Source organism: Taudactylus pleione, unplaced genomic scaffold (assembly GCF_031769625.1).
Source record: "Taudactylus pleione unplaced genomic scaffold, aTauple2 ptg001314l, whole genome shotgun sequence".
In the NCBI taxonomy this organism is placed as follows: domain Eukaryota; kingdom Metazoa; phylum Chordata; class Amphibia; order Anura; family Myobatrachidae; genus Taudactylus; species Taudactylus pleione.
Genome location: NW_028285714.1, coordinates 4,346,692 through 4,490,870, shown reverse-complemented (window position 1 = coordinate 4,490,870; position 144,179 = coordinate 4,346,692). Strand labels below are relative to the sequence as shown.

At 44.8% G+C, this 144,179-nt stretch overlaps 1 protein-coding gene across 1 annotated transcript; it reads left to right on the top strand.

The window, feature by feature from the left end:
- Positions 1–39,962: 39,962 nt before the first annotated feature.
- GHITM (growth hormone inducible transmembrane protein) lies at positions 39,963–117,662 on the top strand. The gene is made up of 9 exons (XM_088463081.1): positions 39,963–40,069; positions 40,381–40,520; positions 43,910–44,012; positions 47,820–47,931; positions 80,402–80,543; positions 89,042–89,150; positions 105,784–105,972; positions 113,356–113,527; positions 116,108–117,662. The coding sequence occupies exons 2-9, from the start codon at positions 40,392–40,394 to the stop codon at positions 116,190–116,192; spliced, it is 1,041 nt and encodes a 346-aa protein (XP_088319207.1). The 5' UTR covers positions 39,963–40,069; positions 40,381–40,391; the 3' UTR covers positions 116,193–117,662.
- The last annotated feature ends 26,517 nt before the right edge of the window (positions 117,663–144,179 follow it).

Here is a 144,179-nt window from a genome sequence, read left to right as displayed (position 1 = left end):
TTCATATGTACCAATGCCAAAAACAAGAGAGCGACCCACGCGCTTGGAAGAGTTAAAGTATCAGTTCAGTCTCAAATGCGGCCGTGTGAGGTAGTCAGCCTCATATATATGTGTATAAATTATAGAAAAGGCAGTCGCAGAGGCTGAGGATAATAATTATTCTGCTCAAATCAATCGTCAAAGGTAAAAAATACTTGAATATTTATTTCAATAAAAAATCACAATAATAATGTCAACAGTTGACATCCAAACCAAAAACAATTAATATTTCAACCTTCACTAAATGTGATTGATAATTAGACATGCAGCAAATGGTACACAATCCCTGGATATGCTCAATTATAAATGTTCTCCTGTCTCTGAGGGACCAGGAGTATGACCTTAATAACAACATCACTGTTGTTTGTAGGGCTAAAGGTGTCAGTGCAAGGTGAATGTGATTACCTATATCCACCTTGAAAAAGATGCCCTTGAGGCGTTGAAACGCGTAAGTGATATCTCACTGCAGCTACTCCCCTGGGCACTGCTCACCCACCCTGTTTCCAACTGTCAATACTTGGCTGCCTGTTTGCTGACATTATCCGGCTTCACTATCGTCCGGGCACTTTACATCTATACCCCTGGTAACGAGTCAGGACTGTCTGGAAGTTTGCCGGGGATACGGACTGCGCCCGACTACCACAGAGCATAGAGACATATGGAGCCTGAGATAGGACACCGCTAGCATGACCCGGTAAGAAACCCCGCTCCGGGCACCTTGCACTGACACCTCTTGCTCATGAGGTAGGCTTCTAGCAGCCGATTGGGGAAACAGTCCTATCCCGGCTACTGCATTGCCTGGAGGCATACGAAACACTAACGGGCCCCCAAACAGGACTCAGCTTACTATTATTGCACCCTACATCTACACAGCTGGAGCTGTGAGTAAGAACATACGGTGTTTGCCTATTCTCATTGTCACCCCAGGATTACAAAAGAACATTTCATTCAAATAGATGCTTCCTGCTGGTCGGGTTGAGCACATTACAGTTCAAATCAAAGGGTGCTTCACTATATGCCCCTAGTCCATTTACTTATCTACAAGGCACAGGAGCTCGCAGGTAATATTACCTTTAAAAGAACACTAACATCTCAATATAGGCTATTTAGCTATCATGTAGCAATGTGATGTGATAACATTTGTGAAGAGTAAAAAACCAACACATACTTAGCTGGCCAACCTGGTACAGTTGACAAGAGATATTTAGAGCCTAACCAAAATCCTCCAGTCAGAATCGGAAATTCCCAGAATCGACTGTTGCGTGCGGGACCTGAACCAGGAGCTGCAAACAAAAATGGGTTCTGCAGAGCAATCCAGTCATTTGAAGAGCTGCCTATAGTCATTGACCATTATTACGCCCTGGGAAATATGAGACAGAAAACGGGAAAGGTCATGCTGGTGATCAGGCCAAAACCAGCACAAGATGTTGGCACAGAGCACAAGGTAACCCCAGAAGAGTACTTTGAGTATGGTGAACTGGGGCACTTTCAGAGGAATTGTCCAAATTGCAAGAAACTGACTGTTGGGGCATCTAGGCTCCATGTACCCTGTTTGTTTGATCCTCTTCCATGGGTAGTCCACTGCTGTTCAAAGGTGCCTGTCATGATACAGTAACAAGAGGCGTTGGCGGTGATGGATTCAGGCAGTGAAATCACCTCCAGCACTCTAGTTCCAGAGGACCTGATGGTCTGGTTACCATCAGTAAAAGTGCTGTGTGTGAACGGGGGCACTGAGGAATATGACCGTGTTTGTCTTCCCATTACAGTGAGGGGACAAACAGTGCAAATAGTGGCAGCAGTAGCTCCAAGGCTGCCATACCTCTTTATTCTGGGATGAAACCTTTCCCTGTTACGGGAAATACTACTGGACCGGATTAATCCGGACATGCAATTGAATCATTGGCCGGACAGCTGACCCTACATGATCAGAGGAGGAAGTTAAGAAGCAGCAATATCTGGAACCTGGGCATGAAACTTTTGCTGCAAACAGACCAGTGTCACATTCCAGAAGACATGAGGACGAAGGCCTGGTCAAAGAAAGTTTGGAAGAAAACAAGAACTTGGTCAGTTGGTGGAGAAGATTGGTCTCCTGTGTTTAGAACTGTAACACTCCAGGACTTTGCTCAAGATCAATTAAATGATTGTGCATTGCCCAGGTTGAAGACTGAGCCCTGACATACACCTGCAGCATTTATTTGTTTACATTGCTCTCTTCTATGAACCCACTCCATTGATCCTGAAAAGGACCCAACTGTTTGCTAACATGCATGCAAACAGTGGCATAACTACTGTGGGTGCAAGGAGTGTGACTGCTATGGTGCCCAAGCTGTCTCTGTGGCTCACCGCTTCCCCTGCACCCAGTTATGCACTCAAGGTGGGCCGGTGAATTCAGGGCTGTCGAGGGGGGCCTGAGTGTCAGCCATGTTGATTTGGTGCCGGCCCGCCAGCTGATTACAGCTGATGCACTGGCAGGCAGTCATGGAGAGACAGCACCACCGGCCATGAGGCATTCAGAGCTCACAGACCAGAAGCCAATCATCAGTGACAGCACCTGATTAGCTGCCAGTCCCCAAGCTCCAATTGGCTTATGACCTGCACCAGATTAAAATTTTGCTGGCACTGTCTGTCCATGTCTGCCACTGCTTGCCAGTACACCAGCTGTAATTAGATGGGGGCCTGCCCCCAAATACACACATGCTGGCTGCTGATGGCGAGAGGCTGCTGGAGGGACACAGGGAGGTGAGTTGCTGGGGGGCATAATGTGCAAGAGGCACTACTATTGTGTGGAATATGTTATATGGGGGACTACTAATATGTCTGTAAAGGGAATTACTGTGTGATATAATGTATAAAGGGCATTACTGTGTAATGTAAGGGGCATTACTGTGTGGCATAATGTATAAGGGGCACTACTACTGTGTGACATAATGTGTATAAGGGTTACTACTGTGTGGCAAAACCTGAATGGGCTGTGTGGGATAACATGAATGGGCTCCATGTGGGGGCAATATATGTATTTTTTTTACCTCTGGGGAGGGTCTTTTAAGATCTTGCTATGTGGCCCACAAAGTTCTAGTTAGTTCTAGTTGCCCTTGCATGCAAATACAGAGGCTCTGGATTTAGGGCCTGATTCAGACTTAGGAATAGAGTAAGCAACTACGTACCTGGACAAACCATGTTGCAATGCAATGGGCGCATATACATACATTCTTTTTTTGCATCCAAGGTAAATACTGGCTGTTTCTGCCTGTAGCCCACAAATGCTGGACACATTTATTTGTACACTGCAATTTAGATTTCACTTTACACACCCCATCCAAATTTAAATCTCTCTGCACATTTTACATCTGCCCATCCTACAGTGCAACATGGTTTTAATAAATGCTAAGCTACTTGCTCAATCTTATTCTATTCCCAACTCTGAATAAGACCCTTAATATGAATTTGCATGAGTCATTAATACCCCTTTTACACCAAACAAATAACCCGGGTTATTGCCAGGTCGATCCGGGTTGAGGCTCTGTGTGAACGGCTCCCAAAAAAATAACCCGGGTCGATTTACCAGGCAATCTTACTCGGGTTGAGAGCAGGGTTGAAAACTGGTTGTTCCCGGGTCATGAGGCAGTGTAAACGGGTGCTACCCTGCTTATTTGACTCGGCTAGCTCTGAATGATGCTGATTGGAGCTTCTGGGGCACTGGCAGATGATGTAATTTGTCAGTGCCCTGCATAGAGAGACTTACATGAAGCCATCGCTTGCCTGCCTAACCTCCTGCACCACAGCAGCCTGAAAAGCAGGCAGGCACACAGCCTGCCACAGCCAGAACTGCAGCCTGCACCACAGCCTGACCAGCAGCCACAAATGCAGGCTGATACACAGCCTGCCACAGCCAGAACAGCAGCCTGTAGCAATGCTGGAAACAGTCCCCACCCCTCTCTTTTGCTGCCTTTTGTGACCATCTTTGTCAGACCTTAAAGCAGACCATTTTTAATGACTTCTACAGAGAAAAGCAGGGATTACCAGGGTTCAGTGTAAACGGGGCAAACCCGGGAATAACCCGGGTCGAGTTGCAGTGTAAACGGGGTCTGAAGCCGAGTTCAACCCGGGATTGACCAGTGTTCAAATTCCAGGGTCGGACCCGGGATTTTGGTGTAAAAGGGGTATAAGTTTGCACAAACTGAGGCTTAAAGGATACTTTTGTAGCTGTTTCACAGGTTTTTGGCAGACTGCCAATTTTCACTGTACCCAGCTCCGGAACCTGTGTAATTTAAGAGTGTCACCATTTCTAAGGATTGTGTGAGATTGTGTGGCCCTGACGAAGTTCAGACCTAGGCAAAAACCTAATCCTAGTCAAATTACAACACCATACCAAATTTGGTGACGCTAGGTCCAAAACTCTGGCCGTGCATAAAGGACAAACAGACTGACAGGCAGACACACTTTCTCACTTACAATCTATTGTAACACGGGGTGTAGAAATGAGGACTCAAGTAGGCAGGTACTCGGTAAAGCAATGTCTTTTAATAGCAGCAGACACTTCACTTTAGCATACTCAGGCTCAGGCCTGGAAACACAGGCATAGAACACAAATAAACAAATTAACATAAAATGTCCCAGCACTCCTTGTGCTTAGCATTCAGCAGTGGCTTGCAGTCACAATTGGCCATGCTCTCCCAGCATAGCCCTTGGTCCCTGGCATTACAACACTCTGGCCTACTAAACTGGCCGCTATTCAGCATCAGTGCAAAGAGCATAAAGCAGATAAGAGTTTTAAACTCTTCCTGTTCTCTGGTGATTATTCCAGCTGGGTTTCGGCAACTGTGAAAACCTGGAATTCCACACTTCCACTGCTACTGCAGAATGCACAGGCTTCACTCCAGCCTCCCTTGAGGGAGCTGATCCCAGAGGAATGTGGGCAATTCAGGTGAGAGACAAACCCTCTCACCACACATCTGCCCTTTCACTTTTCCAAGCCTATGGAGGCACACCTATTCCTTGGTGATGGCTGACACCCTTCCGTTTTTTTCTTGCGGATGCTGGGTTGTACTTTTCCCTGCCACTCTGTGGACAACGTATCCCTCAAAGAGCCAGTGCTATATCTGAGCGGTCTAGCAAGAAGTACAGTGTCTGGACTTTCTTTTTGTCAAAAAGCTTGTCACCGCGCCTCAGGAATGCGATACGGTCACTGTTTTACACCCACTCCTTCAGGTGTATTTATCTTGTGCTCTATTAAGGCAGTGCACCCTGGCAGGGAAGAAAACATATCCTGATTATCGCGAACTAAGGCTTTTGCTTCTTTTTGCTGTTTTGCTGACAAGGTGTCTGCCAATGGAGCTTTTTTAGGGCCAGGTGAAGTAGAGTGGTGGGAGGCAGTTTCCAGCACATTCATGGCAACATCTGTATTGGGTATAACATCTCTGCAAATATTTTTGTCTGGCCGTAACTGGGCAAAGTGTTGCAGATTTCTTTCCCTCTCCAAAGAGGACTGGCCATGCTTTTACACTCTTCTCCCTTTTATGAGGTAGGGCCTAGGAGACTTTACAGTGGTGTTGTCTCTGTGGTTCTTTAAGAGCTCAACATATCCTCAGAAATTACGTCCCAATATGATAGGATAGGGGAGCTTAGGACCAATGGCAGTGACCACCTCATAAGCGCGTCCCTTTATGGTGGTTGCTGCGGTTGGTCCACACTTCGACTGCTACTGCAGCGTGCAGAATGCACAGGTTTCACTCCAGCCTCCCTTGGAGGGAGCTGATCCCACAGGAATGTGGGCAATTCAGGTGAGAGACAACCCTTTTCACCATATAGAAGTTTGTTTGTTTCTTTGTTGGCAAATATCTTTCACATTTCTCAAGGTAAAGCTGCCAAATGTTACATAGTTATTTAGTAATGAAAATATATGTGTGTGTGTGTGTGTGTGCACATCTTGTTATTTGTTGCTCTTTGTTTTTCAGATTTGATTTGGACAATACAGAGGAGATCACACAGGACTGCTGCGTAGGTTATGAATTATAATGGTACATTTCTTAAATTACCAATATTTAACCTTGTCACTTTCCTTTAATAAGACTGCAGATACTTTATTTGTTGAAAAATGACTGTTAGATTCTGAGACATTAGATACAACCAAGTATCTGTGATAACTGTTCACTTGTACATTAATATTTTATTTGTGTAATTGCTCCCAGGAGAATGCACCAAAAGGGGATGTGAATATATTTGCATTAGTAAATATGGTAATAGACCTGAGAACATTTCTCTTCTAACCAGGTGGAATCCAATCACGCGTAAGTGAAAGGGATATCAAAGTGTTCATTGAAATAAAACAGTGTGTTCAGAGCTCTATATTATAAAGGAAAGTATCAGTTATGATGACACTGCTGACAGCAGCTGCATAGTGTGAAACAGTGCAGATTGTGTGATTCTAAAAGAGAACACTGTTTATCAGGTTTGTTAGTGACCAACCTATGTAATGTATTGCCCGTTTGCCATTTATTACTGTATAACATTGACACACTGTATATTGATAGCTAGTATGTTATATAAGAGTTTCCTAGGGACACTAAACACTCTGGATGAGTGAGATTATGCCAGTCGCCCAGTGCTTTAAACACCCCCTAACCCATAGCCCTATCAGAAATCACTATTTGTAAAACAGCCCCGTTGGAAGCCTAGCTATAGCTGAATTTTCTATGATGCACAGGTAGCCAAAACGGAATGGGTATGATACATGGTCGGCGGTTCGATTCCCGTCAGCGGCAGCCCGACAGGAGCAGAGTGCGAAGCAGCGGAAGCCCGACAGCGCTGGAAATCCCGATCGTGGATAGGTAAGTATACACTAACCTAACCTAACCCCCCTAACCCTCCTTAGGGATGCCTAACCCTAACTTCCCCCCCAAGTGCCTAACCCTAACCACCCCCTTCCCCGCTGCCAAAACCTAAGTCTCCCGGGGGGGTGCCTAACCCTAACTCTCCCTCCCCCTAGCCTAAACCTAACCCTCCTGGGGGGGTGCCTAACCCTAAGTCCCCCCCGGGAGCCCTAAACCTAACCCTCTCCCCCCGCGGCTGTTGCTCGCGGCGCCCGGCATCACTACGATCGTGATGCCGGGCGCCGGTCTCCCGGCATCGGGGAAATGCGGGCGTCTACATCTAGACACCCGGCATTTCACCCATGCCGGGATAAGACAGTCGGGAAGCCGGCTGCCGGTATTTAGGCAGTCGGCTTCCCAATTGCTTCCCGCCAAAACTTGTTGATTGCTTTTGGGTTTTCAAGCTCATAGGAAAAAATATTCTTTGCAATAAAGCCTTTTTTTGTAAACCATACTGTGAAATTATAGGTCACGATTACATGTCTGTAAGCCAAGCAATTTTGAGAAGTGAAAGTCAGAGGTCAACTCCTCAAACTCTTCGGGCATCATAGGAAGACTTTCATAGAAGAGACAAGCACAGAAATAATCTTCCAGCAGTTATTTTGTTTCATACCAATTTTTGTACAGAAAATGTAGTTTGTAGCTTCACCTGTTATAGGTCACCTTACAATTCAGAAATAGTACTTGTATTGTTAATGTTAAAGCAAGTGCAGAGAATTATTTAACCAATACCAACCCACAGCGATTTCACATGGGTGAATAGTGCAAGATATCCAAGGTAATTTTTTTTTTTTAAATCTACACTTAATTTGTCTAGAATAAGAGAATATCCTATTATAGCTCCACTACAATTCACAATAATATCATGCAAAAATTGGTGCTTAGCTCTTAGAAACTCTAACAAAGGAACATCTAATTTTGGGAGGGAAAGCGATTTCCTAGTAGTATGTGATCTATCTAACTGTGAGCAAGAAACCAAATGAAAATCCTCACAAACTTTAAGTGACCCACTATTATGTGAGGTTAGGTCTGCAATCAGTTTCTGAAAAGAAAAGTTGAACGCACATGTCTGGAGCATACACATTGCAGAGTACATATGGTATATTATGAAGAAAGATATTACAAAAACAAAACGACTATCAGGATCAGCTTGTATAGATAAAACCTCTAAGTACAAGGAACGTTTTGCTAAAATAGCCACGCCACACCACCAGGGGCGTATTAAGAAAGGAGGGGGCCCATGTTCACTCCCTGACCGGGCTCCCTCCTCTCTTACTGGCTGCCGTCAGCGAACTGATAGCAGCAGTAGACTCCGGGCACTTGTATGTGCCTGGAGTCTACTGCGCATATGCAGATCACCTAGAAAAGTTATTTCCTACTGCGTATGCGCAAAACACCAGGAAATGCCTCAGCTTCAGCTCCCAGGATGTCTCGGGTCCTCATTCATATATACCCCAGCCCTAGCCATAGGCTTTCAGTTGTTAGTTTGGTGTGGCAGGATCAAGATGCACTTTTGTAACAGGGGACTGCTCAGGCAGTCCTAAGCTTTTATTTTATGTTTTATTTTATTTCTATGTTTTTTGGTTGGCAGTACTAAGCGTCTGTACTGCGACTCCATCTACCTATACCAGGTCGCAACACCAGCAACTGGGCTGATGATTCCGGAGGGTCGTGGCTGAGCTTGCTAGCAGCAATGCTGTGACCCGGACTGCAACCGGATGCACAGAGATGTCAGGTAAGGCAATTCCTCGTTTACGGGGAATCGTGCATTGCAGTCCTTGCTTCTGGTGTCAGAGATGCACCGGAAACCACTGCAGTCAGGTCCCAGGATTGTCTGTGTCCTCACTAGACCACTGAGGCCTTATCATATGATGCTGGGGATCGGCAGCAGATACTTCTGCTGCCATGAGGCCAGCGTACCTGACTGGTTGACGCAGCTTAGGGGAGGTAGGCGCTCTGATATTGGCACAGACTCCGGTTGTTTTACAAAGCCATCTTCAACTGACCATAGACTGTCTACAAAATCACCGCTGTATCATCAATTGGAAGAAAGCATCACTTTCTCCAACACAGCAGATGGTACATCTGGGGGCATTGGTGGATTCTTGGGCACAAACGGTGCTTCTGCCAGAGGAAAAGATAGTGACCCTGTCATTACTAATACGCAAGCTGCTATGCAAGTGAAGGATATCCATTCTGTCAGCTTTGCAGTTCCTAGGATCAATGGTATTACTTTTGACATGGTGGTGTATGCTCAGTTCCATTCCAGGCCTCTGCAAAAGTTGATTCTCTCCAAGTGGAATGGACAGTATCATCTAATAAGGTCTCAGAGGTTCATTCTCACTCCAGAGGTTCGTCACTCTCTCCTGTGATGGCTGAGAAAGGATCATCTGAACAAAGGGTGCCCATTCTGCATTCCAAATTGGGTGCTTCTCACCACAGATGCCTGTCTTTGTGTATGGGGGGCAGTGACAGGTCATCACACCTTTCAGGGAAGATGGACAAATCAGGAAAGTCATCTGCCAATTAACATTCTGGAACTGCGAGCAGTGTACAAGGCACTCAGAATGGCACAGGACCTGCTCCAGGGCAGTCCAGACCAAATTCAATTCGACAATGCGACTACCGTGGCCTACCTCAATCATCAGGGAGGCACAAGCAGTTATGCTGCCATGAAAGAAGTGACAAAGGTTCTGATTTGGGCAGAATGTTATCTTCTGGCCATCTTGGCAATGTTCATACTGGGAGTACTCAATTGGGAAGCAGACTTCCTAAGTCGCCGGGACATACATGCCGGAGAGTGGTTTCTCCATCCGGGAGTGTTTCAGCTCCTGGTAAACAAATGGGGTGTACCAGTGATAGATTTCATGGTGTCACATCACAACCACAAGGTGCTGTTAAGGATAGAGGTTACTTCACAAATATGTCCCGCAACAGCCTTTAGGGATGGATAACTCGGCTAGCTGCGGCCATGTAGCAGCCTTGAGGGCTGGTAAATCTTGAATAGTTGTGGCCTGTGGGCCATAGAACAAGATGAAGCCTTTGGGCCGTGAAGCAGCCTTGTGGGCTGGTAAGCCTTGGCTAGTTGAGACCTGTGGGCTGTAGAACAAGGCTACAAGGCTGCTTCACGTTGGGCCGTGAACCAGCCTTGTGGGCTGGTAAGCCTTGGCTAGTTGTGGCCTGTGGGCAATAGAACAAGATGCGGCCTTTGGGCCGTGAAGCAGCCTTGTGGGCTGGTAAGCCTTGGCTAGTTGTGACCTGTGGGCCGTAGAACAAGATGCGGCCTTTGGGCCGTGAAGCAGTTATGAGGGCTGGTAAGCCTTGGCTAGTTGTCGTTGATGTGTGGCTTGTGTCGCTGGGTTGACACTATTGCCAGTACACTAGATTGTGTACTCTGGATGCTGGAGAGCAGCCTGTGCCGCCGGGTTGACACAAGCGGCAGTATGCTGGATTGCGTAGGCTGGCCGCTGGAGTGCGGCCTGTGCCACCGGGTTGACACAAGCTGCTGGACACTTGATTGCGCACTCTGGACACCGAAGTGCGGTCCATGCCGCCTGGATGACACAAACGCCAGATAGTAGGTAATCGGACCGTGCCGCCTGGATGACACAAATGGCAGGAGAAACAAAGCTGACAGGAGAACTGGGTACTTGACTGAACAAACAGGAGACTAAGCCAGAACTGGAAACATGTGAAAATGCTATCACCGGCACCAGAGCAGCCTTCGCACTAGCAGGAAATAGCCACAGGAGCCAATCCAGATTGGACCAGGGATGATAGACAACTGGTAGGAGGAGTTCAGCGAACGATCGCCCAGCATTTGCCTCACCCTGCATTCGCAGTGCGGCGGCTTGTGACAGGTCCCCAGGTATGGGTCCAGGTCCAGAGACCCATCAGCAGCCTTCGTGGATGTACTGGCAGTAAGATGGGACTTCAATCTGGTGTATCTTTTTCCTTTTGATTTCTCTTCTCCCTAGAGTTCTCAGGAAATTCAAGCAGGAAGGCGGAACAGTAATACTGGTGGCTCTGGCTTGGCCCAGATATCATTGGTTCACCGACATACAGAATCAGTCCATAGACAGGCTGTATCCTCTTCCTCTATGGCAGGAACTGCTAATGCAGGGTCCCTGCTGGCATCCGGACTTACTTTGTCTGGCTTTGACGGCGTGGCTCTTGAATCTTCCATCCTAAGAGCAAAAGGTTTCTCAAGTTCTGTAATTCAGACAATGGTTAGGGCACGGAAGCCTGCCTCTGCCCACATTTATTACAGGAAGTACTGTATGAGCCTAAAGTGTCCAGGATTTCAAGAGTACTGGCTTTTCTTCAGGCAGGGTTAGACAGTGGTCTCCACCTGGCTACTTTGCACATTTCTGCATTGTCAATCTGGTTCCAAAGGAAGATTGCCTCATTACCAAATGTTAGAGTTTTTTTCCAAGGAGTTCCGCAAGTTCAGCCTCCTTTTGATCAACTGGTAGCACCATGGGATTTGTGTTTGGTTCTTAAGGGGCTACACGCTCCCCCATTTGAACCTCTAGACTCTGTAGATTTGAAGTAGTTGACAGCAAACACACTTTTTCTTCTAGCTATCTCTTCTGCTCGCAGAGTCTCTGATTTGGCAGCACTTTCTTGTCACTCTCCATTTTTTATTTTTCAACAGGATAGAGCTGTTCTTCGTACAAAGGAGGGTTACCTTCCTAAGGTAGTGTCACATCTCCCTGGATGTAGTTTGTGCTCTCTGTATCTATGTGGAGCACACAAACTCTGTGAGAAAATCAGATGCTCTTTTTGTATTATATGGTTTTCACAAACGAGGATGGCCAGCTAATAAGCAGACTCTGGCAAGATGGCTATGCATGACTATCTCTCAGGTGTACTAATAGGCTGATCTTCCTGCCCCCAAAATGGTGACAACACATTCTACTTGGTCTGTAGGTCCATCATGGGCATTTAGTTGTGGTGTCTCTACTGAACAATTGTGCAAGGCAGCCACATGGTCTTCTGTCCAAACTTTTCTTAGGTTCTATGCCTTTGTTACCTTTTCCTTTCAGGATGCTTCCTTTGGGCGATGAGCTCTCTTTTCTGCTCAAGAGCATCCCCCACCCTAGGGTAACTGCTTTAGGACATCCAGATGGTATCCCTGTGGATCCCTATGGACCCTGAAGAAAAAAATTATAGTTATGGTAGACTTACCTAGATAACTCCTTTTCTTCAAGGTCCATAGGGTCAACAGGGCACCCACCCTGATGCACCTGGCTGCAGGGGTAATTATTTCTTATGGTTAGAGATTCTCTAATTTTGTGTAAGAGTATTTCTGGTGTACAATTGCTCTTCCTTCTCCTGCCTTGAGGCTTGGTAACTAAACTGCAGGCCTATGGCTAGGGGCAGGGTATATATGAAGGAGGACCCGAGGCATCCTGGGAACTGAACCCTTAACTGTTTGGTGCCTGGAACTCTGCAACCAAAATATCCCCATGGTATCCCTGTGGACCCTATGGACCTCGAAGAAAATGAGTTATCTAGGTAAGTCTACCATAACTCTAAATTTTGTGCAGAGCTACTCCATGGGACTTCGGAAAAAAAAGGATGGGTGCATGGTGTGCAGTGCGGGGCCCCCCTGGACCGCACACCCTGCACTCATTATAAATACACCCCTGCATGCCACATAATTTGGACATGTAAGTGGCAATAACCAATTCAACATTTGTAATTTTATCATTTCCGAAGCTATTAGATGAGTAAATTAAAAAGCAATGTCAGTATTCTGTTTGGACAGGTATAGTAAAACCTTTTGCCTGTTAGTCAGTGAATTTATCCTTTCTATGTTCAGGGAGCCAATTTTCACATTAGACATATGAAAATACCAGGATTTAAATAAGCAATAGTGAAGAAAAGCAGGCACTTAAGGAAAGGAGACATACAGGACAGAGACAAGGGGAGACATAATAACTTCAACAAAATATAGTACAAAAACAGGGAATGTGATCAATATAATACTAACGGACTTCTGGTGTAACCTACAGTAGAAGTTTTCTATACAGCAGAAAAGTAATTACTATTTCAAGGGCAAAACTCCTTTACGAATCGCAGCATTTACAATTGCTAAGGGTCATTAGTGGAAAGTGGAGATTACATAGTGTATGGCTATGGTAGTATCATATAACACTAAATGAAAATCGCAAGAGCATGAAACACATGGTCAGACAATATTATACATTTTAGAAACATATCAGTATACTTAAATGTCAACATAAACTATTGAGAACTAAAGAATTTACACATAGTAATACCTGTCTAATTTTGGGGGTTATAATATCCTATCAGGCGCTCACCTAAGAGTTATGTGCAGAAACTAGAATGTAATAACAAATCTTAAAATTTATTACGTGTAAAACCAATGTTAAATACAGTAGTATATTATTGTGCATGTGTAAAAAGTTAAAATTAGTAATGGCTATCCTAAAAACAAAAAAAACATACATATATACAGTTACACGTTATTAGATATATAACCATATAATCTGTTATTGCATCAAAAGCATCTTGAATAGCCAATACAATCTGTACGGTTTAAAAAAGACAATATTACTGTAAAATATAAGGGTTTCCCACTAAAGTAAAAATCTTTTGTCCTTTTAATATGTGTGGTGTTGTGCCCAATCCCTTAGCAACACAGTTGCAGTTTTTTGCTCGTAATGTAATTAAATAGTTGCAGTTAGTATTGCTTTTTAATGTAGCAGAATAGTTTCAGTTGTAGATCTTATTCAATGATTTAGTATAAATGTCTAATTTAAATCTTATGTCTGTCCCACATTGCACACGTGTGGAAGTTGGTCTTACCGCAATATCAACACTTGTGGATGTCTTATGAAGTTGATGTACAGACCTGTTGCCGGTAGTTGTTAATCCTTTGGCATGCACCGCTGATGAGCTCTGTTCAGATATTTGGATGCAATAACAGATGATATGCTTATATGGAATCGGTATGAAATACAGCCGGCCGCACGGTTCGATTCTCGGCAGCGCCTGGCCGACATCAGCAGAGTTCCCGGCAGCGGAAGCCTGATCGTGGATAGGTAAGTATTCTCTAACCTAACCCCCTAACTCTAACCCTCCTTAGGGGTGCCTAACCCTAACCTCCCCCCCAAGTGCCTAACCCTAATCCCCCCTCTAAGTGCCTAACCTCAAACCTAAGTCCCCCTGGGGGTGCCTAACCCTAATCTTCCCTCCCCCTAGCCTAACCCTAACCCTCCCAGGGGGATGCCTAACCCTAAGTCCCGCCGCGGGTGGCCTAAACCTAACCCTCCCCCCCGCAGCTGTCCGCTCGCGGCGCCCGGCATCCCTTCGATCCGGGTGCCGGGCGCCGGTCTCCCGGCATCGGGGAAATGTCAGGCGTCTACATCTAGACACCCGGCATTTCATCCCTCGCCGGGATATGACAGTCGGGAAGCCGGCTGCCGGTACTAAGGCAGCCGGCTTCCCCATTGTATACCGCTTATATATCTAATAACATGTGACTGTGTGTATGTGTGTGTGTATGTATATATATATATATATATATATACACATGTTTTTATGTTATTGTTATTATTGTTATTTGCACCTGATCCGATGACCGCATGGCAATTGACACAGCGTCTGATTCAGAGATGTATGCTAACCCGATGGAGGTGGAGCGGGGGCATTCCTGGGCAGCATTCCCAGAAACGGGGGCATGTTGCCCCCATTTTCCCGGAGGGACTAGGCCAGGGTCTGCGTGGGTACATGCAGACTTCCCGGACGCGCAAGCTGCTAGGACCCGGTCAGGCTGCAGTAAGCTTCAGCAACTGCAGCTTGGCCGAAGGGACAACAATTTCGACCAATGGTCGCAATTGTTCCGATGGTGATCCCAGGCTGCAATCACGCAGATGCAGCAAGGAGGTGTCTGACACCTCATTCTGCCTTAAATGGACAGAATTGCACAGCCGCTTGTGTGCGGCTGTGCAATTCTGTCCATCTCTGAATTAGGCCCACAGTTTCTTTGAGAATTATATACCGTGCAGATGCACACCAGGAGACAATGATCAGAAATGTAATAAGCCTCTAAGAGATGACAATGGGAATGACAAAAGGAGTGCATTCAGGATGAGGAAGGTGAGGGATCGAAGATATCAGAGTAGCCAGCTTGATTTTCCTCTTGTAAATATGAATGTGCATCATCCGGTGAAGTGATGTCCTTGAAGGTATCACCTTAGAACAAAAATAACCTGGCCAGGTAAATCAGGGCAAATTTATTTTTTTCCTTTACTAAGTGACAACATATTGGGGAGAAAGCCTTACACACCCTAATAAGCTCCACCGAAAACTCCTTTAAGATATAAAGACGCTTACCTTCACAGATAATTGACTTCTATTTCCTGGATGTGGTCCAGAAGGCCAAACTAGGCATGTAGTTTAAACACCTAAAAATGGTTACTCTTGGATGAGCATCTGAAGATCTAGGAGAAGGACCCACTCTATTAACTAGCTCCACCACTAAATCCTTGTATTCATCCTAAATTCATTGTATGGAGGGTAGAGTGTTGTGATCAAAATGTGCCAGTGCTGGTCCCTTAAAGGATTCAGGTAGCTCCAATAGCCTGATGTTGTTTTTCCAGGAGTGATTTTCTATATCATCCAGCTTGTTCCATAGCTAGTGATTCTCTTTTTCTAGACATTTTACTGCACATTGCACATCAGCCCCATGATTAGACTGATCGCAAACTGTTTTCAGTTTCTATGACCCTCTGATTCAAGTGCTGCAACTGTGAGGTAATGTCTGACACAGGTTGCGATAGTAGTGGCCCCGTAGTTAACTTAATAGCATCAACTACATCACCATAAGTAACGGATTAATAAGTTGAGCGCCCTACCTGAGGGAGATCTGTTTCTTTGCTCTGCTGCAGCTTTCTTTGTAGCAGGAGAGGCTGGAACAGTGTCAGCACCTGGTGCCATTGCAGGGTCTGCCCAACATTTTTCCTGGCATGGTGGTAGTGGTTTGGAAGTAGTTGTTGCTGCCAGATATATATCCATGGGATGCAGAAGTAGCAGTTGAACAGGTGTTCCTAGCTTGGAGGCTGTAAAACAAACTTGAAAGGGAATTTATGTGCCGGGATCAGAGCAGAGCGTGCAGAGGAGACTCTCACTCCATGCAGCCTGAAACAGAAGTTTAAAGAACTCACATTTTCTTATTTCACTCTCAGCCCATATTGTTCTAGACATTGTAAGACCAGTGACAGGTTTTGCAAATACTTCACGTTTGATGCACCTGTCACAGTAATGTCATTCAGATAACATTCCATACCTGGAATCTATTGCGACTCCTGGTCCATTGAATGCTGCCAGATACAGTCAATTGTGCGCATTGATTGTTGTCAACGCTTTAGAGTTGTCCTGCATGACCAATTGTAAATAAGTGCCTGTAATTTCTGCCGCCTGTCAGGTTTGCAAAGATATCTTCTATTTGTGATAAGTGGTATTGGTCCATTTGTAACACGTGATATACAGTGGCCATAAAGTTCCGACACAATCTTACAATTTTTCTTTACAATTGAACACTGGCATTGTCCATGGATTCTACTCCATTTTATAAAATATCTCCGGTCTAGCGCCATTTCCACTTTCAGTCAGCTGGCATAGTGTAAAAGCTATGCCTTATGAAACTTGGGTACCACTCCTTCCACCAGCCAAATTCCCTCTCAAAACACGGTCTCAGGTCAATCAAAGACTAAGGACCTCATTCAGAGCCGCTCGCAAAAAGCGAGCGCTCGCTCTGAATGAGGGCGGCCTCTTTTTTTTTAAAAGCCGGCCCCCTGGCCACTTGCTAAGCTGTGGGTGACCACCCACAGCTTTTGCGAGCGGCTAGGTGATGGTCGCAAAGCGACCATCGGGCTTGCGACCCTTGTGGTAGGGTCTCCTCTGCCGCAAGCCGCAGTGAGCTTCCGGCTCTAATAGAGCCGGAATTTCACTACTGACATCACTGGTGATGTCAGTAGGGCCGCCCACAAACGGCAGGCGTTCCTTCAGGAACGCCTCTATTTGTCCAGCCATCCCCCCACCCCGCCTACAAAACGAGGCGAGCTGTCGATCAACATCGACAGCAGCCCCATTTGTAGCGAGCCCTGGAGCGGGTGAATTTCTCACTCGCTCCGAAGCTCGCGCACGCGTATTGCACACGCAGCGCGTGCGCAATGCACAACCATCGACCCGCTAGCGAGCGCATAGCGCTTGTGAGCAGGTCTGAATCAGGCCCTAAATGCAATGACAAAGAAGATTTGTTTGTCACATTTAGACTCTTTATTGTCTTCAAATTCAGTTGCGTTTTCTGGAACCAGTCTCATTCCCATAATGCTGGACCACCTTTTTGTACAATGAATAAGCCCATCAAGAACCACTGATTATTGTAGCGCAGGTAATACTCCATGTGGTATAATTTTCTCTCCAATGTACGTTCTCATTGTCACAGAAGTTCCTGCAATTTGGCAATCTAAGAAAGTCATTCAAACTTGCAAAATAATTGGCCAGTGTCCATTTTCATATCTGTGTATTGAGAGTAGTTTTGGATTCATCTTTGTGTATTCATTTTGCAAAACCACCCTCACATCTTTTGGTTTTGGACCTGTATTTTTTTTTTAAATTGATAACAGCTAACATTGTGTAATTTGGGTCTGTGTTTGTTTGTACAAAAACGTCAATTGACATCAATAACATTCATTTCCAGTCAAATTTGTCCATCTTACAGTTCACAATAGAGCAGCGGCACAAACACACAGTAGTTTAAAAGAGTATAGCACATCTGCAGATGTGACCACATACATCTTACTTCCTTGCGCGTTAAACTGCCCTTCTAGTCGTGCCATGCCATGGGGTCACTCGGTAGTGCAGTGTCTTTTCATGCGACTTTTTACCTTCAAATGCATCTTCTTTGCAAAGCGATGCAAATAGGATGCACAACCAGCTTCTAGTGATTAATATGCTATCCAGTATGCCTACAGTATATTCTGTGTGCTACAACTGTTTCTGTATCTGCATGCCAAATGCTACATCCCAGTGTCACAGCCGCTGATACTGTAACATAGCATTTTGCATGCAGATACAACCGCAGTCGCAAGCAGAATATAGGCATGCCACATATCATTTTAAATAGCAGAAGCTACTTGTGCGTCCTATTTGTATAGCTTTGTGAATAAGACACATTTGAAGGTAAAAAGTCACACAAGGACGCTCTGAGCTACCAAATCACACGGCGCTCACGCATTTTGTTTAATGTGACTTGTAGCGCACGTAGGTAAGATATATGTGTATAAAACATTGCCAGACAGGATGGCAGTTTAATAAACTATAGGACCCCATAGAAACCAAGAATGTTTTCATTAACCAAGAACTAAATCAGAGGCCCAAAGGCAGTACAGGGAAATGGAGGTAGAGTATGTATGTAGTGAAAGGAAGGTAAAGGAAGGAAGGATTGAAAAGTTAGTTATTTTTGACTAAGAAAATTTATGAGGGATGGAGGGTAGTATGGCCAGCAGGTCAGCCTCCAAATAGTAAACATTGTATTATTATTATTATTATTATTATTATTATTGTTGTTTTAAACATGTGTAGCAATGTATTAGAGCAGTAACCAATAAAAATGTTTGTCTATGTAAAAAAGACTATCTGCAATGCCCCCCCCAAAAAGCAAACAAAAAAACAGTCCATTATGAAAAGAAATGTGATGCAAGATGGAATTGTCCTTGGTCCCACACATCCACCCTTATGATGTATATTAAGAAGGTCATGCAAAATTTTACTAACCAAACATTTCAGCTACAAGGACTGCCACTTTTGTGTCACTGAAGTGCTTGGTTTGTTTGGGCCCCCACAAAACAATTTTTTGGAAGGACTACTTCCAATCATTAATGAGAAGGTTGATGATGAGATTGCATGTGCTGGTCCAAACTGCTGGTTACTGATACTGGACTGCTTGTTATTATTATATAAAGTATTATAATTGTATGTTATACGTTGCATGAACTCCCTGCAAATGACGTAACAGGGAGGAAGTGCCTACAAGGTTAATGTCCCTACCTCAACTAACTTTAGCCTCACAAATGGTACAGATGCCTTCACAATTTTTTTCAGGATTTGGAAAAAATAATTCCACACCCAAGAGGTGGCTTTTCTGGTCTTTATGCCCAGGCATGTGTCACAATCCTGATTATTTCTCTCATTTGTTATTAGTTGTCTCATATCTTACCTCTGTCACTTGTCATGTGAATCAGGATATTCTGATTTGCCTTGGAAGTTTGCTCAGCATGCAGGCTGATTATTTACCTGACTTTCCTTCTATCTGTGAACTCTGCAGAGTCCGGAATAGAGCAGTGTGTGCAATCCAAATGTAGTGCTAGTTTTGAATGCAGGAATTGAATATGTAATTGCTCTCTGTGCATGTTGTTCCCCCTACACTTCTACAGCACACTAGTACTCAGACTACATGCCAGAGTTCCCACCAAAACTCAGTATGGGCACAGCCATGTTGGACTCAGTCACCTGACACTCCTCCACCAGACCAGCTGATTGCAGCATCCACTCCCCGGAGACTCAGGGCCTGATTCAGAGCCGGACGCTCTGACAGAGCGCTCGCTCTGAATCAGGGCCAGCCTTGTTTTTTTAGAGCGGCCTCCTGGCCACTCGCATAGTGTGGGTGACCACCCACAGCTATAGCGAGCGGCCAGGAAGATGGTCGCGATGGTCAAGACCATCACGACCATCAGGCTTGCGACAAGACCCTTGTGGTAGGGTCTCATTGTCGCAAGCCCCAAAGAGATTTTGGCTCTCACAGAGCCGAAATCTCTCCCACTGACATCACTTGTGATGTCAGTGGGGCCGGCCCCAGACGGTAGGCATTCCCATGGGAACGCCTCCGTCTGGGCAGCCATGCCCCCGGCCCACCCACCAAAGGGAGCATGCTGTCACTCAACATCGACAGCACGCCCCCTTTGGTACAAGACCCAGAGCGACGGTTTGCCCGTCGCTATCCAGGTCTCGCGCATGCACACGACGGAGCCGGCTCCGTCGTGTGCATGTGCACTGGGCCACCATTGACCCGCTTGCAAGCGCATAGCGCTCTCCGAGCGGGTCTGAATCAGGCCCTCAGTCCTATAAATTCTATTTCCTCACTGGCCAACATTGTCAGTACAATGTCGCTTCTGCTTGTCAGAGTCAGTATTTGTTGTGGACCCAGGGTGGAAACAGGAGCAGACACAGGTTTAAACTGAAAGGTGGGTTGTTTAATGTGAGTGTTTGTAGACATGAATAAAGATAAACTAAAGTCCAGTAATAAACAAACTGATATATGTGGCAGAAGGGAGCTGCAGTGAATGGGAGTAACAAATGTCCAGATCAGTGGCAGAGATGAATCCAGATGAACTGCGGGAGTGAAGTGGAAATCCTGGTTTGCTGAATAGTGGCTGAAGGGGATATCCAGTAATGCAGTGATGCTGGCTGAAATGGAGATCCAGAAATGCTGTGATGCGTGAACTGAGGAGACAGGTTAAGGCAGGAGTGTGTTAACTGAGGAGACAGGTTCAGGCAGGAGTGAGTTTGTTGGAAGGCACAGGACTGATCTCAGCAGTGAGCAAGGCTAGGCAGAGCGGTGCAGGCTATGCAGGGAGCCAGAGACCGTCAAGGAGCTAGGGTTAGCAACGGAACACAAGTCTTGGTTACAGGAGCGTAGAAAACTCTCTCTCACAGCTACGCTGTGAACACGTTGCACTGGCAACTACAGGGAGCTCCAAACACCCTTAAGTAACCAGTAGTGGAACATAATAGGCCAGAGAGAGCAGGTGACCTACAGACGATTGGCCTGCTATGTCACATGGCCAAAGACAACATGGTGGCGCCCAGACACCTGTGACCCAGAGATGCCACTAGACTTACCCTTGCCAGGATGGTCCAATGCTGGCAGACCTCTGCGTACAGCCAATGCCAGTCTCCACAGGCCAGCTCCCCCGACAGAAGGACCGTGCCACAGCGCCCTCACCGGTAAGGACCGCAAACCTCCACGCTGCGAAACCCTGGCTCGGTGCTGAACTCCCTGGTATGTTGTACTGTACGGTTCCAGTCTGTCCAAATCCAGTTCCAGTCTGGTGAATGCAAGTATGAATCTATCTCAGTGTTCCAGTCTGGTCTAACTAAAGTACTTGCTTCTAGTGTTACCATCAGTTCCAGCTGATACCTGTTACCACTGATTCCAGTCAACATCTGTTACCATCATTTCCAGTTCGATTGTCTCCTAGAATCGGTCCCAGTCCGATTGTCTCTAGACATCGGTTACAGTCCGATTGTGTCCGAACATCGGTTACAGTCCGGTTGTCTACAAATATCGGTTACAGTACAATCCTGCATTATCAATATATATAATCAATTCTACATCATCAATTCTACAATATCAGTTCCAATCTGGTCCTGCATCATCGATTCTATATAATTGATTCTACAACATCGGTTCACATCCGATTCTGCAACTATAGTTCCAATTCAACTTCCAGTCTAATAAAGTTATTTTATTCCTGTACCTGTCTTCGGGCCAACCATCTCCAGCAGTTTCTCTGCCTCCACTTCAGCCTACCATGCCTGACATAGGCAACATCAACCCTCAGGCGAGACGGCTTTCTTTTTATCACGAGCAAGAACTGCTGTCATTGGTGGCTGACTTACACAAACACCCTCATGATCAAAATCCTCATTATTGTCAGATAGTACACAAATATCCCCTGATCCTCCTGTCGGACTTCCACACTAAGGGCCTGATTCAGAGCCGCTCGTTAGCGGCAGTACGCTCGTAGCGTTCCGATGTTGTGCAACCACGCATGCGCCGGTGTTACACAGCGCATGTGTGTACGGCTGTTTGCGATCTTTTTTTAAGTCGTTCGTCAAATAGCGAACAGGAAGTGACCTGTCAAATGTGATTGACAGAACAGGCCGTTTTTGGGCGGTGACGGTGGTGGAGATCAGAAAACGCAGGCGTGTGTCGAGGCATTTTGTGGGCATCCTTAAATTATCTCATGCGAACGTCAAATGTGATTGGAACGAGTCATACGTCACTGTCTGATCCACTTTCCGTTCAAACTGCTCGCACAGCTTGGGGTCTGGTATACTCTACCACAATGGCGATGGTCTCGTCCCCCTCCCCGAGCCGCCTCGATGTTTCATCGATGTTTTAAATTTAAGCAGACAAGCAATCAACTTTGATTACCAAACTTGCTTGTAATGTGTTTAGCCACTATTTTTTGGGTGGAAGCCCAAAACCGTACGCAGGTGAAATACTCAGCTGCTAATTTCAGTATTACACAATCAATTAGCGTACCATTTTTGTTGTCCCAAAAATTACATTATTTTGGTTTAGGGGTTTCTGTTATTGCAACAATATTGTCATCATGTTTGTTTTTTTGCAAAATTTTTAATGCTCTCAGAAATTTCAACAACATTTTTAAATGGAAAAGTGTGCCTTTAAACTCCCAAATGGTTTTTAACCCTTTTTTTTCGGAATGTTTTAAAATTAAAATATTTGGGGTGCCGGGATTAACGAAAATACATTTTTGGAATAATGTCACAATACAATTTAGAATAATTAGATTGTTTTATTTTTTTAAACGAAAATCTCTGTTTTTACAGGCCATTGGCCACTTTGCAGGTCTGGATAACGTCACAAAAAAATGACATAATTAAATAAAAAAGAAGAATGGCATTTGGCCAAATTAAAAGAACACACATTAAAAACAATTCACAAGAAAGGAGAGGAAAGTTTTGGCCCTTAAGGAATATGGGTCAAGCACAGAAGGATTGTGGGAAAATTCGCCAGTGCTGTTATCTCTTTTTGCCCCGTTTGGCTGGGGTAGGGTGGGAGCCTGACCGGGTCCGGGATGTCCTTTGGCTGGCCTCTCCAGAGGCAGATGTTGTGGCCTCTGGACTAGGCAGAGGGCTAGGCACATTTGGAGGGATGGCTGTTGTTGTGCCAGAGGTGGAGGATCCTGATGTTCCGGCAGGAAGGGAGGCCGGCTCCACCATGTGCTGGCGAACGAGCTGCTCCAGGGCATTGGCAATTCGGATGTTGGCCCTGGTATTTTCCGCCAGGGCCTGACCAATGGTCACGTTGGCCGCAGCATTTTGCTCCATGGCCTCCGCCACCCATAGCAGACTGGCGTCCATCCTCAGCAGAATCTCCGTGTGGTGATCCGATTTAAAATTGAGATCCATGAGGAGGGCCACTGCCTGCGAGGGGGATTGCCCTGGACTGGCTTCTGCAGGGTCCCCAGCCGGATCTACTGCTTCCTCCCCTGCAGAGCCAGCAGAAATTCTGCGGCCACGGCTCCCCTCTGGAGCAGACTCATCCGCCTGTGTCTCTGTGAGAAAAAAGATAAAAGAGGAACATTACAATCTACATATTGTCACAAACACATTTCAGAGTTGGTAACATAACAACATTTACCTGGGACAACATGAGGAGCCGCAAAGTCTGGCATGTCCGTATCCATGTTGGACACGCCAAACACCTCCTCATACTGCACACACCCCTGTGCCAGCTCTTCCAAGTCATTCAGCTCCAATGACACAGGGGTGGGACTCTCTGCCAGTTTTTGTTTTAGACGATATTTGTAATCAGTCCATCTGTGGAACAAAACAAAAGCATTATTCCTGCAGTATTTGGCACTGTAACCACTTTTCTTAAAAATGTAGTTTTTACGTACCGCCGTTTGACATCCCGGGCTAGACGTTCAAACTCACCAACCCTATTGACAGCACTGGCTATCTCCTCCCACATTTTCCACTTCTGGCTTGAACCCATATTCCGATCTGCCTGTGGCAGGGTGTCAACACACCTTTGAACCAAAACCTCCATCTCCTTTCTTGTGAATTGTGGCTGCCTTTTTTTTGCTTTCTTTGGTTGGCATACTCGGCCCAGCAGCCTCTTCCATGGCATCCTCCACACCTTTCAATTTAAAAATAAATATCATTTACATGTCCAACTGTCTATACATTTGGGGACTAACAAATCCTTTAAACAGAAAGAGAGAAGTACTTACCGGGCGCCTCTTGGCCCTCGCTTTGCTGGTCTGTAGACATTTTTTTCAAAAGCACTTGAACTACACCAGACCGTTTTGGCTTTTCCGTGACGTATTTATACATGCGTCCTTTTTTTGTGTTTGCATCATTGATTGTGCGCTCCTATGATCCCTCCTTAATTTGAGCGGAAAAAAAAAACTATTTATGGATATGGGCGACTCGAGTCGAGGTGGCAGGTGTTGATTGTTTGAGGTATCGTGTGTAGTCGTGGATTGTTGGCGGGATTCGTGGTTAAGAGGCGTTTTTTGGGAGGTGTAGTTGGTTTTTTGGTTGGATTTGGATATTTTGCGTTCGTTTTTTTGAAGTGCGGATATTTTCTTTCTTTGTTTTTTGGTGAGTAAGTATTTTTTTCATGTACTTTAAAAATTAAGGTTTCTACAATTCGAATTTCAGCTTTTTAATATTTTTTTGTTTTTTTTGGCAGTTATTTTGGCTTTGCCCCAGAGAAGTTTTTGGACTGTGACTTATTGTTCGACTTTTGGTAAGTTTGTTTTTTACATTATTTTTCAAATTTGATGTGTGGGTCTTCGCATATATTTGGCACATTCATGTTTTTTTTTTTATTTGGCATATCATGTATTAACACTAAATCTAGCGTCCGATATTTGTATTTTTGGATTCGTGATTTTTGATGGGACAAATGTGAACTATTTAGCGCACTAATGTTTCCTTATTCTCCTTCGCCAAATGCGAACTATTTAGCGCAATAATGTTTCCTTATTCTCCTTCGCCAAATGCGAACTATTTAGCGCACTAATGTTTCCTTATTCTCCTTCGCCAAATGCGAACTATTTAGCGCAAGAATGTTTCCTTATTCTCCTTCGCCAAATGCGAACTATTTAGCGCAATATTTTTTTTTTCGGAAGAAATTTGCACATTATTTTTTGGCCTCTCAAAGTAGGTTTGATGTTTGAAATAATGTGTGCTCCCCCCTATCTTTTTACGCATTTTGTTTTTTGTTAAAGAATCAAATATGTCCACCAAAAATACTAACCGGAATTTCAAATTTGGAAATGTAGGTTGTTGCCCTCATGACCATACCCCGGCATGTAACCATCTTTGGAATTTAAACCTAAGATAAGTATATTTTTGAATTTACCTTTTTATCCCAAAATAACTACCTGGCTTCCCATTTCAGGTTGATGTTGGTCGTATTGTTTTGGCCATGCTTCCAGAACCCGACCAACCTCAATCTCGTCCCAGGCGTAGGCATCGTAGGCGTGCAAGGCCCAAGATATTTCGAACACGTGTCACACATTTTGGAATGCCCGATGATGTTTTACGACGATACCGTCTTCCTCCAAAAATCATCATAGACACTCTCTCATTAATAGAGAGTGATCTTGAGCGGCAAATTGACAGTCCTACAGCAATACCACCACTTACGCAATTAATGGCGGTGTTACATTTCTGTGCCTCAGGGTCCTTTCAAACCATGGTGGGAATAGTTGCTGGAATCTCCCAATCCTCATTTTCAAGGATCCTGAGGGCAGTGATGGAGGCCCTTTTCAAGCACCTCCATCATTTTATTAACATGCCATTGGATATGGGTTCCCTTAGTGTGGCGAAGGCCAATTTTTACCAAATAGCTGGCTTCCCACACATCATAGGGGTTGTGGATGGTACTCACATACCACTGCAGCCTCCAGCACGGCTGGAGGGCCATTTTTTGCAACCGAAAGCACTATCACTCCCTTAATGTAATGGTGGTATGTGATGCCTCCCTCCAGATCCTGTCCCTGAATGCAAAATTACCTGGGAGTGCACATGACTCATTCGTCATCCGGCAATCAGGGATTTGGCATAAATTAAACAACCTCCAAGCTGGTGATGCATGGCTTCTGGGTAAGTGGAGACCTTTAGTTGTAACCATTGCCAAGCTTGAGACACAGTGATCCTGACTGTTTATTTTTTATGTTCACAGGAGACAGTGGTTACCCTTGCACGCCCTGGCTGCTCACTCCTTATTTGGCTCCCACACCAGGCCCACAAAGTGAGTATAATTCCGCACTTACAGCCACCAGGCAGGTGGTGGAGCGCTGTATCGGCCTTTTAAAAGGCCGATTCAGATGCCTCCACCGCTCTGGTGGCGAACTCATGTATTTGCCGGATATGGTTTCGAAAATTGTGGTCCTGTGTGGGATCTTTCACAACATCGCCATAAGGAGTGGTGTCCCAATGCAGCCAGAGGATGCCTTACCTGAAGATGGCCCCCCCGAGGTTGGTCGGAGGTCAGTATGTGGGGGGGCCATACGCGATGATGTGGTGGCCCGCTTTTTCAGGTAATTATTGTCAAACCTTTACTTAATTGACCCAATGTCTACATGTACGATTGGAATGTGCCTTTTTAATCTTGGTTTTCCTTTTTTGTTCTTGTCTTCCTTTTCAAACCATGTAAAAACGATGCCTACTACCTGATCCACTAAATTGTCTACATGTGGCCACATTGGAACTAACTTGTTGACATATTTTTGCATCGCCTCATTTGTGGATTCCTGTTGGCCTGCTACTTATTTCAACAGTTCTTGAGTGTTGTTTGTTTTTTTGGAGTTTGGTGTAGGTTGATTTTCGACGTGTGTTTACACTGTGTGAATTGCTTGTCACAATTCACTTTCTGTTTGTGTTTGCTGTGTATTAAAGTTTTGTTTTCCGTTCAAAAGACTGTTTATTTACACATTACAAGCACGTGTAACCTGTCTCCCAAAATGCCACCTTTCAGAATGCTGTATCCTGTAATGTGTGAAATTGTCAAGTCTTTGTTGTTTTGTTAACGCCACAAAGCATGTTCAAAGGTCTTAATGTGAATCAGTAGTTTCATAAAAAAGAGGCCTAAGCAGGTTTCAGTTTCTATTTACATTAACCACCACACGAAAAACCACAAACTGTTGGTGTAGCCACAAACCTATTGGTATGGCAAGGTGTTTAATGTGGCAGCTTACATACTTTCTAGCGCTTTGTACAATCTAATTTACCTTACTTTCAATAACATGAACAAATAGTGGACTTATGGAAGGTTAAACAATGAAATTTTTACAGACAAGAAATGAGACTCGTTAACATCCAACGCATTTTTATTTTGCAAAAAAAAAACAAAATTAAAAAATCCCAACAAAACAAATCAGCTCCGAAGGAGCGCAGACATGTGGTCGAGGACCACGAGCATTGAAATTACGTGGCCTCGCAAGGCGGCCATGCCCTCCTGCATAGCATGCATCCGCCTCTGGTCCGCTGTTGGTATAAAAAAAAGGGATCCTTAAGGAAATGACACCTTACATTATAAGTGTAAACAACAAAATAAACAAATAAATCGAGTTGCAAACAAGATCCAGTTTGGAGAACCAAACAAATAACAAGGCAAATGCTAAGATGGTATCAATAATAATTTCGAAATGAACACACAAAAATGAGAAACAAAAAGGACACAGTAGCCTTGTTAGGGTAAAGCACAAAACACAAAGAATGAGTGTTTGCACATGGGTGAGATGTATCAGTGGAAAATAACCCAGACATTGTATATACAATTCAAAACTATTTATTACAACAAAAGAAAGGTCAACATATCGGTCATTGGACTGGATCCTCCTCCTCCTCGGAGGTGGGCCAGTGCTGGTGGGTTGAGGGAGGGGAGAGGTCTGAAATTGGGGAGGGACCGGAAAATCAAGGGGGTGGTGGAGGGGAGGATGAATTTTGGTGGTGGGGCAAATTGGGAGAGGGAGGGGCCTCACCTATTGGCCGGGCAGGGGTGGAGGGGGAATTGGTGGAAGGTTGGGGAGATGTGCTCGGGCTGGTAGTCGGCGGCAGGGGCCGAGCCCGGCGCCGAACTCTGCGGAGAGCCAGTATTCTGCGTTCAGCCCCTAAATGATTAATGACAAAATTTAAAATTTTTTTAGAGAAGGGGGGGTGTGGAAGCCAAATTTCCCACACCCCCCAAAAAAAAAACATTATAAAACAGGCAAACATGCACACACAGACATGTCAAAAAAGCTAAAACAGGGCTATACTGAAAACAAACATGCACACGCAGATAGGGCCGCAAAAAACAAACAGGGCTATACTGTAAACAAGCACACGCAGATAGGGCCGCAAAAAACAAACAGGGCTATACTGTAAAAAAGCACACGCAGATAGGGCAAAAAAAGCATTCCACAAAACAAAACAAAAAACGAACTTGCAGCGATCCACTGCCGAAAACATGCCAGCAAGCGGGGGGTGCGGCACCGCAGATCCGACCACCTGCGCTCTAATTGGCCTATATTACGGCGTGAGCTGAAGGAGCGCAGGTGGTGGCGAACCTCCGCATAGGCCGATCGCTTGGCCCGGTTGGTGATGGGGGGAGGCTGGCTGGTGATCCTCCGGTCCATGACCTCTGTGAGGACCAACAGCTCCCGTCTTGTGAATGCGGAGGCTCTCATGATGGCAATGATTTTTTTGGCAAAAAACAGTTTTAATAAAGGGCAGAGAAAACTTTTGATTGGCTAATGTACTTTGGAAATTAACAGGAACCATTGTATTGGTTCTTATATGAGTCATGTGTCCTTCAGGCTCCAAAATCTAATGTGAATTATGATAGGCTTCATGCAGTGACATGCGTAAGCTAATTTAAATAAAGAAATTTGGATCAGAAATTAGGAATATCCTAAACACACGAAAACAAAAGGATAATTGGTTACAACATGTTTTTATGAAAAAGAAAACCATTGGAGAAACCGTACGTATTCTGCGGGTAAAATGACACACACGGACTATAAAGTTGTTTGAAAAAGAAAAAAAACGGATAGAAAACATGTGAAGAGCAATTAAGCTAATTAATATATTGATTGGCATGATACGATTAAAGTATGTATGCAGAATGAACGAGCAGGTAATCGAAATCTGACAGGCCCACTTCCGGTTTGTACTTGTGCGAGCGTTCCCTGCAACCAAATTGGGAGATGGACGGTCGCAATTTTGCTCGCTCGTTAGCTAGAGGAGGGGTTGGGAGACTTTGGGGCGGAAGAATAGCTACGAGTGAACTTTCGAGCGAGAGCTGGAATTTACATTTTCTCGCTCGTTTGGGGAACAGGCGTACTGCCGCTAACGAGCGGCTCTGAATGAGGGCCTAACATCCTCATTTTCTATTATGTCACCATCTTTACTTGTACTGCTCATCCCCACATTTGCAGAGCGTGCAGAAATGGTGGAAGGAGACACCTAATAAATGTGTGTCATACATTTATAAATACTTGTAAATCTAGGAAAAGGGGTACAGGGAGACCCTAAGCACTGGTACCAAAAACACTGTATATATAGAAAAAAGAGGCAGATATAACTCCACTAAAATAAAGGAAGTCACTGCAAGGGATGTATTCCAGCGTAATAATAGCAAAAAGGAGGTGCACCCATGAGAGTAAAATGTAGTCGAAAGAAAGAGAAGTACTCTCTTTTGTTGGGGCATAGTATCCGCCTATATAGTATAAAACTTAACTTTTAATAAATAAATGGTGTAAGACAGGGACTAACAAGACTAGACAACAAATAACAAAGATAAGCTAAATATCCAATCAATATATAGGAGAAGGTATCAGTGACCTCATGTCTCAGATAAAAGTAGTACATGAAGGCATAGCATATAAATGACAATGCTCAAACTATGCCTAGTAACCAATGATATGTGCTATTATAGCAAAAGTATATGATCGATTTAATAGGTGAACATATATAAAACAATGCATAATAATTGAACAGATAAGCTCTGAAATAAGGACTGGAACATTAATCCACATGATGACCAAAACCACGGTGCCGGGTAAATTCAATAACCACCAGGGCACTATGTAAATATCTATAATTATTCGCTTTATGTAGGTGAGCATATATGGGTCACCATATATTGGTGTCAACACACTAAAACACAGAAAATTGTGACAGGTATCAAAATTGTTTGAGTCAAAATTAAACAGTCTGGTATCTCTCACTGTAGATAAAAAGGAGAAATATAGCCAAATCTCATGTGTGTGTATATACACAACATATGCAGTTTTGACATATTTAACCTTATATGCAGTACATATATCTAGTCATCCTGTTACCGGTAGTAGTCCACAACTATATGAATGGTAAATCCAATATCTATGGCAGATTAATTACAAATAGAAATGACACAGTAAAGGTACCACTCACTTGAGGTAAGGGGATAGGTGGCTTCTGTATCCCATGTACACCAGTATTAAATGGGATATGAGCGGACCCACGACATGTACCATGAGGGTATGAAATAGTGAAATAACGGACATATACTGTCACCCGTGTATGTCCAGCTGATAGATATTAATGACAATTGGTACTATTAGCACCATGAAAGTGAGCTCACTGACGAAGCCGTAGGTGAAACGCTGATTATATTATCTCCTATATCTGACAGGGATGGTTATTTATTTTGCTATGACTCACTGTTCATCTCTGGATATTCTCTCACTTCCCTAGTGTTCCACCAGTAAAACAGCATTTATATACCTGGCTTTAGGTGGACATACACGGGTGACAGTATATGTCCGTATTTGACTATGCTCACCTACATAAAGTGAATAATTATAGATATTTACATAGTGCCCTGGTGGTTATTGAATTTACCCGGCACCGTGTTTTTGGTCATCATGCATTGCTACTGCGGATTAATGTTCCAGTCCTTATTTCAGAGCTTATCTGTTCAATTATTATGCATTGTTTTATATATGTTCACCTATTAAATCAATCATATGCTCTTGCTATAATAGCACATATCATTGGTTACTAGGCATACTTTGATCATTGTCATTTATATGCTGCTATGTCTTCATGTACTACTTTTACCTGAGACATGACGGTCACTGATACCTTTTCCTATATATCGATTGGATATTTAGCTTATCTTTGTTATTTGTTGTCTAGTCTTGTTAGTCCCTGTCTTACACCATTTATTTATTAAAAGTTAAGTTTTATACTATATAGGCGGATACTGTGCCCCAACAAAAGAGAGTACTTCTCTTTCTTTCTTTCATTTATAAATACTTGTTTTATGTAATAAGTTAATTGTATAAAATGTAGACAGACAAAAGTACACCTGCTGCCAGGATAGACATGAAATCTGTGGAACGCTGCGAAGATGTCCAATTTAAATTGTCCAACTCCTGATACAATGTAGCTTTTCTGTAGTAGCTTTTAAGACTGCATTTAGCTGCTATAGAAAAGTTACATTACATCAGTGGCAGGACAATTTAAATTGGACTTCTCGGCTGTGTTGCACAGGATTCATGTCTTTCCTGGCAGCAGGTGCCTATATTTGAGTATGCATTTTGTGGAATACTGGTTGAATTTATTATTTACTTATTTTATTAAATTATATATGGATTTATTAATCTAATCCATGAATTATATATTTTATGTGATGTTTTACAGTAACCATGCATTGATAAAGTTTCTTATCTATAATTTGTGGCTGTTTGCATTTTATGCAATTAACATATTATATATGAACCAGTATTTTTTCTAAATTTAAGACACAAATATTTATTAGGTATGCGCCATTAGGACACCCACTTATTAAATTTCCCAAAAAAGGGATAGGAATAAAGGACCGTCCACTATCACAGGCAACACCCTCAATATCATACAGATCATATATACTTCTATTTACCAGGAACACTGTGTAACTAACAATTTGTTCAGGTTTCTCTATGACTCACACATAGCTAACGTGTGTCAGGATGCGGCTGGGATTGGCCGCTACTCACTTCCGCACTGGCGTCCTTGAGCTTAGGTGTTTATTCGTTGGGAGTGAAGGTGAGCGGTGACTGAGTATTATCCCCGGGGTCTGCTAGGGCTTCCGTGCGTCCTGGTTCCTGGGGTGCCGGGCATGGGCGCAGCTATGTTGGTCCATATCCCTTGACTAGTCTCTCCCAATGGTAATCCTGCGGTCACTCAGCTGATCCTCTGGTCCAATGACTAGCTACCCAGGGGTATTTAGGCTGACTCCAGGAACAGGAAATGTCTGTTAAACTTTGCTGTTTTAGTGACTGTGATACTCTTTGGTGTTTCTCCATGTAAAATATCCAGTGTGTTTCAGCCCTCACGCTGTCCTCCAGTGTTACTTGTACCAGCTCCCATGCTGATTCCAGGCATGCTACTTCAGCTCTCTTACTGAACTCCAGTTTTTCATCTAACAGCTCTTGTGTTGTTTATTAGTGTGCTGTTCAGCTTTCTAGCTGACTCCCTGTGTTAAGTGTGTCAGCTTTCATGCTGATTACTAATCCATCTCTCAGGCTGGATCCCTGTGTTACATGTGTTTGCTCTCATACCGATTACTAGTGTGCTGATCAGCTTCCATGTTACTTGTATCAAGTTTTCTTGCTGAAACCTAGTATTTCATGGTTCAAGTTACATATTGATCGCTAATGTTTCCTGGAACATTCCCTGTGTTTCTCAGAGCAAGTCTGCATCTGAATCTCTAGCTATTCTCAGTACACCCCTGTGTCTACATTCCCTGTGTTTCTCAGAGCAAGTCTGTGACTGGATCTCTAGCCATCTCAGTACACCACTGTGTCTACATTCCCTGTGTTTCTCAGAGCAAATCTGTGACAGGATCTCTAGCAATTCTCAGTACACCCATGTCTACATTCCCTGTGATTCTCAGAGCAAGTTGGTGTCTGGACCTCTAGCAATTCTCCATACACCCCTGTGTCTACATTCCCTGTGTTTCTCCGAGCAAGTCGGTGACGGAATCTCTAGCAATATTCAGTACACCCCTTTGTTAGCATTTCCTGTCTTTCTCAGAGCAAGTCTGCATCTGGATCATCTCCAGTAACCATCTAAATTCTAGTGTTCTCTAGTGTTTAATACATTTCTAGGGTTCCCAGTGTTAACTCTCTCTAGTATAGTTTCTGATCTTCCTGCCACTCCCAGGTTCCAGTCCAGAGGGATGTGACTTGCTCACTTGGTGCAGTAAAACCCAAATTCCAACTGGAGGGGTCACTGGTGAAGACCACCAAGTGGATTAGACTTCGCAAACTCTGGGCTGGTCTAGCCAAACCTGGGTTTGGCTGCAATAGGAAGACCTAATCACTGTCACTCTCCTAGTTGTTCCCTAGCCACCCTAACCCCTTGGCATTTTGTCCTCATCCAAGGAATTTCCTGTGACGGCTCGTGACAGTTTGAACAGCCCAACAAGCAAGCCACCGGTTTCCAGGTAAAGTGTTTTTTCAAAACCTACTCTTTCTTCTTCAGGGTCCATCGGGTCCACAGGAATTACCTTGACGTATCTGGTTGGAGTGATGCACGCACCAAACAGTTAAAAGCTTCAGCTCCTAGGATGCACTGGGTCCTCCTCCATATATACCCTGCCTCTGGCTACAGGCATGTTTTTTGTTTGGTGTGCAGGAGTACACCGTACTGAACAGGGGACTTGCCAGAAGATGCTGTAGTAAGGAGCCAAGTGAACTGCTTCCCCAACCTAACTAGACTGAGACATGAGGTATCCTGACAGCCGGGGGTGGTAAAGGTGTTGGCCATGTTTATGTCAGTGCGCCCGGTGGATCCATATAGCATAGGAAAGGTATGCTTTCCCTGGTGGCCCCTCCCCCAGCTCAGACGCTGGTCCAGAGTCAAGGTTAATGGTATCTGGGTTGCTCCTCCCAGCTTTCCTGTATATGAGATGGCCAGAGACCACTCAGGTGCTCTCGGTGGCTGCGATCTCAGGAGGTTTGGTCAGTTTCCCTGTATACCTCTCCTCAGGTGGCCAGGTTATACAGAGCTCAATATCCTACTTGGCATTGTGTGTCATTTGTAGTTGACCAGGAGCTTATATATATATATTTTTTGCATTGCATGTGACTTGTGAAATCTGCTGTGTGTTATACTGCCTTTCATTTTCCTGAATGACTGTCAGTTATAACTATCACTGCTGTTTCTTCTCATAAGCCCTCTGCTACAGGTGTGTGGGTTATTTTACATGTGAAACACTGTCACATTGTATATTACTTTGCATAACTTTAGGGATATTGTTATGTTTAAAGAAAGTGAAAAGCAGGTGGCTGAAGTCCCTGTGCTGGTATCATGTATGGCCTGTAAAGTGGGGTTGTCCCCTCAGGATTTCATGCAGAATGGATTGTGTGGTCACTGTTACAAGGAGTCAACACATCAGTCAAATTTACCAGCTTCTGGGCAGGAACCCCCTTGGGCTTCCTTTTCACAGATCATGGCACAATTTGTAAAGCGGTTATCTGCTGTTATGCCGGCCCCTACTATGGGGTACCCTCAGCAGCTACAACGTACTATGTTTATGCCTCCTATGCATCCGTCATGGATGGATGTTTGTGCCCACTAAGGACAGAGTATGGCTTCGTCCCATGCTGCATTTCAGCAAATGCTACAAGCAGCTAAGCCGATATAGCCTAAAACCAAAAGGCAGTTGGCTTCTTCTTATCGCTCCGACCAGCCTGCAAACTCTGGTACATCTTCTGATGAGTGTGAGGATATACAGGGCTCCTCTCAGGAGTCTCTCTCAGGAGAGTAGAGGATAATTTTCCAACAGCAGATGTCCCCTCCTTGATTAAGGCAGTCAAAGCTGTGCTAAACATAGATAATGGGGAGCCAGAGCTAAGAAAGGCTCCAGTATTTAAACGCCAAAAAGTTGTGAAAGCTGAATTTCACAAGTCTGAACACCTCTCTGAACTTATGTGGGAAGCATGGAGTTCTCTAGATAGATGATTCCATGTTAAAAGAAAGGTTATGGCCTTATACCCCCTCTCACCAGATGAGTGCGCCAAGTTGGAAGTTCCACCATGTGGCACATCTGGTCAGGAGCGCCATGTTGCCCATACCATCTGCATCCTCCATTAAGGATTCCACAGATAGAGAAAAGAGACAGGCTTCAAGTCTCCTGTCAGGAACTGTTACCCACCCGGCCATGGCTATGGCCTGGGTTTCTAAAGCCATTGAGGAATTTATAAAGGCACTGGAAAATACTTTTCCAGAGGCTTCAAGAGAACAGTTGACAATTATCTCCTATATTAAGGAGGCTGACTCCTATCTAGGAGAGGCGGCATTGGACGCCGGTATTCTGTCCTCTAAGGCTTCAGCTGCCTCAGTTGTGGCTCGTAGAGCCATATGGCTAAGGGACTGGAAAGCACATGCAGGGTCCAAGAAGACCTGAGAATCCCTACCGTTTAAGGGAGGCATTCTGTTTGACACAGAATTGGCTAAGATTGTAGCTATGGTAGCAGTCTCCAAGGTTGCTGGTCTGCCTTCAACATCTACTCCTAGACCTAGGCAGTTGTCCTTTCGAGAGTTTTGGCCACAAGGAAAGGCAAGGGGCCAGTCTTCCTCTAGAACCAGTTCTCATAAGAGACGGCAATCTAAGAAACCTTGGCCAAACAGACGTCTGGTTTCCAGGTCAGACATTAAACCCGCAGCCTGATGGGGCGGGCCTCCCCCTGGGGATTCCCAGGGTAGGAGGCCGACTTCTTCCATTTTTGGACACCTGGCATCTCACGACAACAGACGCCTGAGTTCGGGAGATGGTCTCTCAGGGGTACGCCCTTACTTTCTGGAGAAGTCTCCTGCAGAGATTCTTTTGCACAACTCCTTCAGAGGAGTCTGCAAAGGCCTTGACCCTCCAACAGGCCATTTATTCCCTGCCGGAGTCAGGAGTAATAATCCGAGTTTCAGTGATTCAACAAGGAAGTGGTTATTATTCCAACCTATTTCTGATCTAAAAACCCAATGGATCTCACCGGCGTATTCTGAATCTAAAGGGTCTCAACACGTTTATCTGGTTGCCCAAGTCCCATGTGGAGACCCTTTGATCAATTGTTTTGGCAATGGAACCAGGGGATTTTATGGTGTACTTGGACATTCATGATGAATATCTGAATGAGCCAATTACACAGTCTCACCAAGTTTCTGCAGTTTGCGGTTCTGCAGAAACATTTCCAGTTTGAGGCGCAGCCTTTTGGTTTGTCAACAGTTCCTTGGGTGTTTACCAAGATAATGGCAGTAATGACGGCCTGCCTCAGACATCAAAGAGTCAGAACACTGCCATACCTAGATGATCTCCTGATATTGGCACAATCTCCACAGGTATTGCAGCATCATCTCAGACTGACGATTGCCTGTCTGCACAGACATGGCTGGATCATAAATGGGAAGAAATCGTTGCTTCTTCCAGTACAACAGATGGTGCATTTAGGGGCATGCCTGGATTATCTGGCACAGAGAATATATCTACCAGAAGACAAGAATGTGCCCTTCAGTTGCGAATTTCAAGGTTTCTCCACAACCAGTCTGTATCAGTTTATTCAGCGATGCAGGTTCTGGGATCCATGGTATCCACCTTTGACATGGTGGAATATGCCACTGCAACGGCTAATCCTCTCCCGCTGTAATGGAGGGTACCACTCAGTAAAGGCGATCCCTCTTTCTCCAGAGGTGTGGCTGTCCCTCTCTTGGTGGTTGCAGATGCTCTGTCTGAACAGGGGTCGCCCATTCTGGATTCCAGATTGGGTACTCCTTACTACCGTTGCCAGCCTCTGCGGATGGGGTGCAGTGACTTGTTGGCACACATTTCAGGGGAAGTGGATGATCAGGGAAGGTCTCTAGACCATAAATGTCCTGGAACTATGTGCAGTGTTCAGAGCACTTGTTCAAGCACAGGATGTACTGAAGGGCAGGCATTTACAAGTATAGTCCGACAACGCCGTGGCAGCCTACCACAACCATCAGGGAGGCCCGCGAAGTCAGGCTGCCATGGCGGAAGTGTCAAACATTCTGGTCTGGACAGAAGGTCATCTTCCAGCAATATCGGCAGTATTCATAACAGAAATCCTCATTTGGGAAGCGGACTATAAAAGTCAGCAGGATATACATGCCGGAGAGTGGGCTCTTCATCCACAGTTATTTCACAGCCTAGTGGACAGATGGGGACTTCCAGAGGTAGACCTCATGGCCTCAGGCCACAACCACTGGGTCCCCAGGTACGGGTCCAGAACCAGGGATCCCGCAGCCGAGTTTGTGGACGCTCTAGCAGTAAAATGTGACTTAAAGCTAGCGTATCTGTTTCCTCTATTTTCCCTTCTTCCAAGGGTCATAAGGAAATTCAAGCAGGAGGGGAGAACAATGATATTGATAGACCCTGCTTGGCCCAGATGCCATTGGTTCACCGACCTACAGAGTCTCTCCATAGACACTCCATGACCTCTTCCTCTAAGGTCGGACCAGTTAACAGGGTCCCTGCCTGTATCCAGACCTTCCCCATCTGTCTTTGACGACGTGGCTCTTGAATCTTCTATCTTATGAGCCGATGCTTAGGGTGCGGACACCTTCCTCTGATTGCATTTATTACAGAGTTTGGCACTCGTATTTTCAGTGGTTTAAGCATAGAAAATATGATCCTGAAGTTTCTAGGGTCTCTCGGGTGCTTGAGTTTTTTTTCAGGCTGGGTTAGACCGGGGTCTCCGCATGGTCACCCTGAGGGTTCAGGCATCTGCACTCTCAGTTTGGTTTCAGCGAAAGACCACCCCGCTGCCTAATGTTAGGACTTTTTTTCAGGGTATTCTGAGGGTTCAGCCTCCCTTTGTCCCTCCGGTTGCTCCGTGGGATTTGTCGTTGGTTGTCAGGATTCCACAGGCTCCCCCATTCGAACCCCTGAAATCAGCAGACCTTAAGTGGTTGGCAGCAAAGACAGTTTTTCTTCTTGCTATCTCCTCTGCCCACAGGGTCTCTGATTTGGCAGCCCTTTCTTGACACTCTCCCTTTTTGATTTTTCATCAGGATAGAGAGGTTCTTCGTACCAGGGTGGATTATCTTCTTAAGGTGTTATCTGTTTTTCATATAAATGATGAAATTGTGGTTCCAGCCTTCCAGCCTCTTTATAGGTGACGCTTCGCTGGATGTGGTGCACGCCTTACGTATTTACGTGGATTGCACCAACTAATTTAGGAAATTGGATTTTCTTTTTGTGTTGTATGGCTGTCATAAGTGAGGCTGGCTTGCTAACAAACAGACTCTGGCTAGGAGGCTCAGTATGACAATTTCTCTAGCTTACGCACAAGCTGATCTCTCTGTTTCAAACACAGTGACAGCACATTCTACTCGATCCATGGGACCATTGTGGGTGTTTCATTGTGGTGCCTCTGCTGAACTATTGTGCAAGGCTGCCACATGGTCTTCCATCCACACTTTTGTCAAATTTTACACATTTGATACATTTGCCTCTCAGGATGCTTCCTTTGGTCATCAGATTGTCCTTTCTATTAAACAGGAGCGTCTCCATCCTGCTTTGGACATCCCCAAGGTAATTCCGTGGACCCTATGGGCCCTAAAGAAGAAAATAAGAGAGATGGTTGTCACAAGTTGCCGATGCGAACGCCAGGTGATCATTCACTGAACTCCTCCTATCAGCTATCTGTCATCCCTGGTCTGATCTGGATTGGCTCCTTCTGGTGCAAAGGCTGCTCAGATGCCAGAGATAGCATTTTCACGTGTTTCCAGTTCTGGTGTTGGTCTCCTGTTTCAGTCAAGTATCCAGTTCTCCTGTCTGCCTTGTATTGCTCCTGCCATTTGTGTCATCCAGGTGGCACGGTCCACATTCCAGTCTCCTCCCGTTTTTGTCATCTAGGCAGCACGGTCCGCATTCCAGTCTCCTGCCGTTTGTGTCATCCAGGTGACACAGTCCGCATTCCAGTCTCCTGCCATTTGTGTCATCTAGGTGGCACGGACCACACTCCAGCGTCCAGTGTGCACAATCAGATGTACTGCTGCTTGTGTCAACCCGGCGGCACAAGTCGCATATCAGCACTTAGTGGGCCTGATTCAGACCCGGTCGCAAGCGCTGAGCGCTCGCAACTGGGTCGATGGTGGCCCAGAGTGCATGTGCGCGAAGGAGCCGACTCCGTAGTGCGCATGCGCGAGACCCGGATAGCGACGGGCAAACCGTCGCTCCGGGTCTCGTACCAAAGGGGGCGTGCTGTCGATGTTGAGTGACAGCACGCCCCCTTTGGTGGGCGGGCCAGGGGGGTGGCTGCCCAGACGGAGGCATTCCCATGAGCACGCTTACCGTCTGGGGGCGGCCCCACTGACATCACAAGTGATGTCAGTGGGAGAGCTTTCGGCTCTGTTTATCTAGTGTTCAGATTTCCATTCCTGCCTTCGTGGATAGTGGAGCTCCAGATAATTTTATGGACCTGTAATTTTTTAAAACATTGGGTCTTACCCCTGAGCCCATATCTAATCCAATCGCAGTTATTGGTCTCGATGTTAAAAGTCTGTCCAAGGTTCCAGTCGCCTTTCGGACTCCTCCTATATAACTGGCTATTATTCGCATTTTCGGGGTTTGACCGCATTTCTCACCTTCCTGCATCTCGCCCACGGTCATGACTTGATGACGTCATTTGTGCTGTGATTTTTCATTGAAATCAGTCTTTTTTGGGGGGGGGGGCTCATAATTATATGGGCAAGAGATATATTTTTCACTTTAACTGAAATTTGCATTACCGCACAACAGTCCCATTTTATAAAGAGAGCAGTTTCACCGAAAAGTTGCTATATTTTTTATTTTTAATAAATATATTTTATATTTTGGGGGGTGGGGATTTTCAGAAATTCAGGCTACACTCCTTAAGAACAATGGGATATTCATCCTGGGCGCTTTCGTCCAATATGTACAATCAATGTTGTCAAATACAAGTGTTAACTGAATATACAGTCTTTTTTTTGCGCAATACCTTAGCATTATACAATATCACCACCGTGCCCTTCACCGGCGAGAACACATTGCCTGAGACGCTTCTGGGCAGTGTAGTTTGTCGCGTGTATCTGATTTACCAAGTGCGCACAGTCCGTGAGGAGTATGAGAACTACATTTCCCGTCATGCCCGCCGCGGTCGTGAGGCTTAGGGAAGTTTCAGGAAGCTTCGTGTTGTTGCTGCGTAGTTACATCAGAGAGCGTGCCTGCTGGTGAGGGAGTGCTCGGTCAGGTCAGGTGTCGCACGCTGATATACTAGAGAGCTGCTGCTGTTGTGTGGTGTAGCTCCGTGAGTCTGTAGTATTATATTATATTGTATTGCCTCTTTAGTATGAGTAGAAAGAACTACGTCCCTTTAATTGCAGTTTTATTTGAGCTTTTAATTTATTTATGGGATGTATTGCTGTATAAACTGGAAGTCTGGGGTCAGCTCTAGGCATTTATTACTATGTTCTGTTCTATAGTCCGTTGCACACTATATTTTAATATGCAAAACAAAAGTGATTTTTATTTTTTAATAAATGGGAATTAATTATTTTGTGTTTACAAAAAATGATGGTAATTATGTATTGATGACATTCATTATCCTCTTATCTACAGAAACCGACACAATGTTATCCGCGAGGCTGGCATGCCTTAGCAGTGTTCCTGCCCTTGTCCGCCCAGCACTGACCCGGGCATCTCCGTTGCTGAGAAATACCACACTGCAAAGTAAGCACTGGCTCTCACAGCCTAACCAGGTAATACTTTGTTTTCCAGTTGTGTGTTGTTGCATATTAGCCAGCCTGCCCTCCATGGTATATTGTTACATGTCAGCCTGCACCCCTCCAGTGTATCGTCGTAACATGCCAGCCTGCATGCCCCTAATGATGTACTTTTATAATCTAGGCAGCACGCCCTAATGTTGCATTCTGTAATGGTAAGTGGGAGTTGTATAGTCCTGGGACATCAAAAATGTAACAAGGTTATTTTTTTTTGTTATTAATAGAGTAAGATATGTTGTGACATTCCTGTATTAGAAGTAAAACAAAGATCGTTCTTATTTATTTATGTATTTTCATAAGGGGTTTCAAGTTTGCTATAATGTAATGTAAATTTTATTAGCACTTCATGTCTGTAATTTTTATGTAGTTATAGTTTGCAGTTTTACTTTTACTTTTTTTTTTTCTGGAGATGTCATCACCAAGCGCTGGAAATACCAGCTCACCCCTGAACGCCAGTCCGGAGCGAACTGGCGACCAGGAACGGGGGTCCTTCCCCTGGGGATACTTACGGGATGCTTTGATGTCACCGGGGAGATGGGGAGGGAGAGATTTCAGCCTCCCTGTATGAAGTGGGGATGGGGTGAAAACTCGAACGGTCTGGACCCAAGTGGCATGCTGTAAACGGGTCTTGGGTCGGAAGACCCGGGTTACCCGTTTCAATTGACCCAGGATTTTTTCCTAGGAGCCTTTTCCACTGAGATACTACCCGGGTTTACACGGCGATTACCCAGGTATTTTGGCCAATGGAAAAGGGGTATAACCGTAAAATTGGGTGCTCTAACTGGATATGACGATAGATGGATATTATTGTCTAAAAGGTAATCTGGGCCATAAACTCAGTAGCTCTCTTGCAGCAAGCCTCGTTGATCTTGCAGCCAGTGAAGGAATCCCAGAATACACCAAATTCCACATGAACTACAGGGCGTTACTGACTCTATTTTTTTATTCTTGGGACTTCAATTACAAAGCAGCAGCTTTCCTGGTAGGTTGCAGGTGAAAATTTAAAAAGCAACGTGCAGCCAGTGTAAAGCCCGGCGTGCTTTACGTTGACTGCGAGTATACTTTGCAATTTTTGTAACCCGATGGTAAGTCATAAATAAATAAAGCTCTTGCTCTGTCAATGGTGGTAATTCATTTCAATGCGATTATGAATAGCCCTGGGAGGGAGCTTCCGAAACTATTCAATGCGATATTTGGCCGGGCTAAAGGATTTATCTCGCACCCTCCTGGGATGCGAGGAGAAATCTGACAATAGAGCCGGTCGCGCAGCTGTTTTCCAGCTTAGTGCGGCGCTAACAGCCACGTTGCCAGCACTTTAGTAACGAGAACCGGCATTCTCCGTCTAAACACCCAGATTAAGTTGTGAGAACAGTCATTCTCCGAACTTACAGCGCACTGAATTGAATAGCTCCAAGAGCTCCCTCCCGGGGCTATTCAACATCGCATTCAATTGAATCGCGGCCAATGACTGCATGGTTCCAACTGCATGCTTAATTTTTTTTGTGCTATGTTTTTATGGCATATAGGTTTACAGTTCATGTACGTGCATAAAATGATGATGATAGGGTGTTAATGGGTTAACCAAATAACCTTAACAATGCAAATTGCTTGGTTAATATATTTGAATTAGTGTTCACTCTAGGACCTAGAGAGAGCGCTCTGGCGTGCACCCGAAAAGAGGGCATGTATTTAAGACACACCCACTTTTCATCACTCTTGGGGGCGCGCCTGGCACTTACGGACATGCCGGGCTGCCCCCAAGCTCTCCCTTTCTGTAAATAGGTGCTGGGTGCTATACCACGATTTTCACCACCCATGACAAATATTGTAGAACTGTTTTGATCAGCATGAAATCATACTAGTGTTGCACATTGAAGGGGTAACCATCAACTGTTCTATGTATGGTGCCATCTTTACATGCCCATCAATGGCAGACAACCATTAACAATAAAACATTGAAGGTTTGTGCCTGTGTAAAGTAGGCCTGTGGTGTCGATTGGGCTCAATACTTTCCTGAAGTAACCAGTGTTTGCGAAAAGAATATTATGCTGTCTCCTGACTGGGGCAGGGAAGGGACTCCCAGACAGTGGATGTTACTTCCATTCTCTAACATATTTCATTACAAAGCATAGGCTGGGATATAATCACCAGTTTGAAAAACCCCCATAATCTTTGTCCATGGCTCTTCTATCTATGCACTCTGATCAGTAATGAGTACAGCTGGATGTAAGAGAGTTGGGAGAAAAATTAACACACTGCCATCAACATAGGGGCAAAACTATCAACTGTTCCATCGAATGTAAACTATCAATGGATGCTAACCATTGATGGGCAACCCTACAGGTGTGTCCTCATACATCTAGCCTCAATACGCGAATTAACACAGTCTGCTAGTGCATCCTAGTTGCATTACATTTTGACGTAGATACACTTTCGGTAAAAAAGATGCCCGGCGCTAGCAGAGTCTCACGGAACCTGGTGCGCCAAGTGGGGCTTTTCAGCTCGACTACTTTTTAGCTCAATGTGTAAGGACACATTGAGGAATAGTCCTCTCTTGATCCTTTTTTTTTTTTTGCCAGATATAGTATTACTTATTTAGTATACAGGTTGAGTCTCCCATATCCGAAATGCTCGGGACCAGGAGCATTTTGGATAATTTCGGTTTTCAGAATACCTTGCTTGGTGTGGTCCGGCAGGTGTCATGGGAGGCCTTGTGTGTGCTGCGGAGGGGGCTGGCAGGTGTCACAGGATGCCTGGCGTGTGCTGCGGGGGTGTCCGGTGAGTGTCGCAAGGGATCCGGCGGGTGTCGGGTGAAACCGCCAGGCATCATGAGGCGTGCCGCGGGTGGGTCCTGCGGGTGTCACTGGGGGGTCGGTGTGTGTAGCAATAGGGTCCGGCAGGTGCTGCGGGGGTGTCCGGTGGGTGTCACAAAGCGCCTGGCGTGCGCTGCAATGGGGGGGAACGTGGCATATAGACCACGCCCACAGCGCTAGTGACTGGTCATTGATCTGTGATGTCATGACGCCAGGTCACGTCTTGACGTCACAGCTGCCACAAAATACTTTGGTTTTTGGAATATTTAGGTTAATAGAATTACGGATATGGGACACTCAACCTGTAGTATATTGCATCTGATTTGCAATTTAAGGTAAAATTATTATTATTTTTTTTCTTTTTATTATTATTATTATTATTATTATGCAGAAAATAAGTAAATATTAAACATGTTGCAGGATAGGTTTTAAAGTGCATCTTTGTAATGACCTGATTTGATTAGAAAACTTTATTGGCAGGACTTATACTGGATTGTGGAATGGTTCTAACTCTTAATTGTTTCTGATACTAAGTCTGATTTGTTGAAACAGGGCTATGCCACAAAAACGAATTTTGGATTTCGCCGTGTTAGGACAGCACGTGAAGAGGTTAAGAAAGCAGCGTCGGAGCCATCTATAGGCATAGCAGCTCGTTGTAAGTAATGTTCATTAATTGACTGAGCTTCTGTGGTGTTTTATTTTTAATTTAGTAAAACTGGTATATAAATATGAAAGTATATATGCATCGTAAGAGGAGCACCTACTAATTGAAATCTCAATGAGGTCTATAAATTGCATTTAAGACTTGCTTTGGTGTGTGCTAGATTAGCTCAAGTTAAGTTGTTGATGGAACTGTTATGAAATGTGAGCGCTATGTGTGTGTTAACTGTAGCAATAATATGTTAGCTTGTGTCAATAAGCAATAAATCAATAAATAATAGAAGTTTAAGCAAAAAGAGTTTCTGACTAACGATACTGTTACAGCTCTTTTATGATATTTTCTGTGCCTCTTAAGAATCCGGGTGAGTGTGGGAATAGGTCATCTATGACAGGAAAGCCTCCTTACCCTAAACATGTCCTGTCACTTCCCTCGGCTTCTTCTGTAGCCCATGTCCTGGGTTTGATTTCCACAATGGCCCTAACTGTGTGTAGAGTTTACATATTCTCTCCATGCTTGTGTGGGTTTCCTTAGGGTACTCCTTTCCTGGCCACTAATTTAAAAATGTGTTGAAGTAGGGTAAGTATCTGAGTTGGGCGCAAAAATTATATATGAATGTGTATGAATGGGCAGATATTTTCTTTAAAATTACTTGGAATACGTGTGTGCTTTATAAATAGCTGATAATAAAATAAATAACCTCACTCATTTTAACATTTAACAAAGAATAGAAAATCTATATATAATTAGCAGAACGACTTTCATGAGTGCCAAATTTCTATGATGCCGTTTTCTGAGCAGGGACATCATATACCACATTAAAGGTCTTGGTCCGTAGATTAGCACAAAAATATTGGTGTTGTAATTGGTTGTGCCGTATCGGAGTTATACGGCAAAACATCCGCCCGCCTTTTACAATGCATCACCATTGTGCTCTGGAAAATTTGACACTTTGTAAAGTCTCCCTGTGCACCTGCATGGTGACCTGGAACATGTGACCTGCTGGGTGGCTGGAAACAGAGTTATTAGCAGCCATATATATATCAGCGTGGGGTTGGGTACGGGATGCTGGTGCTTGGGATCCTGGCAGTCAGAATCCCGATGTCGGCATCCCGACAGGGTTAGCATACCTAAACCTATTGGTTGTATGCTAACCCACCCTCCTCCTCTCCCTACCCTAACCCTTATTCCCGGTCCTTAACCCGCCCCCTAGTGCCTAACCCTCCCCCAACCCCGCTAATTACCTTACTTTTCCCAGCAGTCGGGACGCCGGCATCTGGAGTCTGGTGCCGGTAATGTAAGCATCTTTATCCCCCCACTGAAGTTGCCGAACGCATCCCTTTTGCGGGGACCTCAATCACCAACTGCTGTTACTTTTATTATTCACATGCCTAGAGACAGGCTGCAAAGACGTTGATTTGGTCAAACCCTTACAGGTCGCCCAGAGCGCACAGTTCAAAGATCTTAACGTAACTCAATATCAACTGATATGCCGCTTGCATTAGACATGACATATTCTCCACAATGCTACCCTGGGTCCTATGGACATGCCATATGTGAACTGTGGTCAGGGCCGGATTTACCATTAGGCAAACTAGGCACCCACCTAGGGCCCGTCGGGTTCCAAGGGGCCCGTGGCCGGGCCCCCCACCCTTCGGAATCCGGCCCTGGAGTGAACCTGCCGTGCCGAGCTGAGTTAATAACAAGTTAAACTGCAGCTGGCACACGCAGCAGCAGCATGTTCCAAGGCCCTACCCCTAGCATCTAGCCAGCCCCTTCTTACCCCAACAACCCATCTACAAGCAGCCTGCGCTGCAGTCACACAGTGAGTGGCAGCCATCCTCCTCTACCACAGCCCCTGCAGTATAGCAACCTTCTCACTCTCTCCCCCCCGCAGTGCAGCAGACGGCCCCCTCCTCCGGCATCGACCACCTCGAGTCACCTTCCACACAGTGTGGCATGCGTCCCCCGGCTTAGACCTCCCCCCAGCAGTGTGGTAAGCTGCCTCCTCTCCCCGCCCCAACGCAGTGTGGCAGACAGTCCCCTCCTCCGGTATCGACCACCTCAGCTTCCCCCCCCACAGTGCTGCCTCCTACCCCCACCCCGCAGTGTAGCAGACAGCCCCCTCCTCCGGCATCGACCCCCTCTCCACCCCCGCAATTTAGCAAGCTGCCTGCTCTCAAGAACCCCCCCTTCCCCCCACCCGCAATGTAGCAAGCTGCTTCCCCCCTCCCCTTCACTCCATGGAGAAGACAGCCTCCTCTGGCATCCCTGGATGTGGGAACCGCTGGAGACATCCACTCCTCCAACTGAGAGACCCAGCTAAGACACAGAGAGTTAGGTAAGTTTCAGTGGAAGAGAAAAAAATTCCTATTGTTTTAAATAGCCCAGACCACTCTACCTTTGTTTTTATATATATATATATATATATATATATATATATATATATATATTTAATATACTGTATGTGTGTATATGCTGCTTAAATTGTATGTATAATATATATAAAATTCGTTGAGTCTACCTGTTATTCCCCCTTTTCCTTCTTCCTCTATTTGTCCCCCTTTATTTCCATATACCTCTATCTGTCCCCTTTTACTCCCGTCTACCTCTGTTTGCCCCCCCCCTTACTCCCCTCTACCTCAGTTTGCTCCCCCTTTACTCCCCTCTACCGCTGTTTGCCCCCCCTTTACCTCTGTTTGCCCCCCCTTACTCCCCTCTACCGCTGTTTGAATCTTTGTCATACTTGATGTTTTGCCATGCTAATATCTGCATATATTACAGTAGTGTCACTGGATCAAGTTAAACACATTTTTATATATACATACATACATACATACATACATACATACATACATACATACATACACAGGATGTATTGGGAATGGGTATGAAAACCCGGCAGTCAGGATGCCTGCTGTCAATATACCGACAGCAGCATCCCGATGCCCAGGATACCGACAAGGGTCGGGTAAGTATACTTACCCTCCCCCTTGTCCCCCTAGCCCTCTGTTTCTACATCCTAACACTAACCCTTAGCCCCCCACCAAAGTGACGCCTAAACCTAACCTTCCCCACCCGCGGCTAAGTCCTAACCAGCCCAGCTACACTTACATTCGGCATCCTGGCTGTCGGGATTTTGGTGTCAAGATGTCCCCTACTGTCTGGATTCCGGCGCCGGTCTTGTAGCCAGGTAGGGGTATTCTGGCGCCGGGATTCCGCATTTCAGTATAATAACTACATTCGATATATTATATAATTATGATGTGTGTATATAATTTGATGTGTGTATCCTGCTCCAGCGACAGCTACTGTAATATATGCAAAAGATTGTTTGAGGGTGGGAGGCCCCAAATCGGTAGCTTGCCTAGGGCCCCATGAGGTCTAAATCCGGCTCTGACTGTGGTGCCCTATGCTTCTTGGTAGAGGAGATTAATGGACATGTTTCAAACTGATGTCACAATGGAAAGGTTTTGTTGCCCAACGTGGTTGTTCTGCCATATTTAGCAGAACTCTTTATGATAAATACCCTCATATTTTCTCAATAATACCCATATCATCTTCCATAACTAAGACTGTTACTGCAGGGGTTCCCTAGTAATATATTTAATTTGTAGCATATTAAATACTCTTATAATTGTAAATATTGTCAGAACACCCATGTTATTCTACTGGTTTATTTGCCGCCTTATTAGATCTTGTAGTGACCTTATAGTTGCAGAATGCTTACCTTTTTTATATTAATGTTTACAACCAGGTTGTTTGATGAGATTTTTTTTATTTCTTTTTATCCCTGTACTTCAGTTCATGAATCGGGAAGACTCTTTGTCGCTGGAAGTGCTGTGGTTGGTCTTGGTGCATTGTGTTACTATGGACTGGGAATGTCTAATGAATTTGGAGCTATTGAGAAAGCTGTGTAAGTTGCCTTTAACTTAATACTTAAGGAAGAACTTGCCTAAGAATGTCCCCCTCCCACCACCCCCACCCCCTCAAGCATCAGATACAAAATAATTAAGAAAGTTGTTAGAATATCATTATTGAGGCATGGTGAACATAAAACACCTGACAAATTATGCATTATATATATATATATATATATATATATATATATATATATATATATATATACTTTGCCTTTCAGTGTATTTGTTTCAAAATGCCTGAGTACAGCATTGTGCTCCCCAAGTCTCATTTAGCATTGTGCAATCTCATGTAGCCTAGCAAACCAGCGTTAAATATCAACCCTAAATATTTTAAACTGTATATTTTCTACAGCAATACAGAGAACTTAGGTGATTTACATTAAAAGCTCAGATTTAACTACATTAAGTTTTAACTACATTTTTCTTATAACAAAGCTCTTGGAACATGAATTAGTCTTTGAATTAACTGTAACTCTGTCCTCTATTGACATGGTAATTTTCCTATTTAAACAGTATTTAATTAAAACTGACCACACTATTACTATAATGCTGGCCATACACGGAACAGCTTTTCATGCAGAATCGGTAGGTAATGCTGTCTGGATACCGACTGTCAAAATACCGACAGCGGAATTCCGATGCTTGGTATCCAAACAGGGGTCGGGTAAGTATACTTACCATTATCCCCCTAACCCTCCCCGTTAGTGCCTAAACCTAACCCTCGCCTAACCCCCTCCCAGTGGTGCCTAACCTCCCCCCTCCCAGTGGTGCCTAACCCTCCCCCCTGGGGGTGCCTAACGTCCCCCCCCAAAAAACCTAACACCCCCAAATGTGCGCAGCTTAACACTAAGGTCGCCTAAGACCACACCACGCTCGGGCAGCCGTTCTTCTGGATTCCGGCGCCGGGATTAAGATGGGCGATGGTATGTTTTTCTTCAGGGTCCAACGGGCGCCACAGGGAGACAGTGGGGTTGTAGGTGGAACTTGGAGGACCAGACACCAACAGCAAAACTTTTCAATCCCTGGTTGCTCTGGTCCTTTCCCCTTTACCCTGCCCACAGCATGAGGGCAACTCAATTTCGTTGGTGTCTGGCAGGTGCTTCATCACAGTTTTAAAAGGGGGCTGCTATTGAGCAGCCCAAACTTATGTTTATGATATTATTTTAGTTTCATTTATTCTACTAATGAGCAGCAGCACGAGACAGTCCTTGGGACGTCTACAATGCTGCTCCACCACCCCTCGGTTAGGTACTCTCGGCGGGTCTCTGTGGGGGACCTAGCTAGCGAGGCTCTCAGGACCCCAGACTGCAACCAGGAATCAAGGGGACAAATATGGAGGATCCCCGCTCGTGGGGAACTGCATGTATGCGCGGTCTTAGGAGACAGACTGGAGGCGCTGATGTGGACACTGGTTCATACGCGACTCCACTAGACCACCAGGGCATTACTAGCACTGGCGCAGGGCATATGTAAGGCCAGGGAACCTGGTGGTTAAAGTCAGCATAGGGGAGAACGAGCTCTCCCTGCAATCCCTCCCCCAGCTCAGGGTGCCATTCCACTGCGGTATTGCTCCCTGAGCTTCTCCTCCGTCCCCTCTGAGACTCATAGTAGCCATTTTCTGCATTCAGTTCTCCGGGAATGCTGAGTCCAGTCTCCCTGTATACCTCTCCCAAGGACCAGGTTGTGCAGCGCTATAGCCTACAAGCCACTGCCTTGTGTATAGTTGATTTTAGTGCCCACTGCAGTTATATTGTATATTCTGCATTGTATGTGACTTATGCTAGTGCTGCTGTCTGTTTTTTTTTTTTCATATGACTGTTAGCTTATGCCTTTCCCTTTCTGCTGCTATAACCCTGGCATACTAATATATAAGGGTTATCCAAATATTTGTGCAGGCTATCACATACAGTATATCGCTGTTGCGCACTACACTGTGCCATATTAGACATACATCTGAGTTGCTCACTGCACTGTGTCAGATTGTGTTACATTATTCTTGCAGCTATGTCTGGCAGAGGTGTTTAAGTTCCTTACCCTCTTCCCGGTACTAATTTCACTAAATGAGAAGTTTCACCAGCAGTGGATTTCCATGTCACACCGTCTAGTCAAAAATGCTACCTTACATATCCATACTGCAACCTCCTTGAAGGAGACTACAGATAGGATGGAAGCTTGTCTAAAATCTTTATACTCTTACAGGAGTTATTACTCGTCCTGCTAGGGCGACGGCCTGGGTGGCAAAGGCCATTGAAAGTTGGGCAGAGGCCCTAGAAGAGACATTTCCCTCTGATGCTTCCAGGGTACAGCTGTCCTACATATCTCACATTAGCGATGCAGCCTCCTATTTGGGTGAAACAGCTATGGATACGGCTCTCCTAGCCTCCAAGGCATCTGCCACTTCTGTAGTAGCCCGCTGTATTGTTTGGCTCCGCTCATGGAAGGCAGATGCGGATACTAAAAAGAGAAAACTATAAAATAGTAAGGGCGCTGACAGGAGTTCTCTCCAAGCAGCTACTAAAAAGGAGATAGTCAGTCCCCTACAATAGTAAAGATATATAACAAAGCAGCGCTAGGGATATGAATATGTGGTTAAATATACGATTTAATGGCACATTCAATTATAAAAATCAAATACTGTACATAAAATGAATAGGCACATAAAGCTGTCATTGTAAGCATGCATATAATTCATGTTCATGGGATAAATGGAGAACCCTGAAGGCACTTTAAATGCATACAAGATGCAGAGTTTAGGGAAGCATTAGTCCAGCTACTATTATATATTACCGGCTAAGTAATAATCTAGTGGTATCCTTTGGTTTAGCGATGTCTCAAAGCTGATGGTCTCAAACGCATAGAATTAACCCCAATTTGCTGCTGTTACCGGTGTTGAGGCTGGAAAGTCCAGAATCCAGATGCAGTCCCATATAGTGTAAGGTTGCTTGTCTTAAGTGCTTAGTGCCAAAGAGTCGGGGTGTTCACCAATGCGTTTCACTGCATCCGCGCAGCTTTTTCAAATGGGACTTTGGGACTGCATCTGGATTCTGGACTTTCCAGCCTGTTTAGGACAATCAGCTTTGAGACCATCGCTTAACCAAAGGATACTGCTGGATTGTTGCTTAGCTGGTAATATATAATAGTATCTGGACTAATGCTTCCCTAAAAAGGACTTTGCGTCTTGTATCCATTAAAAGTGCCTTCAAGGTTCTCTATTTATCCCATGAACATGAATTATATGCATGCATGCTAACAATGACAGCTTTATGTACCTATTATTAATTTTATGTATTTGATTTTATAATTGAATATGCCATTAAATTGTATATTTACATATTCATATCCCGAGCTTATTCTAAAAAGACTTTAGAGCCTCTTCCTTATTCAGGGGATATCCTGTTTGGCCCAGATTTGAACAAAATTGTGACTACCTTGGAAGCTTCCAAGACTGCGTTCCTGCCCTCTGCATATAATGCGAAGCCTCTGACGTAGTCCTTTTCGTTCTCAAGGAAAAGCCAAAGTCAGTCCTTTCTACTTCAGGGTCCATAGGGGGTCCACAGGGTTGACCTTGGGGTATAGGTTGGGAACCAAATCCGGGCACCACGCAGTTAAAGCTTTTAGCTCCCAGGATGCACTTGGGTCCACTCTCCCTATAACCCCACCCCCCAAGCCAGAGGCACCTCAGTTTAAGTTGGTGCCCGGCCGGAGTCGGGTCACCGTTTAGTGCAGTGGGGAGCTGATTAACAGCCCCTAAGCTTTATATTTTTTTGTAAGAACAGAGTTTTTTATTTTTACTTTGGACTTTTAGAGCGGCAGCGTCGGACTGTCTATAGGACGTCTAAGCTGCCGCTCCGTCACCCCGCCGGCGCTGAGACGCCAGTACAGATCTGGGGATCTCAGCGGGACCCCAGCTGTACTAGCCGGACTCTGCGGGCGCCCAGGACTGCTGCCGGATCCACGGGGAGCAGGTAAGGTCACGGATCACTGCTTGCGGTGATCCGCGCATTTAATATGCAGTCCTGTGCCTCCGGTCTCTGGGGACAGACCAGAGGCGCCGGCAGTGGCGGCGGGCCCCCCATACCCCGTGTGTTCACTAGACCACCAGGGACTTAGTGATCAGCGCTGGGAGCCGGCGTCCCGGGAGGTTATTAGCGGCTCCTCCCCTCAGCTCAGCACGCCTTTCAGTATGTATAGTCTGGCGTCGCTGAGCTGCTTCCTCAACGGGGCACGCTTCTTCTGAGGTCTCCTGTGGCCATTTTCTTGTGGTGCAGCAGAAATCTCTGGAGATGGCAGTTGGTCCTGTCCCCCTGCGTACCTCACCATCAGGTCAGTGTACACAGCGCTGTAGCCTTCCCAGACACTGAATCTGGGTAAGTTGAATGCAGTGACATAATGCAGTATATTGTATGTCATGCTTATGTGTGTGTGTATAGATATATATATATATATATATATATATATATATATATATATATATATATATCTATCTATCTATCTGCATTGTATGTGACTTATGCTAGTGCTGACTGTCTGTACTTAATTCTCTCATCTGTCAGTATATATCTATCCCTTTTCTTTATCTGCCCTAATACAGCTGTACTTCGGGTGGTTCTGAGACCTCACATTTATATACTCGTTAATATTTGTGAGGTTTGTCACATACTGTTGCGTGCTGCACGTTGCCACATTTTAGATGGAACTGTGTGTTGCATACGCTGAAAATGGGTCCCTGCGGCTAATTTTGGCATCAGTCAGGACCAGTATAGAGCTGCTTGATATTTCCGCAAGATTGGTGAGATATGTCTGACCAGGAGATAGAGCATTATACTACACCCATTTATTTACTATCCTGCAAGTCATGTGCGGAGGATTTGTTTCATAAAGGGTTCTGTGTGTGGCGTCATCTGGTGCCGGCCCCTTTCACGACCCCCTTGGGCGGTTTGTTTTCTCGGGATCCTCTCAATTGCGGATCGCCAGGCGGGCCCCATTGTTGTACCTCAGTTGGGGTTACTTCACCATGCTGCCCTTTTTCATCTCGGGGTATCTTGTAGTTTCTTGCACTCTTCCCCTGTTACACAGACTACCGCTCCCGGCAGGGTTTTTTCGCAGCATATGAATTCCCCCTGGTGCCACCATAGTCTGTCATTCCCCTTACAGGGATTACCACAGCCACCCTGGGTGGATGTTGTTTTCTACGACACGCAAAGTGGCGTGGTTGACTCCCTTTGGTTACTTCCCAGTGGCTCTGCCGTGAACTGGATACTGTTTTGGGCTCTTTTCCTCTTACACGGGGGGAAGCCTATTTCAGGTATTATTATCCCTGCTTTGGGGCTGGTAGCAGGTCCATTCTGGTTAGAGTGAATGTTGACCTGCACCTGTATCATACACCCTCAGTCTTACGTGCCTTCGGGTTCTCTGTTGCTGCCTAGCGGGTGGATCGCATGGCGGGACTCTGGCTGTTGCCAGATACGAGGTATTGCAAAGGGTTTGGCCTCCTGTCCCAATTTCCCTGAGGGTCATCATGAGCCCCTCCTGGGGTAGATGGGCGTGTTACTCGTCTGATTAGACGTTGTCGCCTCCCATTCCTGCGTGGTCGGATTCTTCGGATCCGTAGGGGGTAACTCTGCCTGAAATCAGTATACTTGCTTTCAGGGCTTGTTACCCATCCTACCATGGTTATAGCATGGTTGGTTAATACTTTTGCATACTGAGCTGATGCATTTGTAATGTTTTTCCCCTCCAACACGTCTGGGGTTCAAATGTATTTGGTCGCTCACGTAATATATGCAGTTGTCATAGGTGGAAATGCCTATATTGGATATCAGTCTCCTAACTTTCAGAGTTCCGGCTGCGACTGTATCCTCCGTAATACCCTATGGCTGCGCTCTGGGAATGCAGAGGTGCAGATACCATCTATAGGGTAGATCTTGTTCGGTCCTGACCTTGACAGGATTGTAGTAACATTGGCAGTACAAGTTTACCACCTTCAGCTATGCTCACTACGGGGCCTCAGACTATTAAGTCTTTTTGTCCTCTGGGTCAGCCTAAAGGTCTGTTTCTTCATAGACTGTCGGCCTCTACGAGGGCCAACATATCCAGTACCGAGCAGGCCTGGACTGCCAGCTGATCCTGCTTCTGAGCCTACGGATATATCTTCAGCCTGACGAGACAAGCCTACCACTGGGAGATGGCGATTTTCTCAGTTCGCCCGGTACTAGTGTCAAGTTGCCGCGGCTATGTGGGTAGGAGGGTACGCCCTCTCTTTGCTCAGGCGGCCTCTTTCCAGGTGATGGTACGCAGGTCCTTATTCAGACCCGAACAGGGCCAAACAAATCCAGAAAGCTATACTGTTGTTGCGGTAAGCGGAGCTCATTAGGCCATCCCCACTTTCTCAGCGAGGGACTGGTTGTTCTGCTTTCTTTCTGGTGCGGTGGCTGAATGGTCCTCTTTGGCCTATTCTCTGTCTCAATTCCCTGAACCAGTTCCTAAAGCTACCTGGGCTCAGGAGGCAATCCCTATGCTCCATTATACTATGTTTGGAACCTTGGGACTTGATGGTATCACTCGATATACAGGTCGCGTGCCCACGGGTACTTACAGAGACCTTGCCTCAGCATGGACTGAGGTTTGCTGTATCACAGCACTTACAATTTTTCGGGCTCTGCCTGTTGGGACTGTCCTCAGCCCCACAGGGGTTTACCAGCGTTTTGGATTTTCTGACAGTTCTCCTGTTCAGTATATCCCAATGCTCCTGTACCTGGACGGCCGCCTGCTCTTAGCAGGATCGCCGGGGTACTTTACAGCCAGGTCAGAATGACCGTGGCTTCTTCAGGGTGCAGACGTTTAATCAACGGGGAAAAAGTCCTCCCTGCATCCCCCTCTGGGTATTCTTCACCTAGGAGCCCTGCTGGATTCTCAGAATATGAGAATTCTTCTGGCGTAAGACGGCATCTCCACTCTTCCATTAGGAGTACATGGATGTCTACGCAGTCGACATATGTCTTTACACTCTGGGATGCATGGTCCACTATTCAGTGTCTGCCTTTGGAAGGGTGGAATGGGCTCAGTACCATTCCAGGCCTTTCCATGATTGGCTTATCTCCAGATGGAACAAGTTTTTTCTGTCGGATCACTGTTCAAACGATGAAGCTCTCTCCGGAGGCAAGTCGTTCCCTTTCCGGGTGGCTATGGTCATCTCGTCCAGGGTTTTCTTTGCTAAGGACAGTGTCTGGTTCGCATCCATTTCAGTGCAGTTGGACGTCTGTCGATTCCACCCTGTCAATTAACTTGTTGGAACTTTAGCCTGTCTTGGGCCTTCACTCTGGCATAACTCTTGTTTCCCGGTGAACCTGAAAAAGTTCAGTCCAACAGGGTCAGGGCAGTGGCTTCCTTTTTAGCAACACTGTTCGTTGGGTGGCAATGACAGGTATGTCACACATTCGGACATAGTCCGAGGGTCTCCTTCTGACCATCTCGGCAGCATTCATTTCAAGTCCTCAGCCGTCACGACGTGCATCCCGGGGACTAGTCTCTTCCCCAAGAGAGGTTTCATCTCCTGGTGAGCAGGGGGGGGGGGTCCTCATGAGGTGACCCTCATGGCCTTCTGACTATCACACTATGGTGTTACAGTCCAACTCTGGGGATTCTGAAGCAACCTTCAGTGACTCTTTGTCGGTGAAGTAGTTCTTCCAATTTGCGTACCTGTGTTCTCCGGTCTCCATTCTTCCTCGAGGGAAGTGTTTCAATCGTGACGGAGATGCTTTCCTGCTGGTGGCTCCTGATTGCCCCAGATGTCAGGGGTACTTGGATTTTCGGAGTCTCTCCATCGATACTCCATTCCTGATGCTTCACTACCCGGACCTGTTATCTCGGGGTCCTTGGTTTTGCCTTGGACCTGGGTCGTTTGTCTTTGACTGCGTCCCTATAGTGGTCTTACAGCTTCACTGGCTTTGTCATCGTTGGAATGATTAGAGCACATGGATCAGCTTTTGCTGGGACCTACCACAAACTGTGGCAGCCATAATTTTTATGGTATTGTACCTGTCGATACAATCCTCCGGTGTCCAGGATTTCCTGATATTCTGGCATTCCTTCCGGCTGGCTTGGGTTGCACCCTCGGCCTGGCCTTCTGTCAGTGCAGATCTCTACACTGTCAGTATGATTAAGATATGGAATTGCTCCGCTCTGGTATCCAGTTCATCCTTTGGAGTGTTTTCTGGATTATGCCTCCATTTGTCCTCCCTAGGGACTCCTTGGGAGTTAGTAGTGGTTCTTCGTTCCCTCCGGGGACAGTCCATAGAACCGCTGGTTGTGATGGCCATTACATGGTCTATTGCTTTGGCTCTCTCTCTTTCTCTGAGTGTCGGAATTGGGAGCGTTCTCATGTGGCTCCCTCTTCTGGAGAAAAACGGAACAATACTGCGCTATGCACTGATGTATAGAATGGTATTGTTCATATATCTATAATAGGTTTGCTGTTTGTTAATAAACAGGAGGCCTTATGAATAAGGTAAATGTTTTTAATCAACACAATGCAGTTCACATATATATCAAAGTTACAATGATGTGCACATGAAAAATAGATCTTACATAAAAACAAATAAATGAATCAATAATGGGCTGGAATAAATTACTAAATGCAAAAAAATAATATCATTGAACTGGGGTATCACAGCATAGAGAAGCCACTGTCGTAACAATGTGGCTAGAAAGTAGCAAGTGTATCTTGATAGAAATTGTCAGAACAGCTTAGATTTGCTACTGTGTAGCAATCACTACTGGCGTCCCAGAGTGAAATGCAGTGGAATGGTAAAAATAAACAGTGAAAAGGTGGAGAAGGTATTACCTCTACCCACTAGGTAACCGTGTTCACACTGATGGTTATCCCGGCTTAACTCTTTGGTGTAAGGCCGCGGGTGAGTATTAGCAGCTGCCGTGCAATGGGAGACAAAATCTCTGTGAAGAGGTGAGCGTGATCCAGCGAACAGTGACCAGGAGCAGGTAATGTACCGGAGGTGACTGGATCCACACTGTCCTCCGCCCTGACTGGTTCGCTTCACTGTGGAGTCGCGGCCGAATGAGACCAACTTGCCATGCAGCGGGAGATGGAATGGATCTGTAGAGTGAGTGCCGCGTGCGGCTGGCAGCGCTCCCGGAATGAATGGATGGTTCCGTGTATATCATCCAAAGTAACAGACGGTAAGTGGTAGTGATGCTGTGAGCAAACCTCAGATGCCTGGGTGATGACGTCAACGTGTTTCGTCCCGCAAAAAAACTGAACTTTTTCAAGACTTAATGCCATAGCCAATGGCACTTCCTTAAATCCCTCCAGGCATGATCAATAATTATTTAATTATTTGTTTTAAGAACCTGCTTAACTAATAAACCTAGAGTTATCTTTAAAAAGAACTCAAATTTGAAGAACTTATTGGCACCTAGTGAACTTAAACCACTCAAAAGTAATCGGAGGATAAACACATGGCTTGCATCTGGTCTATTGGGAAACTTTAGATGTAACAAAAGAGTGTGTCTTACGTGTAAATATACACTAAATCGTGCGACTAGCATTACATCTAATGTGAATGGAGATATATTCCCGATTAAGCAGTTTATTAACTGCGAATCTACTTTTTGTGTATATGTCCTACAATGTTCTTGCTCCCTGCAATATGTGGGCAGGACGACGAGATCACTTAAATGTAGATTCAGAGAACATAGACGTAACATTATAAATAAACTATCTACACACAGTGTTCCACGTCATTTTTTGCATTTCCATAAAAGTGATCCATCATGCCTATCAGTTGTAGGAGTAGAACAAATAAAAGCCACCACAAGAGGGAGAAACAGGTTCCATCAGTTGTGTATGAAAGTCAGCCTGGATTTTCAAACTAGATACTCTGCATCCTTCAGGTTTAAATGAGGCTCTTGACCATGTCTCATTTGACCAGTAATACATAAGATTCCAGCAACCAAGTTATTCTTTTTAGGTAGCCATTGATGCCATTCTTGGTATTGAGTCAGGAGGATGTGATAGGGTGAGGGACGTCTGTCGCCGCCTATATCTACCATCGCTCCTGACACTACTGAGGGCCAATTTGTTTGGTTTTTTTTTAATGCTTTTCATACAGTGTCTATCTTCAATTAAAATAGATATAGGCCATTAACAAAAATATTTCGTATTAGAGGTCGATTTTTGTCATTACTCATTGCACGCGTGATATCTATGTGCATGTGTAATTAATCTTTATTTATATCCAACAGGCATGTATGTGCATGTATGTATGTGTATATATATATGTGTATATGTATGTATATGTGCATGTATGTGTATATGTATATATATATGTTTATAGGTCCCTGAGAAGAAATACATGTTTTTTTATTTCAATTCCAATTTTTCTTCACTTGAATGCATATGTAAATATATGGTTAAGATAAATTAATTGCATGATTTAAATAAAATAAAGCAACAATGGGCTATATATAATATAGAATCCTGCTATAAGAATATAGATATCAACTATTATCTCTAAGGTTCAGATTATGGATTGTTAAATTTAAAATCTGATGATGTGGTTTTTGATAAACATCGATAATTTAGAAATATTATTAATATCTAATTGATGCTATATAAAAAATGTTTTGGTGATGTTATCAAATTAATTAAACAGGAGGCTTTCTAATGAATGTATTTCGAATGATGTGATTTTAATGAATGTATTTTTATTATTATTTATTTTATTTTCATTATGAATATATCACCAAAGGTGATGCTTTTAAGTGTGTACCATTGGGCTGTAAATCTGATAGAGAAAGCAAAAGTAAATCAGAGGTCATATGTTGATCTGGTGTTCCCAATTAATTAAATAATTATTGATCATGCCTGGAGGGATTTAAGGAAGTGCCATTGGCTATGACATTAAGTCTTGAAAAAGTTCCGGTTTTTTGCTGGACGAAACGCGTTGATGTCATCACCCAGGCATCTGAGGTTTGCTCACAGCATCACTACCACTTACCGTCTGTTACTTTGGATGATATACACGGAACCATCCATTCATTCCCGGAGCGCTGCCAGCCGCACGCGGCACTCACTCTACAGATCCATTCCATCTCCCGCTGCATGGCAAGTTGGTCTCATTCGGCCGCGACTCCACAGTGAAGCGAACCAGTCAGGGCGGAGGACAGTGGATCCAGTCACCTCCGGTACATTACCTGCTCCTGGTCACTGTTCGCTGGATCACGCTCACCTCTTCACAGAGATTTTGTCTCCCATTGCACGGCAGCTGCTAATACTCACCCGCGGCCTTACACCAAAGAGTTAAGCCGGGATAACCATCAGTGTGAACACGGTTACCTAGAGGTAGAGGTAATACCTTCTCCACCTTTTCACTGTTTATTTTTACCATTCCACTGCATTTCACTCTGGGACGCCAGTAGTGATTGCTACACAGTAGCGAATCTAAGCTGTTCTGACAATTTCTATCAAGATACACTTGCTACTTTCTAACCACATTGTTACGACAGTGGCTTCTCTATGCTGTGATACCCCAGTTCAATGATATTATTTTTTTGCATTTAGTAATTTATTCCAGCCCATTATTGATTCATTTATTTGTTTTTATGTAAGATCTATTTTTCATGTGCACATGATTGTAACTTTGATATATATGTGAACTACATTGTGTTGATTAAAAACATTTACCTTATTCATAAGGCCTCCTGTTTATTAACAAACAGCAAACCTATTATAGATATATGAACAATACCATTCTATACATCAGTGCATAGCGCAGTATTGTTCAGTTTTTCTCTGCATATTGCTATAGAGACTTGTCTCTGGGTTACTGACCATAACCTTAATACTTGCAGCTGGCACTGATTGCTATATCCTCTCTCAATCAGCGCCGGGATTTTTGCAGTTTTTTACTGCTTAACAGTTTTTTTTTTTTTCTCCCTCTTCTGGAGGGCATCATGTCATGTGAGTTGCTCTCAGCCTGTGTTTTTTCTTAGTGATTTTTAGGTTCCATATTATTCTGGAACTTATGGTACGGCCATTCAGTCCCGAGTCCTCTCGACTGGTGTGGCCTCATTGATTGTAGTCCGGCCTCTGTGGATTTATGTGATCCGTTCAGGTTCCTTACGGAAATCGGACTTCTTATTGGTGGTCTGTGATTTCTGGTTTTAACAGGAACGGATGGCCGGCCTATAGCCAGATGTTGGCTGGATGGCCTCATATGTCTTCTTCAGGTGCCTACCCAGGGGTAGGCCTTTCTGTTGTTGATGCTTGTTTTTTCTCGGGCCATGTAACCCTCGTGGGCGGCTCGCTGTGGCACCTTGGCTGTGTTGCCTTACTAGGCGGCCATGTGGTCTTCTGTCCACACCTTTTTAAGGTTCTAGGCATTGGTTTCCTTTGCCTCTCAGGATGCTTCCTTTTTGGCTACGGATTCGCCCCTCAGCACAGGAGCGTCCCCACCCCTGGTTGAACTGCTTTGGGACATCCCCAAGGTCAACCCTGTGGAACCCCTATGGACCCTGAAGTAGAAAACAAGAGATATGGTAAGAACTTACCTTTGTTATCTCTATTTCTACGAAGTCCATAGGGTCCACAGGGCGCCCGCCCTGACGCACCTTGCTTCATATGGGCTGTGTGGCTGGTCACCAGTTTTCCGTCTCCCATTTCTGTGAGTATGGTTATTGAGTGTTCCAGTTTTCTCTCTCTTTTTCTCTCCTCCTCCGGCCTTTGGCTACTTACAAACTGAGGTGCCTCTGGCTTGGGGGGTGGGGTTATAGGGAGAGTGGACCCAAGTACATCCTGGGAGCTAAAAGCTTTAACTGCGTGGTGCCCGGATTTGGTTCCCAACCTATACCCCAAGGTCAACCCTGTGGACTCTATGGACTTCGTAGAAACAGAGATAACAAAGGTAAGTTCTTACCATATCTCTTGTTTCTACTTCAGGGTCCATAGGGGGTCCACAGGGTTGACCTTGGGGTATAGGTTGGGAGCCAAATCCGGGCACCACGCAGTTAAAGATTTTAGCTCCCAGGATGTACTTGGGTCCACTCTCCCTATAACCCCACCCCCCAAGGCAGAGGCACCTCAGTTTAAGTTGGTGCCCGGCCGGAATCGGGTCACCGTTTAGTGCAGTGGGGAGCTGATTAGCAGCCCCTAAGCTTTATTTTTTCTAAAGGACAGAGTTTTTTATTTTTCCTTTGGATTCTTCAGAGCGGCAGCGTCAGACTGTCCATAGGACGTCTAAGCTGCCGCTCCGTCACCCCGCTGGCGCTGAGACGCCAGTACAGATCTGGGGATCTCAGCGGGACCCCAGAGTCTGTACTAGCCGGACTCTGCGGGCGCCCAGGACTGCTGCCGGATCCACGGGGAGCAGGTAAGGCGCGGGTCACCGCTTGCGGTGATCCGCGCATTTGAAATGCAGTCCTGTGCCTCCGGTCTCTGGGGACAGACCGGAGGCGCCGGCAGTGGCGGCGGGCCCCCCATACCCAGTGTGTCCACTAGACCACCAGGGACTTGGTGTTCGGTGCAGGGAGCCGGCGTCCCGGGGGTTAATAGCCGGCCAGGGGAGACAGCCTTCCCTGTTACAGCGGCTCCTCCCCTCAGTTCAGCGCGCCTTTCAGTATCTATAGTCTGGCGTCGCTGAGCTGCTTCCTCCGCGGGCCACGCTTCTTCTGAGGTCTCCAGCGGCCATTTTCTCTGTGGTGCAGCAGAAATCTCTGGAGATGGCAGTTGGTCCTGTCCCTCTGCGTACCTCACCATCAGGTCAGTGTACACAGCGCTGTAGCCTTCCCAGACACTGAATCTGGGTAAGTTGCATGCAGTGTAATAGTGCAGTATATTATATGACATGTTTATGTATATATGTGTATATCTGCATTGTATGTGACTTATGCTAGTGCTGACTGTACTTTATTCTCTCACCTGTCAGTGTATATCTATCCCTTTCCTTATCTGCCCTAATACAGCTGTACTTGGGATGGTTCTGAGACCTCACATTTATATACTTGTTAATATTTGTGAGGTTTGTCACATACTGTTGCGTGCTGCACGTTGCCATATTTTGAGTGGAACTGTGTGTTGCATACGCTGAAAATGGGTCCCTGCAGCTAATTTTTAGTTTGTCAGGACCAGTATAGCGCCGCTTGATCACAAGGCTTGGTCAGATATGTCTGACCAGGAGATAGAGCGTTATACTGCACCCATTTTTACTATCCTGCAAGCCATGTGCTGCAGGTGTTAGTGCGGAGGATTTAACTCTTAAAGGGTTCTGTATGTGGCGTCATCGGGTGCCGGCCCCTTTCACGACCCCCTTGGGCGGTTTGTTTTCTCGGGATCCTCTTAATTGCAGATCGCCGGGCGGGCCCCATTGTTGTACCTCACTTGGGGTTACTTCACCATACTGCCCTTTTTCATCTCAGGGTATCTCGCAGTTTCTTGCACTCTTCGCCTGTGACACAGACTACCGCTCCCTACAGGGGTTTTTCGAGTATATGAATTCCCCCTGGTGCCACAATAGTCTGTCATGCCCCTTGCAGGGATTACCACAACAGCCACCCTGGGTGGATGTCGTTTTTCTATGAAACGCAAATTGGCGTGGTTGACGCCCTGTGCTTACTTCCCACTTGGCTCTACCGTGAACTGGATACTGTTTTGGGCTCTTTCCCTCTTACACGGGGGGAAGCCTATCTGAAGTATTATTATCCCTGTTTTAGGGCTGGTAGCAGGTCCATTCTGCACCTGTATCATAAACCCTCAGTATTACGTGCCTTCTGTGTCCCTGTTGCTGACTAGCGGGTGGATCGCATGGCGGGACTCTGGCTGTTGCCAGATATGAGGTATTACAACAGTGTTTGGTCTCCTGTCCCAAATTCCCTGAGGGTCATCATGAGCCCCTCCTGGGGTGGATGGGCGTGTTACTCGTCGGATTACAGACGTTACTACGCATCCCATTCCTGCGTGGTCGGATTCTTCTGATCCGTAGGTGGTAACTCTGCCTGAAATCAGTATACTCGCTTTCAGGGGTTGTTACCCATCCTACCATGGCGATAGCATGGTTGGTTAATACTATTGCATACTGAGCTGATGCATTTGTAATGTTTTTTCCCCTCCAACACGTCTGGGGTTCAAATGTATTTGGTCGCTCACGTAATATATGCAGTTGTCATAGGTGGAAATGCCTATATTGGATATCAGTCTCCTAACTTTCAGAGTTCCGGCTGCGACTGTATCCTCCGTAATACCCTATGGCTGCGCTCTGGGAATGCAGAGGTGCAGATACCATTTATAGGGTATATCTTGTTGGGTCCTGACCTTGACAGTGGCAGTACAAATTTCCCGCCGTCAGCTATGCTCACTACGGGGCCTCAGACTATTAAGTCTTTTTGTCCTCTGGGTCAGCCTAAAGGTCTGTTTCTTCATAGACTGTCGGCCTTTACAAGGGCCGACATATCCAGTTCCGAGCAGGCCTGGACTGCCAGCCGATCCTGCTTCTGAACCTACGGATATATCGTCAGCCTGACGAGACAGGCCTACCACTGGGAGATGGCGATTTCTCAGTTTGCCCGGTACTAGTGTCTAGTTGCCGCGGCTATGTGGGTAGGAGGGTACGCACTCTCTTTGCTCAGGCGGCCTATTTCCATGTGATGGTACGCAGGCCCTTATTCGGAACAGGGCCTTACAAATCCAGAAAGCTATACTGTTGTTGCGGTAAGCGGAGCTAATTGGGCCATCCCCACTTTCTCAGCGAGGGACTGGTTGTTCTGCTTTCTTTCTGGTGCGGTGGCTGAATGGTCCTCTTTGGCCTATTCTCTGTCTCAATTCCCCGAACCAGTTCCTAAAGCTACCTGGGCTCAGGAAGCAATCCCTATGCTCCATCATACTATGTTTGGAACCTGGGGACTTTATGGTATCACTGGATATACAGGACGCGTGCCTACGGGTACTTACAGAGACCTTACCTCAGCATGGACTGAGGTTTGCTGTATCACAGCACTTACGATTTTTCGGGCTCTGCCTGTTGGGACTGCTCTCAGCCCCACAGGGGTTTACCAGCGTTTTGGATTTTCTGACAGTTCATCTGTTCAGTATTTCCCAATGCTCCTGTACCTGGATGGCCTCCTGCTCTTAGCAGGATCACCGGGGTACTTTACAGCCGGGTCTGACTGACTGACAGGGGGGTTGACTGCAGACGTTTAATCAATGGGGAAAAAGTCCTCCCTGCATCCCTCTCTGGGTATTCTTCACCTAGGAGCCCTGCTGGATTCTCAGAATCTGAGAATTCTTCTGGCATAAGACGGCATCTCCACTCTTCCATTAGGAGTACATGGATGTCTGCGCAGTCGACATTTGTCTTTACACTCTGGAATGCATGGTCCACTATTCAGTGTCTGCCTTTGGAAGGGTGGAATGGGCTTAGTTCCATTCCAGGCCTTTCCATAATTGGCTTATCTCCAGATGGAACAAGTTTTTTCTGTCTGATCACTGTTCAAACGATGATGCTCTCCCCGGAGGCAAGTCGGTCCCTTTTCGGGTGACTATGGCCATCTCGTCCAGGGTATTCTTTGCTAAGGACAGTGTCTGGTTCGCATCCATTTCAGTGCAGTTGGACGTCTGTCGATTCCACCCTGTCAATTAATTGGTTGGAACTTTAGCCTGTCTTGGGCCTTCACTCTGGCATAACCCTTGTTTCCCGGTGCACCTGAAAAAGTTCAGTCCGACAGGGTCAGAACAGTGGCTTCCTTTTTAGCAATACTGTTCGTTGGGTGGCAATGTCAGGTATGTCATACATTCGGACATTGTCTGAGGGTCTCCTCCCGACCATCTCGACAGTGTTCATTTCAGGTGCTCTCCATTGGTAAGCGGGAGTCCTCAGCCGTCACGACGTGCTTCCAGGGGACTAGTCTCTTCCCCAAGAGAGGTTTCATCTCCTGGTGAGCAGGGGGGGGGGGTCCTCATGAGGTGACCCTCATGGCCTTCTGACTATCACACTATGGTGTTACAGTCCAACTCTGGGGATTCTGAAGCAACCTTCAGTGACTCTTTGTCGGTGAAGTAGTTCTTCCAATTTGCGTACCTGTGTTCTCCGGTCTCCATTCTTCCTCGAGGGAAGTGTTTCAATCGTGACGGAGATGCTTTCCTGCTGGTGGCTCCTGATTGCCCTAGATGTCAGGGGTACTTGGTTTTTCGGAGTCTCTCCATCGATACTCCATTCCTGATGCTTCACTGCCCAGACCTGTTGTCTCAGGGTCCTGGGTTTTGCCTTGGACCTGGGTCGTTTGTCTTTGACTGCGTCCCTACAGTGGTCTTACGGCTTCCCTGGCTTTGTCATCGTTGGAATGATTAGAGCACATGGATCAGTTTTTGCTGGGACCTACCACAAACTGTGGCAGCCATAATTCTTATGGTATTATACCTGTCGATATGATCCTCTGGTGTCCAGGATTTCCAGATATTCTGGCATTCCTTCCGGCTGGCTTGGGTTTCACCCTCGGCCTGGCCTTCCTGACAGTGCGGATCTCTACACTGTCAGTATGATTAAGATATGGAATTGCTCCGCTCTGGTATCCAGTTCATCCTTTGGAGTGTTTTCTGGATTATGCCTCCATTTGTCCTCCCTAGGGACTCCTTGGGAGTTAGTAGTGGTTCTTCGTTGACTCCGGGGAAAGTTAATGGAACCGCTGGTTGTGATTGCCATTACATGGTCTATTGCTTTGGCTTTCTCTCTTTCTCTCAGGGAGTTTATATCACCCAGGTGAGTGTCGGAATTGGGAGCGTTTTCATGTGGCTCCCTCTTCTGGAGGGCATCTTGTCAGGGTGTGAGTTGCTTTCACCCTGTGTTTCTTCTTAGTGATTTTTAGGTTCCATATTATTCTGGAACTTATGGTGAGGCCATTCAGTCCCCGGTCTTATCGGCTGGTGTGGCCTCATTGACTGTGGTCCGGCCTCTGTGGATTTATGTGATCCGTTCAAGTTCCTGACGGAAATAGGACTCTTTATTGGTGGTCTGAGATTTCTGGTTTTAACAGGAAAGGATGGCCGGCCTATGGCCAAATGTTGGCTGGACGGCCTCGTATGTCTTCTTCAGGGGCCTACCCATGGGTAGGCCTTTCTGTTGTTGATGCTTGTTTTTTCTCGGGCCATGTAACCCTCGTGGGTGGCTCGCTGTGGCGCCTTGGCTGTTTTGCCTTGCTAGATGGCCACGTGGTCTTCTGCCCACACCTTTTTAAGGTTCTAGGCATTGGTTTCCTTTGCCTCTCCGGATGCTTCCTTTTTGGCGGCGGATTCTCCTCTCAGCACAGGAGCGTCCCCTCTCTTTGGTTGAACTGCTTTGGGACATCCCCAAGGTCAACCCTGTGGACCCCCTATGGACCCTGAAGTAGAAAACAAGAGATATGGTAAGAACTTACCTTTGTTATCTCTGTTTCTACGAAGTCCATAGGGTCCACAGGGCGCCCGCCCTGACGCACCTGGCTTCAAATAGGCTGTGTGGCTGGTCACCGGTTTTCCGTCTCCCATTTCTGTGAGTATGGTTATCGAGTGTTCCAGTTTTCTCTCTTTTTTTTCTCCTCCTCCGGCCTTTGGCTACTTACAAACTGAGGTGCCTCTGGCTTGGGGGTGGGGTTATAGGGAGAGTGGACCCAAGTGCATCCTGGGAGCTAAAAGCTTTAACTGCGTGGTGCCCGGATTTGGTTCCCAACCTATACCCCAAGGTCAACCCTGTGGACCCTATGGACTTCGTAGAAACAGAGATAACAAAGGTAAGTTCTTACCATATCTCTTGTTTTTTCAAGGCATCAGGCATCAACTAAGGCTTCTAAGCCAAGGAGCAAACAGACCTGGAATATTAGACATCCACACACCAAATCTAAGTACAAGCCTTCAGTCTGATGGGACGGGCCTCTCCCTGGGTGGGAGGCAGACTTCTTCAATTTGTCCAGTTCTGGTGTCAGACTAAAACAGACGCCTGGGGCGATTTCCCCCCCCCCAGCAGTTCTTTTGCACAGGCCCTCCATCGGACCCAACCAAGGCCCTGCTGATCCAAATGGCCGTTCAGTCCTTACTGCTCTCTGGAGTAATAATTCCGGTCCCCTCCTCACAGTGAGGGAAGGGCTATTATTCTACCATTTTCTTAGTTCAGAAGCCCAACTGGTCTCATCGGCCTATCCTGAACCTCAAGTCTCTGAACAAGTTTATCAGGTTGCCCAGGTTTCCTATGGAAACCCTCCCGCTCTATTAACCTGGCTATGGAGCCTGGGGACTTTGTGGTGTCTCTGGACATTGAGGACGCTTACCTACTACTGCAATATTACCAATTTCAGGTTTGCATTTTGGCCTTTCAACGGCTCCTCGGGTCTTTACCAAAATCATGGCAGTTATTGTGGCCTATCTTTGTCGTCAAGGTATCAGACTGCTTCCATATTTAGACGACCTCTTGCTGTTGGCCAGCTCTCCAGAAATCTACACCGCCATCTACAGATAATCATTACTTTTCTTCAAATCCACGGTTAGTTGATCATCTGGACAAAGTCTTCCTTAACACCTTCTCAAAGAATGGTACATCTGGGAGCCCTCCTGGACTCTCGGATTCGGACAAAATCTTGGTATTACAGCATTTGTTCAGACTACTACACAGCCGCCGAGTGTCAATTCACTCTGCAATGCAGACCCTGGGATCCATGGTGTCCACCTTCGACATGGTGGAGTTCACTCAGTTTCACTCCAGGCCCCTACAACACCTGATTTTCTTCAGGTGGAACGGGCTGCCTCATCTGCTCAGATCCCAGATGATGAGCCTCGCCCCGGATGTGCCCCTGGCCTGATGGCTACAGACGTCCCACTTGAACAAGGGACGCTCTTTTGGATCCCGGACTGGGTACTTCTAAACATGGACACAAGCTTCCGCGAGTGGGGCGTGGTGACCGGCCAACACTCCTTCCAGGGCCGCTGGACTTCAGCTGAGACGGTCTTACCAATCAACGCCCTAGAACTCCGAGCCATCTACAGAGCTCTCACTCTGGCTCAGGATATCCTTCAGAGCAGGCCATTACAAGTACAGTCCGACAATGCCATGGCAGTGGCCTACTTTAATTACCAAGGAGGCACTTGTTCATCCCAGGAATTCTCAATTGGTAAACGGATTTTCTAAGCTGTCACGATGTGCATGCAGGAGAGTGGTCTCTACATCAGAACTCTTTCAGCTTCTGCTGGACAAATGGGATCTACCAGATGTGGAACTCATGGCCTCAAGACACAACCACAAACTTCCAGTGTGTGGAGCCTGGACAAGGGACCCCAATGCGGCCTTCGTGGACGCATTATCTGTGAGGTGGACCTTCCATTTGGCATATCTTTTCCTCGAGTTCTTCAGAAGTTCAAACAGGAAGGGGGCACAGTTCTGTTGGTAGCTTTGGCTTGGCCCAGAAGCCATTGGTACTCCGACCTTCAGAGTCTCTCCGTAGACATTCCTCCTCAACTTTCTCTACGACCAGACTGGTTGTCTCAGGGTCCCTGTCTACATCCGGACCTGGCCCGTCTGTCTTTAACGGCTTAGCTCTTGAGACATCCCTCCTAAGGTCTAAGGGCTTTTTAGCTCTGTGATCCAGAACATGATCAGAGTTTGTAAACCGGCCTCTGCCACAATTTATTACCAGGTATGGCATACATAATTCCAGTGGTGTGCTACTAGAAACTATGACCCTCAAGTTTTTAAGATTTCTAGAATACTTGTGTGTCTTCAGGCAGGATTAGATCTTGGACTCCAGCTAGCATCTCTGGGATTTGTCAGTGGTTCTCCACACACTTCAGGAACTTCCATTCGAACCCTTGGAATCCGTGGATGTCAAGTGGCTCACTGCGAAGACTGTTTGTTCTGGCTATAGCATCTGCCTGTAAGGTATCGGATTTAGGGGCGCTTTCATGTCGCTCCCCCTTTTTAATCTTTCATCAGGACAGGGCTGTTCTTGGTACGCGCCCGGGCTTCCTTCCCAAGGTGGTTTCTCGTTTCCACATTAATAAGGAAATTGTGGTTCTGGCCTTTCAATCACCAGTCCTCTCGGCAGGTGAGGCCTTGTTGAATGTGGTCCAAGCTCTGAAGAACTATGTGGACCGTACTAGTTCCATCAGGAAATCGGACTCCCTCATTATCTTATATGGTTTCCATAAGAGGGGATGGCCAACTAACAGACTCTGGCCAGATGGATTCGCATAACCATCTCACAGGCTTACACGTGGACTGGCCTTCCTATGCTGGCTTCAGTATCTGCTCATTCTATTCGCTCTGTATATCCTTAACGGGCAGCCTGACATGGCCCCTCTGCTGAACAGCTATGCAAGGCGTATACGTGGTCTTCTGTCCGCACCTTTCTTAGGTTCTATGCCTTTGATACATTTGCCTCTCAGGATGCTTCCTTCAGGCGCAGGGTTCTCCTCTCAGCTTAGGAGCGTCCCCGCCTTTGAACAACTGCTTTGGGACATCCCCATTGTCTCCCTGTGGTGCCCTATGGACCCTGAAAAAGAAAAGTTATGGTAAAACTTACCCTTGTTAACTTTCTTCAAAATCCATAGGGTCCACAGGGCAACCGCCCTGACGCACCTGGTTTCTATAGATTTCTTCTCTTGGTCACTTGTTTACTTCTCTATTTGAGAGTGTGATTCTTCAGTGTACCAGTCTTCCTTCTCTCCAGTCCTGCTCCTCCCTTGGGCTTGTTAACAAACTGAGTTGCCCTCAGGCTGTGGAAGGGGTATAGGAGGAAGGACCGGAGCATCCTGGGATTGAAAAGCTTTGCTGTTGGTGTTCGGTCCTCCAAGTCCTACCTACACCCCATTGTATCCTTGTGGACTTCGAAGAAAAAGAATTAACAAGGGTAAGTTTTACCATAACTCTCCTTATTGACGAATATCTTAAATCCCTTGTTTGGCTTCCCCCGTCGGGATTTAGATTGGCGGCATCGAGACCGCTGGTCTCATAACTACATCCCTTTCATGCAGCTACAAGTGTGTCCTCATACACCTAGGGGGTATATTTACTAAAGGGAGAACTTTTAGAAATGGATATGTTGCCCATAGCAACCAATCAGGCTCTACTTAACACAGGGCTCAGCATATCCCGGGGGCCAGGTCGCCATTGCTACCAGATTTTGCTTCCTGGCTACTAGATTTTGCACTGAGGGAGGAAGCAGATCCTCATCAGCTCCGGCGAAGATTCGTGCCTATAGTATTGCGGCGTTCATATCATGCACAGGAGTGCATGTGCTGAGTGTCGCCTTCGGTGACTGCCGTGCCTCTGTCCGTCCCGGCCTGCGCTGACGACTCCTCTCCATCCTGGCCTGCTCTGATCTGTGCTGTCTGTCCCAGTCTACGCTGATCCTCCTGCATGTCCCGGATGTCTACTGTCTCCTATCTCCGGCTGCATAGAGCTCTCCGGTAGTAGGGTCTATGCATGACCAGGGATTGTGGAGCAGCTTCAGAGGGATAGTGGTGTGACCACGAGGGGAGGGGGGGTTTTGTTGTACATCCTGGCACCATTATTTAATGTGAAATATGGTCCATTGTTACTGGAGGGTGGGGGGTGGAGCTGTGCAGAGCGGTGAGGGTGCCTCCATTTTACTGTATCCATTCAACTGTGACCATTTTGCGGACTAGTATAGTGTGTATAACAGTTGCATAACACACAGAGCTGTGCTCCTCACTCACTCCTGTAATTTTTTTTGGGGGGGGACGGTGGTCTGGCTCCTACACTTTCATCCGGGCTCCTAGACTTTAGAAAAATTTGTCAAGCCCTGACTTAACATTTATCTAGCACCTAGAACTGGTATGTCAAACTCAAAAAATACCAACCGGGCCGAATATTCAAGGTCTTAAGAGTGTGTGGGCCGCAAAAAAAAAAGTATTATATGCAATTTTGAAAGGTTAATTATTAATAAAAACTAATGCAGTGCCCCCTGTAGTAGTGCCCCTTATGCAATTCCCCATGAATTTGTGCTCCTTATGCAATGCCCCTTATGCAGGGCCCATTATGCAGTACCCCAGTAATACCCCTTATGTTGTGCCCCCAGTAATGTCCCTAGTAGTGCCCCTTATGCTGAGCCCCCAGTAATGTCCCTAGTAGTGCCCCTTATGCTCATACATAAAAAAGTCTGTCCAGCACCACTACCCCTACCACTTATCCGCTGCACGTATGACAAAAGCATCATCCTTTTCTAATTTATTTAGGGAAAGCAGTTCCCATTTAGACAAATTGTAATAACAGTACTAACCCACATTCCAAAGTTACTTAGTCATCCAAGAAAGAGAGATGTGATAATACTACTCTTGTAAGTGCTAGGACGAAAAAAAACCCCACTTAATCTTATTTAAGGGTGAAAGGGAGTTAGTATAACCTTCTTCCCCGAGTGATTCCAAATTAATGTATCTAAATCCGCATTATCCAAGAAAATGGGAGATATATTTTCATGTATAGGTTTCAGTTTTTTTCATAGAGAAATTCCTTTTTAAGATCTCTAAGAAAATTATTCAATTGTGCATTAAGTAAAAAAAAAAATTAAATCCCTTCTTAATCTCATTGGCATCTAAGGTAGATTGATAAACTCCTATCTGCCTAGTATGTTTTTTGTTGTCTTGTTGAATTTTCTCCCCTTATATTTCCTCTGGTCTCAACCTCTTTTGGAGGCTCCTGGATATAGGGAAGCATACACATTCCGGTGGGAGTATCTCTACCACCACCTTCTTGGTTCTTTAGAAGAAGCTCCCACTTCATTGTTGAACTGATGCATTCTAATTGTCTTGGTTTGAAATTATTGTGATAAATCCCTATTCCTAGGCGTATTAGGGAAAGGTTTGTGTACACCTAAGTGCACACTGAGACTTCCGAAGTATATGGTATTTCTTTGTTGCCATTTGTGTCTAATAGGTGTAGGATGTCTGGATGGAGTTTTTTCTAAAATTCCTAACCATGCTTTATAGGTAATCATGATTATCCCTTTCTATTTTTTTTTTTTCTTCAATTTAGTTTCCACGATCTCTCTTTGATATTGTTCCACTCTCTGATTAGTAAACTTATCTCTTAGTAAGATTGGTCTTCGGCCCTGATTCAGAAATGTATGCTAACCCAATGATTAGCGTACATTTCTTATGGTGTTTGGTCCTGCAACTTCGCCTGCATATTCAGGGGTGGGGCGTGGCTGCTCCCGGAAATGGGGGCGTTGCCTCCGTTTTCTGGGATGGACAAGTCCAGGGTCTGCGTCGGTGGACACAGTATTCCTGGCCTCATAAGGTGCCATGGCTCAGTCAGGCTGTGGTAAACTTCAGCTACCGTAGCCTGGCCAAAGGGGAAACCATCGCTACTGATGGCCACGATGGTGATCCCAGGCTGCAACCCCTGACGCAGGGCTGGGATCGCAGATGCAGCAAGGAGGTGGCTGTTTCCTACAAACACCTCCTGCATTAGCATTTTAGATGGATGGAATTGCACAGCCGATCGTCCATCCATCTCTGAATCAGACCCTTAGTCTTCTCAATTTTGGTAATGGTTTCTTTAACTTTCCTTTCTCTGTATGAGGTTAAGGGGTCAATTAGTGCCAGTTGCGAGTTGCTATATTGTCTTCGAATTCCCATAGCGAATTAATTTTGCAATCCAGTTAGCAACTCGCACTGAGCAAATTCCAATTTGTCCATTCGTACCTCCCTGAGGGTGAGATGGAATGGAATATTTTTATTTTAAGGTTAAAATATCGGGACACTGTGCTGAACCCGTTGGACACCTCCCCCCCCCCCCCCCCCCCCAAATGACTAATTAGGCACTTGAACGTTTCCAATTAGCTTAATTAGTCTAATATTATCCTCAAATTACCCCAAAATCTACTTTTTCATTAGTTTAGGCACCCCAAATTTAATTACAATATATTTTTAATAGAAAAATTGTTTTCAAATTTTTCAAGGTGCCCTCAAAGTACCCCAAAATCACCTTTTTCCTATTTTATTTTTTTTGCATTTTTCGTTTAATCCGTTTGAGATTAAACAACAAGGTTTCCTTTTTTTTTATTGCTTTTTTGCATTTATATAAATATATATATAAATCAGCCATTTGACACCATTTCAAAACCTACAGTACATTCGTAATGCCCACAAAAACGGCCTTATATACGTTCCTGCTAATGAAGTTATCAATTTTGGGGGTCCAGGATGGTCTCCCCACTTTTTCATGTACTTCTCTCACATCTCATTTGGCAGTCACTTCGCAAACCTTCGCTGCGAGTACCACGAATAGGCAATTTTAAACGAATTGGAGAATTCTCGGGAGCGCCCATTCGTGCGAAGTCTGCGAGTTTCAAGAAACAAACTCTCAATTCGCACCTAATTGGATTGAGCCCTATGAGTTTCATTAGTTGAAATGAACAGTCATCCAAGGTTCTTGTCCATTCACCTATTAAAACTTGATCATCCTGTATGGATAACGCTTTGAGCAGTATTCAATTAGTTTCGCGCACTCGACACTTTTTTGCATGCCGGATTTTTCGCCTGCATCGCGTTTTTTAGTAGAGGAAACTTATTGTATGCTCCGCTGTTCGCTGTATTCAATTCCTAAAGACCCGAAAACTGAGACACGTGAAGTCAGAACAGGTGAAAAACTGGTGTCAGAATCGGGGAAATCAGCCCCAAAAAGATGCAGAAACAATGGGGAACAATGTAGTAGTGCCCCATTAGTCCTAATAAAACTATTTGGGTGCATAAGTTTGCACAATTGCCACTAATTAGCGTATTTGTACAACTGGTGAAGAATAGCATAAAACAGTATTTTTGGGAGAAATTAAGTAGTCCTGTCAAATTTGGGGTACCTGAAAATGGGTGCAAGCATGTTTTAATGTCTTAAAAGTGAACTTTTAAATAATGCAAAATTACACCCCCAAAAATGCACCTGCAATCCCCAAAACACTTGACCCCTTCTTAGTGCACCCCAGTACCTTGTTTTGCTAGTTTGCGAACTTCTCCCCCCACTTTGCACTTTTTCGCCCCCAAATTCAAACTTCTTTTTTAGGGTGTTACTTTTTTTTAAGGATTTTTTTTTTTTATGCAGTTGTCCTTTGGGGGGCTGTCCCAAGTGTTCGGAGTGGTTTCCCCATCTTTGCATTCCACAAACAAAAATGTTGCACTTCTTTTCTCCACCTATTCAGAGTCAAATCTTTTTTACCTATTACATTGCATTGGGTTTTCGCAGACGGAATTAAATACGGCAATACTTTTCCGACAGGCGAAAAGTTGTAATTGGCGATACTTTTTCGTGGTTCTCGGCTTTTCGCTTCTAATTGAATACGGGCCTTTGTATGGTATACACACACACATGCTGTATACAGTGTGTGTATATATATGTGTGTGTGTATGTGTGTGTATATATATATATATATATATATATGTATATGTAAGTGGTGGCAGCGGCACTCCTTAATAATAAATCAGTAGACAGATGAAGTCCTAAACTTCTTTACTTCAACGTTTCAATCTTTTGGATTTTCGTCAGGAAGATAACAAACAAAACATAAACACACTTACCTAAAGAACATACAGAGTCCACCCCGAGTGCGGTCGTCTCCGTCCATCTGCGAGGGCGTCTGACGTCATCGCGCAGCACCTCGCAGCCCACGTGACGTCCAGAGCTCCGCTCACTATGGCAACCCGGAGAAACAAATATATTAAGTGAGAAACCTTCACCAATTCATATATTAAAGGATCTATCAAAACAGTATTCACGATGTGAGTGACATATCCAGACAATATGAAATTAATGTAAACATATATATCAAGCAGGATAAATGTATATCTATAAAACCGCTAATACAGTAGAATAGGTATCTCTGAAAAAGAGCAGAGAGACCTTAAAGATGAAGTAGCAAAAATATTATGTAACACCAGATTTGTCAAAACGAGATAATGATAATGTCTCATTGAGACCATGGGGCTGCAGAGTATTAAGGCGGTGAATCCAATAGGCCTCCCTTTGTAACAATTTTCTAGCTCTGTCACCCCCCCCTATGATGATCTGGGACCTGCTCTATCATTTTGTATCGCAAAGTAGCCGTGTCTACATATGCGAAAATGGCGAGCCACAGGTTGTTCATTCTCTTTACCAGATAAGGCAAGACGAATGGCAGACCTGTGTAAGGCCATTCTCTCACGAAACTGTCTAGTGGTTTTCCCTATATAGAGTAATCCACATGGACAGCGTATAAAATAAATTACAAATTGACTAGTACAAGTCAGCACTCCACGAATATTAAATCTTTGTCCCGAGTGTGGATGGACAAAACTATCACCTATCTCAAGAAATCCACATGTAGTGCATCCCAGACATTTATAATTCCCTGGTTTTTTGGTCAAAAAATGGGTGGAAGGAATGTAACCAAAACCAGTGATGTTGTTGTGGACTAGCCAATCGCGAATATTTTTGCCTCTTTTATAACAAGGTAACAAACTGGTGTCCTTAAGACTTTTTAGTCCTGGATCAGTGTTTATCATAGGCCAAAATCTTTTGGCCGTGCTGACTATGGACTTACTAGCTGTGCTATAACTGTTGACTCACACTAGTTTCTGAGCTGTATTTTTTCTCTGAGTTTTGTTACCACTGTCTTTAGGGGCAGCTAAATCTCGTGTTTTCGCTTCTAACAGAAGGTTACGTGAGTAACCCCTGTTGATGAATTTTTCAAACATGTTTTCCAACTACTTGAGTTAATCATCAGGATCACTGCATATTCTATGTATCCTTAGGAACTGGGAATATGGCAGCCCCCTCTTAAGGTTATTGGGGTGAAAGCTAGATGCTAGTAACAGTGTGTTACGGTCTGTGGGTTTCCTATATATTGAGGTTTGGATTTTGCCTTGTGTTACTTTCAATGAGACATCTAGAAAATGGACCTCTTCCGAATCAATCTCATAAGTGAATTTAATATCACTATCCAACAGGTTAATTCTTGCCATCATGTTAGTAAATTCATCTTTACTGCCTAACCAGACAATAAATATGTCGTCTATGTATCGTGTGAAGAACTTGATCATCCCAGCTTACTCAGGTCTCCTGAAGAAAACCTCCTGTTCCACACGATACATGAATCCATTGGCGTATGCCGTGGCTGCACATGACCCCATGGCACATCCATGGGTTTGTAGGTAGAAACTACCATCAAAGACAAAGTAATTTCTTGTCAATGTGAGCCGCAGCAACTCAATAAAAAAAGATTGGTCAGGTCCACGATAATGAGGATTGTTAATCAATAGGTGTTCCATAGCTACAATACCCCTAATATTGGGGATACTAGTGTACAGGCTAACAACGTCGACTGTACATAACCAGCATTCATCCGGTAAAGTTACAAGTTTTTGTAAAAAAGAAGTAGTATCTTCTACTACTTCTTGATGCTAGGTTTCATCCCTGGTGATGCTCTGCCAGGCCTCTGCTGCAAAGGTCTTCAGTTCCTGCTTGTTCTTGGGGCATTTTCCCTTCAGTTTTGTCTTCATCAAGTGAAATGCATGCTCAGTCAGATTCAGGTCAGGGGATTGACTTGGCCATTGCATAACATTCCACTTTTTAGCCTTAAAAAACTCTTTGGTTGCTTTTGCAGTATGCTTCGGGTCATTGTCCATCTGCACTGTGAAGCGCCATCCAATGAGTTCTGAAGCATTTGACTGAATATGAGCATGTAATATTGCCCGAAACACTTCAGAATTCATTCTGCTGCTTTTGTCAGCAGTCACATCATGAATAAATACAAGGGCGCTGATGCAGTCAAAAAATAAAAATAGATAAAAATGAATAAAAATAAAACAAAAAATAAAGATAAAATAACAATAGAAGAACAAGGAATGTCCAAAATCTTATTAAAAGTCTCTCATATATTGCTCCTTTGATTTGTTAGTCTTAGATTTTTTCTAGTGTAGTGAGTCCGGTTCCATGTTCTATTCTGTTTTATCTTTATTTTTTGTTTTATTTTTATTCATTTTTATCTATTTTTATTTTTTAACTGCATCAGCGCCTTTGTGTATTACCACTTTATATATTGTATTTTTTCATTATCGTTCTTGGTGGGAACATCGGTTTTTATACTTTGGCAGCTAGCTTGCGCCAGTGTGTGCTCTTAAATCTTGTTTTATTGTATAATAAATTCAAGGGAACCAGTTCCATTGGCAGCCATACATGCCCACGCCATGACACTACCACAACCATGTGTCACTGATGAGGTGGTATGTTTTGGATCATGAGCAGTTCCTTTCATTCTCCATTCTCTTCCCTTCCCATCACTCTGGTACAAGTTGATCTTTGTCTCATCTGTCCACAGGATGTTGTTCCAGAACTGTAATGGCTTTTTTAGATGTTGTTTGGCAAACTCTAATCTGGTCTTCCTGTTTTTGTGGCTCACCAATGGTTTGCATCTTGAGGTGAACCCTCTATATTCACTCTTGTGAAGTCTTCTCTTGATTGTTGACTTTGACACATATACACCTACCTCCTGGAGAGTGTTCTTGATTTGGCCAACTGTTGTGAAGGGGTTTTTCTTTACCAGGGAAATAATTCTTCTGTCATCCATCACAGTTGTTTTCTGTGGTCTTCCGGTTCATTTGGTGTTGCTGAGCTCTCCGGTGCGTTCTTTCTTTTTAAGAATGTTCCAAACAGTTGATTTGGCCACACCTAATGTTTTTGCTATCTCTCTGATGGGTTTGTTTTGATTTTTCAGCCTAATGATGGCTTGCTTCACTGATAGTGACAGCTCTTTGGATCTCATATTGAGAGTTGACAGCAACTGATTCCAAATGCAAATGTCACACCTAGAATCAACTACAGACCTTTTACCTGCTTAATTGATAATGAAATAACGAGGGAATAGCCCACACCTGTCCATGAAATAGCTTTTGAGTTGATAGTCCCATTACTTTTGGCAATGAAAGGAAAAAAACTATTTGCAGTCAAAGCTGCAAATACCCCGGCGCTCAATACAAAAATTGTTTGGTTGTAATCAGTGCCAGCTACAAGTAATACAGGTTTGGTCAAAAACCTGGAGACAGAAGTCTCCACAAAATCAGAAAAGAGTTTAGAATTGTTTTACTGCGCTACGCACTGTTGGATTTACAAATTTAGAAAACTCTATATAAGGTTTGCTGTCTGTTTAATTAAACAGGAGGCTTGAATAAAATGAAATAAATCTGATACTTTAATACAATGGTCCACAGATAGACACTAATAATCAAATGTACATATATAAAATCAAACAGAATGAATCAATCATATAGTAGCAAGGATCAAATGGCTCTCTAGCTTAAGTGCATTGCTAGGAGAAAGTAACTGTATCACTGAGATTCTACAGCATAACGTTCTAATGTTCAGCTCCTACACCAGGAGCTGAACATTAGAACGTTATGCTGTAGAATCTCAGTGATAGTTACTTTCTCCTAGCAATGCACTTAACTAGAGAGCCATTTGATCCTTGCTACTATATGATTGATTCATTCTGTTTGATTTTATATATGTACATTTGATTATTAGTGTCTATCTGTGGACCATTGTATTAAAGTATCAGATTTATTTCATTTTATTCAAGCCTCCTGTTTAATTAAACAGACAGCAAACCTTATATAGAGTTTTCTAAATTTGTAAATCCAACAGTGCGTAGCGCAGTAAAACAATTCTATACTCTTTTCCATTACTTTTGGCCCCTTAAAAAGTGGGAGGCACATATAGAAACTGTTGTAATTCCTACACCGTTCACCTGATTTGGATGTAAATACCCTCAAATGAAATCTGAAAGTCTGCAGTTAAAGCACATCTTGTCTGTTTCATTTCAAAGCCATTGTGGTGGTGAATAGAGGCCAAAATATGAAAATTCTGTCAATGTCCCAATATGTATGCACCGGACTCTGTGTGTGTGTATGTATGTATATGTATATATATATATATATATATATATATATATATATATATATATATATATATATATATATATATATATATATATATATATATATATATATATATATATATATATATATAAATTTTTTTTTTTTTTTATGTTATCAGCAATCTGTAGGCCAACTAATTGCTAATGCTGGGCTTCCACTATACAATTATCTGTCCAATCTGGCTGGCTGGAATGAAAATCTGGTAATGTATGGGACCAAATGACAATGGAACATTTGTTCACAAACACTGGAAAAGAGCCAAATTGGTTAAATAAAACAAATATAACCAATTTGAACGATCGTTTTTGTCTTTTTTCCAGTGTTTAAAATCATATAATCGACTATCATTTGCTCCCATACATTACCAGGTTTTCATTCCAACCGGCCAGATTGGACAGATATCTGACAGATAATTGTATAGTGTATGCCCAGCATTAGGAAAGCAGTCAGCTGTATGGAACAGTTGCTATAGATGCTGTTTGCAGCTGCAGTAGAAAGGGGATACATGTCCACTTAAACTTGACAGCCTAGTCCATTGCATGCTCCCAGGGGCAATTCGGGACTCATGACAGTAGGGAAGAAATCCTGTGTCCAGAGTGGAAGTCACCAGCCAACTGCAGGGTGCATAGAGCTGGTAGTAGTGCAGGTTGAAGGTAATCTCCGTTGGTGCACTATTCAGTTGGGCCACAGAGGTGGAGGCAGTTGGTTGGCCCAAGAAGAATAGGTGAGGAGACAGCGGTTGACAGTGGAGGAGTGTTGATCAAAAGCAATCCATCTGCAATTTGTCCTGGCAGCGTGTAATTCTCCATGCAGGGATCAGCAGTATAAAGCCGCACATCCACTAGGCAACTAGGGAAAGACCATTCGATTACAACATCATAATCGTATCATCGTTCCCCATCCCCTGCAGTGCCTACACTGAACGATTAGTCATTCAGTGTAGGCACCCTCCATCATCCCTGAGCATGGCCAATCTGTCGTCGGCAGATTGACCGGCATGTTCGGGCGATGATTGATGTCGGAAACTACCAGAGGGAGTGCGCATCGCTGGTAGTTTCCGACATTATACTGCACGATTAATGAGCGATTGCACGATTACGATGTAATTCTGCAATCGCACATTATCACTTAGTTAATGTGAGGCTGGAGGCACGAGGCACCAATGGGCTCAGCAGGTGTATTTAAATTCCAGGATTTAAAGGGACAGATCACTTCCACTGGGAGAGAAGGTTGTGATGGGCATGGCGTGCTCCCTCAGAGTGCATCCGTCATGCACCTCTCAGCATCTATTTTTGCGTATTACTCGCATATAGTATCCATGCTATGGATCAATCGATAAAAAAAAAAAAAAAAAAAAAAGCTTAAACTTTTAATTGGAGTAGTCTGAAGGCTGAGCAGATCATTTATGAATTATTTATATAGGCACCCCCTTTTTTTCCTCTTTGCAGCAGAATAATGTATAGTAAAATGTTAAAGTAATACCATAAATAAATCTTTCTAACTGATTTGTTTTGCAGTGTTTGGCCTCAGTATGTGAGAGATAGAATTCGATACACTTATATGTACTTTGCTGGCAGCATTGGTCTTACAGCCTTGTCTGCTGTGGTTGTTAGTAGGACCCCTGCCCTAATGAGCCTGATGATGAGAGGATCTTGGTTGGTAAGTACTCTTGTCAATCTTTTAGTGACTTTTTCTATATTGCTTTGTGTCCTACCATTTAATGAAATACTCATTTTTAGGGGTATATTTACTAAAGTAAGGGTGTGTAGAAGTGGAAGTGTTGCAAATAGCAACCAATCAGATTCTAGCTGTTATAAGAAGAGTCTGATAGCTATGAGCAACAGCTGCACTTCTGTAATACCACACTTTAGTAAATATACCCTTTAGTGGGCTGATATTGCTGATTTCACACAGATCTCTGAAGTTTTTCATGCTTTCAGAAAGCTCAAAACGGTCCATTTCACAGAATTTGAACCAAAGGTGCAACATTTTTTTTTCCAATTGTGGTGGATAATGCTGGCCATACACCTGCACGACCAGCATCAGATCCGTTTCACCATCCGACTCCCCGGAGCTCCATGGCAGTCCAAGGAACATGTTTGTTGATTTTCTTAGCACAGGACCTGTCGTAAAATCGATCCTGTGCCTCACGCGCTCATCAGGGAAACAGTCAGTGAAATTACTTGAATTGCCGTACGATGGATCGCATGAACAAAATAAACTGCACGATCTGCACACTATAGGATGGAACATATGGCTGCACATCTGATCATAAGATCCGATTTAAGGAGCTGTGGGAGCGCGCATCAGATCGTATCTTACTAAAAAAAAAATACATGATTTCTACAAGGTCCATCATATGAATCTTCTAAAATCGGGCAATCGGCCCAAAATCGTGCACCTGTATGGCCAACTTTACACTCCTCATTCATGCTGAAATAAATGTGATATTTCTTGTGGTTAACTCTTTTTGCTTTAAAAGCTTGGATCTAGACATAGATTGCATGTTTTGAATGTGGTGCAAATATTCTTTAAATGTGATTGTTACTTTAAATTAACTTTCTACTTCAGGGTCCATAGGGGGTCCACAGGGTTGACCTTGGGGTATAGCTGGATCTGGATCCACGGGCACCACGCAGTTAAAGCTTTCACTGCTCCCAGGATGCACTTGGGTCCGTCCTCCTCTATACCCCGCCCCCGAGCCACAGCACCTCAGTTTTAGTTGGTGCCCGGCCGGAGTCGGGTCACCCTGTTGCAGTGGGGCTGCAGGAGCAGCCCCATAGCTTTATTTTAAAAGAAAAATTTTTTATTTTTTTCTACTTTTTTTACACTTTTAGAGCGGCAGCATCAGACTGTCCTTTAGGACGTCCACGCTGCCGCTCCTTCTCCCCGCTGGTGCCGCGACGCCAGTACAGCTCTGTGGATCGCGGCGGGACCCCAGAGCCTGTACTAGCCGGGCTCTGGGGACTCCCTTGACTGCTGCCGGACGCGACGGGGATCAGGTAAGCTGCTGGTCGCCGCGTGCGGCGGCCGCTGATACTTTATATGCAGTCAGAAGCCTCCGGTCTCTGGGGACAGACCGGAGGCGCTAGCGGCGGCGGCGGGCTCCCCCTCTATAGAGAAATACCCCGCGTGTCCGCGAGACCACCAGTGTAACAGGCTGGTAGCGGGACCGGCAACCCGGGGGTTAATTGCTAGCCAGGGGAGGCAGCCTTCCCTGTCTAGCGGTTCCTCCCCTCAGCTCAGCGCGCCTTTCAACTAGCAGTCTTGCGTCGCTGAGCTCTCCCCTGCTAAAGGACAGTGTACACAGCGCTATAGCCCTCACAGACACTGAATCTGGGCGGTTGATTGTAGCGGAAGGTAAAGCCATTGAGGCCTTGGAGGATACCTTTCCTGATGAGGCTCCGGCTATCCAGAGAGCGTTAGTGGGACAGATGCGGGATGCAGCTTCCTATATCGGGGAAGCGGCTTTTGATGCCAGCCTGCTCACTTCTAGGGTGTCGGCTGCAGCGGAGTCTGCTCGGCGCTCCCTGTGGCTGAGGTCCTGGAGGGCTGATGCAGATTCAAAAAAGGGTCTGGAGGCCTTGCCTTTTAATGGTGATTTACTATTTGGTCCGGATTTGGACAAGATAGTGGATATTTTGGCTAAGTCCAAGTCGGCTTTCCTCCCTTCGGCCTCTGCGCCGGCTAAAGTGAGGAGCTCTGCCTTTCGGTCCTTTCGGGTTCAGGGTAAGGCCAAGGGCCAGTCCTTCCCGAGACATTCGGCGACCAAGGCCGCACCCAAGCCCAAGAAGCAGGCATGGAGTGCTCGGCGTCCTTCTTCCAAGCAGGAGGATAAGCCTGCTGCCTGATGGGACGGGCCTCTCTCTGGGGGACCCCAGAGTGGGAGGCCGACTTCTCCAATTCGCCCAGTGTTGGCACAATACCACCACGGATGCCTGGGTTCGAGAAGTAGTCTCTCAGGGGTACGCCCTGTCTTTTCGGTTCAGGCCGCCCCACCAGTTTTTCTGCACGAGTCCTTCTCTGGACAAGACCAAAGCTGGACAGATTCAGGTAGCTATAGAATCCTTGCTACAAGCAGGGGTCATTGTTCCCGTTCCGCAGTCTCAGCGTGGGATGGGGTACTATTCTACTCTGTTTCTGGTGCAGAAACCCAATGGTTCTCATCGCCCTATCCTGAATTTGAAGTCTCTGAACAGATACCTCAGAGTTCCCAGGTTCAGGATGGAAACGTTACGTTCCATCATTCTGGCGATGGAACCCGGGGATTATATGGTCTCCCTCGATATCCAGGACGCCTATCTCCATGTGCCCATAGCTGCGGCACATCATCGGTATCTGAGGTTTGCTATCCTGAACCATCACTACCAATTTCGGGCGTTGCCTTTCGGCCTTTCCACGGCTCCGAGGGTGTTCACCAAGGTGATGGCAGTTATGGCTGCCCACCTTCGGGGTCAGGGTATACGTCTGTTGCCGTACCTGGACGATCTTCTGCTGCTGGCGTGCTCCCCGGATGTGCTTCTTCGACATCTCCACCTGACCATTGCTTGTCTTCAAGCTCACGGGTGGTTGATAAATTGGAAGAAGTCCTCTCTGGTCCCATCTCAACGGATGGTCCATCTGGGAGCACTTCTGGATTCTTGTCAACAAAGGATTTTCTTGACTCCGGAAAAAGTGTCCTCCCTACAACTGAGGATACACAGTTGCCTGAGCAGTGGCAGGGTGTCGGTCCATTCGGCAATGAGAGTCCTGGGGTCCATGGTGTCGGCATTTGTCATGGTGGAATTTGCCCAGTTCCATTCCAGGCCCCTGCAGGGGCAGATTCTATCGGAATGGAACGGGTTACCTCACCGGATTCGATCCAAGATGCTGGTGTTGTCCCCGGAAGTGCGCCGGTCTCTGGCGTGGTGGCTTCAGTCAGCTCATCTCATCCAGGGCCGCCCCTTTTGGATCCCGGACTGGGTTCTGCTCACGACAGATGCCAGTCTCCGGGGTTGGGGGGCAGTGACAGGCTCGTTGTCTCTTCAGGGCCGTTGGTCGGCGGAGGAAGCCATCCTTCCCATAAACGTTCTAGAGCTGCGGGCAGTGTACCGTGCTCTACTGTCATCAGGCACAGTTCTTCACGGAAGAGCCGTACAGGTGCAATCGGACAACGCCACCACAGTGGCGTACATAAATCACCAGGGAGGGACTCGCAGTCGAGCTGCGATGTCGGAGGTGTCTCAGATCCTGGCTTTTGCGGAGTGCCACCTTCCGGCGATCTCTGCAGTCTTCATCCCGGGAGTCCTCAATTGGGAGGCGGACTTCCTCAGCCGTCACGACGTGCATCCCGGGGAATGGTCGCTTCACCCAGAGGTGTTTCAACTTCTCGTGGACAAATGGGGACTGCCGGAGTTGGACCTGATGGCCTCCCGTCACAACTGCAAGTTGCCCGTATACGGCTCAAGGACCAGAGATGCAGGCGCAAGCCTAGTGGACGCGCTGTCTGTGAAATGGACGTTTCACCTAGCGTACCTGTTCCCTCCGATCTCCCTGCTGTCTCGGGTGCTCAGAAAAATCAAACAGGACGGGGGCACGTTTCTGCTGGTGGCTCCAGCGTGGCCCAGGCGTCCTTGGTACTCCGATCTGAGGAGCTTGTCCGTAGACGCCCCGTTCCTTCTGCCTCAGCGTCGGGACCTGCTGTCTCAGGGGCCCTGCCTTTACCCGGATCTGGGTCGGCTGTCTTTGACGGCGTGGCTCTTGAGACAGCCGTCTTAAGGTCCCGGGGTTTTTCTACCTCTGTCATCGGTACCATGCTGAGGGCGCGTAGGCCTGCTTCGGCACAGATTTACCACAGGGTGCGGCACACTTACTTTCAGTGGTGTGAGTCCAGAAACTCAGGTGTTCAGGGTTTCTAGGATTTTGGCATTTCTACAGTCCGGTCTTGATCTGGGCTTTCGTCTTGCTTCCCTGAAGGTTCATGTGTCGGCTCTGTCGGTTTGGTTCCAACGACTGATCGCTACCTTGCCTGATGTTCACACCTTTTTCCAAGGTGTGCTTCGGATTCAACCTCCCTTTGTGCCACCTGTGGCTCCATGGGACTTGGCGGTGGTTCTTCGGGTCCTGCAGGGACCTCCTTTTGTACCTCTTGAGTCTATTGACCTCAAGTGGTTAACACTAAAAACTGTGTTTCTCCTGGCAATTGCTTCGGCCAGGAGGGTATCTGAGTTGGGGGCGCTTTCCTGTAGCCTCCCCTTCTTAATTTTTCAACAGGACATCGCACTCGTCCTGAGTTTTTGCCTAAAGTTGTCTCTAAGTTCCACATTAATCAGGAACTGGTGGTGCCAGCTTTTCAGTCACCTGATCTTTCAGCTGGTGAGGCTTCATTGGACGTTGTCCGTGCTCTACGAATTTATGTTGATCGGACTGCTTCGGCTAGAAAGTCCGATTCCTTGTTTGTCCTCTTTGGTATTCATAAGAGGGGTTGGCCTGCCAACAAACATACGTTAGCCCTTTGGCTTTGTTCTGTTATTAGGGAGGCTTATATACAGGAACGTTTACCTGTTCCGGCCTCTGTTAAGGCTCATTCCACTCGGTCTGTGGGTCCTTCTTGGGCTGCTAGACGTGGTGCCTCCGCTGTTCAGCTGTGCAAGGCAGCCACTTGGTCTTCCATTCAGACATTTTTGAGGTTTTATGCGTTTGACACCTTTGCCTCTCAGGATGCCTCCTTCGGGCGCAGGATTCTCCTTTCTGCTCAGGAGCGTCCCCGCCCTTAGTTGAACTGCTTTGGGACATCCCCATGGTCAACCCTGTGGACCCCCTATGGACCCTGAAGTAGAAAACAAGAGAGATGGTAAGAACTTACATTTGTTATCCCGGTTTCTACGAAGTCCATAGGGTCCACAGGGTGCCCGCCCTGACGCACCTGGCTTCAAATGGGCTGTGTGGCTGGTCACCGGTTTTCCGTCTCCCATTTCTGTGAGTATGGTTTCTTGTGTGTTCCAGTCTTCCTTCTCTCTGTTTAGTCTCCTCCTCCGGCCTTGGCTGCTTAAAAACTGAGGTGCTGTGGCTCGGGGGCGGGGTATAGAGAAGGACGGACCGAAGTGCATCCTGGGAGCAGTGAAAGCTTTAACTGCGTGGTGCCCGTGGATCCAGATCCAGCTATACCCCAAGGTCAACCCTGTGGACCCTATGGACTTCGTAGAAACAGAGATAACAAAGGTAAGTTCTTACCATATCTCTTGTTTTACTTCACTTAAAAGGTCAATTATGTGTATGTATGATATAGATATATAGATCTATATCATCAAAATAGTTTGTATTATGGGTATTTTGCGTATCAAAACATACTTTAAGCATTTTCAACAGTCACATGAACATTTCACAATGCCCCTACCCCCTCTCTGTAATATTTTTGTACATTACAAAATCCATGTTTTTGTGTGCAAAAACCATTCACTATAGCTTATCGAAAAGAAAAAAAAAATACTTAGTGTTAGAATTTATAATAGTTATGTATGTGAAACTGGTCAGGCATGTCACATAAGAATAAGTCATGTATGTGACATTATTTTGTTTTCTCCATAGAGATAAATTTTTGTTTTCTGATATTTTCCCTAGAGGTCATTTGTAGCAACTACCTGTTTAGATCACATTGGAGGTAAATACTGTATAATAGCTTGTGAGATGAGGGCATTAGAGCGATTCAGTCAAGTCTGCCCAATGTTTTAAAGAGGAAATAATTTACAAGCCAAAATCAACCCGATAGTGACTTTCAAATTATTGCTGGATTTATGTTGATGCCTGCATCTTGCAGGCTGTTCTATTTCCTCCATGGTGTTTAAAGGAAGGTAGTGGATTTCAAACTATAACATCCATATTTATTCTGAATCAAAAGATGAATATTAAACAGAAATCAAAGAAGGCTGAAAATCAGATAAGGTATTACCAGAACAAAAGAAGAATGATAACCGTTTTAAGCAGAATGTAATAAAATGACAGAAAAGGTTATGCCAGACAGAGGCCATAACTATGAGGCAGCTAAGGAACGACAGAGGAAATGTACAGCAGTCTAGAAGAAGGATAATTTTTAAGTTATCAGGTGTCTACTACCACTGCTGCTTCACCTTTCACCTATTAACATTTCTCAATCTCTTGGTAAGACAGTAATAAAAACGTCTTGCCAATATTACCACGATTAGGCAGTTGTGAGCAATTTGTTAGATAAGAAATGGTGGTAACATTATTTTGTCGATCATACATCGTGGGCCTGATTGAGTCTCACTCGGCCACGTCTTTTGCTGTGTCAGTGTCTTCATGCTAACGTCGTGGCAGATTTCTTTAAAATTGACACACCCACTTGCAGTGCTTTGCACCTGTGGAATTCGGTCTGTGTGCGTCTTTGGACACATCATCAACACTTGCACCAGCCCTATGGCAGGTGCAGTTTCTCCGTCTAAAGGAGCCTCTCCATTAGCAGATCTTTCTCTACGATGAAAGACAAAAGATTTATCCCTTGAAAATTCTTGGGGCTGCGGTGACAGATATCTGTCAAGAACATGATAGATTTTTGCAAACGTCGAACGATATTGCATGACATCATTCAGGGAGTGGATTTTTTTTTTTGTTTCGATTAATTTTCATTAAAAATATCGTTCGTCGTTTACCGCTTATAAACTGACAGATATTTCTAATATCTGTCAGCGATAAGCGATAATTGACCAACATGTTGGAGAGACGGAAGACAGTTTGTCGGCCGCGGGAGTGCGCATCCATCATCGTTCAGGGCCTATCCATGACAGTTAAATTGAACGACTGAACGATATATAGTTCAAATTTATCTGCTAATGAATAGGCCCCTTAAGTTTGGCATACTGTTTGAGCGATTGTGCATATATGGACACAGACGTTGTCAGCGGCACGCCCACGTCTGCTTAATTAGTCCCTTGTTACCTCACGGGAGCAGCCGCTAAAATCCACACTTCCTGCATTTAAATTCATTCTGCTTCTCTGTAGGGTAACAATTAGGACACATGCACTGCACTTAAAACATACGTGCATATTGGCTTAGCGTGCAACTCAGAATCGTGTCCTGCATGTAGTACTCCAGGTATGCATTTATAGATGAAATGACTGTTGGACATGCTTTGTTTAAAGCAGTGATGAACGTTGAATATTCAAAGTTTTGCTATTTTAGACCACAAAATGTTCTTTTTATTACAGTGATGATAAATTCAAATGTAAAACTCATAAAAACTTAATATTGTTGATGAAGGGCCTAGGAATTTAATATATGACCCATGTCACACACATGGGTCATGCTAAATAAATAATATATATTTTTGTAACATCTGATTATATATCATCTGTTAATATTTATTGTAGTAACCTCCTGTTCTTAATAAAGCACAGTCTGATCTTAATTTCTACATTTAACCTATATTACGCTAATTTTTTTTCTTTTTTGTCGCATGTCACCACGGTAACCAGGGGAGCGATTGGGCCAGCCTGTGTAGGTCATCATAGACCATGGGGAAGCCGCCAATCAGCGGCAGCCTCCAGTGGCCATAGCAACCACACAGATACCGCTCTGGGTGATTAAATCAAGTCACCATGACAACTGAAAACAATTCACTACCTAGAACTAATGCTGCCCTGGGAACAGTGCTAAGCATGTATAAAGTATAAAAAGTTATTAGTCATCTACATGCTATCTCAAACTAGGCAGAAAAAATATAATAAACTAGATCAGGTATATAAATATAAAATATAAACCCCAAACCAAAAAATAAAATAAAGAAAAAACCTAACTCAAACAATAACGAAGAAACTGTTTGAACTGAAGGTGTGTCTAATGTGAAGAATATATATATATATATATATATATATATATATATATATATATATATATATATATATATATATATATATAAAAAATAATTTATGTAAAATGTCACGTGAATGTGGAGTAACTCAAAAGCTTAATGTACACGAAACTAGTGGGTGTACACTTATGCCTCACCAAGCATATAATTAAATGACTCCCTACCATTTTTAGAATACATATCTGAAAGTGGATTCATTCACTGACCTAAATATAAAAAAATTATAATACGCCTAACAATGTACTAAGGTAGGTAGCGTGCTTTTATTTTACACTCTAATGTATTTTGTTTCAGGCTATTGGAGCAACCTTTGCAGCAATGATTGGAGCGGGTTTACTGGTCAGATCAATATCATATGATCAAAATCCTGGAGCTAAACATTTGTCTTGGATGTTGCATGCAGGTATGTTGGGTGCCTTCTGTGAGAAACTTGTTTAGTATGTTATCAAAAGATCAATGGCTTGCTGGGACAATTTTTTATATGTCATCTATATATTGTTTTTAAAGTCTGAGATATAAGTCTGTAAATGTTACTGTACTTTTAGGCTCAGCACTACAATGTTAAGTAAAAATGCATCTTTCTTCTTCAGGGTCCATAGGGCTCCACAGGGAGACATTGGGGTGTAGGTGGGACCTGGAAGACCAGACACCAACTGCAAAGCTTTTCAATCCCAGGAGGCTCCGTCCTTCTCCCTATTCCCCGCCCACATCCTGAGGGCACTTCAGTGTCATTGGTGTCCGGCAGGAGCTGGATCACCATTATAATGGGGCTGCAATAACCAGCCCAAGCTTTTATTTTATGATTTAATTTATTTTCTATTTTTACTGTAACGGGCGAGCAGGACAAGACTGTCCTCTGGACGTCTGTGCTGCCCCTCATCGCCCCTCTGTGGCGCTGTGACACCAAGCCTGTGCTAGGTACTCCTGGCGGGGCTCCGAGGGGCACTAGCTAGCAGGCTCCTCGGACCTCAAACTGCAGCCCGGAATTCAGGGGACAGGTAAGGCGGGAACTCGCATTTTTGTGCAGTCTTACCTCCGGTCTCAGGAAACTGACCGGAGGCACTGATGTGGACACTGGTGCGCGCACAACCCCACTAGACTACCGGGGCATATAATACACTGGTGCAGGGCATATGTAGAGGCCAGGGGACCCGGGGGTTAACGTCAGCAAGTGGAGAAGGCGCTCTCCCTGCTGCCCCTCCCCCAGTCCAGGGTGCCATTCCGCTGTGGTCTTCACTGTGGTGTTCCCTGGGCTGCTCCTCCCTCGCCCTCTGCCCCCTCAGAGAAGGGCAGTAGCCAGTTTATGCAAGCAAGTCTCCTGGATCGCTGGGCCCAGTATCCCTGTATACCTCTCCCACGGGCCAGGTCATACAGCGTTATATCCTACCAGCCACTGCGGTCTGTGTAGTTGATCTTAGTGCCCATTGCAGGCATGTAATGTTTTTCTGCGTTTGTATGTGACTTGTGCTAGCGCTAATCTCTACTTTCTATACTGTCAGCTTATAACTTTACCTTTAATCTACTATACCCTGACATACTAAGGTATTAAGGGGGTTCATTGTACCTCACATTTCCTATATAATTGTGAGGGCTATCACATACTTTATAGCGCGGTTGCACACTACACTGTGCCATATTATACATACTGCAGGGTGTTCACTGCACTGAATCATACTGTTTGTTTTATTATTCTTGTGGCCATGTCTGGCAGAGGAAAGAATAGCAAGCAGCCTGATGCTGCTGCTCCTACTCTGGTGTCTTGTAAGTCCTGCTCAGCAGGCATAGCCACAGAGGCCCTCATTCAGGAGGGTCTTTGTATTAATTGTTACACAGCCCCTCAGCCCCGGTGTCTCTCCCCTAGGACCTTACTATGGGCTGTCTTTTCACAAATGCTGGCAAAACTTGCTGACCACGGAGCAGTCCCAGTGGTAGCTTCCCCTGTGGGATGGCCACAGCAGGTACTCCCTGCAAATCCTTTGCCTACCCCATGGGTAGATGTACTGTCTACCTCAGTACAGAGTTTGGCTAATACCTCTGGATTTTCAGCAAATGCTGCAAAAAGAAAAGCCCTTTTACCTACTAAGCCTACTAAATGTGCTATGTTATCTTCTCAGTTAACACCGTTATCTGATGCTGATAAATCATCTGGGGAGGCAGAAGACACAGATCTTACACTCTCACTCCGTCTCAGGAGAAGAGAAGCCACACTCTAAACAAAATATACCTGCTGTTGTGAGAGCTGTTAAAACTGTTTTACAAATAGAAGAGGATGAACCCGCTCCTAAGAAAAAACACATACTTTTTAAACTAGGAAAAAGGTAGTTTTACCGGAGTTTCCTCACTCTAACCAGCTATCTGATCACGAGTTGAAGCTTGGAATATGCCCGGTAAAAGGTTTCAAATTCCAAAACTGTTCTGTTCCTTTTACCCTCTTCCGTGAAGGTCCCCTGCAGTGTATTCTCATGTAACACGTCTAGTTAAAAATGCCACCTTACCCATTCATACTGCAACCTCCTTGAAGGAGGCTACAGATGACGTATAGAAGCTTGCCATAAATCCATTTACTCTTACAGGAGCTATTACTTAAAATGAAGGTAATCGGAGCGACCAGCACTAGGTTCTATAATTTCCTCTTTAGATGTGATTTCTTTTTCCTTCTAGCTCAGCCAGAACCGCACTTACATAAGTGTTCTGGCAGGAGTGCATATAAAGGTTTCTTTGTAACACTGGGTCAAAAGTATGGCACTGTATATTGAAACACAGCTTCTCCCATATGAAGAGACGCTTACGTTCTGCTTCTGTCTCGAACGCTTAAAAAGGTTTCTTTGTACTTTTAAACTGGATACAATGTAAACTGCACACTTTTTCTTTAAGAAAGACACTTGCATTATAATCCTCTCTCGAATACACATCAAGGTTTCTTTATACTTTTCACACAAAGCCACCGTAGTATTCAAGCGAAGTGAAAGCTAGTTTATTTCCACAATCAGTATCGTCCAAAACAGGTGTGCAATATAATCAAAAAATTTATTCAGACGAATAAAACGCCCATAACCCATAAAAACACGAAAACAATATCCAGTATATTAATAAAAGTCCATTTGTAGATAAAATTCCATATATAAAATGATTTTAGCATAAAACAAGAGATGGGGATATGTTGGTGAAGCATGGCTTGTATTCTCCGGATGGTGTCCTTCTCTGTATGTCCACGGCTAGTCTGTCAACGCGTTTCAGAGATTCCGTTCTCCTTTTTCAAGGTCTTGAAAAAGGAGAACAGAATTTCTGAAACGCGTTGACAGACTAGCCGTGGACATACAGAGAAGGACACCATCCGGAGAAAACAAGCCATGCTTCACCATCAGCTACATCTTGGATCTGCAGCGCGGATGTTTAGCGGTGCGCTTGTATGGAACAACTGGAGGTTTGATAAGAGACTGATTTTAAACATATCCCTTTCTCTTTTGTTTTATGCTAAAATCATTTTATTTATGGATTTTTATCTACAAATGGACTTTTATTAATATACTGGATATTGTTTTCGTTTTTTTTTCGTTTGTGTGTTATGGGCGTTTTCGTCTGAATACATTTTTTGATTATATTGCACACCTGTTTTGGACGATATTGATTGTGGAAATAAAATGGCTTTTACTTCGCTTGAAAACTACGGTGGCTTTGTGTGAAAAGTCTCTAAAGAAACTTTGATGTGTATTCGAGAGAGGATTATATTGCAAGTGTCTTTCTTAAAGAAAAAGAGTGCGCAGTTTACATTGTATCCTGTTTAAAAGTACAAAGAAACCTTTTTAGGCATTCGAAAAAGAAGCAGAACGTAAGTGTCTCTTCATATGGGAGAACCTGTGTTTCAATATACCATACTTTTTGACCCAGTGTTACAAAGAAACCTTTATATGTACTCCTGCCAGAACACTAATGTAAGTGTGGTTCTGGCTGAGCTAGAAGGAAAAAGCAATCACATCTATTGAGGAAATTATAGCATCTAGCGCTGGTCACTCCGATTACCTTCATTTTATTTATATGTATAGGGTGTACTCATTAAGGAGTTGTTATAGCTGCTGGTTTTTGTTAATAGGCGCTGAGTTAAACACCATTTCTCTTCTATATATAGGAGCTATTGCTTGTCCTGCTAGGGTTACAGCCTGGGTGGCAAAAGCCATTGAGAGTTGGGTAGAGGCCCTAGAAGAGACCTTTTCCCCTGATGCTTCGACGGAACAGCTGTCCTACATTTCTCACATTAGAGATGCAGCCTCAGCAGCTACGGATACGGCTCTCCTGGCCTCCAGGATATCTGCCACTTCGGTAGTGGCCCGTCGTATTCTTTAACTACGTTCCTGGAAAGCAGTTTCAGGCTCAATATGGGCTCTGGAGTCTCTGCCTTATTCTGGAGACATCCTATCTGGTTCAGAATTAGATACAATTGTAACTACTTTGGCAGCTTCCAAGACTGTGTTCCTGCCCTCTGCATATAAATACAAAGCCTCGGACGTCATCCTTTTTGGTCCTTTTGCCCTTAAGGAAAAACCATGGATCAGTCCTTTCCACGACAACAGACATCACCCAAATCCTCCTAGCCTAGGGCCAAACTGGCCTGGGCTACTAGACATCCGCCTGCCAAGTCTGAGAACAAGTCTACAGCCTGACGGGGTGGGCCTCTCTTCCAGGGTGGGAGGCCGACTTCAATTCGCCCAGGTTTGGCATGAAACCACGTCAGATGTCTGCATAAAGGAAGCAGTCTCCCACGGATACACCCTCTCATTCCTGAATTCAGAAGTAATAATTTGGGTCCCCTCCTTACAGCAGGGCAAAGGCTATTATTCTACCCTTTTCTTAGTTTAGAAACCCAATGGGCCTCTTCGGCCTATCCTCAACCTCCAATCTCTGAACAAGTTTATCAGGGTGCCCAGGTTTCGTATGGAAACCCTCAGTTCCATTATCCTAGCTATGGAGCCTGGGTATTTTATGGTATCTCTAGACATTCTGGATGTTTACCTACATATACCTATAGCACCTTCTCACCAACAATATCTCCGATTTCCTATAATACAGCAACATTACCAATTTCAGGCTCTGCCGTTCGGCATTTCAGTAGCCCCCCGGGTCTTTACCAAGATCATGGCAGTTATGGTGGCCTCTCTTCGTCGTCAAGTGATCAGTCTGCTCCCATATTTGGACGATCTCTTGCTGTTGGCCAGCTCCCCAGAGACTCTTCACAGCCATCTACAGGTAACCATTGCCTTTCTTTAAATGCACGGTCGGCTGATCAACTGGAAAAATCTTCCCTAGCACCCTGTCAAAGGATGGTACATTTGGGAGCCCTCCTGGACTCTCGAGTTCAGAGAATCTTACGAATGGCGGACAAGATTTCAGCAATCCAGCACAGACTACGCAGACTTCTCCACAATCGCCGAGTGTCAATTCACTCTGCATTGCAGGCCTTGGGAACAGTGTTGGAGTTCGCACAGTTTCATTCCAGGCCCCTACAACACCTGATCCTCTCCAGGTGCAGCGGGCTACTCCATTTGCTCAAATCCCAAACAGTGAGCCTCCACCCTCCTCATACCAGAGGTTCGCCTGTCCCTAGCCTGGTGGCTACAGACTTCCCATTTGAACAAGGGTCGTCCCTTTTGGATCACAGACTGCGCTCTCCGCACCACGGACGCAAGCCTCCGAGGGTGGGGAGCAGTAAGCGGCCACCACTCCTTCCAGGGCCGATGGTCCCCAGTCGAGGCAGTGTTCCCCAGTCGAGCCAGTGTTACCAATCAATATCCTGAAACTTCGAGCCATCTACAGAGCTCTCACTCTGGCTCAGAATATTCTGAAAAACCGGCCAGTACAAATACAGTCCGACAACGCCACAGCTGTGGCCTACCTCAATCACCAAAGGGGCACTCAGTCAGTCAGCAATGACAGCAGTGTCCCGCATTCTCACATGGGCCGAACGCAATCTCCCAGCCTTCTACACAGTATTCATCCCGGAGATTCTCAATTGGGAAGCGGATTACCTCAGCTGTCACGACTTGCATGCAGGAGAGTGGTCTCTACATCCAGAAGTCTTTCAGCTTCTAGTTGACAAATGGGGTCTTCCGGAAGTTGATCTCATGGCCTCAAGACTCAACAACAAACTTCCAATTTATGGAGCCAGAACACAGGACCCCGCCGCAGCCTTCATAGACGCATTTTCGGTTAACATGAACTTCCATTTGGTATATCTCTTCCCTCCAATATCCTTCCTCAAGTACTTCGAAAGTTCATACAGGAGCGGGCCACAGCCCCGTTCATAGCTCCGGCTTGGCCCAGACATCATTGGTACTCCGATCTTCAAAGACTCTCCATAGACGTTCCTCTTGAACTTCCTCTACAAGTAGGCCTGTTGCCTTGGGGTCCATGTCTACATCCGGACCTAGCCTATCTGTTTTTAATGGCTTGGCTCTTGAGACATCCCACCTAAGATCTAAGGGTTTCTCCAGCTCTGTGGTCCAGACCATGCTCAGAGCACGTAAACAGCTTACGTTTACCACAGAATATGGCATACGTATTTCCAATGGTGTGCTCCAAGAAACTTGTGACCTGCAAGTTTTTAAGGTTTCTCGAATTCTTGCCTTTCTTCAAGCTGGACTGCATCTAGGCCTCGTCTAGCATCTCTGAAAGTGCAGGTCTCTGCTTTGTCTATCTGGAATCAGCGCAGAATTGCTACTATACCGGATGTTCACACCTACATGCAAGGTGTTCTGTGTATACAACCTCCCTTGGTCCCTCCTGTGGCTCCATGGGATTTGTTAGTGGTGCTCCAAGCACTTCAGGAACCTCCATTTGAACCCCTGGAATCATTGGATGTCAAGTGGCTCACTGTGAACCCTGTTTCTTCTGGCTATAGCATCTGCTCGGGTATCAAACTTAGTTGCTCCCCCATTTTAATATTTCATCAGGACAGGGCTGTTCTTCATACATGCCCAGGTTTCCTTCCCAATGTGGTTTCTCGCTTCCACCTGAATGAGGAAATTGTGGTTCCGGTATTTAATTCACCAGACTTCTTGACAAGTGAGGCCTCGTTGGCTGTGGTCCGTGCTCTGAAGATCTACGTGAACCGCACTACTTCCATCAGGAAATCAGACTCCCTCTTTGTCCTGTATGGATTCCAGGGATGGTCAGCTAATAGACTCTAGCCAAATGGAATCATATGACTATCTAACAGGCTTACACTTAGACTGGCCTTCCTGTGCCGGCTTCAGTATCTGCTCATTCTACTCGCTCTGTGGGTCCTTCGTGGGCAGCCCGGCGTGGTGCTTCAGCTGAATACCTATGCAAGGCAGCCACCTGGTCATCTATCCACACCTTAGTTGGGTTTTTATGCCTTTGATGCATCTTCCTCTCAGAATGTTTCCTTCAAGCGTAGGGTTCTCCTATCAGCTCTAGAGCGTTCCCGCCCTTGAACAACTGCTTTGCGACATCCCCATTGATTCCCTGTAGAACCATATGGATCCTAAAGAAGAAAAGGAGAGTTATAGTAAAACTTGGTTAACTCTCTCTTTTCAAAGTCCATAGGGTCCACATGGCACCCGCCCTGACGCTCCTAGCTTCTATGGGTTTCTTCTCCTGGTAACTTGTTTCCTTCTCTGTGTGAGTGTGATTCCTCAGTGTACCAGTCTTCCTTCTATCCTGCTCCTGCCTTGTGCTTGTTAACAAAACTGAGTTGCCCTCAGGCTGTGGGCGTGGTATAGGGGGAAGGACCGGAGCATCCTAGGATTGAAAAGCATTGCTGTTGGTGTCCGGTCCTCCAGGTCCCACCTACACCCCAATGTCTCCATGTGGACCCTATGGACTTCGAAGAAAGAGTGTTAACCAAGGTAAGTTTTACCATAACTCTCCTTTTTTTTATAATATTAATAAAGGCACATTGGGGAGTAGCAATAATTGTACATCATAATAGTTTTTTTTGGCATTCTCTTACAAAATAAAATGACTGTGACATCTCAGGGGACATGGCAGGTATAAAAACATGATAGTGTTGGCAGACATCTAGAAATACGGAATTTGACATTACCTTCAAATGGTAGGGCCATTAACAACTAACGAGTGTGGCCTGGCGTTATCGTGCAGAAATACGACGCCTGTTCGCAGCAAAACTGGTCAATTTCAACAAATTGCCTTTCGCAACCGGCTTTTATTTGAGGCGTGTTAGTTGTATTGCTTTGCATAGTGGCTCTGTCGCCGGAGTGGCCCACACTATACAGACTGGAGGCAGCAGCGCCTTCACCCACAACTCACACTAATGTCACTGTGTGCCCTGTACACAGACTGTTTCCTATTCAAGTAGAGTGTGGTATAAAACATCAGCAATACAAAGGTTGACAGTTAATGGGACGACACCAGATGGTCGACAGCTAAAAAAGTTTCACTGACAAAAGGTTGATGGATTATTTTTTGTAATTTAACCATAAATCCTAACCCTCTCCCTAGTCCCTAACCGCCTCCTCCAGCAGCCTAACCCAAGTGCTTTTCCGTAACCTTAAAATGTTGAAAAACTATAAACCTGTTGACCATTTTGTGTCAACCTTTTAACCACGCGGACCCTATTGTATGTCTACCATCTGGTGCCGACACAGTTGTCGACCTTTACATTGTCAATCTTCTATCAGATACCATTTAAGTGAACAAGGGCCCAAAGTATCTCTTGGTGCCACACCCATCTCTTAAAATTGTCAATAAACTTTGTTTTTGTTATTGCTCTGCTTTTAAGTTGACTGGTTAAGATGAAACAAAGTGCCGGTTATGTCTAGGCGTTTCTGCTACAATTACTCATTTCTACAGGATACCTTGGGGGTATAGGCGATGGCGGCAGACATCGGGCACATCCAGAGTTAATTTTTTCAGCCTCCCAGGATGCACTGGGTCCCTCTCCTATACCCCGCCCCCGAGCCAAGGCAAATCAGTTTCGTAGGTGCCTGGCTCGGAGTCAAATCACCTCTTCAGAGGGGGGCTGTTGGACAGCCCCTGAGGTTTCTTCCAGCAGCTTTTGCTGCGATATGAGCGGGCAGCATGGACAGGCTAATTAGAGGTCCATGATGCCGCTCCTTCACCCCGCCAAGCCAGAACGCCGGTACTGATCCTGGGATGCTGGCGGGTACCAGGGTCTCGGCTAGCGGGGACTCCGGTATTCCAGACTGTGGCCGGATTCACAGGGATTCAGGTAAGCAGCGGGAACCCGCGATTCACAGTCTTATTTGCCCCTAGGCAGGGGGCTCCCTGGGGACAGGCTGCGCGTGGAGCAAGGTACTGATCGCTTCCACTAGACCACCAGGGACAGTGGTCTGCAGCAGTATGGAAAATGCTCCAGCGTCCCAGGGGTTAATAGCATGCAAGGAGTGTGCTTTCCCTGTCTCACAGGCGGCGCCTGCCCCGCTGCACAGTGCTTTTCCACAGCGGTCTGGCGGGCTGTGGCAGCGTTCCTCCCCCTCGCCTGTCTCCTATCGGCGGCCAATTTATAGAAGTGGCGAACGCTGCTGGATTCTGTTACAAGGGGCATCGTGGTCCGGGTCCCCTGCTTACCTCTCCTCCGCTGAGGTCAGTGCATGCAGCACTGATTCCTACCAGGCTCTGTGTCTGTGCAGTTGATCATAGTGCTTGTAGTGCAGGTGATTTATTTCTGCATTGTATGTGACTATATGCTAGCGCTGTCTGACTGTACTTCACTTCTGACTGTCAGCCATTTTACTATCCCTGTCTTTCTCCCCCTTACGGTGCGGTGCTGCAGGGTGCTTATTGCCTCACAGTTAAAATTAAGTGTTTTTCTGTGTGGTGCGTCACATACACATAGTTTACACTCATCCTGTTGGAGAGTGACCTGCAGGTATGACGTACACCCTGCTTCTCCACTCTTCCTGTTAGTTACAGGGGAGAAACAGCTAATTCTCCCTCCCTGGTAGTTCACAGTAGTGTCTCTCTCTCTCTCTACCTTTGTACAGAGACTGACTACTACCTCCAGTCCATGTTGCAGGGATTTCCCTTAAGCCAACATGGGGCACACTTTAAACGAAATTCATATTTCGCCTACTCTTCGCTTCGGCGATGAAGTTTTGCATGTATGCCACGCTAGGTAGGCGGTCTGGGATTCGCCAAAGCGATACTTTGTCATCTGCTCGACTTTTTCGCAAATGCGAGGTTTCGCAGGCGCAAACTTTTATGAGTAAAGGGTATTCTGCGGCATTCCATTCATCACTGATATCACAGGAATGTTAGCTGCAGGTTATCCATTCCTGTAGTTCATTATAAGCCTATTGAGTACTGCAACCTTGCCTATGTTCTCTCGAATGCTATGTATCGCAAAGTAGTACTTTGTTGGAAGTCCATATACTCCCTTACAAGGGGGGCTTCCAGACCAGCTATGACTAAGCTGAGAATGGAACGGGGCAGATGCCTTGGATCCATATATGTTAATGAGGCGGCCTTGGTTATAGGTCTCCTCAGTTTTAGAATTTCCCCGGCAGCAGTGGCGGCGTGCCGCTCCCTGTGGTGGCGCTCATGGAGAGCTGATGCAGACTCCCAAGAAAGGGTTGGAATGCTTATCCTTTAATGGTGAGGTCCTCTTTGGCCCTGATCTGGGAAAAAATTGTGAGCACTTTGGCAGCAGCTAAATCCGCGTATCTACCATCGGCCCAAGTCCAGAGAACAGTCCTGACGGGTCAGGCCTCCCCCTGGGAGACCCCAGGGTGGGAGGCCGACTTCATCAGTTCGCCCAGTGCTGGTATCCGACTACTACAGACACTTGGGTAGAAGAAGTGGTCTCACGGGTACGCCCTCTCCTTCCGCAGAAGGCCTCCCAGCTGGTTTTTCACCACAGGCCTTCAATCAGTTCAAGACAAGGCCCTGGAACTCCAGAAGGTAGGGCACTCTATGCTCAAAGCAGAATTTATAGTGCCTGTTTCGTTGCCTCTAAGAGGAACAGTGTTTTACACCCGATTCCTTTCTGGTCATGACACCAAATGGGTCCTATCTGCCTATTCTTAACCTCAAGTCCCTCCACAAATCTTTGAGGGTCCCTTGGTTCAGAATGGAGACCCTGCGTTCCATCATATTGGCTATGGAGCCTGGGGATTTTAAGGTGTCCTTGGACATTCAGGATGCCTACCTGCATGTCCCAGTTGCTTTAGCTCTCCAGCAGTCCCATAGGTTCGCAGTGGTCAATCAACATTTCCAGTTTCAGGTACTGCCCTTTGCCCTTTCCAGCACCTGGGGTGTTTACCAAGGTCATGGCAGTTATGACAGCCCACCTGCGGATGCAGGGGGTCGGCCTGTTACCCTATCTTGATGACCTTCTGCTTTTAACAGGGTCTATGGGGGTACTTCAGGGCCATCTGCAACGGACAATATCTGTGTTGCAGACTCACGGCTGGCTGATAAACTGGAAGTGGTTCCTCACAGACAACGAAGGATCTTTGTGACAGAGCAAAAGATCTCTGCTTTACAGACAAAGATTCATATTTGTCTTCAGAGTCGCCGAGTGTCCCTTCACTCTGCAATGTTGTTACTAGAGTCCACCATGGTAGAGTATGCCCAGTTTTCATTCCAGACCTCTGCAGAAGTTGATCTTCTCCAGATTGAATGGGTTGCCCCATCGGATAAAGGCACTGACAATGGTGCTTTCTCGAGAGGTACGGCTGTCTCTGGCCTGGTGACTGCAGACGTCCCACCTCAACAAGGGACGCCCCTTTTGGATCTCAGACTGGGTCCTCCTGATGATGGGCGCCAGTCTCTGAGGTTGGGGGGCTGTGACAGGTCCACATTTCTTTAGGGAAGGTGGCCGTTAGCAGAGTCTGCTCTTCCAATCGACATATTGGTACATCGAGCAGTATTCAGAGCTCTTCAGCAAGCTAGACTAGTTCTTCACGGAAAACCCATCCAGGTCCAGTCAGACTACGCCACCACAGTGGCTTACATAAACCGCCAAGGAGGAACCAGAAGTCAGGCGGCCCTGACACAGGTGTCCCACATTCTGGCTTGGGCGGCAGGCAATCTCCCAGCTGTCTCGGCAGTGTTCATACCAGGAGTCCTCAACTGGGAAGCAGACTTCCACAGCCGTCAGGACATGCATCCAGGGGAATGGTTGCTTCACCAGGAGGTGTTTTAATTCCTAGTGAACAAGTGGGGCCGTCCAGAGAAAAACCTCATGGCCTCCTGACAAGACAACAAGCTGTCTATGTACGGATCAACAACAAGAGATGAGGAGGCTCTTCTGGTAGACGCTCTGTCAGTCCGGTGGACCTTCCAGTTTGCGTACCTCTTCCCTCCGTTCTCCTTTCTTCCTCGAGTACTTCAGAAGTTCAAGCAAGAAGGAGTCACGCTCCTATTTATAGTTCCAGTATGGCTCAGCGGTCACTGGTACACAGATCTTCGGAGTTTCAGCATAGACACTTCGACGCTGTTGGCTCAACGTCCGGACCTATTGTCTCAAGGTCCTTGCCATTACCAGGACCTGAGTCGTCTGTCTTTGACGGCGTGGTTATTGAGAGAGCCCTTTTAAGGTCCAGGGGTTTTCCCGGCTCTGTAGTTAACACCATGCTCAGAGCTCGGAAGCCTGCTTCTGCAAGAATTTACCACAGAGTGTGGCAAACTTTCTTTGAATGATGTTGACCTAGAGGCTATGATTCTCAGGTGTTTAGGATATCCTGGGCTTTAGCTTTCCTACAGGCGGGCTTAGATCGATGTCTTTTCTCCTTGCTTCCCTGAAGGGGCAGGTTTCTGCCCTATCAGTGTGGTTTCAGAGTAGGATTGCTACCCTTCCTGATGTCCGCACCTTTAATGCAAGGTGTACTTTGTATTTAGCGTCCCTTTGTTCCACCAATGGCTCCTTGGGTTTTGGCTGTGGTCCTGAGGGCTCTCCAAGGACCGCCGTTTGAACCACTGGGCTCAGTGGATTTAACATGGCTTACAGCTCAGACTGTTTTTCTTCTGGCCATTGCTTCGGCCAGAAGGGTGTCACATTTGGGGGCTCTCATGTCGCCCTCCCTTTCTGATTTTTCATAGGGATAGGGCAGTGCTTCGCACTCGCCCTGGTTTCCTACCTAAGGTGGTATCTGGTTTCCATATTAATGAGGAAATTATGGTACCGGCCTTTAACTCCCCTGACCTCTCAGCTGGTGAGGCCTCCTTGGATGTGGTACATGCTCTAAGAATTTATGTTGACTGTACCAATTCATTTCGGAAGTCGGACTCAGTTTGTCCTCTATGGTTTCCGTAAGAAGGGTTGGCATGCCACTAAGCAGACTTTGGCAGGGAGAATTCAAATGGCGATTTCTGAGGCTTACCTTCCTGTACCATCCTCTGTTACAGCTCATTCTACTCAGTCTGTGGGTCCTTCGTGGGTAGCTCATTGTGGTACCTCTGCTGTTCAGCTCTGCAAGGCAGCCACTTGGTCTTCTGTCCATACCATTGTGATGTATTATGCATTTGATACCTTCGCCTCTCAGTATGCTGCCTTCGGGCGGCGGATTCTACTTTCAGCACAGGAGCGTCCCCACCCTTAAAGGATACTACTTTGGGACATCAACCAGGGTATCCTGTAGATACCCTATGGACCCTGAAGTAGAAAATATGAGATATGGTAAGAACTTACCCTTGTTAACTCTATTTCTACGAAGTCCACAGGATTCCACAGGACTCCCGCCCTGCCGCACCTGTACTGCAGATGGGCTTTGTTCTGGTCACCGGTTTTTCCGTCTCCTTCTAGTGAGAATGTGTGTTCCAGACTTTCTACTCTCTCTCTCTTTCTTCTCCTTCTCCGGCCTATGGCTTGTTACGTAACTGATTTGCCTTGGCTTGAGGGGCGGGGTATAGGAGAGGGACCCAAGTCCATCCTGGGAGGCTGAAAAAATTAACTCTGAGGTGCCCAATGTCTGCCACCATTGCCTATACCCCTATGCTATCCTGTGGAACCCTATGGACTTCGTAGAAATAGAGATAACAAGGGTAAGTCCTTGCCATATCTATTTTTTTCATTCGGTTTAGTATGTTTTGCACAAATTTGAAACAAACAGACACAACGTTATTATAGTAATAGTATAGATAATATATGAATAAAATACAGGGAAAACACAGAAAAAAAAGGCTAGTTAGCCATAGCGTTCCTCCTACTCATTATATGGGGGTGGTTCAATAAATAAGGTAACAAGACCTCTCATTTCGTAAACTTATTAAACTCGTACCTATACGTATAATCAATAGTATGGCCTTGGTACAGATTATATTTCCACATAGACCCCATACTAAGCAGTTGTCTAAGCATTTGTTCCAACAGTACACCAAGGCATCTATCCCGGCATAGAAGAAATCCGTGTCAAGCGCCCGAAGCCAGGACATTACAGCTTGCTAAACTTCTCTATCTGTTGCGAATTGCCTTCCACCCAGGTGCTGCTTTAATGGTCCAAAGAGATGAAAATCACTTGGTGCCAGGTCAGGGCTGTAAGGAGGATGGTTCAGTAGTTCCCAGTGCAGTAACAACTCACACTTGTGGTTGGCTGAGAGCAGCCTGGCGTTATCGTGCAACAATACGACGCCTGTTCGTAGCAACCTGGGTAATTTTTGACAAATTGCACAGTATCTCCCTTGGTAAGGAAATCAACAAAAAGTGCGCGCCCTGAGGACCCAAAATACGGTCATCACGTCCTTCTTTGCTGATGGAGTTATTTTGAATTTTTTTGAAGGTGGGGAGGATGCGTGTTTCCATGTCATGGATGTTTGCTTTGGAGGAACTGCACTCCTTCTTCATGGTACCACATCAAGTTGCAGGAGAGACAATCCCATCCTATTGGTTTAGTGAACTTCTGTGAGTTGCTTTGGTACCCAGCGTGAACACTTTTTCCTGTACCCCAGTTGCTCCTGAATGATGTTGAGCAGAATACCCATTGAGATGTTCCCTTGGTCAGTAAACTCATATGTCTGTCGTCCTGAAGCAGACCTTCAATGCGGCATAATCGCTGCTCATTTTGAATGTCTGTCCTGCTGTTATCAAGGCAGTGCACCAAACCTGTTTCCATGACATGACGTTATCACCGCACACCTCGCCAAGTTGGCGATGAATTTCAGCTGCTGAAGTGCCCTTTAGACTCCGAAATCTGATCACACTACGCACCTCAATGTTTGACCATGTTTCCGCCAGCCCTGCCATCTTACAACTGATGTGACTTTATGACTGATATGAGGCGCAGTCTAATGGCTGTGAGGGGAAACAGTGGTCTACCTGCTCTGGCGGGAAATTGGAATGAAATAGAGAATATTACACACGTGAAAAAGGTCTTGTTACCTTACTAATTGAACCACCGTCGTATATTCCTTAAGCATGCATTTGTCCCAGATCAGATATACGTAAAACTGCTTTTGCCTGGTTAGGATCTTGTCAATGTAAACAAATTATTGTTAAGCCAGTGTATCTTGTTGTTCAACATAAAAGGTCCTTGTTGACTTCTCAGTCCAAAATGTAGTTGCAGCAGTTATTAAACAGGTAAATCACTGTCATTGTGAGATTGAGACAGGTGTCACTGGAACTCCAAATAAAGTGCAGATGCCGGGTGAATTTCAGTGAAAAATATGAGAGGTAGGAATCTACGCTTTAGATTCTGGACTAGTTTCTGTGTCAAATACGCTTTTCTCAAAGGATCAGCAAGCAGTGAAGGAATAATATGGCTAACTAGTCTTTTATGTGTTTTGCCAATATTTTATTGAAATATTGTCATTTAATAAATGTTATTGTCTTAATTATGAGACACTTTTAGGGTATTGTTATAATTTTATATTATCAAGTTGACACAGCACAGGTTGTTACTACTTTCATTTTCTTTGTTTGATGACTTACGGTGCCTATCCACTAGACGATTTATGTGAGAGATTGAACGATAACGATATTATCGTTCAGTCGTTTGAAAATAGTTTGTAAAAATGTCTAAAACGACCAGCGATGTGCTTGCCCACTGGTCGTTTAGACATCGGTCATCGTGCAAACATGCTGGTCAACCTGACGATAACGTCAGGTTGAGCATGTTTGCAGATGATTGAGGACCCTGTACTGAACAACTGCTCGTTCAGTGCAGGCTCATCAGACTGCCAAACGACTGCTCAATTACAATGTCGTAATCGTGCAGGCAGTTTCAGATCTGCAAGTGGATGGGCACCTGAATTTCAAAATTTAGAATAACTATAAACCAATTATGCTTAAATTGCACTACTACAGATGTGTCCACGTACATCTAGCCTCCCTGCTAGTTAAATAGCCCTTTTAGTCAGGCCATGCTGCGGCGCTAGTTGGTAGAGTTGAACGTCCTTTCGTGTGATTTTTTTTTTCCCTTAAAATGTCTTATTTACAAAGCTATGCAATTAGAACGTACAAGCAGATTCTTCTGAATAAAATTATATGCGGGATCCTTTAATCTATTTGCGACTGCGGTTATATCTGCGTGCAAAATGCTATGTTCGTGTCAGTGGCTCCAAGCTGATTTATTACAGTGAGGTATCTGTCTTCAAATGTATGCTAAATAATCTACTCCATTTTTATAGTGCATGTCCTCATGTTACAATACACATCTGTAGAGTGCTTTTTTTCCTAAGTGATGCGGTCAATATCCTGACCGCGGTGCCGGCACCGGAATCCTGACACTTGTCAGATGCCTGGCGCTGGCATTCCAACTGCCGGAATCTTGAAGGTAAATAGCAGGGTTAGTATTAGGCACTAGTGGGAGGTTAGGTTTAGGCACTGGGGGGGAGGGTTAGAATACTGACCGACAAGTGTCTGTATTCTAACCCTGTCAGGATGCCGGCGTCGGGATTCTGACCGCTGGCATCCCGTACCTATCCATTTTCCTATACCTTGCTACATTTTAGCTATTGCATACAATCCACCCGCCACTACCTACCATCCCTTCGCTGGTCGAAGCCATATATTTTGTGATTAGTTTGAATTTGAATTTGTTTGAATTGTGTTTTTTAGCATGTCACTGTATTACAAATTACTTATTCTATATATCTTTCTTCAGGTGTAATGGGAGCAGTAATTGCCCCATTAACTTTACTTGGTGGTCCTCTGCTAGTTAAAGCTGCCTGGTACACAGCTGGTATTGTAGGTGGCCTGTCAACTGTAGCAATGTGTGCGCCAAGTGAGAAGTTTCTAAACATGGGTGCACCCCTTGGCGTTGGTCTAGGTCTTGTTTTGGCATCCTCTATTGGTAAGTATGTGCATTAAATTATTATACATTAAATTATTATGACAAAGTATTAGTCATTTGTATTTAGCGATATTTGTTTTAGTTCTTTGCTAGCCTGTAAATAAATTCACAACACATTTAAAATGTATGATTCACAGAACGTTGTAGCAGAAATAATGCATGTCTGATGTGACTATTTGTCACACACATGGGTCATGCAAAAGACTGCATTGGCCTAATTGTTTCACTCTCGTTTGTGTTTAATTTGTCCTATAGCATTTTCACAAGACATGTATTCTGGGATTTCTTCTTCAGGGTCCATAGGCTCCACAGGGAGCTGGATTTGGATCCCAGGCACCACGCAGTTAAAAGCTTTGGTCCCAGGATGCACTGGAACCATCCTCCTCTATACCCCGCCCCCGAGCCAGAGGCACCTCAGTTCTAGTTGATGCCCGGTCGGAGTCGAATCACTGTTTTGCGCAGGGGGCTGATTAGCAGCCCCAAAGCTGTTTATTTTATTCGTTTTTGTTTACTTTTACTCTTCAGAGCGGGCAGCGGTAGACTGTCCATAGGACATCTGTGCTGCCGCTCCATCACCGCGACGCCAGTACAGATCCTGGGGATCTCGGCGGGACCCCAGGGTCTGTGCTAGCCGGGCCCCGCCGGACTCCCTGGACTGCTGCCAGACGTACGGGGACAGGTAAGAGCAGATCACCACTTGCGGTGATACGCATGTTAGCAGTCCTAACCTCCAGTCTCTAGGAACAGACTGGAGGTGCTGGCAGTGGAGGCAGGCCCCCCATACCCTGCGCTTCAACTAGACCACCAGGGACTTGAATGTTGTTGCGGGAGCCAGCATCCCGGGGGTTAATTGCCGGGCAGGGGAGGCAGCCTTCCCTGTTTAGCAGCTCCTCAGCTCAGCGCGCCTTTCTGCTAAGGTCTGGCATTGCTGAGCTGATCTCCTCCTACGACCACGCCCCCTCTGAGGTCTTCGGCAGCCATTTTCTCTGGTGCGTTGCAGAACTCTCTGGCAGCGTGCGGACCAGTCCCCCTATATACCTCTCCCCTGGGGTTGTAGTATACAGCACTATAGCCTTCCCAGACACTGAATCTGGGCGCCTGATTGTAGTGCCAAGTTGCAGTAGGCAGTCTGTCATTCCCTTCCAGGGACTTACGGAAGCTGTACAACCACCCTGGGTGGATGTTTTCTCTAGTTCAGTTCAGAGTTTGGCAGCTTTGTCTATGGCCTCTCAGACCATGTTGCGGAATGAAAGACCTCAGAAGGCATGTAAACATCCTGTATTGTCTTCCCAGTCTATGCAACTATCAGACACAGGCATGCCATCAGATGATGGGGAAGTGGCTGAGCTGTCCGATTCTGATTCCGCTGCACAATAGGTGAAGCCTAAATCATCTATTAATGTTCCAGCGTTGGTAAGGGCGGTCCGATCCATACTAGATATAGAGGATGATGTTTCTGCCCCTAAATTCGAATTCGAGTTTAAACAGGCAAAGGTGACTGACAGTTTCCCCTCTCTGACCAGCTGGCAGACCACATGGCAGAGGCCTGACAATCGCATGGTAAGAGGTATTAACCGCAAAAGCGTTTGGCCTCATGTAAGCCTGATTCTCATGTTACTCGCCTGATTAAGAGTGCTACACTGCCTATGCCTTTCATTTCTTTCTTGAAGGATTCTACAGACAAGAAATTGGAGATGGGCCTGAAATCGATTTTCTCTCTCTCTCAGGAGCTGTGGCCCGTCCGTCCATTGCTATCTCTTGGGTTTCCAAGGCCATTGAGAGCTGGGCAAATGTGCTGGAAGACACCTTCCTTGAGGAGGCCCCGAGACTCAAAGGTCTTTAGTGGGCCACATGAGGGATGCAGCCGCCTATATTGCTGAGGCTGCTTTGGATGCCAGTCTACTGACCTCCAGAGTCTCGGCCGCAACCGTGTCTGCTCACCGCTCTTTGTGGTTTCGCTCCTGGAGGGCAGATGCTGATTCCAAAAAGGCCTGGAGGCCTTGCCCTTCAATGGGGAGATAGTTTGGCCCAGACCTGGACAAAATTGTAGACACTCTGGCGAAATCTAAGTCCGCTTTTCTGCTATCCGCATCTGCGCCTTCAAAGGCTTCCTTTCGGTTCTTTCGTTTTCAAGGAAAGCCCAAAGGACAGTCTTTCCCTAGACAATCGGCGTCCAAGTCGACCTCTAAGCCTAAGATACCGGCCCGGAGCGCCAGACGCCCTACTTCCAAGTCAGAGGATAAACACTCAGCCTCCAACCCTGGGATTCCCCAGAGGGAAGCCCATCCCATCAGGCTGACTACTTCAGTTAGCCCAGTACTGGTGTCACACCACCAAAGATGCTTGGGTAAAAGAAGTGGTCTCTCAGGGGTACGCCCTCTCATTTCATTGAAGACCTCCACACCAGTTTTTCTGCACGAGCCCTCCTCTGGACAAGACCAGGGCCTTGCAGCTTCAGGAAGCCATAGTCCTTGCTGAAAGCAGGGGTTATTGTTCCAGTTCCTCTATTTCAACGCGGGACTGGTTACTACTATACTCTACTCTGTTTTTGGTTCAAAAACCGAATGGGTCTCATCGGCCTATCCTCAACCTAAAATCTCTGAACAAGTTCCTCAGGGTGCCCAGGTTCAGGATGGAAACTTTACAATCCATCATACTGGCTATGGAACCTGGGGATTGCATGGTATCACTGGACATTCAGGATGTCCCCCATAGCGCCTTCCCACCAGCGTTATGAGGTTTGTTATACTGCAACAACACTTCCAGTTTCGGGCGCTGCCCTTTGGTCTCTCCACAGCTCCAAGGGTAGTTACCAAAAGTATGGCTGTCATGACAGCCTGCCTACAGAGTCTGGGTATACGACTCCTCCTGTACCTCGACAACCTCCTCTTGTTGGCGGGCTCTCCGCAGGTACTTCAACAGCATCTGCACTTGATCGCTTGGAAAAAGTCCTCCCTAATTCCCTCACAGAGGATGGTTCATTTGGGAGCCTTTCTGGAATCTCATCAGCAGATAATTTTTCTGACTCCAGAAATATCTCCCCTCTGCAACTGCGGGTCTGCAGTTGTCTGCGCAGTCACCGGGTGTCTGTACACTCAGCAATGCAGGTTCTGGGATCTATGGTGTCCACATTCGACATGGTGGATTATGCCCAGTTCCATTCAAGGCCCCTGCAGGAGCTGATACTATCCAGGTGGAATGGATTACTCCACCAAATCAGGACTCCGATGCTGGTGCTTTCAACGGAGGTGCACCTGTCTCTGTCTTGATGGCTACAACAGCTCATCTCATCAAGGGTCGCCCCTTTTGGATCCTGGACTGGGTATTTCTGACAAAGGACACCAGTCTCCGGGGTTGGGGCGCGGTGACCAGCCCACACTCATTTCAGGGCCGTTGGACAGCAGGCGAAGCAATTCTTGCAATCAACATTTTGGAACTTCGGCCATGTACAGGGCCCTCATGATGACAAGACACGTTCTTCATGGAAAAGCCATGCAAGTTCAGTCCAACAACGTCACCACGGTGGCATACATCCACCATCAAGGAGGCACTCAAAGACGGGCAGCAATGACAGGAGTGTCACGCATCCTGACTTGGGCAGAGTGTCACCTCCCGGCCATCTCGGCTGTCCTTCATTCCGGAAGCCCTCAATTGGGAAGCAGACTTCCTCAGCCATCATGATGTGCATCCAGGGGAATGGTCTCTTCACCAAGAGGTGTTTCAACTCCTAGTGGGCAAATGGGGTCTATCAGAGGTGGACCTCATGGTGTCCCGTTACAATCACATGTTGCCAGTGTACGGGTCCAGGACAAGAGATGCTGAAGCAAGCTTGGTGGACGCTCTGTCGGTGAAGTGGACCTTCCAGTTCGCATACTTATTTCCTCCAGTATCCCTACTTCCTCTGGTTCTTCGGAAGTTCCAGCATTACGGAGGCACGGTCCTGCTGGTGGCTCCAGCTTGGCCCAGACGTCAATGGTACTCAGATCTTCGGAGTCTCTCCATCAACACACTGTTCCTGCTGCATCAACGTCTGGACCTGTTGTCTCAGGGTCCTTGCCTTTACCCAGACCTGGGTCATCTGTCTTTGAAGGCGTGGCTCTTAAGACATCATCCTTCTTAAGGTCGGTCACCAGCACGATGCTTTGGGCATGTAAGCCTGCCTCAGCTAGGATATACCACTGAGTGTGGCACCCATAAATTCAGTGGTGTCGTACAAGGGATTACAAGTGTTTGGTATTTCCAAAATATTAGCATTCCTTCAAACAGGTTTGGACCTTGGCCTACGCCTGGCCTCATTGAAAGTGCATGTCTCTGCACTGTCTGTGTGGTTCCAATGAAAGATAGCTCCACTCCCGGATGTCCACACCTTTTTTGAGGGTGTTCTCCGGATTCATCCTCCCTTTGTCCCTAAGGTATCTCCTTGGGATTTTGCGGTAGTTTGGCGGGCCCTCCAGGGACCTCCATTTGAACCACTAAATTTGGTGGAGATTAAGTGGTTAATGGCTAAGACTCTAATTCTTCTGGCAATTGCATCTGCCAGGAGGGTGTCAGATTTGGGGGCGAAAGTCCCCCCTTTCTGATATTTCACCAGGATAGAGTGGTGCTTCGCACTCGCCCTGAGTTTCTTCCTAAGGTGGTTTCTAATTTCCACAGTAATCAGGAAGTTATTGTACTGGCCTTTCAGTCACCTGACCTCTCGGCAGTTGATGCCTCCTTGGATGTGGTCCGTGCTCTCAGGATTTATGTGGACCAGACCAGTTCTCTTTGGAAATTGGACTCCTTGTTTGTGCTCTTGGGATTTCACAAGAAGGTATGGCCAGCCAACAAACAAACATTGGCTAGATGGCTTCGTATGACTAGCTCAGAGGCTTACACACAGGCAGGCCTGCCTGTTCCGGCTTCTGTTAAAGCTCATTCTACTCGGTCTCTGGGCAGCTCGCCATGGCACCTCGGCTGTTCAGCTTTGTAAGGCGGCCCCGTGGTTTTCCATCCAGACCTTTTCTGAGGTTCTATGCATTTGACACCTTCGCCTCCCGGGATGCTTCCTTTGGGCGCCGGATTCTTCTTTCAGCTCTGGAGCGTCCCCACCCTTTAAAAGGACTGCTTTGGGACATCCCCAAGGTCTCCCTCTGGAGCCTATGGACCCTGAAGAAGGAAATGAGTTATGGTAAGAACTTACCTTTAACTCTTTCTTCAAAGTCCATACGGTCCACAGGGCACCCGCCCTAATGCACCTAGCTTCATATGGGCTCTTGTACTGGTCACCGGTTTTCCATCTCCTCCTCGGTGAGTGTGATTCTCGAGTTTTCCAGTCTTCCTTCTCTCTTTTTCCTCCTCCAACCTTTTGGCTACTTACGAACTGAGTTGCTTCTGGCTGGGGGGTGGGGTATAGAGGATGCATCCTGGGAGCAAAGCTTTTAACTGCGTGGTGTCCAGGATCCAGATCCAGCTATACCCCAAGGTCTCCCTGTGGACCCTATGGACTTTGAAGAAAGAGCATTAACAAAGGTAAGTTCTTACCATAACTCTCATTTTATATCCATGTTAAACACAGCCTGCAGTTACTTGGCACCTCTCACCATGCACTGATTGCAGCTTTGTCTGCTGGAGCGAGTGGCCATAAATTTTAGTAATTTTTCTTATAGAGAAAGCAAATTGAGATTGTGCAAGGCACAAAATTAATAACTAAGGTTTATATGGTAACAGTAACTTGATTATGGGGCTCAATATTTACTCTTCTGTTACTGTCCTTTGAACTTTTTCTATACCAGAAGCCAACACAAGTGTATGAAAAGGAACATACTCCAAACTTATCAACGAGTGTTGTCACATAATTCTTGTGATATACTTGGGTTTGATAGGTCATTTAATCCAAACTTTATCACATTTCTACTGCACCATAATTTAAACATGCTGGCGTTAATTACATGACTGTTAACGTGTTTTAGCTCTAAGGATTCCCTGCTACTTGTTGAAAATTTTAAATCTGCATGTTGGTTTTAGATGTGACAGATCATTACCTCGCCTACTAAATCACAGGACTTTTGGTAGTACCACTAAACCTAATATGTTTAAATGGGTTGGGTACGGCATCCCTGCGTTCAGAATACCGACAGGATTAGGTAAATATCCTAATCTCTAACCCTCCCCCTCACCCAAACCCACCTTTCCTGCAAATTAACACTGACCCTGCCCCTAGTGCCAAACATCTAACCCTAATACCGTCGGAATTCTGGAGCCAGGATTTCGACGCAGGTGTTCTGTTGGCATCCCGACTGCCGGGATGCCGACTACATCACATTTACACAAATAAAAGTCATGCATATAGTCTTCACGCTAGGCTGTTTTAGCAGGGTGCCGCGCCTTGCCCGATTTTAAAACTGCAAATGTCCCTGCCCTACCTGCCAGGCTGCTGAAAGCCTGGCTGGGGCCACAGTCTCCTAGAGGAGGGGGGTATTGCGATGCAGCTCTCATGGCACAACATCGATTCGCAGTGAGGAGAGTGCTTAGGGGCAGTCCAGCATGTCCTTAAGTGCTGAGCACATCCCCAAGAGTGATGAAAGGGGGTGTCTTAAGGATACGCCCATTTTGTTGTGATCACACCACTTTTGGCTGCACACACGCCTTTGGTGCACATGACAGTGCCCTTTTCATGGTCTAGCGCCCATGCCCACTGCTGGACCTCGAATTAACACTAGCATACATGTATGTAATGTTTATATGACATTTATAGGTAAACTAAATCTTTGTTTTGTGTAGTATTGCTATTTCTAAAGGTGCATACACACACGATTTTTTTGAACGATTATCGTTAAACGATATCGTTTAAAAGAATCGGTCACTTTCTGAGTCAAACGATGAACGATTATTGTTCATGCGCGTTCACATTTGTAGTTTGTAGTTCAGTCAGACTTGTCAACTCAACGATTTTCATTAAGTTAATATTCAAAAATCTTTGTAGTTCATAAAAATCGTTCATTACATTTAAATGAACATAGTAAATGAACAACTTTAGTAAACGATTTTAGTTCATTTTTTTCAAGGTAGAAAATCGTTTACTAAAATCATTCATTAACGAAATCGTTGTGTGTGTGTGTGTATGCAGCTTTAGTAAGTGAAGTCATTTCTGTTGATTTTAAATATTTTGAATAATTCACAATCATGAAACACATGACTTACCTTTCATAGTAGGAGTGGGGTATTGCTAATAATACATGAAGTAGTTAAAGAAATTAAGTCATTTTGTGCTCTTAATATTGGGCAAAATTATTAGATTAGTTTTAAGTTTTATCTTTTGTTCCCTGGCAAACTTTTGTCTAAAATCTTAACATTATCATTCAATAACATTATTCTTGTTCTGTTAATCCTTTCATTTGTTTTCAGGGAGCTCATTCCTTCCTCCAACATCTGCATTTGGGGCTGGACTCTATTCTATTGCTATTTATGGCGGCCTAGTTCTTTTCGGATTCCTCCTTTTAGCTGACACACAGAGAGTCATAAAACAGGCTGAGACCACTCCCATGTATGGAATGGTAAAATTTGATCCAATCAATTCGTAAGTATTTTAAAATGTTAGTACAACTGCAATTGACCATTGCAATTGTGCCAATGCAGCGTTACATTTCTTAGATTAAACAATACACTTTATTACTTTCTATAGAGATTTAAACTATTTGGAGTTCTTACTCTTGATTTTCTAGGCTGTTTTTTTTTCCCCCCCCACTCCTCAGATGAATTGTTCCTATGCTACATATCCTTTTTAGTAGTGTAATGTTAATTGAGGGAAACTTTTTTTGGCTAACAAATAAGCTAAAAGGCAAAATTATAGGCAATAAATTACATGTTTTGAAATATTGGGTAACATGTACGAGTATTAAGGTATACAGCAAATTAATTAGTTTGCTTCTGTTAAACTGCATGATTTTATTGTCTGCACATGCTGAATTATATTTCTGTAATGCCAAATTAAGCAGCCTCATATTTACATAAAAAATAAAATCATAATGGTAATTGTCATAATATGAAATACATAAAAGACCAGGTGCGTGTCCTAGTGCATTTAAACTCATAATCACCTATAGTGCATAAATGTACAAGGCCCACTACACTGACACTGCTCACAGGCTGTCAGTGTAGGACAGCCCCTAAAGCTGATGTGAGGTAAGGTCCCTCAGGGAACTATGAGTAAGTGATCTTTCATGGTTGCCTACCATCTCGGTACAATTGGACATCTCCCGCTAACCTGGGAGGGTGGGTGAATATCCCGGCCTACCGTTTGTGGCCAGAGTTTACTGGACCGCGCAATCGGACGGAGCAATCACGATGTCACAGTACAGCGTCGTTGAACAGGCAGCAGTGTTAATTCAGCGGCCGGCCGTTGCGGAGATTTGCAGTAGACGTGCTCCGGGCTTCCTGCCTGTGCACCCTGCCCGATGCCTGCTGACAATTGAGAGTTCTCTCTTACCAAGTCAGCAGCCATTGTCTCTACAGAGCTCCCTCAACATGGTCTTTTTTATTGAGGATAACATAACTGACTACTATCTAGTCTAATGCAGTCTGTGGACATTGTATAAGGGGCATTACTGCTGGGGGCATTGTATAAGGGGCACTACTCCTGTGATCATTGTATAAGGGGCACTACTCCTGTGGTCATTGTATAAGGGGCACAACTTCTGTGGGCATTGTGTAAGGGACACTAGTACTGTGGGCATTGCATGGGGGCACTACTACTGTGGGCATTGTACAGGGGGCACTACTACTGTAAGCACTGTATAAGGGGAACTACTATTGTGTGGTATAATGTGTATAAAGGGTACTACGGTGTGGTACACTACATACATTGATGAAAAAAGGGGCGTCTTAAGGACACCCCCTTTTGAGTGACCACGCCCTCTTTTCCATCGCGCACATAAGTACAACCTTATATTTCCCATACCCCCACTTCAAAATTCCCACTTCGACCACTGTGTGTGTGTGCCTACATACAGTACCAGTCAAAAGTTTGGACATACCTTCTCATTCATTGGTTTTTGTTTATTTAAATTATTTTCAACATAGTAGATTAATACTGACGACATCAAAACTATGAAAAAACACATATTGAATTATGTTATAAACAAAAAAGTGTTTAAAGTATAAAACATATTTTGATTTGTTTTCCTCAAAGTAGCCCCCTTTTGCATGGATGACTGCTTTGCACACACTTGGCATTCTTCAGCTTCATGAGGTAGTCTCCTGGAATGGTTTTCCAAATGTCTTGGAGTTCCCAGGTGCTGAGCACTTGTCGGCTTCTTTTCCTTCACTCTGTGGACCAAACCAGCTCAATTGGGTTTACGTCGGGTGATTGCGGAGGCCAGGTCAAGTAGCCCTTACAAAGCGTGGACGTGTGTTTGGGGTCATTGTCTTGTTGAAAAACAAATGATGGTCCCAGTAAGCGCAAACCATATGGGATGACATGGCGCTGCAGAATGCTGTGGTAGCCATGCTGGTTAAGTGTGCCTTGAATTTTGAATAAATGACAACAGTGTCACCAGCTACTTGACCAAGAAGGAAATTGATGGAGTGCTGCGTCAGATGACCTGGCCTCCACAATCACCCGACCTAAACCCAATTGAGCTGGTTTGGGATGAGTTGGACAGCAGAGTGAAGGAAAAGCAGCCAACAAGTGCTCGGCACCTCTGGGAACTCCTTCAAGACTGTTGGAAAACCATTCCAGGTGACTACCTCATGAAGTTGATTGAGACAATGCCAAGAGTGTGCAAAGCTGTCATCCAAGCAAAAGGGGGCTACTTTGAGGAATCTAAAATATTAAACATATTTTAGTGTAACACTTTTTTTCGTTTACAACATAATTCCTTAAGTATTCTTTCATAGCTTTGATGTCTTCAGTATTAATCTACTATGTTGAAAAAATGTAAATAAACAAAAACAATTGAATGAGAAGTTTTCCAAACTTTTGACTGGTACTTTGTGTGTGTGTTTGTGTATGTATATATATATATATGTGTGTGTGTGTGTATATATGTGTGTGTATATGTATATATATATTTTTGCAGACTTTCATTTGCTCATTTTTATAAATGCTTATATAACTTCTACGCAACGGTTATAAATTATGTTGACTTGTAATTTACAGGTGCTTGCAAATTTACACCGACACTTTGAACATTTTTATCCGTGTGGCCATGATGCTGGCTGGAGGTGGAAACAAGAGGAAATAAATCTGGGCAGCTTTCATAATATTTCTTTCATTGCTTGGAGAATGTTGCTCACTTCATGGAAAAAACTATATGATGTAAACCTCATCATTTAACTTGTTTTATATTGTACATTAGAACCAGAATAAAGATTATAGTCTGTCCTAAATGCCTTTTACTGTGAATACATCCACAAATCATGTGTATAATTTAGAACAGGAGCAAAGAATAGTACAGAACCATTAAACTGCAGCTGTAAAAATAGTGCAGAATGCAACAAGCAAAGTGAAAATAAATTTATAGTGTGAAATAAATTGCAAGCAAAAGAACACTAAGGTCCATATTCAATTGCTGGCGAAAAGCCGTTATCGGTGACACTTTTTCGCCGATGATGTCATTTTTACCAATCTGCACTTATCCCTGTATTCAATTCTTCCGACTTTTCGCCTGTGCGGAAAGTCAATAAATAGAACCCTGCGAAAAAGTATCACCTATGAATAGGTGTCGAAAAAAGTGCAGAATTGGGGTTTTGGGGTACATTCAGAAACCACCCAGCACCCCTTGGACTGTCCCCCAAAAGTAAACTGTGTCAAAAAAATTTATAAAGTTACCCAGGACACCCCAATAAAGTACTTTAGTTTTGGGTGTGAAAAAAAAAACAAAGTTGGGGGACAAACTTCTAAACTAGCGAAATAGACTCAGGGGGGGTTCCCCAAGTATGCCACAGGTGTGTTTTTTTTTTTTTTATTGCAGGTGGATTTTTCACGATATTTAAAAGTTCACATTAGCCACTTTAAAATATGCTTGCACACATTTTCATGTACCCCAAATTTGCTGGGACTTCTAATTTTTCCCCCAAAAAACTTGCTAAATGCTATTCATCACTATTTCAAAGACGCAAAACAGCACCTATTGAGACCATTTAAAGACCGAAAATACCTTCAGCAGAGCTATTTGGGGGTACCCATAGTGAACCCCCATGTCACTGCATCTTTAGGGGGTGTGAGGCTGATTTCCCAAAAAATTACAGCGCTTTTCGCTCACTTTGTTTTCGCCGGGTCCCGTTTTCTCCGATTTGGAATTAAATTTGTGGATATGCAGGGACGAGCGCGATACTTTTTGCACCCAAAACCTCGGCCGAAAAAGTCCGGCAACAGACTTTTCGCATCTAATTGAATATGGCCCTATATCCTTCACAATGCATGATGTAGAGGGTGAGATTTGTTAGCAATTGGCTATCTCCGCACCAGAAAAAAAACTAAAGTTTTCAGCTATGCAATACATTTACAGCTTGTTTGCTCAGATAAAAGTACATCTTTTTTTTTTCATTGAAGTAAGATACAATAGTTATGTGATATTGACAGTAAAAAGAGAACAAAAATCTTCCAAAGACAAAGCATATAAGAAAGAACATTAAATATTGACGATACTGTTGATAATATATAAGAAAAATGAATAATACACATTTAACATTAAAAGATTTTGTAAATTAAATGTGACACTTATTTCCTGTACCGTAGGTAGTTTTTATATCGCCAATTGCTCTATAAGTAGTCTCAACTCATACGAGGTGGTCAGATGTAAGCTATTATAAATCCTCTGCATTATATAGGATCTTTATCTTTCTGCATGCACTCTTTCAAACATGTTCGTCTCTCTTTGTAAAAAAAAAAAGAGGATCTAGGTGAACCCAATTCTGAAGAAAGTTTTTTTTTTTTTTCGAATACAGAAAGTATCTGATAACCCATAGGGCTCTATTTATTAACATTATTTTTACTAAAATAAATTGGTAAAGGGTGTTTTCACACCCTTTTCACATTATTTAAGTATCACTTAAAGTTACTAAAGCGCAATTGGAATATAATTTGTAAAATTCTACTCCAAACCCTAATTATCACATATTTTTAGTAAGCAGATCGTGTTTCCCTTAATTGTAATGTGAAATTTGACCTGGCCAAAGTTACTAAAAATAAATAGTAAAAAAATACTGAGGAAGGCCGTGTGATAACGTCACCTGGAGGTGGCGTTATCCAGGATCTTCCCCCGGTTAACGGACTCCTCCGCTCTAATGGGCAGAGTAGAGCTCAGAGCCGTCCCCACTGATCAGCTTTGTGGTCTAAACCACGCGCTGATGCACTGTAAAAAAAAAAAAACTTACCTGAGTCAAGGGACCAGTGAATGGGGCTCCCCTCCGGTCAGCTGGTCCCGGTCGTCACCTGACCAGGTCTCAGTGCAGGATGGGATGTCAGCTGATCAAAGCCACGGTGGACATCACAGAGCACCGATCACTGCAGGTAACTGTAATTATGGGAGGGGGGTCTGCGATTGTGGGAGCGGGGCTTAGCGACGGTTGGTCGGCACTTGTCACTGTATTTTTTGCGGAAATACTGTGATAAGTGTGCGGAGGGAATTCGCAGGGACAGAGCTTTATTGCAAGCTCTGTCCCTGCAAGGGATTTTTAGTAAATCCCTGTGATATTGCCTGAATTCACAATGCGAATTCAGTCGGTAATATCACACTACAATCTGCATTCAAAATGCGGATTGTAGTAAATAGAGCCCTTAGTGATACAATGGGATTTTGGGAGGAGGACCCAAATATAGTTCATTCTGGCATAAGGGGAACATAATTGATCAGTGTTCTTTCTGCATCCCCCTTCACTCTCAACCAGAATCCCTTGATTATCGGACAATCATATCGGGAATGGTACAAATCTGCTAACTCGTGGTGACATTTGTAGAAGCCAGTCCCATAAGATATTACCTATTAGGAGAAAGATAAGTTCTATGAATCATGTTGTAAAACAATTCTTGATACATACTTGAAGACAAAAGTTTGCAAGAAACATTGAGAAAACGCAGGAGATCCTGAGTGGAGAGAGCAGGATAATGTACAAGCAACTGTCCCATTCCTGTTTGATCAATAAGCTTGTCCTGCTTTCCTACGGGTGAGTCCTTGCCTTAATAGTTGATCTACACTGGGGGTTGGAATGACCTGAACCCAAAAACATTCTCACGGACTTATCTGCATTTATCACCAGTCCAGAGATGTTGCCTTTAGTACTAATTTTAGCCATGAGTATCAAAGAATCACAAGAGTTACTAATATTTAACAGCAAGTCATCAGCAAAGGCTGAGATTCCTATTTTCATGGGAGTCAACCTGGATACTCTAAGTTTGGAGGATCCTCAACAGGGATCCAGTATGATCGGCCACATGGCCGGCGGTTCAAATCCCAACATCGGCATCCTGGCAGCAGTGAAAAATCCTGATTGTCGAAGGTAAGTATTCTCTAACCTAATTTTACTCCCAAACCTAACCTCCCCCCAAGTGCCTAACCCTAATTCCCCCTTCCCCGCCGCCTAAACCTAAGTCCCCTGGGGGGGTGCCTAACCTCTCTTCCCCTAGCCTAACCCTAAGTCCCCCCCAGGAAACCTAACCCTCCCCCCTCCACGGCTGTCCGCGCATAGGTAAAATGACAGGCGTGGGGATCTTGACGCCTGTCATTTAACCCCTTGCCGGGATTAGACAGTCGGGAAGCCGTCTGTCAGCTTCCCTTCAACAGTGGGTCAAGGGACGAATTAAAAAGGGGAAAGTGGGCAGCCCTGTCGTGTCCCACTATGCATAGTCAGTTTACAACCTTGTAATCCATTAATAAAAAGTGAGGTAGTTTGGGAACGACAGAAAAAATAAAGTCAGAATCAAATGTTCCAATACAAAGAACAAATGGGGCCAAAGCACTGTATCAAATGATTTGTGCATATCCAAACTCAACAACATAGTATTCGACCGGATGGCTCTTACAGTGTCTCCCTGCTTCCAAACCTGACTGGTGATCTGTGACCAGGCCTGGAAAAATTATTTGAAGGTGATTGGTCATAATTTTAGAAGTCATTTTGAAGTCCACATTCAATAATGTGATTGGCCTACATGAAGCTAGTAGTTGGGGATCTTTGCCCAGTTTTAGTAACCATATTGTGTGTTGTTCATGAAAAGATGGATATTTGGGGGAATCTATATATTGTCTGACAGTTCCTGTCAGTAGTCACCAGACAAACCATCCAGGCCTGATGCTGGTCGAGAACGATGCCTTTAATGACCTGGGAAATTTCTTCTATAGTAACATCACCACTTTGTTGATTATGTTGAGCTTGTGCTAACTGTGGGAGACGGACTTCCTGCAATATGCAGATCTGGATGTACCGGTTGATCTGTAAATAGATTTTCATAGCAATCATGGAACAATTCCAGAATGTTTTTAGAATCTGTAATAGGAGTACTAGTACAAGGATGTTTAATGGCCGCAATGTGTGTTTTGGCTTTCCAAAGGTGTGACATGGAAGCTAATAATCTGCAGGCGGCGTTCCCCTGTCTGTAGTATTTATGGTTCGAGATCTCTAAGGGATTTTTAGCTTGTGTAAAAAGAAAATTCTCTAGAAATTGCCAAGCCATAGGATGCCAGTGTGGTGTTTCCCAGAGTTAAGGAATAAGCTGAAAAACTTGAAGTAACTTCATTCCAAAGAGTGATAAATGGTGTCCGATTCCCTTTGCTTCTTGTCTACTTAGCCAATGATAAGTCCCTTCACGACTGCCTAACAGGGAAGACTCCCTTTACTCAACATTATGGTCTACAAATCCCGACCACCGTGCATTAAGAAATTATTTGAAATCAGAAGAAATTAAGTGAGATGGAAGTCTTCAAAGGCGGTCGATAGAGGAGGCATGTAGAAAACTATGTACTATTAAAAACAGGAGCATCTTAAATTATGACATCATGTAATTTAGTGTTTAGATTGTTGACCAGCATATCAGAGAATAATAATCTATGCTCGAGAAGGAGCGATGAACTCCAGAGTGAAATGTATAAGAGTTGGCCGATTGGTTAAGCAACCTCCAGGCATCTGTTAACCAGAGAGCCATCGTAAAAGCCAGAATAGTGCTCCCCAAAGATGAGAAGTCTGGCAGCTGGAGGGGAATTGTCGATGAGGGTATCAGCCGCTGTATTAAAATCTCCCCCAACTATTAAAAGTTTTCTTGCTGACTGAGTTTGCATCAATGTGTTAACAAAAATAAAGGAGTGTCTACATTCTGTGCATATGTATTATCCAGAGTATAGTTATAGCCATGTAGGGTTACATCTAAAATTATATATCGCCCACACGGGTTAATAATTTAGTTAATATGGAGAAAGGAAGAATCCTGCTAAATATGGTGGCAATCCCCTAATTTCCAATGGGCTTCCTGACCAAAAATTACATCAGGGTGCAATTTTGTGAGTTGTGTAACTCTATGTTTATGTTTGACAGCGCTATTGGCACCACCCACATTCCACGACACCAGACAGAGAGTTGGGAATGGTATTTGTACAGGATGACCTCATTAACCCACCACCTCAAGGGGTGTCATGTGAAGTGGATGTTAAATACAATAAGAAATACTGGTAGTAAACTATTAAATAAGTGTCACAACGTTCACGCACATGAAAATCAAGAAAAATACCTAATGCTTCATTTACACTGGAAAGCAACATTTTTCATAGAATCGAGTCTGATCAAGAGATTTGAGGCTCCTGGAACTCACAAATTTACAAAGAAGTGAGTGTAGCTGAGAGTGAGATAGCCGATGGTGAAACAGATCGAGATATCTCCCCCGAGTATCAAGTTTTGAAGGAGATTACTCACCTGAGATTGCAGTGTTTTCTCTCTGCAACTCTCCCGAACAAGCAGCCTGCACATAACGAGATATGTGAAGGCTGCTTGTATGTTGTAGCTGTAAAAAAAACCTGTTAGGTGTTAAAAAAAACATAATTACACAGCCCCCCCCCCCAAAAGCATAACCTACCCTGGACTGCTCAGCCAGTCCTGGTTCAAAAATTATGGGGAACAAAACGTGTAGGGTTTCTCAGACGTTTAGGAACCAGTACCTGGCTGCAGGGCCTGTCTTGGTTTTAAATATAGGGGGGAAAAAATGCATAGGAGTCCCCCTATATTTAAAACCAGCACCGGACCCAAACTGACTGGGGGGTGTAATGCCACAGCCAGGAGACCCTATCTCCGGATCTCCATGGCCAAAGCATTCGCACCCCAAGCCGGGGATCTCAGTGGAGGTGGAGACCACAATAGAAGGGGTTCCCATTCTCCTGAAACCTCAGGCTTGGGCTGAAGCACGGGGCTTTTCCCTGCACCCCTGGGCTGTGGGTATGGGGGTAATGTTTTAAATAGTTGAAAACTTGTATTTTACAGTGGTACTACAGGTGATTGCATGTCTGCCCTTTTGCACTTGTGGAACTACAAGTGGCAGCAGGCGGCCGGCACCCATACCTCCACTGTAAAATTAATAGTTAAAAAAAAAAAGACCTGTAGAATACATTTGGAGTACCTGGTATAAAGATCCTATACTCACCTCCAGCCTCGCGCTGCTTTCCGTAGCATCCAGGGGACTTGGCAACATAACAGATCAAGTAAGCAAACCCATACGGACAAGTATTGGTAGGTGTTGGCACACATACCTATACTTTGCGAATGCCAGCTGACTGGCCTCCTTGGGAAATCCAACAGCCCGCCAGCCAATCAGAGGCTGCTTTACATATAGTGGCCGCTCATTGGCTAGTTACACGTTGGTCCCATGCTCGTCAGCTGGCATTTGCAAAGTATTGGTATGTGTGCCAACACATACCAATACTTGTCCGTATGGGTTCAGTTAATCAGTTTGTTGCCAAGTCCTCTGGCTGCTATAGAGAGCAGTGCAAGGATGGAGATGAGTATAGAATCTTTATTCCAGGTACTCCAAATGGATTCTACATGGGAGAAGTGAACCAACCAGCTGGCACAGGTATGTATTTGTGAGTGAGGTAGGTTTGTAATAAAGCTGTACTATATACAGTGTAAGTGTACTGTCTTTTTTTTTAACTATTTACTGTATTTTACAGTGGAGGTATGGGTGCCAACCGCCTGCTGGCACTTGTGGTTCCACAAGTGCAAAAGGGCAGGCATGTTGGCACCTGTAGTACCACTGTAAAGTACAATAGTTTTTAGCTATTTAACACATTACCTTCAGCCCAAGCCTGGGGATTTTAGAGGGGGCACCCCTTCTTGGGGGGTCTCCACCTCCCCTGAGATCCCCGCCCTGGGCTATGAATGCTTTGGCCATGAAGCCCTGGTGATATGGTCTCCTGGCTTTGGAATTACACCCCAGTCGGTTTGGATCCGGTGCTGGTTTTAAATCTAGGGGGACCCCCTATGCATTTTTTCCTCCTATAGTTAAAACCAGGACAGGCCCTGCAGCCAGGTGCTGGTTACTAAATTACGGGGGGATCCTAATTGTTTTCCCTATAATTTTAGGAACCAGGACTGGCTGAGCAGTCCGGGGCAGGTTATGCATTTGGGAGGAACACTACGTCATTTTTAAAAAAATGTATTTAACCTTTTGTTTGTTTTTTTTGTTTTTTTTGTTTTTACTATTTACAGGCAGACACATGGATCACAATGATCTGTGTATGTTTCTGCCAAACTCGCAGCTCACAGGCAGGTGAATTAATTTCACAAATTTTTACAGGAGTGTTGTTCGTTCTCATGAGAGTTTATAAACTCTTTTCTTAGTAAATTCACGAATCCTATCTTCAGTAGTGAAAAGTTACTCAAGTTTAGCCAATGGTGAAGTGAAGAGAGCTTGCTAACTTTCCAGTATTTTCCCGTAGCAAAGGAGATTTCTGTCCCGAGTTTGACATTAGTAAATTTGCAAGTGGTTAAAATGCCTAAACTCTCCAGAGATTGCTAACTCCACCAAACTCGAATCTTAGTAAATTTACCCCTTAGTGCACTAGGCTAATTTGGGTGTGCTGATTAAAATTCTGAACTCGAAATGTACCTATCACCTCAGGATTTCAAGCTATAGACTTTATCAACATTTAAATTGTACATATTTTATATAGTGTTTCCTATTTTACACAAATGTAACTTGAGCAGCATTATTTTACTTAAACTTTAAAAATTTTCAAAAACACAGCTTGGGTTACATATAAATTATGTTTACACATGAGATGATTGTATTAAAAAATGTCTTGGGGACTTTTTGTGATTTTATGTTGTATGTGTTTCCCTGTATAGTAAACCAACAAAAGTCACCTCCCATATTGGGGTCAATGTGACCTTGGTAACTTGTTTCCATTAAAGAAATTTCTTAATGAAATCTCTCACCATGTTCATTGCTAACTGCACCTAGGTTGGGTGGGAAGAAGTTGAGGTGACGGTGGAGAAAATGCATTTTCAGTGACATTCTGCAGCCCAATAGCTTGTGACCAATAGCTTGTGAGCTGTAAGAATGTCTACTTGTTCAACATGCCGATTCAGATCTGTTATGTCCACAAAGGCATCCCAAGCTGCCAACTCAAGTATACAGTATGTGTCTTTGATTTGAACTCTGTATCTCAAATCACTTCACAAATTTGTGGTCCAGTAAATACTCCTGCTTTTATCTGAGCATCAGATAGCACTGCTCCAAATTTCTTCAGATAGAGGAAGCCACTTCCATTGTGATCCATATCCTTCACAAAGTTTTTCTTCAATCCCAATTTTATGTGGAGTGGTGGAAGATAAACTTTGAGGGTTTCTTAGGGACTTGTGGAGTATATTGTGTTTACCGAAGATGTGTTCAGATCTTGCTGGCCAGAATATCACATCATAATGGTGTTTGTCATCACGACTGTCACAGAGGCACAAGAACCACTTGTTTTTGGTGTACTCTAACTACAACCCTAAGCAAAGAAATCACAAAAAGTCACTGTAATAGCTATTATATAATGTTTAAAACGGAATCCAGTAGGATACCCATAACTTTAGTTCCTGATGTGATAGGCCAATTTGGAGTTCAGATTTGGAATCCGCACACATATATTAGTCAAGAACACCTGGATTTTTCTCAGCTGACAATAACTATTTTTTTTGTCTAGTGTTTTTCACCATTTTTGACAAATACAAACTCATTTCGAAAAGAAAAGTAGAGGTAATGGAACAGATAGGGGGGCTACTGGGTGGGAAAGATATTTCCTAGTGATTTTTCCTCAAACCAATAATTTTTACAAGTGACATTATATTCAATAATTAATTAGCCCATCGTATGATTGAACCTAGCTAGAGGGCTGGATGTGATCGATGTAATGGTGTTTAGCCAGTATGAGATCATCAAAATGAGCCGGTTGACCATCTATCAAAACCTGGATTTTAGACGGATAGAGAAGGGCACATCGATGGTCATGTAAATGATGAAAAACTAATGAAAATGCTTTCTGTTTTTGAGAAACATTTGCTGAGAAATCTTGAAATATCAAAATTCTATGATCCCTTGCAGATACTGGCTGTGATCTGCAATAATAGGCTACAATATTTTCTTTAACTCAATAGTCTAGAAACTTGGCTACTACAACTTTACTAGGTTTCCCTTGAGCATTACTCTGCACTGGGCCAACTCTGTGCTCTTTCTATTTGTAGGTTAGGGAAGTTTCCATCCAAAACTAAGGCAGGAGGAAGACACTAAAGACGGGTACACACTAGATGAAATCTCAGACAGATCGGACTAGATATTGGGCACATCGTCTAGTGTGTACTCAATGTCACTGACGATGCACACTCCTGCACGTCATCAGTGACATTGCCTGTCAGACCTGCATGCAAGTCCAATGGGCGACATAGAGTATGCACTTGCCGATGCTGGCACCCCGCTGGGTGCCGTTGCTTATGAGGACGGTGCACACTAAACATCATCTAGTGTGTGCCGGCCTTTAGAAACTCTATAAGTTGAGAGTCAGGAATTGATTCTGGTATACCTATAAAAACATTGTTCTACCTATTACGATTCTCCAGGTCAATTCTTTCCTGCATGGCTTAATGATATTAGATTATGAATTGCCCTGCTGTTGCACTGTATGGAGAGAATCTTCCACATCACTGGTACATTGTTGTAAAGTTTCAATTACTGTGAAATAGGAGTCAAGTTTAGCTAATGCAGTGCCTAATTTGGTATTCATGCCCTCAAGGCATTTATCTATTAGAAGCATATTAATGTTAGAAATTTCCCTTGCCATCTTGCCCTAAGGGCAAAGCCTCCTCTGGTGTCTCTTGTAATGTGGGAGATTCCTACTAGTCCTCAGATTGGGCAACAGGATATAAGGAGGCAGATCTGCCTGCTGTATTTTTAGATTGCCCCATGGCAGATGTGAATGGAGACTGTTGGGACACTTGTTATTTGTCCAGAAATGTATCCATGCACCACAAAAGGACTTACAGAGAAGGTAACACTAAGCAGATATGACTATGCAACCTGAAGTATCCGTACACCTCAAAATATAAGTGTTACCTCAACACTACACTGAGATATGACACTATAATTAAAACATAACCCCAAGCACCCCAAAATGTCAGACAAACCTGTTTACATCTTCGTCAGTAACAGGATGTAAATCCTGAAATCTAAAATTGTACACACCATGCTATCCATTGCATGATATATTGTTCTCACATGGGTTGGAATGATATATAATGTGGATTGCATAGTATGTATGCCTGATCACACATACTGCACCTGTGGGTTGTTTATTGCATCATCCCACCAACTGTGCAGCACAGCAGATGGGATGATGATCTCTGTTATGCCATGCTGCTAAATGTAGCATGGAACTACACATTGTGTTATCATCCACTGCATAGTGCAGTGTGTTTGGATGGTGCTATATATTATGCCATTGTATTGTACCATCGCTGGTAGTGGAATCGTGTAGTGTGTACCCAGCATAAGTGCCTCAAGTTTTCAAACAAACAATAAACCCACATGTATTGGGATAGCAAAATGGTTACTGACAGCCATTTCTATTCATGGTTTTTATGTGTGTATCAGACATGAGGTGGTGTATCAGGCATGAAATGGTACAGGAATGTGGAAAGCAGACAGGTCATAAATCCACAAGGCGTTGTCTACTGCGATGTACGCCTGCATTAAGTTTTAGAAAGTCCTTATCAGTAGTTAACCAATAAAGTAGTTTGAAGTAGGTTTATGCCCATATTAGTAGAGTTAGATGGGTATGACAAGTAGGATGCTATATAAACAGGAGACAAAGGAGATTCCAGGGCCCTGCCCTAAGCCTCGACCAGACTGCAGCTGCTTGCCAGGAAATTGTTCCGCTCTCCATTCTGAGAGATGAGGCTCCTGGATAGTGTAACCATTTATATTCCGAAGCTAAGTAACTATTATTCTTTTATTTCTAGTTATTTGTTGTAATAAATTGCATCTTTTTCAAGATACTGGTTTTGTGGCTTAATTAACCTTCTGTATCCAAGAACCTTATTTTGTTCCACCAGGAACATTAAAGTGGTGTCAGAAAGTGGGATACAGAGAGTCAATATTCAATAGTCATAAACAGGCTTGGAATGTGTAGTTGATGGTTTTAGTGTTGTGTAAATGCTGGGTTGTGCAAACCCATGTAAAAAATCCTCTGTCTCATAAGTGAATGAGGGAGGTGTGACCTGATCAGTCACAGAGTGTATGCTGTACGTCACAGTATATCTGTATGTTGTCTGTTTACTGTCTTTGTGTTTGTGTTGTTGAAACAAAAAGAATAATGCATTTTAAGATTTTCAAGAAATTTGCAAATATGTTTAAAGATGAATTGGGATTTCAGCTGGCTGATTTCCAGAAAAAGTATAATGTTGGTTTTGCATTGCCTGGTATTGAAAAGAGTAAAAATAGTGAAATTTTGCATAGACCAATATATGTTGAAAGTATTGTAAAATCTGTTGAGAAGAATGCAGTGATAAGAAAGCATGTCTCACAGAGAGAGTAAGCCTCAATTCACATTATCCCATGAATTCCCAAGGGAGGGGGGGAGTGAGTTTTCAGAAGTTGAGATCTCAAGTGGTGAATTAGGTGCAGAAATTAGTGAGTTTGAGATACAAAGAGAAGTGTGTGAAGTTACCCAGATAGAATTTCAGACAGAGATTGAGCAATGTATTCACACTACAGAAAATGTTTGATCAGAGAAGTGATTGTGTGATGAAAATGTCTGAAGATTTGACAAAATGTGAGGAAACATTTGAAATCCATGAATTCAGAGAATGTGTCCGAAATCAGTCAAAATTGAATGCAAATGAGGTTTCTGATAAAATGCCATTGATTTGTTGTACTCATGAGGTGAATTATTGTATTACTGAATTGTCCAGTACTATCCAGCTTGCCATCCACTGTGTAATGAATGGAGAACAGGATGTGCATGGCCATTAGAAGGGGTGTCGCTAAGTGAAGGGGTGGTGATGTTGCCTTTTGCCTTGCCCAATGAGATAAAAGTGAAGGGGTGGGAATTAGGCAGGATTGCAGTTAGAGACAATGCCCCTGAGACTGAAGACTACCCCCATGAGAACATTACATTTACATGGCATGATCAACATGTCATTGTTGAGTTTAAAAATACAAAAAGTGAAAAATGTGTTTTGTGATGCAATATCCATTGCAAATGATGTTCATGGTTTACTTGCTCATTGTGAAGGAGGGGTTGGTGGGTACACACTGACCAACCACAAGGGGCATACATGCATTACAGACACACTGATTGTGGTAATATTTTGTGACAAAGGTGCAGATTTTGTGTTTGGTAATGAAATTTGCTATTTCTTTACAAAGTCTTACCAGCCAAAGGTTTTGAAGCAGCTGAAAGACACACAACAGCAGAAACTCTCATGCTGATTGAGGAGTTTAAAGTGCTACTTGCTGGCCGAGTGAAATTTAAACCAATGTTTGAACTGTCCATACTGGATTTCTTTATAATCACAGCTCCATGGTGGTGGGAAGATTTCCAAGACAGAGAGCATTATTGGTTCATGGACTATGGTGCTACCTGCACCCACACAGGATTGTTGTGGATTTTTGCTGAAGCAAAGCAGCTTTCTTTACAAGCTGACAGCCGACAGACAGAAGAAGGGGCTAGCGAACTTGTTGCATCTATTACTGTTTTCCAAGTCACTGACACTGTAACTCTTCACACTGAGAAATGGACATTTGATACAAAGTCTATATGGACTGCTGTCCAAAGCAGGAAGATCGACATGGGACATGCTGATAAATACACCTACAGCTTCAATGGTGTGTGCACAACCGAACTGAGCAGAGAACATGGTGTGCAATTCACTGCAAAGACAGCATTGATGGTGCTAGAACTATTAAGCCATGACGGAGCTGACGCTGCATTCGAGCAAGCTCAAATCAAAGGGATTCCTTATGTCCAAACTATGGTCAGAGATTTGCAAAAACCTGTTGTGTTTGCCAAAAGCTGGAACTGTGGCCTACCCTGCTTGCTAACTGAAGGCCTCATATACTGTGAAATGACTGTGCAAGTCTGGCAATTTGAATTCATCGTTTGCCACCAAGAAGTTGGAGGACGAGTGTTGTACTGAACAGCTACAAAACACTGTTATTCAGGAGTGAAGTTGTCTCAAACGGAGTGATGCAAGATAAGAGACTTTCCTGAAGATGTGACACATAATGACTTTTTGATATTATGGGATGTCCGAGAGGATCCAAGCAGACAAAGACACCCATTTTACAGAAACATGGAGTATATTGGGTTTTCCATGCTTCATACCTTTCACAAAACTGACATCAGTATGATTGAATGAATGGATGTGTTGTTTAGGCAACAGGAATGTTCATATATACACAATTTTGGGGTTTTTAGAGTAGGATGTACAGTATATATATTTTGTTAACGGGAGGGTGGTAAAAGGTTAAACTTTTTAAGTAAGATATCTGGTGCACAGACACAAACATTTATAATAAGGTTGTTGTGAAGAAAATGTTTAGTAGGAAGAGAAATAGAGACAGGTGTAACAGATAATTGTAGCAGGATAAGTAAATGCTTATTTTATTTTGTTGTTATGGTTTATCTCACACTGTTTTTTTGTCTAAGCCAACAGGTTTATGGTTGGAGTAGGAGATGAGCGAACATCGCTGGAGATGTGCCTGAGATGACGATGGCCAGAGAGTGATTTCTTATACAGGAGAAAGAGTCGAGGAGGAGAACAGAGTTACTATATCTGATGGCACCAGTGGCAAACGCAGGATTTCTAGAGGAGGGTTTCCAAATGCCTGATTTTAGAGTCAGTGTAGCCAGTCCATGAATTAGCACTTAACCATCTTGAATATGCGTCATACGAAGTATATTTTGTGTCATAATTCCAGCATATAGAGGACCAGCGATCACAGTAAGCCATTAAATGCGGCAGTAAGAACATCCTGTCTGAGCTGAATGGTTTTGTTTTAGATGTGGGCACCATTACAGAGTATTAGAGCAAGTCCGGGAGTCTGGGGGAGCAGCAGAGGAACCTAGCACTGCCCTGGACATATATGTACATATTGGGCTCTATAGCACCACATCCTTAATCGTGAATGTTTTCCTGATCTCTTAGTTGGCGCACAGGTTATTTATTAAGCTGCATACACACACAACGATTTTGTAAATGAACGATTTTAGTTCATTTTTCCAAGGGAAAAATGAACGAAAATCGTTTACTAAAATCATTCATTTATGTAATGAACGATTTTTTTGAACTACAAACTATTTTTGCATATTCCCTTAATGAAAATCATTGAGTTGGTCAGTCTGACTGAACTACAAACTACAAACGTGAAAGCGCATGAATGATAATTGTTCATCGTTTTAACGATTGAACGATAAACGATTTCGTTAAAGATAATTGTTCAAAAAAATCATGTGTGTATGCACCTTTACTGGCTGATACATGTTAAAATATCCACAGGTGGTGCTAATTATTTCATTTGTGATACTGAGTAGAACATGCAGCACTAGTAAAATTCTATTATATTACTATTTCTATTGTGGTCATAGTGTGGGCTGGGGAGGGGGGTTTCCAGGCAGATGGAAACCCCCCTGCGTTTGCCTATAGGCACAGCCATTACATGCATAATTTATGTGTATTGTGCAAGACTGAACTTGTGCCTTATATTGGTTGGATCCACACTCACCAATATTCTCGACTTTTTCAAAATTTCATTGAACTGAACTTTACTGATAATAATCTTATAAGTAACTGATATATGTTGATATAATTATATCTTTTATTCACTGTTTTATTAGAGTATTTACATATAAAAGGGGATTGTTTATGTCTGAGTGCATGGTGGGTAGGCAGATATTTCAAATACGGGATGTAGGAGCTCAGGGCCTGATTCAGAGCTGGACGCTATTTGCGCTCGCTCGGTCAGAAAAAGGGGCCGGCTATTTAAATTGAGTGCTCTTTGCGGTCTGTTGACGCCTCTATGTCTGAGCAAGCGAACGAAACATGCGCTCGCTATTTTGTAAAGACGCCCCCTGGCCGCTCGCATCCTACGTCATCTCCGCTATTTATTAGATTAATCGAGTACATCGAAAGGCATCTGAACTGCTCGTAGTGCTTGTTGTAGGTTTATCCTACCGCAATCATGTGAACAGTTCAGGCTAAGAGACAACCAAGTGACGTGGCCGATGACGCTGCTTTGTTAATTATGCACACCCTTAAAATGCCCGTTTTGACCGTTTGGCCCGCCTGCATTCGGATCTCCACTCCCCGTTTTCAAGAACCTTCCCCTGTTACCACCCACAAATGCCTCATCCTGTCACTCAAATTAGCAGGCACTCGCTATTTGGCGAGCACTCGATTTCCGATCGCACTGACTGGTTGGCGCATGTGCATTACGACCCATACGCATGCGCAGTTGTGCGAACATCGCTCGGAGCGAACGAGCGGCCGCTTACGAGCGGCTCTGAATCAGGCCCTCAATTGGTTAGTATTGCCAGGGAATGGTGGACTCTGTTAAACATTACACGTAATTGTAGTGATACCCCAGACATGATGCAATTAACACCTGATCCTGATAAGAGCAGAGATCTTATGGCCAATGTATACACTGGTGGCTAATATTCCATATATTTTTCCAGATGATGTGTTTTACCTTTGTGGGAGAAAGGCATACAAATGGTTGCCCTATGGGGGATTTGGTAATTGTACCTTGGGACGTTTGATACCCACTACATTCTTTACAGATGGGAATCAAGTTAATACCAAGCAGATTCGACATCATTTGTTAACCAAGAGAGCAGTGCGGCCTTAAAACTGTATTATGAGGAAAGTTGGTTACGGTGGTTCAACCCTGTTCAGAAATAGGGGGTTTGTTCACTGGTTTACTGCATATGCTTATTTATGAAATCATGAGTATAATATGTATGTATCTTGGGATCAAGGTATTATTTATTTGTGCAGGGAAATGTTGTAACTGGATTCTGTTAAATTGATGCCGATTAGGAGGAAAGATTCCTATGAGAACATGATATACATGTCTTCCACACCATAAGTCCAAGGGTGGATAGTATTGGGATAGCAAAATGGCTACTGACAGCCATTTCTATTCATGGTTGTTATGTGTGTATCAGACATGAGGTGGTGTATCAGGCATGAAATGGTACAGGAATGTGGAAAGCAGACAGGTCATAAATCCACAAGGCGTTGTCTACTGTGATGTATGCCTGCGTTAAGTTTTAGAAAGTCCTTATCAGTAGTTAACCAATAAAGTAGTTTGAAGTAGGTTTATGCCCATATTAGTAGAGTTAGATGGGTATGACAAGTAGGATGCTATATAAACAGGAGACAAAGGAGATTCCAGGGCCCTGCCCTAAGCCTGGACCAGACTGCAGCTGGTGGCCAGGAAATTGTTCCACTCTCCATTCTGAGAGAAGAGGCACCTGGATAGTGTAACCATTTATATTCCGAAGCTAAGTAACTATTATTCTTTTATATCTTGTTATTTGTTGTAATAAATTGCATCTTTTTCAAGATACTGGTTTGTGTGACTTAACCTTCTGTATCCAAGAACCTTATTTCGTTCCACCAGGAACACCACAATAGAATGTTTCTGAGGGGAAAAATATGGAAGTAACAAATAGCCAAAAATACGCTGTGCTGAACAAAAAAGAACATTAAACAAATGTCCAATTGAGCGACTGGTGCTATGTTGGAACATAAACCCTTTTAAAGAATTAAGGTTAGTGTTAGGGTGCAGTATCAATATTTGCCACTAGATGGCTACATATAACAAAAAAAGTGAAATGCAAGAATCTCTTACAGTATAACATTGTAAACATGGTAGTTGAAAAGGGTGACCACAAGATGGTAGTATAATATAGCAAATTAATAATTAATGCCCACAAGGGAAGCTCTACTGTATAATAGTATAACTGAACTATGTAGTTTAAATGACAGGTCAACAACTCTATAGCAGTAAACAGAGTGCTGCTATAGGAAACAATATCTGCCAGTTAGTGAAAAATCACAATAATACTGTAGATGTGCTAATGTGCAATTGTTACCACAGGGTCGAGTAGAATACAATAAATAAATAGTGCACATAAGCAAAGATCTGTACCAGTTTAAATGGGGTGTGGTAAGTATTACAGACGGACGCTTGTCCGGGGGTTAAAATCCCGACAGCGGCTGCCCAGCAAGGGTGAAAATCCTGATCGTCCTAAGGAGTAATGTTAGCAAAAAGGAAGAAAAAGGTAAGAGGTGGAGAGTAAAGGACGAGGGACGGTAAAGAGGTAACAGGAAGATGAGAATAACACAGGGAGTAATGGGACCCAAGTGAAGAAATGGAAAAAAAACAGTTTGTCAGAGAGATATTATAAAAAAAAAAAGAGGGGAATAACAAACAAGGGCCTGATTCAGAGCCAGATGCTATTTGCGCTCGCTCGTTCAGAAAAAGAGGCCGGCTATTTAAATTGAGCGCTCGCTCTTTGTGGTCTGTTGTCTGAGCGAGCGAGCGAAACATGCGCTCGCTATTTTGTAAAGACGCCCCCTGGCCGCTCGCATCATACTATTTATTAGATTAATCGAGTACATCGAAAGGCGTCTGAACTGCTCGCAGTGCTTGTGGTTGGATTTTCCTACCACAATCATGCGAACAGTTCAGGCTAAGAAACAACAAAGTGACGTGGTCGATGACGCTGCTTTGTTAATTATGCACACCCTTAAAATGCCCATTTTGACCGTTTGGCACGCCTGCAATCAGATCTCCACTCCCCGTTTTCAAGCACCTTCCCCTGTTACCACCCACAAACGCCTCATCCTGTCACTCAAATTAGCAGGCACTCGCAATTTTGCGAGCACACGTTTTCCGACCGCACTGACTGGTTGGCGCATGCGCATTACGACCCATACGCATGCGCAGATGTACGAACATCGCTCGGAGTGAACGAGCGGCGGCTTACAAGCGGCTCTGAATCAGGCCCAAAGTTAGTACCAGGGAGAGGATGACTGTCATGATCCTTGAAGCACAGGTCATCGCAGCCAGCCACTGGGACACTACAGAGAACCAGCAGATGCGTCTTATTCATGAAGCGATTAGAATATGACACACAAGCAAAATAATAAAATACAACCTCACTTGCGCTTATGAGTTTAGTCCCGAAAGTTCATAAAATTTTCAAGTTCCTCCAATACGGATGATCCACAGTACATGGAAAAAACAATGAAAAAGAAGGGGGGGTACAATAGTGTAATACAGTCACTTTCTTGAAAGCACAGCACCGCAAAGTTGTGTGTGATGAAACAAGGTGAATGGGGTTCCTCTCCCAGCTTGGAATTCTCCTCCCTTGAAGAAATATCACCCGAATGTGAAGGAAGAATGTATACGGTGAGCTTCTCACATGTATGCTTAGTTCTGGCAATGTAGTACTTGCATATAAAGGTTTCTTTGGATTGTCACTGACGTGGAATCCGCACATCAGATATGATCTCATCAACAGGTGTAAATTTAAAAGATCAAAAACAAGGCAGTCACCTGGTTTATAATGTAATAAAAAACTTGGATATGTTTATTAAAATAGACCATAAAACCCTACCATCAAAGATGGTCTAATGCTCATCTCTGTATCCTCATCAAGATGGTCCGGGTATTGGCAAAGGGTACAGAGGTAGCATATATGGATGGTAGGGAAGCCACACAAATAAATGATGACAAATAAATGATACAAATAGATCCAATTAAATACATCTAAATAAAATCTAAAATAAATACATGTATCTCATGGATAACCCTTAATCAACCTCATATACATCCATTTTAAAAAAAATTCTCATGATATCCAAAAACTATACACAAATCTATATATATACAGTATATAAGCTATAAATTATGTACTTGGTTTGTTAAATGATCCTATGTGTTGTGACACATCACAGAAATTCACAAATGTGTGCATATAAAATATTAATTGTGCACTTGCTGTGTTAGTTAATCTTTGCATTATACATCATAGATATATCTGCTTATGATGTTACTGATCATACAATCCCTATTCAGACAAGGCATTTCACAGCCCAAAGTATCCAGAACAAAAACGGAGAAGGATAGCACATATTATATGTGATCTTAAAATCCTATATCTATTAATTTAAATTCACTGGCAAGAGCAAACCTGCAGAAAAAACACATTCGGCATTTACCGCTATTCACTCTTAGCATGCCGATGCATGGCTACCATGCTGTTCATGTTGAGTACAGTTTTATAGGGCATGACGCCAGGACCGTCAATGTCATGACCACCATGCACTGAGGTCTGCACGTCACCCTGGTTGCTAAGTAGCAATCGGAGGATGCTATGTCCCATTGCATGTGTAAGCTGGGTAATAATAAAGTTTCGTAAAAAAAAACTTTTTGTATGTTCACTAGTGGAATTAATTCTGGACACTTTTAGGAAATTTTTAAAATTTTGCGTTTAGTCATTATTTTTACATTATAATTAGGGGTGTGCATCGGCCACTTTTCGTGTTTTGGTTTTGGATCTGGATTGGTTTTGCCAAAACCACCCTTCCGTGTTTTGGGTTGTGGGTTTTGTGTTTTGGATCTGTATTTTTTTGAAAAAAAGCATAAAAACAGCTAAAATCACAGAATTTGTAGGTTTTTCTGCTCCTATGCTATTATTAACCTCAATAACATTAATTTCCACTCATTTCCAGTCTATTCTGAACACTTCACACCTCACAATAGTGTTTTTATGTCCAAAAGGTTGCACCGAGGTAGCTGGATGACTAAGCTAAGCGACACGAGTGGGCGGCACAAACACGTGACCCATCTAGGCGTGAAACTGCAGTGGCAGACAGGATGGCAGTTTGAAAAACTAGGCCCCAAACAGTACATAATGCAAAGAAAAAAAAGAGGTGCAAGATGGAATTGTCCTTGGGCCCTCCCACCCACCCTTATGTTGTATAAACAGGACATGCACACTTTAACAAACCAATCATTTCAGCGCCAGGGTCTGCCACACAACTGTGGCTGAAATGATTGGTTCGTTTGGGCCCCCACAAAACAAGCTAGCAATTAATCTGTCCCTGCACAAACTGGCTCTACGGAGGCAAGATGTCATCCTCATCCTCCTCATCCACCGATTCCTCACCCTCTTCAGTGTGTACATCCTCATCCTCACAGAGTATTAATTCGTCCCCGCTGGAATCCACAACCACAGGTCCCTCTGTACGTTCTGGAGGCTGGTCTCCCTGGAAGAGTTGATAATTCATTTTATGAACATCATCTTCTCCACATTTTGTGGAAGCAACCTCCTACGCCTTTCGCTGACAAGGTTCCCGGCTGCACTAAACACTCTTTCGGAGTACACACTGGAGGGGGGGCAACTCAGGTAAAATAGAGCCAGTTTGTACAGGGACCTCCAAATTGCTTCTTTTTCCTGCCAGTACAGGTACGGACTGTCTGACATGCCTACTTGGATGCTTTCACTGATGTAATCCTTTAACACACAGACGCACGCTTGTCGCTGCTGCTTTGAGGATGCAAGTGCGGCTACAGCCCACACAATTCACAAAGACAGAAAAAAGAAGAAGAATATTTTTATTGTTTGTGTAGCACACTTTGAGGGTGTCACCACCCTTTAACAGACAGACGCACGCTTGTCGCTGCTCCTTTGAGGATGCAAGTGCGGCTACATCGCAAACAAGTCACAAACACATTCAAAAAATAGTTTTTTATTTTTTGGAGCACTTTGAGAGTTACACCACCCTTTAACAGACAGACGCACGCTTGTCGCTGCTGCTTTGAGGATGCAAGTGTGGCTACAGCCCACACAATTCACAAAGACAGAAAAAAAAAGAACAATATTTTAATTGTTTGTGTAGCACACTTTGAGGGTGTCACCACCCTTTAACAGACAGACGCACGCTTGTCGCTGCTGCTTTGAGGATGCAGGTGCGGCTACAGCCCACACATTTCACAAAGACAGAAAAAAAGAACAATATTTTAATTGTTTGTGTAGCACACTTTGAGGGTGTCACCACCCTTTAACAGACAGACGCACGCTTGTCGCTGCTGCTTTAAGGATGCAGGTGCGGCTACAGCCCACACAATTCACAAAGACAGAAAAAAGAAGAAGAATATTTTTATTGTTTGTGTAGTACACTTTGAGGGTGTCACCACCCTTTAACAGACAGACGCACGCTTGTCGCTGCTGCTTTGAGGATACAGGTGGAATCTAGACGGGATTTGGAACCGGGGACACACTACCTCCATCAATTGTCTAAATCCCACTGCACTAATGGCGGATACCGGATGCACGTCTAACACCAACATAGCAGTCAAGGCCTCAGTTATACGTTTTGCTTCAGGATGACTGCTGTCGTTCTTCATCCTCATCGCTAGGGACTGTTGGAGGGTCAATTGTTTAGTAAAAGTAGTGATGTTCCTACTTCCTCTCTGGGATGATGAACAACTCCCAGCAGCAGCAATAGCACTAGGAGGAAGTGGTTCTTGATCTTTCCCTATTTTATTTTTATCGGAGAAAGTTTGGTCCTCCATTTATGTTATATTGGTATATACGTGCGGCTAAAGCGCACACAAACACAGAAAATATTTTTTTATTTTTGCTGGAGAGTAGTGCACTTTGTGGGTTACACCACCCTTTAAGAAATGAGCCAGCCGGCTCTTTACTTATGGGACACAGGCGCACGCTTGGCGCTGCTCCTTTGTTGATGCACGTGCAGCCACAGTGCACACAAGTCACAAACACAGAAAATATATATTTTTTTTGGTTTGGAGTGTACTTTGGGGGTTACAGCACCCTTTAATGGTCAAGCCAGCCGGCCCTTTACTTATGACACAGGCGCACGCTTGGCACTACTTTGTTGATGCACGTGCGGCTACTGCGCACACAATTCACAAACACAGAAAATAATTTTTTATTTTGGTTTGGACTGGAGTGTACTTTGGGGGTTACAGCACCCTTTAACGGTCAATCCAGCCGGCCCTTTACTTATGACACAGGCGCACGCTTGGCACTACTTTGTTGATGCACGTGCGGCTACTGCGCACACAATTCACAAACACAGAAAATATATATTTTTTTTGGTTTGGAGGACTGGAGTGTACTTTGGGGGTTACAGCACCCTTTAACGGTCAAGCCAGCTGGCCCTTTACTTATGACACAGGCGCACGCTTGGCACTACTTTGTTGATGCACATGCGGCTACTGCGCACACAATTCACAAACACAGAAAATATATATTTTTTTTGGTTTGGACTGGAGTGTACTTTGGGGGTTACAGCACCCTTAACGGTCAAGCCAGCCGGCCCTTTACTTATGACACAGGCGCACGCTTGGCACTACTTTGTGAATTGTGTGCGCAGTAGCCGCACGTGCATCAACAAACACAGAAAATATATTATTTTTTTAGCACTTGGGGGGAGCACCCCTGATGGACAGAGCACCCCCTGGACAACACTACAGCACCCCTTTAGGACTGGGACACTGCATAGGACTTTGGAGTGGACACAGCCCCTATGGAGAACTGACTGCACAACACAGTCCAGCCAGCCCCTATGGACTTTGAAGTAGTGGACACAGCCCCTATTAACAACAGCAGCACAGCACAACACAGCCAGCCCCTATGGACTTTGAAGTAGTGGACAACAGCAGCACTACACTACACTACACTACACAGCCCAGCCAGCCCTAACTCCCACCCTCCCTCTTCACTGTCCACAGCCGAGTGAGAAAATGGCGCCGACGCGGGTACCTTATGTAGGATCCAAAACCCACGAGACTCGGAAGGCGGGATGATGATGTTTTGCCTCGATTTCAGATCCGAGTCAGGCGGGAAAAGTCGAGCCTGACTCGGATCGGACTCGGATCGGGGGGGCTCGGGGGGGGTTCGGATTTCAGAAATCCGAACCCGCTCACCCCTAATTATAATCACTTATAATTTATATTACAATCGAAGTATATGTGAGTATAATCATTACTATTTATTTTTATGTTGTCATTTGTCAAATTTCCAGTGAAAAATTCAGTAAAACCACAGTATTACTTTTATTATGGAAAAAAATATGCAATTTCAGCAATAATATTTCATTGGATATCACAGCTTCGAGTGAACATGACATCCCAGATATTCAGGTGAAATCACGTGGTACCAGGCCTTGATTATGGCTTCGATCAGCACTCTCTTGTTACTTGGATTTTTTGTGATACCATCACTTTAAGCCTTGACCAAAGATTTTTTTATCGGATTTAAATCCAGACTATTTCCTGGCCAAGGCAAGCCAGTGATTTGGTGATCACCAGACCACTTAATGGAACTGTTGGCGGTGTGGCATGGCGCTCCATCCTGCTGAAAGATACACTTCCGTGGGTCAATTTCGAATAAATCCTCGATTGTGGGCAACAGTTTCGCCTCCAGCACTGCTTCTTGATACTTTTTGGCATTGATATTGCCATCAACGATAGCCAAACATCCCACACCATGGCTAGCCATGCTGCCACACACCATCACACTCACTGGGTGCTTCATAGTTGCCGTGGTGCACTCAGGCAAAAGATCTTCCCCAGGCCGACGCCGAACAAATTTCACGCCATCACTCCCAAAGATGCTGATTTTGGTCTTGTCACTCCAAATAATCTTATCCCAGTCTTTTTCTGTCCACTCGTGTGCCCGAGCCCAATCTATACATTACTGCCTCTGTTTCTGGTTTAGGTATGGCTTCTTTCTCAGGTTCCTAGCTCACAAACCATTGTCACAAAGTATTTTTCGTATGGTTCGGTCACAAACTTGGACACCACATGTTTTCATGATGTTGATGGCTTTTGCAGACCTTCGATGGTCCTGGAGGGCCAGGCGACAGATTCTGCGCCCATCTTGTTATGTAAGCATGGGCTTTCTCCCAGTTCTTGGGGCTGATTTTGTCGATCCACTGCTTGTAACCCTTATGCAGAGTTTCCTTACACCTGACATTGTTGCCCCACCGCCCAACCTCTTCGCAATTTCTTTGTAGGTATACCATTCCTCATGAAGCGTCATGGCTTTGCCTCTCTTCCCAGGTGACCAATCAACACGTTTCAAGGTATTCAGAGCCATTTTAGTTGTTATTTTAGTTGTTATTCACACTTTGACCAGAGCTGTAACTAGCTTTGAGGATTGATTGTAAAGGCTGCCACAATCTGGATGAATTGAGTGCTGAACAAAGCACATGAACCTCCATGGATGCTGTGTGGGACCTGCTCCCAGATCATGTCAGCAATTCTGCCTGCTGTGACTGGTGACATCCTGCATCTTCGTCACTGACAGTGGCTGGTAAGTGTATTTCAAAACCTTCTCTCTCTCTTTTCTTTCTCCCACTCTATCTCTCCATCCCCTTCTCTCTGTTTCCTCTCTCTCTGACAAATCATGTTAAAATATTATGTAGTAACATCATAGATTAAAATAAAAACATTAAAGTATTGATTTGGTATAGTAGAATATGAATTTTCTGCATAAATATCAAGTAAAAAATTTTTTTATTAAGTGTCCAGAATTAATTTCACTACTGTATATGTGCTCAGACACAGACGCCTTGTGTGTGCTTAATCACGTCATCTCCCCGATTGTAACAGAGATGACAAGGCAGTAGAAAGATTAGATGGTTAATTAAAACCCTCTTAATAAATCCTATTCTCCAGGATTCTATGGGTCCTTAAAATTTGTATAGAGCACAGGTTCTCAAACAGGACCCAAAACAGTGCATGTTTTTCAGGTCTCCTCACAGAATCACAAGTGAAATAATTAGCACCACCTGTGGAACTTTTAAAATGTGTCAGTGAGTAATGAGTACACCTGTGCACCTGCTGGGTGACCTGGAAAACGTGACCTGTGTGGGGTCCTGAGGGCCGAGTTTGAGAACCACTGGTATAGAGACACCGGGTTGTTAATACTTAAAAACTACATGTCCCATGAGGCATAAGGGTACTTATGTCATAAGTTCAGCACTCTGCGTGCTGAATTAAACCCTCTGCATACATAATCTTATTAAATCATATATTAATGTCACCTAATATTTACATACAGTCCTATCTAATAGTACTAATGGAAAAATAGTAAATGTACTCCCAGAACTAAAAGTATAGGTAAAAGGACAGCATATAACAGCAAAAGACTGGATAATTCCTATATAACACTTCATGACAGATAATATCACATGATATATACACCAAACAGATAGTTCATATATAAATTAGTGATGAGCAGATTCTGATTTCTGAAATCCGAACCCCCCCGATCTGAGCCGGGAACCAAGTCTGGCTCGGGTTTTCCCGCCTGACTCTGATCTGAAATCAAGGCAAAACGTCATAATCCCGCTGTCGAATATCGCGGGTTTTGGATTCTATAAAAGGTCCCAGCGTTGGCGCCATTTTTCACTCCGGCTGTGGACAGTGAAGAGGGAGGGTGGGAGTTAGGGCTGGCTGGGCTGTGTTGTGCTGCTTTTGTCCATAGGGGCTGTGTCCACTCAGTCCACAGGGGCTGGCTGGGCTGTGTTGTGCTGCAGTTGTCCTTAGGGGCTGGCTGAGCAGTGTTGTGCTGCTGTTGTCCTTAGGGGCTGGCTGGGCTGTGTTGTGCTGCTGTCATAGGGGCTGGCTGGGCTGTGTTGTGCAGTCAGTTGTCCATAGGGGCTGTGTCCACTCCAAAGTCTATAGGGGCTGGCTGGGCTGTGTTGTGCAGTGTCCCATAAAGGCTGTAGTCCTAAAGGGGTGCTGTAGTGTTGTCCAGGGGGTGATCTGTCCATCAGGGGTGCTCCCCCCAAGTGCAAAAAAAACAATTATTATTTTTATTTTGCCTTTGTCATAAATCAAGGGCTGGCTGGCTCATCTGTTAAAGGCTGGTGTAACCCCCAAAGTGCACTCCGAAAAAAAAAAATATTCTTCTTTTCTGTGTTTGTGAATTGTGTGCACTGTAGCCGCACGTGCATCAACAAAGTAGCGCCAAGCATGAGCCTGTGTCATAAGTAAAGGGCCGGCTAGCTCATCTGTTAAAGAGTGGTGTAACCACCAAAGTGCACTCCAAAAAAAATAAAAAATTCTTCTTTTCTGTGTTTGTGTGCGCTGTAGCCTCATGTGAATCAACAAAGTAGCGCCAAGCATGTGACTGAGTCATAAGTGAAGGGCCGGCTGGCTCGACTGTTAAAGGGTGGTGTAACCCACCCCCAAGTGCACTCCAAAAAAAAAAAGAATTCTTCTTTTCTGTGTTTGTGAATTTGTGCACTGTAGCTGCACGTGCATCAACAAAGTAGTGCCAAGCGTGCACCTGAGTCATAAGTAAAGGGCCAGCTGGCTCGTCTGTTAAAGGCTGGGATAACCCCCAAAGTGCTCTCAAAAAAAAAAAATTATTTTGTGTGTTTGTGAAATGTGGGCCTGATTCTGACCCAGTCGCAAGCGGTGTGCGTTCACGACTTGGTCGATGGTGGGGCAGTGTGCATGCACACGATGGAGACCCGGATAGTGATGGGCAATACGTCGCTCTGGGTCTCATACCAAAGGGGGCGTGCTGTCGATGTTAAGTGACAGCACGCCCCCTTTGGTGGGTGGGCCGGGGGAGTGGCTGCCCAAACGGAGGCATTCCCATGTGAACACCTCCATTTGGGGGCAGCCCCACTGACATCACAAGTGATGTCAGTGGGAGAGATTTTGGCTCTGTAAGAGCCGAAATCTCTCTGGGGCTTGTGGCAACGAGACGCTACCACAAGGGTCTTGTCGCAAGCCCGATGGTCGTAATGGTCTTGACCATCGCGACCATCTTCCTGGCCGCTCGCTATAGCTGTGGGTGGTCACCCACAGCTATGCGAGCGGCCAGGAGGCCATTCTAAAAAAAAAAAAAATAACCCGGCCCTGATTCAGAGCGAGCACTCTGTCAGAGCGTCTGGCTCTGAATCAGGGCCTGTGTGCACTGTAGCTGCACGTGCATCAACTGTGACCGGACGCCTTTTGCCTAGGCCATCACTGGTCACGGGTTAGCGCTTTTGGACTCCCACTCACCGTCAGTGACCGCCTGTCACTGACTCTGCCCACTGCCACCACCAAACTCTAAATCTGTGTTTGGAACCGCTTTTTACGTACAATCTGGCTCCTACCGCCGGCGCCTGGAACCGCTCTGCTGCATATGCATCAACTAACTGCGGACACACCTCCTGTTTGGTGTCGGCTGTTCCCACCTGATCCCTTGCAATGGACCAGGTCTGCACGGTAGCTTGGCAGAGGGCTTGAACTTGGAGACACGGAGCTCTTACCCAGAACAGCAGGAGGATGGAATAGCATTTTGAGCAATTCTGTTGGTCGCAGGATACAGATGTAGAAGAATTTAAAGGCAAAGATGTTTATTGCTCTCAATCTTAAAAAAGACCCTCCCTTCGGATTGAAGGGGAATATCAGCATACAATACAAGATGTTACAGCAATTCTTCTCCACACAGGATTCACAAGGATGTACCACATACAGGAATCTTAACAGCAGCTCTTCTCCTCAAATAAGTTACAGGGTTGTACACATACAGGGCTCACAGGCCCTGTATATATGTCATTCTTACACACAACATCACAGGGGGGCAAATCCACCCTGTGTTTCTTCTAGCCAATCAGGCTATCTCAAGAAAACATAAATTAACAACATATTACATTTC

Bases quoted from the DNA above. Each gene is read 5' to 3' on its own strand.
- GHITM (XM_088463081.1), top strand. From the start codon at position 40,392: ATGTTATCCGCGAGGCTGGCATGCCTTAGCAGTGTTCCTGCCCTTGTC. The intron at 44,013-47,819 runs GTAAGTAATGTT...CCTGTACTTCAG, and splicing joins TATAGGCATAGCAGCTCGTT to TTCATGAATCGGGAAGACTC. The intron at 47,932-80,401 runs GTAAGTTGCCTT...TTTGTTTTGCAG, and splicing joins GGAGCTATTGAGAAAGCTGT to TGTTTGGCCTCAGTATGTGA.